We start from the raw sequence: 119,850 nt of genomic DNA, 5'->3' as shown, positions 1-119,850 counted from the left end.
GGAGGGGCGGCCGTTCCATAGGCCACGCCCCCCGCGGGCGAGGGCCAATGCGGTCCGGGCGCTGCGCCGATTGGTCAATACTGAGCGCAGACCCGCCTACCTCCCGTTCCTGGGTCAGCTCGGGCCTCACTGCAGGGCGGAGGGCGCTCCCTGCCGTCCAGCGGCGGCAATTGCGGGTCACTGGTTGCGGGGGCGGGGGTCTTGGGGGGGCGGCCAGCCACGCCCCCTCCCAGCTCCCAGAATCGCGCTGCTCCCGCCCGGCTAAGTGCAGGGACAAACTGCGATCCAGAACGTCCAAATTGGAGCCTGGCCTGGCTGACGATCGAGGGGGAGTGGGAGGGGGAGGGGGAGGAGGCCCCTTCCGTTCTCCCAGGGCTGGATGTGAGGTGCCCCCTCACCAAGCCTGCCACAGAGCTGGGGCCAGGAGCTAGGAAGGGATAGCTATGCAGAGCCCCCTCTGAAGGACCCTACGTCTCCAGACCCTGTGGGGGGTTCAGGAAAGGAGGGTGGCATCAAGGTGTGTGCTTACACTTGCTGACTTGCAGTAAAGAGGTGATAGTGGGGCCCAGGAAATGTGGCTGGAACTTGGAGAGCCCCCCCACACGCATCTGTCCTAGGCAAGGCAGACCTGAGGCTGCGCCCCACCCCTCAGCCCAAATACGGACTCCCACAGACCAGAAAGGGGACGCTGGGTCTCCAGCCAAGTAACTTCCCCCGAAGAGTCTGAAAGCTGAGGTCTGAGTGTCCCCAGAATCTCGGACTTTGGCCCAGAGAGCTGTCTGTTCTGTCACCCCCATCTTGCCTGTGTCCAAGGCTGGCTCAGCCTGGCTCCTGTGGGCTCATTTGGGAAACTGGGGTAGCATCTGGTGTGGAAGCACGCGCAGCCTGTGCCAGGCGGTGCTCCCCCAAGCTCTTCTACAGGAGTCCCCCATTCAGGCGCCCTTCCCTCTGGCCACGACCTCTCCATTAAGTAAAACCCGAAGACAGGTGTATGTATTTGTTTCGAACAGCCTCCACTCAGCAAGTCACCAGTGGTGACGTGTGTGCTCAGGCCCTGTCCACACCCCTTCCAGACCAATGCAGGCTGGACAGAGTGGGCTAGTGGGTCCCGGAGGACAGAGAGGCCCGGAGCCCCACCTCCCAGCTTACCCAGGCAGGCCCTAGGACTCCCCTCCCTCACCGCTTCCAGGGGTGCTGATCCCAGTGGAGCCATCGCCTTGTGGCCTTTGGGGCCTGACCTGGCCTCCCCCCCCCCCCCATGCTGTCTGCTGACCCAGATGTTGGGTGGGGCCAGTTGTGCAGGGCCTGACCATGCTTCACCTGGGCCAGGGGTGGACGCCAGTGAGGCCTTTATCTTTCTCTAGAAGTTAATTTCCCGAAGGTGTGGGAACGCACCTCCAGTCTCTCTGCAGGGTGGGGGTGTGGGAGAATGTTGTTACTGGTTGATCCTACTCGGCTCTGGGCTGTGACCACCCAGGGACCCTGGGTCTGCTTGCCTTCCTCCTCCTCCACCTCTCCCCCAGGGTTCATCAGCGGAAGCGAGAGTGACAGGGCAGGTGTGAGGGAAGAGGCAGAGGCAGCCAGTTAGCTTTGCATCAACGTTTATTATGGGCCCCCTTGGCCAGGGACTTGCTGGTGGTGGCTCTTAGCGCTGTCCTCCTGGCCCCTCCTTGCCCCCCCGAAGGCGCAGATTCATCTGCACAGTGCAGTGGGGTGTGAGGTCGTACTCCCCCAGCTGCTGCTCATCGTCCAGGGGCTTCCCCTGGAAACTCAGCCAGAACTGGTCGACCTTCGTGCTCTCCCGGTCAGCCACCTGCTGCTTGAGTTCGGCCACCTTCTGCGTCAGCAGGACCTCGTAGGCGCTGGTGTGGCCCCTCTCGTTCCTCACCAGGATGCTCAGGGGCTTGTCGCAGCTCTGCACCACCAGCACGACCTCGCTGCCGGAGCGCAGGCCCTGGTGGGCCAGGGGAACCCCGTCCTGCAGCACTTCACTGCTTGCCTGGACCACCAGGCGCTGCTGGAAGGCGGGCACTTGGATCTCCTGGGTGATCAGCTGCTTCAGTTCCGACAACAGCATGGAGTCCCTCATGGGCACCCGGAACTCCTTGCTCAGCATCTTCACCCTCAGGTACTCGCCACCCTGTGGGCATCACACGGAGCTCAGAGACCCCGGCACCACTACACGCAAGACCTTGGTCGCAGGGCAAGCTCCTAGGGCCCTGGACCCTGCTCCCTCCTCTGTGTCCTCTCCACCCACCAGGAGAGACCTCAAGTGCAGGAGACAGAAGCACAAGGGGGCATTTCTAGAGGAACAGCCAGCCTCCCGTGACCATCTACTTGGTCTCGCTTCACTAGCTAAGATGTCCCCCAAGGGACCTAGAAGCAGCCACTGGGCAGAACCCACCTTCCAAGGCCCAGACCCTGGTGTCAGGAGGAGCCCTGGTGTCCACTTAGGAACCTGGGAGCTTGGCGCAGCTCTGTTTGCCTGGCACACAGGGAGGGAGAGGGTAATGGACTGGTGCCCAGCCCACCTGTCCAGCCTGTCCCCCGCCTCACCATGGCTGTGGGCTCTGATGCCAGGTCCTTCCCAGGCTGTGACGACGAGGAGGAGGATGATGATGAGTTCACTGTCTCAGCTCCAGCTCCTTCTCCGGCAGGCGCTGACGGCTCACCCCTTTTCTGAGCCTGAGCCTCACACGTCAGGGGGCGTGTCTGGGAGCAGCCTCACCAGCCACCGATTCAGCTTCAGTTTCAGTTTCCGTTTCCCAAAGGCGAGCCTGGGAGCCAGTGGCGGAAACTGAGCCCAAGGAGAACAGTAAGGAATCCTTGGAGGGACTTCCCACCCGCCTGCGGGGCCCAGGGTGGGACACCCTGTGTGCCTCCTCCCCGGGAGTGTGCATTCCAACGCCCCCCCCCCCAATGGCCTGCACTTCAACAAAAGCCATAATAGCATGAAGTGGTGATGGGAAAGTTTCACTTTCCATTTACCAACTTTCGAAAGTAACAAACTTGGAAAATCTTGTCACAGTTAATTCAGAAATAACAAAATAGTGACAACCCAAACTACCCAGGGATGGTCACCAATATTTGTTCAGATTTTTTTTTTTTTTTTTTTTTTAATGAAAGAGATGTATCTTTTATTTTCTACAAAAATGAACTCGTGGACATTATTGCGAAAGTGAAAAGACTACCCACAAAAATGGGAGAAAATATTTGCAAATCTTATGTCAGATAAGGGTCTAGTATCCATAATATAAAAATAAACCTTACAACTCAACAACAAAAATATTACTCAATTAAAAATTGGTCAAAGGACTTGAACAGCGTATCGCCATAGAAAATATACAAATGGGCACAGCCTCTTGAAAATATGCTCAATATCATTGGGCATTAGAGAAATGCTAGTTAAAGCCACAACGAGATATGTCACACCCACTAGCATGACTATAAATAATAATAATCTATAATAATAAAAGCGTAATATGCTAATTAGACCAGACATCCTTCCAGGCGAAGCTGGGGCTGCGAGGGAAGCCCAGATCCCGGGTGCCAGAGGGAAGCTGGTGCCGCCAGCCGCCATCCAGGGGAAGGAAGGCCCACTCTTGCATGAATTTTGTGCATTGGGCCTCTAGTAATTAATAACAGAACAAGTGCTAATGAGGATGTAGAGAAACTGGAACTTTCATACATTGCTGATGAGAATGTGAAATGGCGCAGCCACTATGGAAAACAGGCATTCCTCAAAGAGTTAAACAGCCCTGGTTGGTGTCTCAGTTGGTCAGAGCAGCATCCTGTGCACCAAAGGGTCTGGTTCAACTCCCAGACAGGGCACATACCCAGGTTTTGGGTTTGATCCTGGGTCAGGGTGAGTACTGGAGGCAACCAATCCCTGTTCCTTTCTCTCTCTCTCTCCCCCTTTCCCTCTCCATTTCTCTCTCTTTTGAATCAATGAAAAATATACCCTCTGGTGAGGGTTACAACAACAAAAAGTCAAAGAGTGGCAAAAAGAAAATGTTTTGAATATGAATCTTTAAATGCGTTTTTTATTGATTTTTAGAGAGAGAGGAAGGGAGAGGGATAGAGAAACAGAAACATTGATGAGAGAGGAACATCATTGATCGGCAGCCTCCTGCACACCCCCTACTGGGGATCAAGCCCGCAACCTGATGAAAATCAACTAGTGACTTGGTTCCTGGGGCGACATTCAACCGCTGAGCCACACCGGCTGGGCTGAATATAAATCTTGACCATTCCTCCCCTCCACCCCCCAAAACTCTGATAAGGCACCAAAATTGTTAACATGCACAAAAATGATTTTTGAAAACTTTAAAAATTATTTTAAGTTTATATCTTGACCCATTCCTTGCATAAATAATATTGGTGTTATATATATATATTTTTTTTAAAAAAAACACCACAAAGAGGAAAAACAAACAAAAAAGAAAGCCACAAACATTTTTTGAAACAATAAAAAGAATACACAGAGTTAAAACGTCCCAACCTCCCCCGATGACCATTCTTAAACATGCTTTATATGTCTGCTGATTTCTTTCTTTTTTTTCTTTATTGAATAAGGTATTACATATCTGTCCTTATCACCTCATTGCCCCCCCACCCCAACCCTCAACTCATGCCCTGCTGATTTCTTAATACGTGACATACGGGTACTTTTAGTTCCTTTGTCCCATGTGACCTAATGTCTTCCTGCTTTCATCAGGAGGACCTGAAAACCACAGAGGCAACGTGACAGAACCTGTGGGAGCACATGTTTCAAATCACCACAAACCCGTGGCTTAAAACAACAGAAATGTATGCCCTCACAGTGCTACAGGCCAGAGGGCTGAAATCAGGGGGACTAAATGACCAAGATTAAAAATAATCTGATTGTATGTGGTTTACAGAAGGCAAGAATCATTTGAGATATAAAAGATACAGGAAATTTAAAAGGGGATGAAAAGAGACATGTCATACAAATATTAGCTAAAAGGAAATAAATGTGGCCCAGCCGGCAGGGCTCAGTGGTTGAGTGTTGACCTATGAACCAGGAGGTCACCATTCCAGTGAGTCAGGGCACACGGCTGGGTTGCAGACGCGATTCCCAGTGTGGGATGTGCAGGAGACAGCCGATCAATGATTCTCTCTCATCATTGATGTTTCTCTCTCTCTCTCCCTCCCTTCCTCTCTGAAATCAATAAAAGTACATTAAAAAATATATTAGATTGTACCTAACAACATGGACACAAAATAGTTAAGTTCTGGTCCCAAACCTTAATATTCTATTTATGAAATCACAACAGTCTCTTATAAAGGGGCCTTTGGTTAATATTGGGGCTTATTTACAAACGAACTTAAACTTCCTTAAACCTTTAAAACAGCATAGGTAACTTTTCATATTCTTGACTAGAGGCCCGGTGCATGAATTCGTGCACAGGTGGAGTCCCTCGGCCTGATCCAGGAAGGGGGGGGACTGTGGGAGGTTGGCGGGCCTTGGGAGGTTGGCTGTGGGAGTGCACTGACCACCAGGGGCAGCTCCTGCATTGAGCGTCTGCCCCCTGGTGGTCAGTATGCCTCATAGCAACTGGTTGACGGGTCGTTTGGTAGTTTGGTCGCTTAGGCTTTTATATATATAGATTGTATTTTGAAGCCCTTCATATATGTAACAACAGCAGCAACCAAACGCCTTCCCAGGTACCTCTCAGTCCTCGCCACTGACCCCTGCACACTTGGTCCAGGGCATCATCTCCTCTCACCTGGGCTACTGCAGGTACAGCCTAGTGGTCCTGCTTCTATCCCTCCCCCCATGGCCCCCGGAGTGATAAGCTGGTCACACACAGGAACACTGGCCATTCTGGCTCCTTCTCATCTCCTTTCCTCTGGCACTTGGCTCGCTCGTGCCCCAGTTCCTGGCACTGCCTGTCCCTCTTTCTGGAATGTCCCCTGCACCTCACCCCACCCCCCAAGATACAGGCGGCTCACTTCCTGCACCTCCTTCAAGTCACAGGCCTGAGGAGACCCTGGGTGGGAGGCACCCCTCCCTCTCTGGAAAGGGTCTAGGCAGCACCTCCCTGCCTCAGTCTCCCCAGGAGGACCTGAAAACCTGTCCCATTCTCTTGCCTGCCTCCTGGGCACTAACAGCTGTCGCTGACATGTGTCCAGTTCTATGTTCTCGGTGCTTCCAAAGTAGGATCTCAGTCATCTCCCCAATGACGCCGGGAAAAATAGAAAGATAACCTATTGCACAGGCGAGGAAACAGGTACCGGGGCGAGTGAGCTCAGCTGACAACTCCAAGGGAAAGAAAGGTCAAGAACAGGGCTCCCAGGCCAGTCTTTTCCGTCTGAACTGTCTGCCTATCGGGTCTCTGTGGGCGGCTGGGGTGTTCCGGAACCCCCTAGACTGGTCCCAGCGTCCCCTCTCCCCCCAGGAAGTGCGGGTCCCCAGCTTCTCCCCAAGACGCCTAAAAGGAGAAGGTCCAGGTGGCCCCTGGGTGCCGAGTGGGGGCTCCAGGTCTGGGAGACCTCCTGGCCAGCAGGACTAGTCCGAGCAAGCAGTGGAACCATCAGCGCTGCCAGGAGGTCCTGGGTGGGCAGGTCCCCTCCGCGGATCTGTCTGTCCCCGCGTCTTCCCAGCGCCTCCTGCCTAGCTCCACTGGCTCCTCTGGGGCAGTAGAAGGTGGGGGTGGGGGCGGCCTCACCTTGGTGAGCGGCAGCTCGGCCTGAGGCCAGTCCGGAGGCCCGCACCCCGCACACCCGTGTAGGCACGTGTGTGGCAAGGAGGATCTGAGCGCCTCCCCCCACCCCTGGCGCCCCAGCCTGACCTCCGAGGGGCCGGCGTGGCTCCAGGATACTCGAAGGCTTCCCGGAGGCGAGCGGGGCTTTGCTTTGCACCAGGGCCGGATGGGTCCCGGGCGCGTGTTGGGGCAGGGCCCCCGTGGACGCCACCGCTAGGTAGGCTCCCAGCAGGCGAGGTGACCCTTGGGCGCAGACAGTGGGCTCTCTCTCTGGGTCAGAAAAGCCCCTCGAGGGGGGGGGGGGCAATGGTAAGATATGTACACATATACCTCAATTAAAAAAAAAAGTTGTTTGTAAAAAAAAAGAAAAAATAAGAAAGAAAAGCCCCTCGAGGCCGCCCCTCTTCCCTCTGGGGCCGGAAGCCCCCGCGGCCCCTCCCCATCCCTCTGATTCCGCGGCCAGCCCTCCACGCAGCCTTGCTTGCCGCCTACTTCCCCGAAGACCCGGACCACCGGCGCTCCCCCAGCAGCCCCCGCCCCCGTGTCCGTCTGTCTTACAGCGGAGCAGTGATTGTTTGTCCGCCGGCCTCCCACCGGCTAGAAGTCCCAAGGCCAGGCCGACTCGTGGGCCTTGGAAAACGTGGGCAACGGGCCGGAGACCCCGAGGACTCAGGACTGTAGCGCTCCTGCCACACAATTCAAAATGAAAACAACGTCAAACACGAAATTGGGCCCAGCCCAGCCCTGGCCGGCTGTGCTCAGCGGACAGAGCGTCGCCTGCAGACTGAAGGGCCCGGGTTTCCATTCCGGTCATCCCTGGGTTGCGGGCTCGATCCCAGGTGTGGGACCTGCAGGAGGCAGCCGATCCATGATTCTCTCTCATCATTGATATTTCTGTCTCTCTTCCTCTCTGAAATCAATATTTTTAGAAAAGAAAGTAAGCATAGCCCTGTTTCCCTCACTTTGCCTCTTTAAAATAAACAAAACCTTAGCTATTGTCCCTCCACGTTGCTGGTGGGGCTGACCCTGATGTCCTGAAACCTAGGGGGTGACATCACCAGCCCCATGAGTCACCCCATTGGCTCGCGTCATCACCTACCTTCACCCTGAGACAATCATCTCTGATTATCTGGGGACCTCGCCAGCCTCACCTGGGACAGGTTTACGGTCTGTCTGATGACGTCATCCTCTCTGACTGGTGTGCCATCATTTAATTGTGCTGTGATGCCACCCTGACTGTATGACCTTTGCCAGCGCCCTCTCTCCTGCCCAGTGGCTGGCTCCCACGCCCACGTGTCACGGGTCATTCGTGGGCGCTGCAGGCGGCGGCATCCAGGGGGCTGAGACGCGGCAGGGCGATGCCCGGCTGTGCGGAGGCTCCAGGCCCGGCGGGACCGGGATGGCGGAGAAGGAAGGGGGGTGTTGGTCGAGGTTCGTCCGCCCCCCGGACTCGGTTCCCCTCGAGAATTTCCCTTTCAGACTTCCCGCTCGGGGGAAGGCGGGCCTCGCGACTCCGCCCGGGTCCACAGCCGGGCGCCCAGGGGGCCTCCTGCCGGAGCGCCGCTCGCAGGGGGCGGCACGGCGGTTTCCCGCCGGGGCCGGAGGCGGGGCCGGAGGCGGGCGCGGGATGAGGCCCAGCTCCCTCCCCTACGTCCCCCGCGGGTCGGCGGGCCGGGAGCCGACGCGTGACGGACAGTTGCCACGGGCGGCCGGGGGCGGTGGCCCAGCGGCCGGCGGGGCGGGTGGGAGGGCGGAGCGGCCGCTCATTGGCTGGCGCAAGTGTGGGAAAGAGAGCGGAGCGGGGTTCACACACCCGCGGGGGGCGCTTCCTTAAATAGCCGGGAAGCGTCCGCGCGCGGGCCTGGAGCCTGTAGGACCCGGACTCGGGGCGCCGCGCCCGCCGGCACCGGGGCGCAGGGCTCACCATGCCGGCGGACACGCCGGGGAAGCCGAGAACCTCGCCGCGGACAGTCGCGCTCGCCAGCGCCAGCCGAACCCCCAACCGACTCCGGAGTGCGGCCGCGCACCGGAAGGTGGGACCGGGTCGGGCCTGGGCGGGAGGCGCATGGGGGGACGGATGGACGCGGGACTCAGCCACGGCCCACGGCCCGACCTGCAGTCCTCCAAGCCGGTCATGGAGAAGCGGCGCCGAGCGCGAATCAACGAGAGCCTCGCTCAGCTCAAGACCCTCCTCCTGGACGCGCTCAGGAAAGAGGTAAGTCGGGACGGAGCGAGATCGAGGGACCGAGGCGCGGAGCCTGAGTCGGGGGCACTGCTGGCTGCAGCCGCTCACACCGGCTCCGCCCCCAGAGCGCCCGCCACTCGAAGCTGGAGAAGGCGGACATCCTGGAGATGACCGTGAGGCACCTGCGGAGCCTTCGGCGCGGGCCAGGGGCAGGTGAGACACGGTGGCGAGAGGGAGGGGGCGATGCGCGGGACCGCCACGGCGAACCCACCACCTGTCCCCGCTGCCTCCAGCCGCGCTGGGCGCCGACTCCGCCGTCCTGAGCAAGTACCGCGCCGGCTTCAGCGAGTGCCTGGCCGAGGTGCACCGCTTCCTGGCCGCCTGCGAGGACATCCCGGCCGACGTGCGCTCCCGCCTGCTCGGCCACCTGGCGGCCTGCCTGGGCCAGCTGGGTCCCCCGAGCCGCTCGGCGCCCCCGGCCCCCGCTACGGAAGGTCCCACGCCAGAGGTCTACGTGGTCCGCCAGCCGCTGCCGGGTTTCGACGGCCCCTTCCCCACGCTGCGCCCTGAAACGGCCTTCGCGCCGCTGCTCCTGCAGGGCCTGACCCGTGCGCCCCCCGCCGCCCCCTCGGCGGGGCTGCAGGGCCGCAGTGCGCCCTGGAGGCCTTGGCTGCGGTGAGGCCGCCCCGATCCAGAGCCGCGGCCTTTGCTGAGACTGTAACGAGGAATATTTATTTCCAGCGGCTGCAGTGAGAGTTTTGTGTTTGTTTCTGTCTTTTCTGGGAAGGATCTAGTCTGGTAGCGCGTGTGGCATCAGCGCTCAGCGGCGGCGGCGGAGCCGCCAAGCTCCGTGCGGGTTCCGCCCCCTTCCCCGGGCCCCGCCCTCCTGACTGGTGCGCCCCCTCTAGGGTCCGCCCAGGCGTTGCGTTTGCCCGCACCCGGGCAGGAGCCAGCGATCCACCTTGAAGTGGGAGGGGGGTGTGAGGCCTGCAGGAGGCTCAGGCAGAAGGCGACAGTCACCACGTTTTCCAGGATACACCCCATTGCTGGGAAGCGCCAGTCCAGCGTCACTGGGCAATATTTTTAAGGCGCCTGGTCCACCTCCTGCTTTGTTCTCACGTTTACCGTCTGTCCCCGCCTCCGTGAACCGTGCCCTAGGCCAGTCTCCCCAGCACTGGGGACCAGCAGGAGAGGGCATCAGAGTGCCCCGGGCAGGGAACTGGAGTGAGGCTGGCACAAGCACTTAGTCCGGGGCTCAGAGGGTGCGCTCCCACCAAAGTCCAGTCCTGCTGAGTGCCTGGCCTTGCCCTGGGACCACCCCCCCTCCCCCACAGTGAGAAAGGACTGGGGGTTCATCCTGTGTAAGCGTCCGTCCTGAGCATCTGCGTGTGTCAGCGCTGCAATACAAGACTGCGACGCCAGGTGGCGTTGAACACTGGGCCAGGAGACTGCCCGGGCCTGCGCTCCAGGTGCAATGAGGGGGTGGTCCCAGGTGCACAGCCGGGACTGGAAGCGCCTGAGGCGGATCCGAGATTCATTTCCCAACCGCAGTTCAGATGGTTGCCTTCCTGCCTGCCTGCCGCCTGCGCGGCCAGGGCCTATCCAGGAGGAGGAGGGTGAGTCTCTGCCTGAGGCTGGCCTGCCCCTCCTTCAAGGCTCCCACGTCTGCCCTCCTGGCGGGGAATCTCCAAGTCCCCACCAGGCCAGTCTTCCCTGCTCTCTGGCGCCTTGCGCACGTGTCCCTGAGCGTCAGGGACTGGGTCAGTGGCTTAGGATGGTGGCAGCGGTGTGGACACACACACACTCAGTAGGCCTGGGAGGCCCTCCTGAGCAGGAGGGTTGCAGGGGGTCTGTACTGGGGGAGGGGAGCTCAGGGAGGGGAAGGCCTGGGGGTATGGGGTGTGCAGTCTCAGTGGGTAGGGGAAGAGTCAGGGCCTGCTCAGAGCTGAGCCCCACACTTGGAACCACTCAGTCCACACTGACCTAATCGATTAATTTGCATGAAATCTGGAGCCAGGAGGTTTGGGGAGGGTCGTCATTCTAGTTCAGTTAGGGAGGTCTGAGAAGCAGACTGAGCTGAGGCAGCCCCACGGTGAGGGCCTGGGCAGAGGGCAGCACCAAGGGGCTGTCCCAGGCCCTCCTCAGGCTGTCCCTTTCCGGCAATGAGGGCAGCTGGCTCTCTGGAACAGCACCCTAGACTCCAGCTGTGGAAGGAAGCACTCCCCTCCCCACCGCCAGCCTGGACAACTGCCCAGGCCAGTGGAGAGCTGGGGCCAACCCTGTGGTGGGAGCTGGAGCCCAAACCATGGAGTGCTGTCCCCACTGGGGTCTCTTCCCCTCAACTTCCTGCATCTCCCCTGGCCTCTGATGGGATCTGGGTCATTCCCTGATCCCCTCACCCCCCACCAGCTATTTTTATCTTGGATTTCGTCTTGCAGCCACTTCCTGCTAAGTAGTGATGAAACACCTTCTCAGGCCTGGCCTGTGGAGGGGCAGGGAGGGACCAGAACTCCCTCCTGGGGGCAGGTATGTGCTTAGTCACTTCCCTCCGTGGCAGGCAGTGTCTTGTTCTCCAGTGTCTTTGGCCTCCTTCCAGCTGGTTCCTGCAAGGGCCATGGGTCAATAAATGTTTGCTGAGTTAATGTGCGTTGTCAGCCGATCCGCCTGCTCTGGGTGTTGGAGCCTGTCAGTCCCTTTGCCTATGTCTGTCTGCCTGTAGGGCCAGGGCTTGGGGACCAGACAATGACAGCAAATCATAGGTATGAGCTCAGGAGGAAGAACCAGTCCAGGAAATTTGCCATGGGGGACAGGCTGGGGCAGCCCCCACTGTGGTGCCCGATTCTCCCCAGGCACCAGCAACTTCCTCCCCTCCATGGGGACACTTGCCCCCCAAAGCTGGGCTGGGTTGTCCATCTCTGCTCCCTGGAGTCCTGGGGGTACACCCCTCCTGGGATGCACCCTTGTTGGGCAAAGAATCGGCCCTGGGCTTGCAGTCTCCCCGAGGCCCCCAGACCCCCTCCTGGTATTCAGCTCCCACAGAAGTGATGGACTGTCTCTTCAAGATAAGGTTGCAAGTGCTGCCTGCTCTCTGTCTGTCTGACAATGTTCACTCTGGGGAGACCAGCTGTGCTTTGCTATGAAGAAGGCCTTGAGACCTGTGGTCACCGCCATGACAGTCGGCTCAGTAGCAGGTCCTCTGGCACCGTCTGGCCCTCAGACAAGCCCCAGTTGCAGCAACAGTCAGGGCTGCTCCTGGAGTCCCTGAGCCAGAACCCCGGAGCCGCTCCTGGACTCCTGGCCTTCAGACACTGAATGGAGAATGAATGCTGGTTGTTTCAAGCTACCAAGTTTTAGGTTAATCGGTTACGCTAAATAACAAGAAATTTTATATAAAATCTAAGATAAATATAAATAACGATGGCAATAAACACATATGCCCACGGCCACCCAGGGATGACCCCTGCTGAGCCCTTGCAAGGATGGGACTGTGGGGGAGGACTGGAGTGGCAGTGGGAATAGATACAGCCCTGCAGCTGAGCTGACGAGCAGTGGGGCTTGGCCTGACTTTGATCTGGAAGCAGGTTCCCAGTGAGCCCCAATGGTGGGTGCAGCCCCTGCCATGTGGGTGCTGAGCAGCCACAGCTCATGCCACCCCTGTGGCATCCAGGCAGGGTCGGGGCATTTCTGTGGCAGTAACTGGTGGAGCATCTTCGATTGGAGCAGGGGTTGAGGGTGCACAGGCCCCAGGCTTCAAATAAGGACAGCACAGCCACAAACATGCCCAGGCCACAATGACCCTTCTGCAGCCTGGTAGCCAGGGTTACCAAAAAGCGCCTGGCGGCTGCCACCTCAAAAGTGTCACCTCCTGGTGCCCACCTGACCCTGACACTCACCTGGCCACCTGGTGGCTTTGGGCTTGCTTCGACTGAGGGATACTGATATCTGCGCGGGGGTGCTGGCTCAGCAGAATAGTCAGTGCTGGAAGCTTGAAGCCCTGTGCTTGGCCCACATCACCCCCTGCCCTCACAGTAAGGGAGGTGCAGATACCTGAGCAGCAATAGCTTCCTACCTCCAGCCCTCCCATCCTTACCCTGGGGGTGGGGCTCCCCCAGCATCCCTCCTTGCCTTGTCCCAGCACAGTGAGGGGAAGGGCCCAGCAGCCCCAAGTGTGGGGAGGCACCATTGTCTTCTCCTGGCTCCCATGCCCACCCCCCAACTTCTGTGCTGGCCACAGTCTGAGCCAAAAATCCCTGCCCAGGGGCTGGCTGGCTCCAGCCTGAGCACTCCCAACTCCTGACCCTCTTACTGTCTTTCAAGGCCCCAGGCACTTCAGCACCCTGGACGTGGGCTCTCCTTGCCAACCCAGGTCAGGAAAGTGTTACACAGACCTTGGCCAGGCTGTTCTATGGGGACCAGGAGCAAATCTTCATGATCTTGGGTGTCATCCCATGCACCGAGCGGTTGCTGGTTCGATTCCCGGTCAGGGCACATGCCTGGGTTGCGGGCTGGATCCCAAGTAGGGGGCATGCAGGAGGCAGCCAATCAATGTTGTGCTCTCACATTGATGTTTCTCTCTTCTCCCTCTCTCTAAAAATCAAACTATCCTTAAAATATATATTCAAAGTGGACTTCATACAAATTAAAATGCTTTGTACTTCAAAGGACATTAGCAAACAAGCAAAAAGACACAGAATGGGTGACAATATTTGCAAAACATTGACAAGGGACTTGTCTTTAGAATATATAAATAACTCAACTCAATAATAAAAAAAGATTAAAAATCCAACTTTAAAAATGCATGAAGAATCTGAATAGACAATAAGCGCATGAAAAGGTGCTCAGCATCATTGGCCATCAGGGAAATTTAAATCCAAACCACAAAGAGATGCCGCTTCACACTAAGATTGCTATAATTAAAGAGACAGTAATAAATGTTAGGAGCTTGTGGAGAAATTGAAACGTTTATATGTTTTTGGTAAGAATGTAAAATGGGCCTGACCAGCGTGGCTCAGTGGTTGAGCATCAACTATGAACCAGGAGGTCATGGTTTGATTCCTGGTCTGGGCACATGCCTGGGTTGTGGGCTCGGTCCCCAGTGTGGGGCATGCAGGAGGCAGCTGATAGATGATTCTCATCATTGATGTTTCTCTCCCTCTCCCTTCCTTTCTGAAATCAATAAAAATAAATAAATTTTTAAGTAAAATGGTGCAGCCACTTAATTTTTTAAAATAAATCTTTATTGTTGAAAGTATTATATATGTCCCTTCCCCCTCCCCCCCACCTCCTCCAGCCTGCCCCCACCCCACCCCAGGCCTTCACCACCCTACTGTCTGTGTCCATGGGTTAGGTGCAGCCACTTTAGAAAAAGTCTGGAAGTTCTTCAAAAGATTAACTGTAGGATTACCATGTGCCCCAGCAATTCCATTCCTGGGCCTGGACCTACAAGAAATGAAAACAAATGTCCACAGAAAAGCATGTGCAGTATCCTCCTATCTAATAAAAGAGTAATATGCAAATTGACTGTCACTCCAACACACAAGATAGCTGCACCCATATGGTCAAAGATGGCTGCCCCCATGTGGACAAAAGATGGCCGCCACAAGATGGCTGGCAGGGGAGGGCAGTTAGGGGTGACCAGGCCAGTAGAGGAGGAAAGTTGGGGGTGACCAGGCCTGCAGGGAAGGGCAGTTGGGGGGGGGGTGGAGACCCAGGCCTGCAGGGGAAAGCAGTTGGGGAGGATCAGGACTGCAGGGGAGGGCAGTTGGGGGGACCAGGCCTGCAGGAGAGGGCAGTTAGGGGGGACCAGGCCTGCAGGGGAGGACAGTTAGGGGTGACCAGGCCTGCAGGGGAGGGCAGTTAGGGGCAAACAGGCTGGCAGGGGAGCAGTTAGGCATCAATCAGGCTGGCAGGGGAGTGGTTAGGGGGTGATCAGGCTGGCAGGCAGAAGTGGTTAGGGGCAATCAGGAAGGCAGGCAGGTGAGCAGTTGGGAGCCAGCAGTCCTGGATTGTGGTAGGATCAGGCCTAAATGGGCAGTCGGACATCCCTGGAGGGATCCCAGATTGGAGAGGGTGCAGGCTGGGCTGAGGGACACACACCACCCCCCGTGCATGAATTTCGTGCACCGGGCCTCTAGTATATAATAAAAGCCTAATATGCAGATCGACCTAACAGCGGAATGACTGTCACTATGACATGCACTGACCACCAGGGGGCAGACACTCAATGCAGGAGTTGCTGTGACGCACACAGAGAAACGGCACCAAGGACCTGGCACTGACAAAGCAACACTCAGCTCCCCCCAAGTGGCACACAGGCCCCACCACCACCCCGGAGCAACAGCCCACCAAATCGCCGCCGACGCTGCCATGGTGCAAAATGCGGCCCAGAGCCCAGCCCAGCCTGCAAATGGTGTCTGTGGGCACTGGGTAATGATGTCACGTTTTTGTTGACATCCTGAAGCCGAAATTGTCAACAGAATATGTCTGAAGGCCAACTGTTGCTACAATGGACCTCTGAAACTGAAAGAAGCCAGTGTCATCGACAGAATGTATCTGAAGACCAACTATTGGCACAACATACCTCTGAAGCTGAAAGAAAGCGACGTCGTCGACAGAGTATGTCTGAAGAACAGTCATTGACAAGTACTATCCATACTGGTAGGAACTGCCTTCATAGCGAAAATGAGGTAAATGAAGATGCAATTTACCTCGAACACAGTTGTGGTGGAATGACTGTTACATGTCAATTGTGCCTATCCCTAAATTTCTCCGATGGAAAACCATCTGATGGAAAATTTACTTGATGTTGTAGCAAAGGCAAAGTTTGTCCAAATGATATAAATTTTCCAGAATACCTGACATATTTTTAAAAAATTAATGATGAACGAAGATTCTGACAGTAAAATTTTCATGGAAAATATTTGTTGTTATGTTGTTATTGGATTTTATTAATCAATTTATATATTGTTTTCATGTACATTTTACTAATTTTCTTTCATCTCTTGATACTTCTATTATAGAGAAAGGACAAATAGCAATATTAAAATATTTCTTCTAATTAATTTCCTGTCAATGTGCATGAATTTGTGCATTGGGCCACTAGTTATTCATAATAGCCAAGAAGTCAAAATAATCCAAATGTCTGTCAACTGACAAACTGAATGGATAAATAAGTGTGTATAGCCATGCAAATGAGTGTTATTTGACAATAAAAAGGTATGAAGTACTGAAACATGCTACATACAACATGGATGAACCTCGAGAATACTATGCTCAGTGAAAGAAACCCGTCACGAAAGACCACATATTGTGTGATCCCTTTTACCTGGCGTGTTTAGAACATGCGAATTGACAGAAACTAGATCAGTGGTTTCCTGGAGCTGGGGGGAGGTTGAAGGGAATGGGGGTGGGTGGGGCCTCTTGTGGAGTGATGGAAATGTTCTAAATTTGATTATAATAATGGCTGCACAACTAAAAACCATTTACTTTAAATAGATGGGTTGTATGATGTGTGAATCATGTATTGATAAACCTGATGACCCCCTCCCTACAAAAATAGCCATAGAGAGAAAGTTCTAAGAGCTGCTAGAGAAAAAAGAGGCACTATACACAGAGGAACAAAGATAAAATGACGGCAGATTTCTTATTGGAAAAATGCATGTGAGGAGACGGTGGAACATCTTTAAAGTACTAAAAGTGAAAACTATCCCTTAGAACTCTGTAAGTAGACCCACCCCTCCCTATGCAGTTGGTTGATCATCAACAAAGGTGCAAAGGTAATTCCCTGGAGAACGAGGAGTGTTTTCAATCATTGGACCAGGAACAACTGGACATCTATATGCAAGTAAAATCACCTGGAACCATGCCTCACACCATAGGCACAGATTAACTCAAAACAAATCATAGTTCTGAATGCAAAACCCAAAACTATAAAACTTTCTGGAGAAAGCTTAAAACATTTTTGTGACCTTTGGTTAGGCAATGATTTCCTAGATACGACACCAAAAAACAAAAAAACTAAAAACAATCCATGGAAGAAAAATGGATAAATTTAACAATATATATTTTTATTGATTTCATAGAGGACGGGAGAGAGAGTTAGAAACATCAGTGATGAGAGAGAATCATCAATCAGCTGTCTCCTGCACACCCCAGGTTGCTGGGGATCAAGCCCGCAACCTGGGTCGACCTCCTGGTTCATAGGTTGATGCTCAACCATTGAGCCATGCTGGCTGGGGCCCCGATAAATTTTTTTTAACTTCTGCTCCTCAAGAGATATTGTTAAGAAAATGAAAAGATAAGCCATAGAGTAGCAGAAAACATTTGCAAATCACACATCTGATGAAGATTCAAAGATCTCTCAGGAGTCAACAATAAGAAAAGAACTCACCCAATTAAGAAAATGGGCAAGAGATCTGAGTCATTGCACAGAAGATTATGGCAGAAACAAAACTAAACATGAAGGGGTGCTCGGCATCACTAGTCATCAAGGAAGTTCAGGTTAAAGCCACAGTGAGGCACCTGGATGTGTATTGATGACGGAAGAAGACTGGCCACGCCTGTCGGCGAGGCGGTGCCTCACACACTGTTGCTGGGAGTGACAACTAATCATGCTGGAAGACAGTCTAGCACTTTCTTAGAAAGTTAAGGGTATTCTTGTCCTGTGACCCCACCTTACGTATTTACCCAAGAGAAATGGAAGCCCACGTCTACACAAGACCCAGACACAGCTTTATATAGACTAGTCCCAAACCAGAGATAACCCAGAGGTCCATCAGCGGGTGAACGGAAATACCAACTGTGTAGCCAACAACAGAACACTCCACATTAATAATTTTAAAAAGACCTATTGATATACACACTGGTGTGGATGAATCTCAAAATAATTATGCCGAGTGACAGACACCAGACATGTCTACTGGGAACAAACGGCCTGACTCATTTGCATAAAATTCTAAGCTACCGTGTCCCAGGGGAGCAGGACCGGGAGGCGGTTCCAAGGGAGAGGAACTTTCAGGGATGATGGGCACTCCACTCTCTGGATTGAGGTGAGGGCTTCCTGGGTGTATACCTGCCAAAACGCAGCGAATTTTACACTTTAAATATGTGAAGTTTGTGGTGTATATATTATACCTCATTAAAATGATTACAATTTTTAAAGTAAAAAGCCCGTAATCTGTGGAAAGCATTTAAGAGTGCCCGGCATGGAATAGCTGCTCGTTGAAAGTTGGCTCTTGTTTTGGGGTATTTACAGTTTCACAGTGGCTACAAACCTTCAAAAGGGGGCGTGGCACCCCAAGAAGTGTCCAGGCCCTCCTCCCGCCCCCCTCCACCCCGCAGCGCTCTGCTGGCTTCCCGTGGGGGTCTTGTGTCCTCTGGTGGCCGCCAGGGGTAGCGCAGGCTGCCGTTCACCACCTGCTTCCCACTGTGGAGGTGCGTTCCATCCACAGAATCGCTCCCTCCTGCCCAGGTGCTGGTCTCCGCAGAGACAAGGCCTCCACGGAGGAGCTGGGTCAATGTCCCAATGACCTGCTGTAGAGCTCTCCTGTTTTCCTTGCGGCCAGACCTCCCCGGGGCCAAGCAGGTCCCCGAATGGGGTGATAATTAACTCCAGCAACAGCTGGTTTTCAAAAGGCCTTCTCCTCCTTGCATGGCCTCCAACCTCGCCCACCGCACTCCCCAGAGCCTCGGAGCCAGCCTCCCTGCCTCCTATGACCCTGTATTCTCTTCTTCCAGGGCCGCCAGGGCGGTTGTCAAAGAGCCCTCCCCTGGTGGGAACCCGTGTTTGCCTGGACATGCAGGTCCACATACGTGTGTGCCACAGAGCAAGACCCGGCCCTGGGTGTCCACAAGAAACAAAAAGTGACAGGACACCTCATCACCCACCATCCTGGGGGGACGTCAGCACCAGCTGGGTCGCAGGTCTGATGGGAGAGGTAGGGTAGTGAGGCTTTACAAAGGGAACAAGTCACCTTCCCCACACCTGCAAGGCTTTGGGGCAGGCAGGGAACTCAAGGGAACAGGAAAGTGATCACCACCAAGGAAACTGTTGACAACTTGGACTGTGCTAAAATTTGAATTTTATCCATTTAAGTTGCTGTTCATCCAAAATAAAATAAAAAAAAATTTCTGTTCATCCAAAGGCACCGTGAAGAGACTGAAAAAGTGAGACAGAGAGAGAGATAATCAAAGTGCAAACATTTAATAAGATGCATATCCAAAGTGTGTGAAAGCTCCCACAAATGAGTAAGGAAAAGGCCTAGAAAAGCGGCAAGAGCCCTGAGGAGATGATTTGAATGGCCAGTAGCCTTACTGTTATCGAGGAGGTGTGAGCCTGGAGGTCGGCAGGCGCGGGCACACCATCCCAGACTGTCTAGCCCCTGGTGAATGCAGGACCACCCAGGAGGACAGCTGGGCAGGCCCACCGCGCCCTCTGACCCACGCACTCTACAAAACCATGGACACACGTTTGCCAAAAGGATGTTCCTGACTGGTCACCACATCGCTGTTGACTATTAGCTGCGAATGGAAACAACCCAAGCCCCAGCCCAGGATATGCTGCGGGGTGAGCGCCTGGCGGGCACTGACGGCACAGCCCCCAGTCCCCAGCTCCAGCGTGACAGTGACCGTGGAATAGGGAAGGAAATGACCATGAGATGACACAATTTGTACAGATTGGTCTCTGCCCCGGTTCCTGGCACCGAGCTCCTGAAACCCTTGTCATGTCCTGGATGGCAGGAGCACCAGCAGTATCTCGTCCCTTGAGCAGCTCTGCTGGGCTCCTGGGTGAGGCCTGGTCCCCAGAGAAACCAAGCCCTGCATTCCCATGAGAGGGGACAGGGCTGAACCCAGAGTGAATGACCGACCCCGGGTAGACAGTCTGCGCAGGACCCTGCCAGGTGGGCTGGAGTGAGTGGGAAGGGCAGCTGCCGGTTGGTGGCACCCAGGACACAGAAGCCCCGCCCCTTCCACGTGCCACGCCCAGCGCATCGCTTGCATCCCGTGATCATCTGTGTCCATTGTCCCATCTATTCATAATCAGCTGGCAAATGCGGATGTTTCCCTGAGTTCTGTGAGGCACTCCAGCTGAGGAGCCCAATCCAAGGGGCAGCAGCCATGGGAACCTCTGATTTGTGCCAAGTCAGACAGATGTCCGGGGGCCTGGAGTCCAAGGGGGCAGCCTTGTGGGACAGAGCCCTCCAGCCGGGATCTGAGGCTCTATGGCAGGCAGACAGCGTCAGGCTGCACTGACATTGGTGTGCGAAATCCCACGCCTGGACCTGGTGCAGAGCTCTGCATGACTAGGAAGGAGCCCCAAGGAGACACAGGAGTGCAGACGTGGAAAGGCTCGGAGGGTGACCTTCCCCGGCCAGGCTCACCTGCCCAGGAGCACACAGCCTTCTTGTGTGGCGTCTGGCAGTGGCCATGCCTTGCGCTCGCTCGCCATTTGTTCCCTGGAGCGCTTCCTGAACACCTGTCACGCGGAATCATTTGCCGACACTCAATGCCCATCCTGGCGCATCCTTGCGATGCCTCCACTGTCACCCTCGAAGCTCGGCCCCGCTGTCCCCGCTGTCCCCGCCCCCGGGCTCGTCCCTCAGCCTCTCACAGGATTTTCGTCCCCGGCTCTCGCTTCCTCCCATGACGCGGGGCTGTCGGGAATGGTCTTACTTCCCTGTGTGCCCATGTGCTGTCTACACCACCGCTCCCTCCTGTGCTCCCAGCGGGGAGGCCGATGCATCACCGTGACCTGCCCAGAGAAAGGCAGCACAGCCCCAAGCCCAGGATGGCCGGGAGTCCAGGCCACAGCAGGGGCTTCGGGACCCAACTCTGCCACTCGCTGGCTGTGTGGCTCACCCTCTCTGTGCCGCACCCAACTCTACTGTGAAAGAGGGTCCTCCTGGCACCCCTGACCCGACCAGGAAGGTGTCCCTCAGGGTGGACAGTGTTTGGCAAAGTGCTCAGGGGAGTCCTGGCAGGAGCTGCTGCTCGCCAGCCATGTCAGAGGCATGTCACCCTGCCCCCCTCCTGGGGACTGGTTCACCTGGGGTGGTAGCATCTGATGCCCTTTCCTGCACCCCTGTTTGGGGTCCCATTCCCAGGAGCCTACGTGGGGAGATGCTGGTAGGAGTGACCCCCTTTTCCTTCCTGACCTCTCCAGGGGCCCAGGGGCCATGCCCATTTGGGGTGCCCTCCACTGGGAGCCTTCAACAACTCCACACATCCCCCACATTCCCAGCAGGATGGGCAGTGCTGCCAGGGAGGGGTCTGCACGGATCACCTCCAGAGGACCTGGAGGAACATTCTGGAATCCATCATTTCTCACCGTGTCACTCTAATCCCTCCATTCCCCACAGGCATTAGGACAAAGCCCTAAGACTCAGAGGTCCTGGACTGGCCTTGCGGGGGCAGAGGGTGGGGGAATGGGGGGCGGAGCAAGGTCTCCCAGCAGAGGGGTCCCTTTAAGAAGAAGGAGCCGCCCTCAGCCAGGCAAAGGAGGCCACGTGGTGATTGCTGGTCAGCATTCTCTGGCCAGAGTCCGACCTGACCAGGAAGGTGTCCCTCACGTAGCTGGAGGCCCCTCAAATGCCATCTATTTGTGGCCTGGGCCCTGCTGGCTGGCAGGAGACATGTGACCCTGGGATGGGTATTTTTGGCTGTGGGGGTGGGGCTGCATGGCAAGCCAGCACCAGGCCATGGATAGGCAGCTTGGACGCCCAGCGCTGCTGCTTGGCTGCTGCAGGGTCTCAGGTATGACACCAGCAGCCCCTCATTCCCGCCCTGAGGGGTCCCCGAGGTAGATAGCCCCCAGGGACCTTCCCCAGAGTTAGAGAGGAGGGCGAAGTTCAGGGTCAGGAAGCTGCCTCGGTGCCTGGAGTCCAGGCATCTCCATCTCAGAGACAGAAGGGCAGCCCACAGGGGTTGAGGGGTTGGAGACTCTCCAGCCAGGGTCGCCTTGGGTCACTGAGACGGGGCAAGGGGAGGGGGCACGTCTGGGTCGGGGACACAGACCCTAAGGATGACCGAGGGGGGCAGGAGCTCCTTTCTGTTCTTGGGCCTCCTCCCTAGGCTCTTCCTAGGGACCCGCGTGCCCTCTGGCCAGCACCGGCGTGACCAGCGTGCGCTCAGAGGAAGCCCAGCAGCCTGTCCCAGCCAAGGCTAGTGGAAGGTCATCATCACCCAAGCCTGGTCACCTGCTGGATATTGTGGCCCCGCCCCCATGGCCAAATGCCACCTGGGGCATGCTGGGACAGGCCAGGGCTCCCCACAGCCAGGTCGGCCTGTCCAGAGGAAAGTTGGAGGGTAAGGCCGACCCAGCTGAGCAGGAGATGCTTGGAGATGTGAAGGAAAGCCACTTCTGGGGTTGAAAATCCACGCCCGAGGATCCTACTTCTTCGTGCCCCTCACCGATCCAGAGCGCGTTTGGTGGAAGGAATGTGACCACATATCGTAGAGTTGCCACAGGGGGTCAATTTGGAAACAGGGACGGTGGGGCTGTAGCTATTTGGACCTGGAGGAAGCAGCCAGCTGCCGTCTGCACCCTGCTCTGCTGGCCTTCAGGACGGAGATGCCAGCCCAGTGCTGAGCCAGGGCGGAGGGGTGCTGGCGGGCGGGCAGGGGTGAAGACCCCGGCTCTGCTGCTCACGCGCCCTGCTGACCGAAATGGAGAACTTCCAGTACAGTGTCCAGCTGAGTGACCAGGACTGGGCTGAGTTCTCAGCCACCGCTGAGGAGTGTGGCCTCCTGCAGGCCAGCCTGGCCTCTGGGGACGAGCTGCTGTCCAGTGACATTGACCAAGGGGACAGCAGCGGCAGCAGTCCCCCCGGGCCTCGGCCCCTGCTCGGGGGGAGTGGCTGGCCTGGCTTCGAGGAGGAGGACCGGGCGGCCACGAAGCAGCTGGTCAGCAGGTCTTGGCAGGAGCCCGCCCTGGCCCTGGGGGCCGGTCAGCAGATGCCCAGCACGTCAGCACGGTCAGAACCCCGGCCGTCCCTCAGCTCGGGCGCCGCCTCTCCCGGCCAGAGCGTGCCCCTCCAAGGGCCAGTGCCTTCCAAAGACGAGATGCAGAGGCTTCTGCAGGGGCCAGCCCCCCGGGACCCTGCCCCTCGACCCCCTGGTGAGCCTCCTCCAAGCCCTGAGTCCCCAGGCCGCAGCCCTCTGCCCCAGAGGCCCCCCAGCAGCCCTGGAGCCCCACCCCGAAGCCCCAGCCGAAAGAAGAGGCGCACTGCGGGTGCCAAGGGGGGTGGGCGCTCGAGTGCCGCGGGCTCTGCTCCCACAACCCCGCTGGGCTCCCCGCTGCTCGCTGAGGCCAGGCCCAAGGAGGGCCGAAGCCCAGCTGGGTCCAGGGGGAAGGGCCCCTCAGCTGGGCCAGCCGAGCTGACTGCAGGAGCCGGGCAGGATGAGCGGGGCCTGGAGTCTGCAGGGGCCCCTGAGCAGGTGGCCTGGCCGGGACTGGATCTGTCTACACCTGTCCTCACGACTGAGCAAGGTACGGACCCACTCAGCATGACCCCCGGAGCTGGGCCACACGCTGTGGCCACACCTGCCCCAGAGCCTGGTCCAGATTTCTCAATGGCTAAGTCAGACCCAGCTCTGTCTACACCCGCCTCCAAGCCTCATCCTGATACAACTCCGTCTACACCCACCTGTGAGCCTCATCCTGACACAGTTCCGTCTACACCCGCCTCCAAGCCTCATCCTGACACGGCTCCGTCTACACCCACCTGCGAACCTCATCCTGACACAGCTCTGTCTAAACCCGCCTCCAAGCCTCATCCTGACACAGCTCCGTCTACACCCGCCTCCAAGCCTCATCCTGACACGGCTCCATCTACACCCGCCTCCAAGCCTCATCCTGACACAACTCCATCTACACCCACCTGTGAACCTCATCCTGACACAGTTCCGTCTACACCCGCCTCCAAGCCTCATCCTGACACGGCGACGTCTACACCCGCCTCCAAGCATCATCCTGACACAATTCCGTCTACACCCACCTGCGAACCTCATCCTGACATGGCTCCATCTACACCCGCCTCCAAGCCTCATCCTGACACGGCTCCGTCTACACCCGCCTCCAAGCCTCATCCTGACACGGCTCCGTCTACACCCGCCTGCGAGCCTAGACTGGATGTGGCCCTGACCCCACCGGGCAGAAAGGTCAAGCCGCAGGTGGACTCATCCGCACCTGCCTCGAAGGCGGAGTCTGATGTGGGTGCACCCACCCTGGCCTCCATTCCCCAGGCCGGGCCTGACACGATGGAGGCCAAGGGCGCCCCACAGGCCAAGTTGGATTTGGGCTCTGTGGTGTCTTCAGGAGGGCGCCAAGAGAAGCCCAGAGGGGAGTCCTCCGCAGGTGCCCTTGGACACCCCTCGGGGGAGCCCCCCCCAGGACCTGTCCCAGGCAAGAAGAAGAAAGTGCGGTTCTCTGTGTCTGAGCCCAGCCCCGAGGAGCCGGGGTCAGAAGAGGCCACGCGCCCGCTCTCACCAGCGACAGCCTGGCCCTCAGCCCCCAGGACGGCCTCAGGGGGCCGCGGGGGGCCTGGAGCTTGGGACGCAGTGGCGGTTGGGCCCAGGCTTCCCCAGCCTCGGATCCTGAAGCACCTGCCCCCCCCTGCCGCCTTTGCTTCGGGCGGGCCTGGGTATAAGAGCTGTTTTGCCGTGACCGTCCCTGAGGCCTACGAGTTCTTTTTTTGTGACACCATCGAGGAGGTGGATGAAGAGGCTGAGGAGGAGGCAGAGGATGGCGAGGCCCAAATGCAGTGGCCAGAAGTGTGTGAGTTCTTCTTCCGGGACAGCCGAGCCAAGAGGTCTGGGCCCCAGGGGGGCCACTCCCCGGCCCCAACCCCAGAGGCCAAGCCTGTGCCAGCCCCTCTGCCCGGAGACCCCATGCCCATCTCCTTCCCCGAGGCCTATGAACACTTCCTTGGGGAGGACGGGCTGGAGGACGTGCTGGAGCCGGCTGCCCTCCTCCAGCTGCAGGCCCGGGAGGCCCCCACGCCGGGGCCCCAGGGGGTGCAGCCTGGCCCTGCACTGGAGCCCAGCCCAGAGGCCACAGAGCAGCTCGACCTGGTGCTCAGGCAAGCAGGTGCGTGTCTCGTGGGCCCCATGGCCTGTCCAGGTCCTGGGAACACACTGTCCAGGGATGTCAGCCAGGAGGCCAAGGCGGGGGTGGGAGGGGGCATGCCAGGAGGTTGGTCTGGGCCAGGGGGAGGCCTCAAGGAGGATCTTGGAAGGAAGGAGCAGTTCTTGGCCATCCCAGGACACAGTCCAGGTGGGGCAACCCAGGTCATTCAAGGGTTTGGCTGTGTACCGACCGTCACCCTGAGTTCAGGCCCAGATGACTTGACATCCTTGCCCCTGGCCTCCGGCAGGGCAGGCACTGGGCAGTGGGCACTCAGTGGACTTGGTCTCACATTCCTTCGGGAAGGTAGTTTAGGAACCAGGAAGTGGTGCCCAGAGGCAACTGGCCCAAGTTGACTTGACTCAACTGTCCACACACTGCCTGTGTCTTGGGACAGAGGCATCACGGGAAGATGTGACTCGGACATGTCCAGGACAGACGTGTCTCCAGACAGACATGTGCAGGACAGACGTGTCTCCAGACAGACATGTCTCGGGACAGACGTATCTAAGGGGAGCAGCTGGAGCTCAGAATGTGCTTTCCTTTCCTAGGGGAGCCCTGGGGTCCTCTCACCTCGTTTACCTTCAGCCAGAAGGACATGTGCCTGGTGTTTGTAGCCTTTGCCACCTGGGCTGTGAGAACCTCAGATCTGCACACCCCAGACGCCTGGAAAACAGGTTTGGGGGCCCTGGGGGGAGTGGGGCTGGTGCCCAGAAGTCAAGTGGAGGGGCCAGCAGGGGTCAGGGTGCTTGGGGGACACAAATTTCTTCCCTGACCTTGCTCCTCTCGTTGCTGACCCACTGCTCACCCCACTGGCTTCCTCTCACCCTTTGAGGCCGGCCGTGCAGGTGCAAGTGGTGACCAGGCCGGGAGCCGGCACCCAGGCAGCTCCTGCTTCCCTTGCAGTCCTGCTGGCCAACATCGGCACCATCTCTGCCATCCGCTACTTCCGTCGGCAGGTGAGGCGGGGACGCCGAAGCCCCAGCCCCTAGGAGCCAGACTCAGCCCAGGAAGACGCAGGACCAGGAAATGGCCACAGGTGCTCAGGCCGAGGTGCTGCCCTCTGGCCTTGCCCTTTGACCTTTGTGTTCCACGGCAGCATCTAGAAGGAGCCAGTGTCCTTGGTCCTGGCTTTTTTGGACTCCACCCGAGGCTCAGGCCAGTGGCCGAAGCCCAGGCTGTGCCCGCACCTGGGAGGGGAGACTGGGAAGGTTGGGTGGCTGGGGTGCAGCAGGGAACTGGTTAGGAAGGTGGCCAGATTAGCAAATAAAGCAGGGTGTCCAGTAAAGCTGGAAGTTCAGACAGGCAGTATGTGAGACTGCTTATACTAAGAAATTACTTGTGGTTTCTCCAAAATCAAATGGAACTGGGCCTTTGTATTTGGTCTGGTTATCAAGTTAGAGGGTGAGTGGTGGGATGGAGCAGGAAATCAGAGGGTGTCCAAGTACCTGGAGACTGGGCAGGGGCGGGGTGGGGCTGGCAGGGCCTCCTTGGCCTGTTTGAACCCTGAACCCAAGGGCTTGTGGCCAAGGTCTCCTGGCTGCTGCCCGAGATAAGGAGCAGGTACCTGGAGGGGCTGCAGGAAGGTAACCCCAGTGGCCCCTGTGGGGTAGAGGTCTGCAGGGCAGAGCCTGGAGCCCCTCCTTGGGAGAGCCCTGGACGAGGTTCCAAGCAGAGTTTCATGGTGTCAGGCTGAGAAATGGGACACTGGGCTTGTCCCGGGGCTGAGAGGAGCCAGAGAGAGGGCAGAAGGGTGGGCAGGGGCCAGCTGGGTGCTGGAAGGGCATCCAGCCAGGCAGCGAGCACAGGTCCTGGGGCCACAGGGCCTCCTGGCTGTGAGTGAAGAACGCGTGGACACAGACAAATAAAATCTCCTTCTCTTCTTTCTTCTTTAGTCTTTTGTCCCTTTCTCCCGAGCAATGCCACCCACCCACATGGGCAACCTCCTAGCTCTGACCTTGCTGACCTCGGGTCCTCATGACCTCTGACCTCACATACTCTGACTCTCCATAACCCAACTTCCTCAGCCCTCTGACCTTCACCTTCATCCCTGCTCCATTCTCCCACTCCCAGGTGAAGCCCCTCAAGCCTCTCCCTCACTCTTTCCCTGGGGGCCAAGGCTCAGCCCCTCTGGGCATCGCGCCCTCATCTGTGGTTCAGGGCACTGGTCAGGGCATCCTGGGGAGAAGCTGTCCTCCTAGCCCTTCCAGATCCTAGAAAGCTCAGGGTTCTGGAGACCCCCTCCACCCACTTGGGTCAGACCCTGACTGGGTATTGGGTGGTTGGCCGGAGGCCCCACAAAGAAAGACCCAGGCCTTGCTGGAGAACCCCCCAGAGTCGACACTGGCAGGTGGGCCTGAGAAGTGGCTCAGATCCACTGGGTGAGCCCCCCCTCAGCCTCAGGTGCTTCTCGGGGCCATTGCTGGCGGGAGGGAGACGGAGCCTGGTCCCAGATTTTGTCACAGCTCCTGGGGGGTCCGCCATCTGGTGGGAGGGCAGAGGTGTGTGTGTCTTTAGGAAGTGCCACCCCAGCTCCCCCCAGAAGGAGGCAGGGCCTCTCACTCACCTGGGGGAGGCAGTGGGGGGTCGGGCGAAACTTCCCTGGGCGGGGAGACCTGGGAACCCCAAACACAAGTGTGAGAGCCACGCCCTGGGGAAGGGGCTTGGAGACCAGCCCATGAGCTGCCACGGCTGCCCGTAGTGCCCACTGCCCCAGTATCCAGCTTTGTCTCTCTTGCTCCCAGGGGGTCCCCCAGGGCCCACAGAACCCCTGCCCAGGTGGGGGCGGCTACTCACGAGCTGAGGAGAGTCTGGGGGCCGGGGCCCACGGCCCTTGACGGAGCCCCGGTGCCGCTGAGAGGCTCGGGGCTGCAGGGCTCCCTTTCTGGAGAGCAAGTGGGGGCTGGAGACTCCAGAGCTGGGGTTGGAGAGAGGCACAGACACGGGCACGGAGGGGAACGGGCTCGAGGGTTCGGGTCCAAGCGAGCTCTTCATCGCAGCGAGGAACTGCCAGGGAAGTGTCGGTGGGTGACTGAGGCCCTGGGCTGGGCCTGGCGGAGTTGAGGGACCCCTGCCCGCAACCCCCTTTTGCCTCTCGTTGCCTGAGCAGACCTCAGGCTTCCTCTAAACCTCAGGCCGTGGCAACCCCAGACCCAGGGGGAGGAGCATAGTCTAGACCAGCTGTCGCCAACCGGTGGCCCGTGGACCACTGGTGGTCCGTGAGGTCCGAAAGGTTGGCGACCACTGGTCTAGACTCCAAGCAGCAGGCTGTGGGCACATCTGGCCCTTCTGTCCCCAGCAAGGCACTGACCTCACCCAGGCCCCGGACGTCTCTGACTTTGTGGTGGGAGGTGGCAGGTGGTGTGTAGGGGTCAGCGTACAGCGGGGAGTGAGGTGTCTCCAGGGAGTGGTCTGAGGCCTCTGGGCCACCCTCCAGGCTCGGCCTGGTCAGCTGCAGGCAAGAGGCGGAAGAGACAGGGTTCCAGGAGCGGGCCACCCCATGTCCTCCCTTCTCGAGAGAGGCTCCTAGGTGGTTCCAGGACCTTTGGGCCCAGGAGACGGAGGCCAGGGAGGTGCAGGGTAGAGGAGAGCCGAGCTCAGGGCTGGGTCAGTGTCTGGGCCCACCTTGGTCAGGTCCAGGTGCAGCGGGGTGGCCGGGCCATGCCCCTCGCCCCGGGCCTTGCTCCTGGGTGACCGACTGCTGCCGCCCCGTCTTAGCTCTGCCTTCTGCCCACTGACGCTGGTCCAACCAGGGTTGGCCTGGTCCTGCAGGGAACAGGACCTTCCAGAAGGTTCCCGGGGCCCTCTCCCACACAATCCTCTGAGTCCCCTCCCCCAGGAGGGACGGGGTGCCATGGGGACCCAGGCTCCACATCACAAGCTCACCTCATGGCCCCTGCCCCTACCCCCAGACACTCACAGATGCAGGCTGGGCAGGGCAGCCAGCTCTGGACGGAACTGAGCACTCGGGGAGGGAGCGGCTGGTGCGGTTAGAGTGGGGTGCTGGGTACCCCGAGTCCCAGCTGGTCTGTCCATCTGAGGAGAGCGAGCCTCGGCCACTGCCCAGGACCTGGCAGTGGGTGGGGGTTAGTAAGCCATGTGGCAGGACCCCTCTCTCCACTGACCCACACCCAGCCCCACCCTCTGCCCTTCTGTTTCATCACTGCCCACCAGGGCCTGCTGACCCTCACCTGGGGGGTGCCCCGCAGCCCCGGGAAGCCCTCGGGGCCAGGCAGCAGGGGCGCTCCCTCCCGGCGGGAGATGGTCTGCAGGCAGAGCAGCCAGTGGCTGTAGTCCTCGTAGCTGGCGCACAGCACCCGGATGGTATTGATGAGGGGGCCTGGCACACAGACACCGTGAGCGTCCCCAGGCCCAGGGCAGAGCCGGGAGCCGCAGGCACCCTCCCTCCCAGGCCCGGTCACAGCCCACCTTCGATCAGGAAGGAGCGGATCTGCTTCTCCTTCTCTTCCAGGTTGATGTGGATGGCGCTGAGTGGAAGCTCCCCCTGCGGGGCAGTGAGGGAGGTGGGGCCTTCGCCTGGGGGTAACCCTGGGGCTCTGCCTGGGCCCATCACTCCCCTCTCCCTCCAGAGAGGGGGATACCAGGCCGGGTAAGGCAAGGCCAAGGCCGACAGCCCTGAGGGAGCTGGGCTCCCCATCTGCCCCGGGGGCATCTCCCTGCCTCCCGCTGGCCTCTGGGTGGGGACTTCATCAACCAATGGCAGACACAGACACATGCTCGTGGGGATGGGTCCCCTCCATCACTGCTGACTGGGAGGGATGTTGGGGGGACTGAAGCCCCCATGTGTGCTTCTCGGCAACTGAAGACCATGGTCACCCCCAGGTGATGTGGCCAAGGACCCTCCACGGTGACACAGGTGCCCGGGCAGGGCCCCTCTTGTTCACATCAGAGCTGAGACCTGACTGACCAGGGCAGCAGGCTGGTAGGTGGGGCCAGGATGCTCTGTCCCAACTGGCCCCGAAATACAGGTTCCTCCTGAGCTGCCACCCCCTCCCACCCCTACACACAGGTGCCTCCCTGGGGCGGGTCACAGTGGGACGACCTACCTTAAAGCAAAGCCCGTCCGCTTCCTCCGAGAAAATGGCCAGGGAAGTCGGGTACAGGACCAGGATCCGGTCCCATCGCTCCTGCGGGGGGTCAAGGGCAGAGTGGGGTGTAGCAAGGGCCTGGCCCCACCTGCTGCCTCCACCCTCCCTCACCCCTCACCCCTTAGCCCGTGTCCCCACCCACCTGTGATGGCAGATGCTGCAGCTTGACCCTTGAGGCGCAGATGGCGCTGCCCACCACTTGGCGCCCCCATGCGGTCCGCAGCTGGGTCAGCCTGTGCTGCAGACTCCAGGGGAGCTCGTCCTCAGGGGGGCCCTGGGAAACGGGGGTCAGGGCAGGCAGGCAGGGGGGCTGGGAAAGGGGGTTGGGGTGCGCGGTACTGACCTGCGGGGGTGCTGAGTGGCAGCGCTGCAGCCCTCTCAGAAGGGCCATCTGCTTTTCCAGGTGGTAGAGCCAGCGGCCCAGCTCGGCCTGGCTGGGGCAGACCACCAGAAGGGGGGCAGGCAGTGGGCCTGTGGGTGGAGAGCAGGGGGGACTGGGCCGGCACCCCCAGGAGAGGGCCCTCCCCAGGGGCCTCCCGCAGACCCCAGGGCTGCAGTTGGCGGGAGAATACGGCGCTAACCAGGCCCTGCTGCACTCCCCCCAGCCAGGCACACGGCCATGTGCCCATTGGGAGAAAAGTCAGGATCTCTCAACACTCAGGGTCCTGCCAATGCCCTTGGGCCTGGCCAGAGGGCGCTCTGAGGGAGCCAGGTGCTCCCCGTCTGCCCTGGGGGCACCCTCACCACACGCCCTGGCCCTCTCACCCTCCTGGGCGGGACTGCTCATGCCCACACACCTGTGATCTGGAAGGCATGCTCTCTGGAGCCCTCCATCGGGCAGATGCTCAGCTCCACCAGCGGTAACAGCCCCTGCCAGAGCCCGGAGGGATCGGAGGCTGAGCACCCCCAGGCGCCGTGGCCACCGCCTCAGGGGCTTCCTCCCTGTCCCCCCAGCCTCCTCCCTCTGCCCACTTCCCTCACCTGGAAAGTGAGTCCCTCAGAACCGTGGGCCTGGAAGTAGAGGTGGGAAGGAAACAGCTCCAGGTAGCAGTCGCTGACATCCTGGGGGAGCAGGGCTGCTGTCTGAGCACCGGCAGGGGGCAGGCTGCAGGCTGGGTCCAGACCCCCACCCAGCCCGGCCCCCACCTGGCTATGCTGGAATCTCAGTTGGACCTTGGCATAGTGCACAACCTTGCCCAGGTTCCTCACAGGCACCCTGCGCCGTCCCTTCTTGAAAACGCTCAGGAACGGCTGGTCCAGGTGTTCTCGCTGGCTCTCCAGGCCCGGGAGGTCCTGCAGGGAGCACCACTCAGGGGAGGAGGCCTGAGCTCCAGTACATACACACGCACACGCACCACATGCATACACACACACACACACACACACACACACACACACACCGCCTCACTGCGAGTCGTGGAGTCACACAGCCTAGTGGTGGAGACAGTGATGTTTGGACTCAAAGGAGATTCCTAAGCTGTGTACTCTTATTTTGGTTATTCAGCCCCTAAGTCTGGTTGGTCACAGTATTTTGGGTGTCTGAATGAGACAATACTCAAAACCCTTCTGGCCCAGCTGGTGTGGCTCAGTGGTTGAGCATCAACCTATGAACCGGGAGGTCACAGTTTGATTCCCAGTCTGGGAATATGCTTGGATTTTGGGCTCCATCCCCTGTGTGGGGTGTGCAGGAGGCAGCTGATCAATGATTCTCTCTCATCATTGATGTTTCTCTCTTCTCTCTCTCTCTCTCTCTCTCTCTCTCTCTCTCTCTCCCTTCCTCTCTGAAATCAATAAAAACATATATATTTAAAAACCTTCCTGAATTTCTATTGGCTGGTAAATGTTTAACCTGGTTCTAAAAAAGGGGGGAGGGGATGCCTGATGTGTTTGCCAGTCCCTCTACAGCCCCTGTTGAGTCAATGTGACGCCTGTGAACATGGAGCTTGGAAGGGAGCCGTGACCCTGATCTCCTGACGTCACTTCGTGGAGGCCCAAATGTGCCCGGACATGCTGCCCAGCCCTGGGCCGGGCGGGCTTCCTGCCTGGCAATGTCTGAGGGGTCGTCGAGGACCTGCCCCCACCCTGACTCCTCCCTCACATCAGGCATATGCCCAGCGCAGAGCCTCTGCCTGGGACAGTCTCCTCACCTCCTTCAGGGAGTGGCTCATGTCGCCTCCTTGGTGACGCCCTGTCTGCCCCTCCAACTTCCCAACCTCCCTGACCCCTCTGCACACCTCAGTGCTAACCTCATCTTCCTCATAATACCTTGTGCTCATTTGTCTGGCCATCTGGCTGTGTCACAGGGATGGGAACACCCTGAGAACAGGGGTTTTGTCTGTTTTGGCCACTGCTGTATCGCCGGGGCCAGGACAGGTCTGAGATGTGCTGGGGTTCAGTGCCTGCCTGCCAGCGCCCACACACAGCCAATTCTGGGGCACAGAGAGGCCTCCACAAATGGGAGCTTGATCATCAGACTGGGAGTCAGACTGGGCTGCGGCTGGAGGGGGCGCTGTGGAGGGCCATGTTTCCTCAGGAGCTGGCAGGGGCTGCCTCCCAGTCTGCCGTGCCCTGGCCAAGCTGAGCCGCCCCTGAGACAAGCCCAGGAATGTGCACAGACAGACGCGCAGCTTCCCGGCCTCGCTGCCTCTGGGTGGGGCCTCCTGCACCCACACCCAGTTCGGGGAATGATGCCGGGATGGGACTGTGAAAAATAGGCCACAGAGCAGGAAGGGCTGCGAAACTGGCCCTGTGGCCCGGGCTCAGCCTTAGGGTCCAGGGAGGAGTCAGCTCAGAGCCACCACGGGCAGGACCCAAGGAGAGCCGACTTCTCCGGAGCCCCATCTCCAGACACAACATGCCGGTGCCCTGTCCAGCCACCCCCAGTCCTGGCAAGAGGACCGCCACGCCTGGAGGGACTCTACCAGGCCCTACAATGTGTGGGCCTGGACAGCAGGAGCTGAGGTCCGAGACGGGGCCACACGGGACCCCATCCCTCTGAGGGAGCTCATTGCTGGAGCCAGTCCTTGCCCCAGGGAGCCCTGGACCTCAGGGGGCAGGGCGGGGCCAGCCTGCCGGGTGCACATTGAGAAGGTGGTGGTGGAAGTCCACACCAGCATGGGGACCAACCGAGGCCTGCAGGGCGGAGCCCTGGCCCAAGCCCCTGGCACAGTTACACCTGTTCCTCCTACACCCTCTCCTGGAATGACAACTTGGGGGTCACTTCTCTCACATGCTAGGACGCATGCCAGTCATCTGGGACGCTGGGTGTCTCCCCCACAGGGGCTGGGCAGGGGGCGGGGTGACTTTCAGCTCAACTGTGCCAATCCTTGCAGTACGGCCCTGGGAGTGGGGGTGGGGGCCCCGCAGGGCATTGCTATGGGAGGAGGCAGTGGTGGGTGCTGGATGCTGGGGGACACCTTGGAAGAAACTGAGTCCTGGAATAAGTGCGAGGCTGGCTCACTGCTCACCCAAGCCCCTTACTCAGAGTAAAGAGCGGATGGGGTGGGATTCACATCCACGTTAGGAACAAAACTTCCAAGCCCACACAAAACAACTCAGAGACACGTGTGCTTGGTCCAACCCAAAGGTGCCTGGACACGCTGGCCAGTCCCGCCCAGCTGCAGACCCCGGGCTCCCGGCCTTGCCATCCCTCGGAGCAGCCTCGGAGGCCCCGCCCCCGGCCAGCTGGGGCCGGCGCTGCTCACCCACTGACTCAGAGTTGGTCCCAGTTTCGTTCTCAGCTCAGACTTTCGGCCAGACCAGCTTCTAGGGCGGGGCTGCTCCTACTTCCTCACCTGGTTCTAGGTTTGACGCCCCCCTCGGGGCCGCCCCTGGGGGCCCTGGGCAGAGCAGACACGGTCCCGCGCCCCCTCCCCCCCCAGCCCCGCACTGGTGGCCGCACCGCGCAGGACACGCCCACCGCTCACCGTCCCCGGGATGTAGCAGAAGATCTTGTCGGCCGTGGTGTCCCCGTCGTCCGGACTGGCCTCGGAGCCAAACAGGCCGGCCAGCTTCCTGGTACCATCCTCTCTGCGGACGAAGGGAGGGGCTCACAGCCTGGCCCCTAGGCGGGTAGAGGCGACCCTGAGACCCAGCCTCGAGCCGCGCCCCCTCACCTGCTGCCCTTCAGCGAGGGCTTTCTGGAGAAGGAGGCCCTGAGCCTCCTAGAAGCCTGGGGCACGCAGTGGTTGTTCCCCATGGGTGGCGGCGGTGGTGGCGGCTGGCCTAGTGAGCAGAGCGACAGGTCTGGGTCCCTCGGTCCTGAGCCTCTTGCCCCCACCTCCTGGGGCGGGGCTGGCAGCGTCTGCCTGGTGCCCAAACACAGGGCGAGGGTGGAGCCTCTCTGGGCGGGACGGCTCCTACCTGGGCCCAGCCTTTCAGTCCTTAGCTCTGGGTCCTCTGTAGAAGGCAGTCCTGGGAGGTACGGGGGAGGCTTCCCCAACCCAGCCCAGAGCCCCCAACTCAGCCTCCCACTTGTAAAGGACGGGCCTCCAAGGCCTGGCCCCTGAGTGCATGCCCCGCCTGAACCTAGGCTGGGGTGTCTGGGGTTAGAGCTCGGGGAGACAGGGACCCCGTCGAGGCACCCCACGTGAGCACACATCCTGTTTCCACCTCAATGCCCATCTGAGTCACCAGTGACTGTAGGGGGCGGGGGATGGGTGCTCGCTGGAGAAGCAAGTCCAACGTGAGGGAAGGGAAAGCCAGGAACCCCCTCCCCAGCCTCCTCGCTTGCCTTGGTTCAGTCCTCACTCTCACTCTGCGCCAAGGTCGGGGTCTCACAGGCTTCACCAGAATCCAGGAAGGAGGCTGTGGGTGGACTTCCCAGGGGGGTGTGGGACAGGCATGGTGGACCTGGGCCCACGCAGGACCAGGCTGAGGGGCCAGGGTCAGCCTCTCGTCCAGGACATCGCAGCGCTGCCCCAGCTGGACACAATGGCGCCACCTCCAAGGCTCCAGATGCCAACGCCATACCTCAGCCCAACTGTATACCCAGACCCTCCTGGTCACCCGAGACAGGACCCCAAAAGGCAGAGATCACACTGGACACAGGCCCAGAGCCCGAGGAACACGTTTATTGTCCAAGGCAGCTCATATTGCTGAGGGGTCTGTGGCACTCGCGGTGCCAGCTCAGTGCAGGATCCAGGAGACGCCACGTCCACAGGCAGGAAGCCCCGCCCCCGCAGGCCTCCCGCAGCACGCCTGGCCCTGTGAGGCCAGGGCCTGGGCAAAGCGGAGGCTGGGGTCTGCGCCTGCTCAGAAGGCCCCCTACCCCCACCTGCTGCTCTGCATCTACCCCTTGGTCCCCCCAGGTCTGCAGAGTCCGAGTTGGCCCTGACCCACATCTCTTGAGTGTCCACCCCCAGTGAGGCGGGAGGACACCCGGATGGCAGCTTGGTCCCAGAGACACAGAAACTTCCAGAGCAATCGTATGAACTGGTAGCTGCGGCACTACTCATCACCAATAAATACTGAATAAATAAACGCACACACGTAAACGGACGCTGCGGAATGGACACGGACACGTGGACAGACAGCACAGGGCGTCCCTGGTGGGGAGCCCAACCCCGATGCACGGTTGAGGGCAGGGAGGCGCTGGGCCCCCTGTGGGGCTTAAGGCATGTGGGAGGCTGCGGGCAAGCCTCTGTCAGTCCCGCCATGGGTCAGAGGCTGGTAGACGACACGGACAGCGTGGGCGAGGATGGAGGCGGGAAGTTGAGCAGCTCCAGCACCGCCACGCCCACGCTGCTGCGCCGCGTGAACATGCAGGACGCAGACACCCACTTGTTGGTCCTCGGGTTGTATTTCTCGATGGAGTTGAGGCTGGAGCTGCCATCGTTGCCCCCCACGGCATACAGCCAGCCGTCCATGGCCACCAGGTCGTGGGTACTCCTGGGGGCGGGACAGGCGGGGGTGAGATCCAGATGGGCCACAGGCCAAGGCAGAAGCCTCTGGGGGCGGGGCCAAAGGCCGTGGGAGGAGCCTCCTGGAGCTGGGAGGTGCGGGGTGGGGGGCAGTACTGGAGCTGAGCCTGGACAGGGAGGGGGGATGGGCATACCACGCAGGGGTGAGACACATAGCAGTTGTCTCTTGGGGGCAAACAGGCTGTGGGGGGACAGGGCCCCTCCCGGGCTGTGGCACAGCACACCTTCGGATGTTCATGGGCGCCACACTCTCCCAGGCACCGGCCTTGGGGCTGTATCTCTCCACAGAGTTGAGGCAGCTGGTGCCGTCATTGCCGCCAGCCACGTAGAGCGCTCCCTCCAGCACCGCCACGCCGGCCGAGCTGCGCCGGCTCAGCATGGAGGCCACCGGCGTCCACGTGTTCGCCTGTGGTGAGGGGACCCGCTGGGGCACACCCACTACCAGCCTCCCTCCGCCTCCACAGCACACAGCCCCCTCCAGGCCAGGTGTCTGTGGGACGAGGGGGGAGGGGAGGGTGGATCTAAAGGTCTGAGGCTCTGGGGGGTGTGGGTGGCCAGAGTGCTGACCTCAGACGGCACTTGGGGAGGGGAACACCGGTGATTGGGGTGTTTCGCACCTGGGGCTCATACTTCTCCACAGTGGCCAGGTGTGAGGAGCTGTCGTAACCGCCCACCGCATACAGGTTGCCATCTGCAGGGAATCAACATGACCGTGGCCTGCCTGCTGTGTGTGGGGTCTCCAGGGTGGGGCAGGCAGGGGTGGGCGCCACGGCAAGCAAGCCCTGTCACCCACCAAGCATAGCAACACGGACATATCGCCTGCGGGTGCTCATGGCGGCGATGGATGTCCACGTTCCCGTCAGAGGGTCGTAGCGCTCGGCACTGTGGACAACAGGACCACTGCTGGCCTTGAGCGGTAGCAGACCAGGCTGCCCTCCCCCAGAGGATGGGAAGTCAGGGACTGACCCCAGAGTCTCACTGGAACAGGAAGCGGGCCTGCTGTGTGTGCATGGGCCCCCGCTGCCTGGGTGATTTTGTGCCAGTGTCCACCTGGGCCCAGTCCTAGACCCGTGGGAAGCACCCCAGAGGGGAGCAGAAGGGACAGGTGGCTGGCACAGAGAACAGGCCTAGGGGACTTGAGACAGACGGGATCCCGCTTTGCTCCCCTCGAGGTCTGACTTCTGCAGTCCTGATGCAGCACACCTGCGGCCAAGCCCATCCCTAAAGGCCACCCTGCCCCGACCCCCGCCACTACCTGTTGAGGCAGGAGGCCCCATCGTAGCCACCGGCTGCGTACAGGAGCCCGTGCAGGGCAGCCACACCCAGGCAGCTGCGCCTCGTGCCCATGGACACCTCAGGCTGCCAGGTGTTGGTCACAGGGTCGTACGACTCTACGGTGGCCAGATCTGAAGTCCCGTCGTAACTAGGAGAGGGGTCCGCTGCCGGTCAGGGCTGGCCCAGTGGGCACACATGGGCCTCTCACCCAAGAGCAGCCTCCACACTTACCCGCCCACTGCGTACAACCGGTTCCCGACTGCCGCCACGCCCACTCGGGCTCGGCGTGTGGACATGGAGGCCACCACGTGCCAACGGTCCGTGCGTGTGTCGTAGGCTTCACAGTCCCCATGGATGGCGAACAGGCTCCCGCCACCTAGGGAGGGGGAGGGGATGGGACAGGATGAGGGGCTCAGGGAGGTAATGGGATGGGGGGCTCTGGCACAGCTCAAGGTGGAGGGTATGGGGGCTCCAAGGGTGTGGACAGGGATTTGAGTGGGTCACACCACTTGGGGCCCTCCACAGGTGGACAGAGGAGCCGCATGGGTGGGTGCAGGATGTGACCAGCACAGGTGGGACGAGCTGGTGTCGGGCTCGTGGATAGAAAAGGCCGGACAGAGAGGTGAAGGGAGAGGGAAGGGATGTGGGGGACCAAGCAGGTGGGCATACCCACAGCGAAGAGCACAGGGCCAGCACCCTCACAGCGTCGGGGCCGAGTGCGGCTCGTGCCCAGGACGCCTCTCTGCTCCGGCAGCAGGTGGAACTTGAGGGCCTCGATGAGCAGGTCCTTGCAGTCAGGGTGGTGCCTCACCAAGCTCTCGGCATCCACGTGGCCCAGTAGGAAGTCCCGGCTCAGCAAGGGCAGACGCACACACTTCATCAGCTGGGGTGCAGGAGTGCCATGGTCAGGCAGCAGGCAGAACCCGTGGGCACACTTCCTCCTAGCAGTGAGACCCCCCAGACACCTGTCTACCTTTCCACCGGACACTTCTCGAGACGTGTGCCTGCAACACCCTGGACACGGAGGAGCCCCGGTGCACCCAGGTCCTCAGACACTGCATTCCCTCCTAAGACACAGCGGCCCCCAGGGGCTGGCCTCACCCGTGGGACGTGCTGCCTCCGAGCATCCACGTCGTGCTTGACCCAGCTCAGGACGGCACGATAGACATCCTCCTCTGAAGGCACGTTCAGGCTGTCACTAGAGACCAGTTCCAGCACCTGGGGGTAGGGACCCTCAGACCTGAAATCTGGGGAGGGTCTTGGGGGCCCACGGAGCCCTGATGATGCCTGGGAAGGAGAGTCCAATGGGGGGCCCAGTGTTCCTATGAGGAGGGGCCAAGTGGGGTCAGGAACCACAGACCCAGTTCCTGGGTGCCCAGGCCCAGAGCAAAGAAGAAGGCTTGGGTGGGGTCAAAAGATGGGGGCAGAGGATGTGTCAGAGGCAGGGGGTGGGGCTGGGACATGGGTCAGAGGCTGGGAATAAGGGCCAGGGGGCAGAGGCCCGGGCCTTAAGGGCCCAAATGATGGGGGTCAAAGAGTCCAAGGGCTGGGTGCTTTCTGGGGTCCAGGGACTGGGTCATGGTCCAAGCCGCACCCCAGCTGGCACGTTACCTGCTTTAGCGGCAACAGCATGAACTCCTCGGTCTTGGCCACGTCCACGAAGTGCTGCAGCACGTACCTGTGTGCTGCCTTCAGCAGGTCGCTGCACGAGTGCGTGTCGGCAAAGCCCCGGATGCCCAGGCAGTTGGAGGGGTCAAGCTGACTCAGCAGGAACTTGCAGCAGGCGTCACGGACGCCATTCAGCTGCAGAAGGCTGGCAGCAGGGAGCAGAGTCTGGGGGTGAGGAGGGAGAGAGGGCAGGGGAGCAGCGACAGAGAAACAGGTGAGGACAGCTGAGGCAGGAGACCAGGTGGGACACAGGCCGGGAGGGGAAAGCACCTCACCTGCACGTTGCCTTCGCCCACCACAATCTCAGCCGTGTATGCAAACTGCACCAGCTGGTCCAAGGCCTGAGGGTCGATGTCATGCAACGTCACGTGGGTCTGGCGGCTCTCGCTCATCTCATCTGTGGGGACAGTGGGTCAGGCCAGTCCTGCCTGGGGAGACCGGAAGAGCCCCCCGGTGCCCACTGGTGGGGTGGTACTTGCTTGTGAACATGGCGTGGAAGTAGGGGCTGCAGGAGGCCAGCACCACCTTGTGAGCTCGGATCTCCTTGGCGGCCACATGCAAAACGATGTCACACAGGAGGCCACGCTGCCGCATGCGGCTCATGGCCACGAAGGCATCATGGTAGTGCCGCTTGGAGTTGTGGGACACCGTGTGGCCCTCCCGGCTCAGCAGCTGCATGGCACCCTCCATGGGGGCTGAGGGCCGGGTCGGCCGGGTCCGCGCACGCTCGGCCTCGGTGCTGCAGACGGGCAGTGCCAGGTCAGGACCGGGGCACCAGGAGGCCACTCCTCCCCCAGAGCCATACCTGGCACCTGCAAGGACCTCCCCTGCAGCCTAGGCTCACCTATCTGCTCCCTCACTTCCAGGAGTCTCCCACGTCCCGCTTGAGGTCGGGGTGTTGGGCCTGTAGAGCCTCTCTGCCCAACCCTCCTTGGGCACTGGACCCCATGTGCCCAGGCCTCCTCAGAACCAGGCTTTGCTCTGTCCATGGCCAGCATTCCCCGCCCCATCGGAGTCGGGTGTCCACAGCCCCGCTGGCACAGGAAGTGCCCGGAGTGAAACTGGTCAGTGGCTCAGGCGGCTGTGAAGCGGACCCCTAAGCCCACCGGCCAGGCGTGACCTCACTGAACCCTCCAGCGGCTTCGCCCGTCCAGCCTACCCCCCGCCCCCCTTCTGCAGACAAGCCGGCGATTCTAGGAGCGGCGCGGCCAGGACTCAAGGGCAGCGGGCCGGGGGCGGGGGGGGGGGGAGGGGGGCTGAGCCTCCGGGAGCAGCCACCTCGGGGCGCCCGGCCCCGCGCCCGCGGAGGGGCAGCTGGACACACCGCTGGCGGCCCGAGCCTGCGGGCGCCGAGGCCGTCCCCTCCCGGCAGCCCGCCAGGTCGGCGCGCCCCTCTCTTCCTCCTCCCGGACCCGCTCAGCGCCGGCCCGGCTCGCCGTCCCCGGTCCCGCACTCACGCGGGCGGCTGCGGCTGCGGCTGTTGCGGCGGCGGCGGCGGCGCCTCGGGCCCCGGCCCCGGGCTGCCGTGCTCCGGGCTTTGCGTCCTGCCGGCCGGGCGCTCGCTGCGCGGCTGCATGGGTTCGGCCACCGGAACCGCGATCCGCGGAGGACGCCCAGACGAACGGCCGGGACCGCTGGAGGGCTGCGCGGCGGTGGCGGCTGCTCGGCGTCTCTGGCTCCCGCCGCTGCCTGCAGCCGTTGTTTCTCGGCGCCGCCCGCCCAGCCTCCCGCGCTCCCGCGGCTGCAGGCGCGCAACGTGGGACGCGAATCCTCTCCACGTCCCGGCGCCACGCCCGCCCGCCCCTCCAGGAAGCGCCCGCCCCACCCCGGGCCCCGTCTGCCGCTTCTATCCCAGAAGCTTCCCGGGCCTGCCGCCCCCGCTAACCCACCCTAGAAGCCCCCACCACCCTCCAAGCCCCGGACCTCGAGCTGGGCGCGGGCTGCGGGGTGGGGGTGGGAGGAGAAGGGCGCTAGGTCGAGGGGTCTGACCAGAGCCTCCCCGCGCCCCGGGGGCTGTGGGATCCACTGTGGGGGTCTGGCGGGAAGGAGGGCACAGGCCTTCCTTAAGGCAACCCTCCAGCCTCTGGGCCTTTGCACCTGCGGCTGTTCCCACATCAGCACTGGAAAGCGGCCGTCCCTGCCCACCCGGGGTTGTGGCCTTGGGCAGAGGTGTTCACAGGTGAATTCCCAGCAGATGGGGAGTCGCTGGACTGAAGTACCAGGCGTAGTACTTTCGGGTAGATTTGGGCCAACTGCCTTGAATAAGAGCGCCCCCCACCCCACCCCCTTCCCCACCACGGAGACGAAGGGACCGTCCCGTGAAGCGGAAACTGCTCTCCTGGCTCTGACCCTCCTTGGTTGGGCGAGGCCAGTCTGACCACCAGGGTGTCCTGAATCTTTTGGCGAACTGCCCATCTAAGCATCACCGTTTCTATTTTGCTTTATTTTTCCTACCGGAGTGTTGGGTTTTTATTGCTGATTTGTAAGAGCTCTCTATAGGGGTCCTCTGTGGTGCACTCTGTCCGTTGCCGATGCACTGACGTCCTCACAGGCACGTGTTTACGGAGCCCTGGGGAGGCTGTGACCCGGCGAGGCGAGGGCGCCCGGGGTCCCCGTGGGCCCCAGGCCCCGTCTGACGCCAGGTCGGTAGCGTTATCACTGCCTCTTACGGAGAAAGAGCGAGAGCGGCACGTCCCGCCCAGTGCCCGAGCGGAGGCGCGCGGGAGCCGTGACCGAACCGGGCCTGCGCCGGAGCCGCCTCCCTCGCGCCACCCTGGAGCTTGGCGCCCGCGGCAGAGGACGTGCACACGCCCTCCCGCTCGCAGACCGCTGGAGCCGCGGCTGGAGAACCGCAGAGCCAGCGTGCGGGGCGGGGCAAGGGGTGGGGCCTGCGGAGGAAGTGCGGCTGGCGCGCGGCATTCTGGGGCCGGAAGCAGAGCTCACGTTGCAGCCGGTGGGCATGGCGGGGGTTCGGGGCAGCAAGCGGTGAGTGGAGAGTCTGGGGACCGAGGAGGCTTCCCCGCGGCGCTCCAATCCGCAGGGGCCCCTCTGCGCCCCTACGTGTCCGGGCAGCGGGGCGGGCACCGGGCTGGCGGGCGGTCGTGATTCCGGTGTCGGGGCCCGCAGGCGCCTGGCGGAGCTGACGGTGGATGAGTTCCTGGCCTCGGGCTTTGATTCCGAGTCCGAGTCGGAGCCTGAAGCAGCGGAGGAAGTCCAGGCGCGGGCGGCGCGCGGAGCCTCCCGGAACCCGGATGGGCCAGGCGGGAGCCTCTCCGCCAGGTGAGCGGGGCGTGTCCCCGGGCGTGTGGGCAGCACCCCTTTCGTCGTCCCGGCGCCCCAACCGCGGGCTGCTGACTGTTCCTGGGGCCTCAGCATTGCGGTCTGGGGATCGATGGCCCCTGCCCCGCACCCTCGGGCTTATTTACTCTTTCACCGGATGCTTACCGAGCGGCCGTTCGGTGCCTACCTAGCCTGGTTTGGAGGCGGGCGTAGGCTGGTCCGGGAGGCCCCCTCAGGCTGGGTGAGCCAGGAGGTGCAGGGAAGACAGCAAGGGAAAGCGGGAGCGTGGCGGGCATCTTGTGCTGAGTGGAGTGGAAGGTCGTTGGAAGAGGTGACAATTAACCAAAGACCTAAGGGAGCAGGCGGCGCCGCCGGTAGGGGAAGCAGGTCCTGGTGTTGCAGGCGGCAGGACAGCCGGGTCCCGAGCTGGGAGCGGGCCTCCCGCGGAGGTGAGTGTGGCTGTGGCAGGAGAGGGGTGGACCTGGAGAGGTGATGGTGGGGCCCTTTATAAGGTGTCCCAGTAACAAGGGAAGTCGCAGGGATTTGTGCTGCGAGTGAAGGAATGGCACGTGACAGATGACACCGCGAGCCACCTGGGCTGCTGTAGGCGCAGGGATGGGGACAGGGAGAGACCCTTGTGGTGACTGAAAGGTGATACTGGTTAGAGAGGAGGCGGGAGGGGTTTTGAAGATATTGCTGGTGAGATCTCCTGAGAGAGTGCATGCTGGGTATGAGAGACAGGCAGAGGTTTGACCTTTCACCTGAGTGCCTGGAAAGGTAGAGTTGCCACCACTGAGGTAAAGCAGGGGTGGGCAGAGCAAGTTTGGGGGAGCCCCAGGTTCAGTGTTGTGCATGTTGGGTTTGAAATGCACCTGCTGAAACGTAGAGAGAGGCTGTGGGATGTGTGAGCTTGGAGCGTGGGGCACAGAGCGATCTTAAAACCTACCCCCTAGAAATCCCCTGCCTTAATTGTGGGTAGCTGTTGTGAGGGAGCAGGTTAGCTCCCTATCTTCCCAGAAGAGGTCAGCAAGCTGGCAGTGGGGAGGCCAGGAAGCCTTACCTCCTACCCCTACTGGCTCTGCCCACCCGTCTGACTGGATGACTGACCCCCACCTCCCCAGCCGACGTAAAGGCCGGGCATCTGAGCACAAGGACCAGCTTTCTCGGCTGAAGGACAAAGACCCCGAGTTCTACAAGTTCCTGCAGGAGAACGACCAGAGCCTGCTGAACTTCAGCGACTCTGACGGCTCTGAGGATGGAGAGGGGCAGCTGCACTCCCTGCCTGACATGCTGGAAGTGAGGACCCGGACGGAGCTGGTTGGGGGCAGGGGGCACACTCCTGGCCTCTACTTCCTGCTCTAGCCCGGCCCTCTGTGTCTGGTGCAGGAAGCCAGTGAGGAGGAAGGTGAGGAGGACAAGGATGGGGCCTCCAGAGGATCGAAGGGGAAGAAGAGGGAGTCTACCCCAGTGACCCTGGCCATGGTCGAGAGATGGAAGCAGGCAGCGAAAGTGAGAAATGGCTGGACCCCCCCCCCCCGCCCCCCCGTTCGCAGTCGGCCTGACTCGGTTGAGTTACGTGGTACTGTGCAGATGGGAGGTCTCCTTCTCCTAGCAGCCAGCTACTTCGCATAGCTCTTCCTCAGGCAAGGAGGCTCCAGGACTGCATTGTCTCCTCAGTCAGATCCTAGGGGCTCTCAGTCTCTTTGTTTGGCTCCTTGCTCCCTGAAGTCTCTTGTGGGCAGGATATGGTCTCTGTGCCTTTGCTAGTTGGTCAAGTCAGGCCCCTTCTGAGGGTCTGGCCATGGTTTCTGTAGGGAAAGGGACGGACGGAAAGGGAGAACTCCAGAAGCTGTGCACAGCTGGCATCGTCCAGATCCGGGACCCTCAGCCCCTCCCCTGTGGCCCCTGAGCTGGGCTCCCTGCCTGACCAGGAGGATTTTGGACTTTGTCTTTTTATTCCTGGCACATGGAACACTGTCCTCACTTCTCCCTTGTGTGAGAATGAGGGTGAGGGGTGCCATTCTCTCCTAGGGCAGGTTCTGGGAGCTGCTGGCTGCCTCCCCCTCTGTCCAGCACAGCCGATGGCTCCCTCAACATTCTGGGTTCTGTTGCCCCTTCAGCAACACCTAACTCCAAAGCTGTTCCATGAAGTTGTGCAGGCGTTCCGAGCAGCTGTGGCTACCACCCAAGGAGACCCAGAGGGTGCTGAGGCCGTTAAATTCCAGGTCACAGACAGTGCTGGTGAGTTGGGGCCAGGGGACCTGGGATACAGGCTCTCTGTTCCATCTGCTGTCCTGTAAGCGGCATCTGTGGTCCCCTCGTTGCAGTGTTCAATGCTCTGGTCACCTTCTGCATCAGAGACCTCTTTGGCTGCCTCCAGAAGCTGCTATTTGGAAAAGCCCCAAAGGACAGCAGCAGGTGAGTGGGGGTGGGGTGGAGGGTACTCAGGGCCCTGCAGTGTGGGGAAAGCAGAGGTCTGGGACCTGGCAGTTCCTCTGGGCCCAGCTGGCACAGGGGGATGTTGGGGACAGCAGGCTCTCTCTGGGCTCTGGGGAGAGACTCGGCTCCCAGGGCCTGTTAGAGTGGCCCTGTCCTTTTCTCTTCCTGAGAAGGGACATTCTCTGCCCAGAATTTCTCGGGGACCACAAACTGCTTCCTTTTGTTCCCGATTTTCCCCGTTCAGAATTCTTTCTCCCTCTCCCTCCTCCCCTCTCCCTCTCCATCTCCCTTCCTCCCCTCCTCCTTTCCTCCCTCCCTCCTTCCTTCTCTTACTCTATTCTCTTCTTCCTCTTTGGATGAACAGTCTTGTTCACTCTCCTTGCCCTTTGCCCTGCAGCTGCTGGGTGTGTCTCCTGGGGGGTCCTGGTAGATGGTGGTTTTGAGAACCTTACCTTCCACGTTAAGGGTTAGAGGTAGATCAAGCAGAGAAGCTGTATTCAGAGGAGGGAGGAGGGCGGCAGATTGGTAGAACGGGTTACTTGGGGCAGGGAGGGCCACACAACCACATGGCCCAAATGCCTTTCAAAGGAAGAAAGAAGTGTCCAGAGAGAGGCCCTCTGCCATCACCTGGGCCTGGTGGTGGTGGTCAGGCTGGACTGATGGATTGAGGGGGGTTGGGCCGAGTGGAGGCACCCTGTCTGTCCAGGACAGGGTGGAAAGGGGACCAGCAGTGAGTGTGCGGGCAGCAGATGCAGTATTGGCGGTGCCCTCCTGGGAAGGAGGCCGCTGCGCTGCCCTTGCTGGAGGAAGTGGAGAGCACTGCCTCCTGGGCAGAGTGAGCTGCCACGGTGCCCCTGGCCTTTGCCCCTTCATGTACTTCAGCGGGTGGTTTTTAAAAAACATGTTTTTATTGATTTTTAGATAGAGAGGGAGAGAGAGACATTGATGACAGAGACTCGTCCGTCAGCTGCCTCCCACACGTCCCTATTGGGGATCGAGCCCGCAACCCACCTCTTGGTCCATGGGATGACACTCAACCCACTGAGCCACACCAGCCGGGCCACTTCAGGGTTTTTGTTGTTGTTGATCCTCACCAAAGGGTATCTTTCCATTGGTTTTTAGAGAGAATGGAAGGGATGGGGAGAGGCAGAAACATTGATGTGAGAGAGACCTATCGATTGGTTGCTTCCCACACGTACTCTGCACCCCGACTGGGGCCGAGGATTGAGCCTGCAACTGAGGTACATGCCCTTGACTAGAGGAATTGAACCCAGGACGCTTAAGTCTGCAGGCTGACGCTCTATCCACTGAGCGAACCGGCCAGGGCGACTGATTTTTTTTTTAAAGCTTGTTTGGGCCACAGAAAACCTGGTTGCAGTGGTGGTGGTTAGCACCTGGGTTAGACCGCAGGGCCCTCCCTGCCTGTCGCAGGTGTGTGCCCTCTGGGAACCCTGGGGAAGTGGCAGTCTGTCCCTCAGGCATTGGTCATGGCCACTCTCGAGAGGGTCTCCCCACAGGGCCCTGAGTCCTGTGCAGGGACAGAATGTGTAAACTGGGGGGTGTCTAAGCTTTGGGTCTCACTTGGTGGGGCGGTGTGGTCTCTGCAGGTTGCTGCAGCCATCCAGTAGCCCGCTGTGGGGGAAGCTCCGGCTGGACATCAAGGCTTACCTGAGCTCAGTCATACAGGTGTGGTGTCCACGGGGGAGTGGGCGCTGCTGGGTCACCAGGGCCTGTCCATGGGCAGTGGGGTCTGGACCTTCTCTGTATCTCCATGTGGTGGGTTTGGCGACGCTGACCTCCTGCTCCCCCAGCTCGTGGCCTGCGTGGCAGAGGCGACAGTGGCGGCGGCCGTCCTGCAGCACATCAGCAGCTCCGTGCCCTACTTCCTGACCTTCCCCAAGCAGTGCCGCATGCTGCTCAAGGTGGGCATACCCCGTTGGTGTGCTCAAGTGCTTGTGGCTGCCCTCAAGCATGCCCCCCACACCGGGGTCTGCCTCGGGCAACACAGCTGGGCGTGTGGGAACAGGTTCTGAGCTGGGGCTGCTTTTCAGCCATGTCCATGGATGCCTCTGGCTGGACTTGGGGAGGCCGGGGCCGGCTGTGACGTCTCGCTCGTTGCAGAGGATGGTGGTCCTGTGGAGCACGGGCGAGGAGACAGTCCGAGTGTTGGCCTTCCTGGTCCTCATCAGAGTCTGCCGGCACAAGAAAGACACCTTCCTGAGCCCCGTCCTGAAGGTAGTGTGGCCAGCGCTTCCCACCCCTGCTGCCCCCGTTTGTGTCCATCGAATCAGGGTTGAGAGGCTCAGCCTGAGGGCTGGCAGGCTGCCTTCGTGGTCAGCACCTCTCACTGCTCAAGGCAGACCCAGGTCCTTGTCACCTTTCCTCCCTGAGAAGGGGTGGTGACAATGATGGCATCCCTACCCGCTCCCTGCCTCTGTGGACTGCAGTGTGCAGCTGTCCCCTCAGTGCACAAGGACATCGGGTGTGGAGAGGGGCAGGGACCCTGGTGCCCAGCTCCAAACCGAGGGTGGCCTGCCTCGCACGGGGAACTTCCAGATCCCCCTGCATAGGCCTGGCAGCAGGGCTCCTCCCTCTCAGTCCCTCATGGTCCCTTTGCTGGCCCCCAGACTTGTTCCTGCTGGAGCTCACCCTCCCTTGGTACTGGGCCCTCCCTCTGACCGCAGACTCTGTGCCCAAGGTTTTGGGTACATCCCTGTGGAAGCTGAACAGCAGCAGGGGCCCCAGGGGAGGGCCTGCAGCAGACACGGCCGGATTGTGGTTCTGAGAGGCAGGTGCTCTGAGGGTCAGACCCAGGTGTCGTGGTGGGCTTTGGGGCCTGGGAGCTCAGGCAGCTCAGGCAGCTGTGACTGGTCTTCCGGCAGCAAATGTACATCACATACGTGAGGAACTGCAAGTTCACCTCCCCCAGCACCCTGCCCCTCATCAGCTTCATGCAGCGGACACTGACCGAGCTGCTGGCGCTGGACACCAGCGTTGCCTACCAGCATGCCTTCCTGTACATCCGCCAGCTCGCCATCCACCTGCGCAACGCCATGACCATGCGCAAGAAGGTATATGGCTGGGCTGGGGCAGGCTCCTTGTTGTGGGGTTGGGAGGGGCTCAGCCTGCTGGGGCCTGTGCGCATGGCGCAGAGGAGGGGCTGGGCCCTGAGGACCCTGTTGACCTGGGGGCTCCCTGCAGGAGACACACCAGTCCGTGTACAACTGGCAGTTCATGCATTGCCTGCAGCTGTGGTGCCGCGTCCTCAGCACCATCTGCCCCAGCGACACCCTCCAGCCCTTGATCTATCCCCTCGCCCAGGTCGTCCTCGGCTGCATCAAGTGAGTCTGAGTGTGTGGGGCCCTGAGGCCTGGAGGGCAGGTCACAGGCTTCCTGCAGGGGTCCTCTCCCAGGTGGCCAGGCCTTTAGGGAGGGTCTGCAGTCTGTGACTAGGCGACACCCGTGGAGGGGCTGGGCCGGAGCTGTCAGCGGCCTGTAACCTACGTGGGGGGACACCCAGGCTTGGGTAGCTCGGCTTCTGGGTGGCTTGCGCCGTGAGTGCCTCCCTAGCGTCTCTGTCCGAGGGTGCAGCAGTGTGCATTCTTGGAGAGGGCCACGTGCAGTTTGAAGGGGATTGGGTTTATTCGCACAGGGTTCTTGGACAGAGCAGGTGGGGTCTGGTGTGTGGAATCCTGGATGTGAATATTGGGCATGGGTCTCAGCAGAGAATGGAGGAGCTGTGCGTGGCCTGGTGGCTGTTGGCCAGGAGGGGGCAGCCCTGTCCTCCTGAAGGAGAGTTGAAAGCTGTGATGAAAGGCTTGAATGAATGATCCCTACAAACACATTAAAATGAAACAAAGTTCAACCTGGTTGGGTGTCCCCTCAGCTCCATAACTGAGTAAGGAGTCAAGTCCTGAAGGCCTGTGTCCTGCTCTGTTCTGTCAGGAATCCGGTGGGGCAGGTGTGGCCAGTGACCCTGAGAGGGGTGATAGGGAGGATCCCTGCTGCAGTTGGGGCTCCATGGGAAAGGTCAGGGTAGTGCCAGGAGGGTGGGGCGGGCTTGTGGGATCCTGGGGGCTGGGCCTCGACTCACTCCCATCCTCCTGCTCCTAGGCTGGTCCCCACCGCACGCTTCTACCCGCTGCGCATGCACTGCGTGCGCATCCTAACGCTGCTCTCCGAAGGCACCGGCACCTTCATCCCCGTGCTGCCCTTCATCCTCGAGGTGAGCAGGGAGGTGAGCGGGCGAGGCCCAGGTGCTGCAAGGGCATCGCTGTTCTGCCTAGGCTGGTGGCATGTGTTAGTTGGCAAGAGTAGCAGTGAGGACAAGGCAGCTGCCTTGTGGGGTGGACCAGAGGGTGCTGGTTTTAGGGCACAGACCTGGGTCAATCTGGGCATTTGCCCGAGATGAGTGCGAGCGGGAGATCCAGGCCGGAAACCCAGGTCTAATTCCAAGGCTGCATCTGCCCTCTGCACGTCCACGTGTGTGTGCACGAGTGTGTGCATCTGCGTGTGCATGCTCACATAAGCTCAGTTGGGAAAGGCTGTGGTCCAAAGCCCAGAAATCCACTGGTGGTTAGGCCCCAACCCAGGAAATACCCAGAAGTTCACACCCATCACCCACCAGACAGCTCAGAGCTATGCCTCAGGAAGGCAGAGGTCAGGTTTGTGGTTGCCCTGGAGCAGGAGGGGGAGGGAGGGAGCCTCAGGAACCTCCTCACTCGATGCCCTGAGGCAAGGACAGTGCAAGATTCATGCTCATAGAATGACCTCCACCCCCACCCCAGCCCTGGTGTCCAGGCATGAAGCTCCCCACTGCTGGCCAGCTCAGGGCACCTGTCTCTGTCCTCTGCCTACTGTCTCCCTCACCTGTTCTCTTTCCTCCTTCACTTTTGCACTGACGCCTACTGGGCTCGCCATAGCTACGTCCCGCACATCCCTAACCCAGGGGTGCAGGCCTCTCTTCTCCAGAGAAAACTGACCACAGAAGCGGAAGCCGAGCTCTCTGCCTCCGGGGAGCCCCAGCCCTTCCCTCCCTGGGTGGAAAAGGGGTTAAGAGCAGCCTGTGTGGGAGATCAGACCACCCCCTTCCCTCTAGGCTGAGCCAGGCTGGTGCAAGCACCCTGCCCTTCCGGGGACCACTTTGTTGTCCACACATCACGGCTGCTTTTCATTTGGAGCTGACATGAGCTCAACTCTGTGGAGTCTCTTGTTGGGGGTGCCTTCCCCAGTTGGGCTCCCCCAGCCTCGGCCCACATGCCCCTCAGGAACTCATCCCGATTACCCCTGAGGCAGGAACAGAAGATTCACGCTTATAGAATGACCCCTCCCTCCCCCCGCCCCCCGCCCCCCCGCACCTCCCTAGCGCTGGTGTCCTGGGGAGAGGTGCCCAGCTGAGAGGCCAGGCACTCACTCTGTTCCCTGGGCTGCCTTAGCCTCCTGACCAGGGGCTGGGGCTCCTCCCCGAGGCAGGACCCATACAGAGCACAGCCTGCCCTCTGTAGAGGACGAAGAGGCAAGGCTGCCAGCTCCTGCCTGAGACCTCTTGCCCCTCGGTGTGTTGCTCCTGGGGATGCAGCCCTTGGGGACATGATCGTGGGTGAGGCTGTTGTGGTGCTGAACTGAAGGACTCTTGTCTCCAGACGCAGCTCCTGGGGTGCTCAGGCTGGGTTGTAGGGGAGGGTCAGCAGCAGCAGTAGGAGGACCCGTTGGCCAGGGTCCCACTCTGGGGGGCGAACAGGCTCTTGGGCCAGGGGGCTCTGTGGGGCTGCAGGTCTGGCACTGCCTCTGGCCACTTGTCCCTGCTCTCATGACGGGTCTACAGGGACCCGGGTGGGGGTGGGGTGCAGTGGGGTGTGGGCACTGCAGTCTGGCTGATGAGGCCATCGGTCCTGCAGGTTTTCCAGCAGGTTGACTTCAACAGGAAGCCAGGACGGATGAGTTCCAAGCCCATCAACTTCACTGTGATCCTGAAGCTGTCCAAGGTCAACCTGCAGGAGAAGGCTTACCGGGTAAGGCTGGCCTCCAGGGAGGGGCTATGGAGGGAGTGCCCCAGGTGGAGCCACCGCAGGATGTCAGAGGACACGGGTTGGCATCCTAAGTGACCATGGAGGCAAGAGGAGTGTGGACAGGAGGGGCTTGCTGCCCTGTGGAGTTTTTGCATAGACTCTCGTCGGCTCCCAGGGTCAGGGAGCAGACACCCGTGGGCCCCAGCCCCATGAGCCTGAGTGAAGCTGTGGGTCCCCACCTCTTCCTGCCTTGGAGAGGGAGCTGGCATTCAGCCTGTGAGGGAGGTGCCTGAGCTCTCCTCCCGTTGCTCCTCAGGATGGGCTGGTGGAGCAGCTGTATGACCTCACCCTCGAGTACCTGCACAGCCAGGCCCATAGCATCGCCTTCCCCGAACTGGCGCTGCCCGCCATCCTGCAGGTGAGTGCCCGCTGTCCGGCTCCCTGCCCTGCCCAGACCCCTCTGTGACCTACTGTGAGGCTGACTAGACTGTGTTTTAATGGCCTCAGCTCCCTGTTTACACAGGGGCGGAAGAAGGCAGCCTGTCTCAGCCACAGAGCCAGTGGTGGGACGCTGGCCTGGGTGACTACCAGGATCGCAGGCCTGCCACAGCCCAGGGACAGATGGCCCTGAGTCTTTCCTGGGGGAGTTGGGACTGAGTGGGCTGGTCTCCTGACTGCATGCCTCCCCTGTGGTCCTGAGTGTGGTGCGAAGGTAGGGCTACCTCAGCTTCCTTCAGGCGATAGGGGGCCGGGGGCGCGCCCTCCCTCCCGGAAGCCCCTGCTTTTAGCCTAGATGTTCCTGTTTCAGGGAGGCCTGTGCCTCCTGGGAGCGGTGCTGCCTGTCTGCATAGCCCTGGGGTAGGGCTGCCTCCACCCAGTGCACTGGCTCAGAGGCCCAACGGGACATGGGTTCGGGTGGGCAAGGATCTATTTCTGGGCTTGAAGCCCCACAGGTCAGCACATTTTTTTTTTTTTTTGTAAAGAGCCAGTGGTATTTTAGGCTTTGCAGTCCTGTGTTTTCCACAACTGCTTGATTCTCCTGTCGAAGGAAAAAAACCCACAAGTGTGTAAATGAATGAGTGGCTGTGCCCGTGCAGATTCATGTACGGGGGATCCGAGGGGTCAGGCCCTGGTTCTCAGATGGCTCCGCCCCCACGCCTCCACTTCTTTGGGCACTTGTGGGGGGTGGGCCCCTGGCTGTGTGCAGAGCAGCCCTGTGGGGAGCTGGCTGAGCCCCTCTTCCTTCTGCAGCTGAAGTCCTTCCTCCGAGAATGCAAGGTGGCCAACTACTGCCGGCAGGTGCGCCAGCTGCTGGAGAAGGTGCAGGAGAACGCAGACCACATCTGCAGCCTCCGCCAGAGGGCCTCCTTCGGCGTGGCCAACCGGCAGGCTGTGGTCAGTGGGGAGGGCACCCGTGTGTGGCTGGGGCTTGGGGTTTTGCCCAGGATGGGACGTGACCCAAACCTTTCCCCACAGGATGACTGGGAGAAGCAGATCCGAGAGGAGGGGACTCCGCTCACCAAGTACTACAGCCAGTGGCGGAAACTGAGGGACCGAGAGATCCAGCTGGAAATCAGTGGCAAAGAGCGGGTATGGGCTGGGAGGATGTCGGAGCCTGGGCACGCCCGGCTGGATTGTTCTGAGATGAGGACCTAGCACCCTGGCTGTGACTTTAAGACAGGATGGGGGTGGAGCCTGTTGGGGACAACGTCTGCAAGGGTGGCAGAGCTGGGGCTGCCCTGAAGGATGCGGCTGTGACCTGGATGGCACTTAAGGCCAGTGGATGGCTGGGGCCTCCTCCCTCACCTGGCGGGTGGCTGTCCAGGAATCCTAGGGATGCTCACTAGGCTTTGGGAGGAAAAGTGGCCCAGCAGGTGTTTGTGTGAAGGAAGAAAACAGGACACTGGGTCTAGGTGTGGAGGGTTCTTGCTGGTAGCATGGCTGTGGCTGTGTGGCCAGGCTGGCACCCAGGGCTCCTGCACACGCTCACCTTCTGCTCGTTTTGGGCCTTCCAGCTGGAAGACCTGAACTTCCCCGAGATAAAGCGGCGGAAGCTGGGGGACAGAAAGGATGAGGACAGGGTGGAATTCAAGGATCTCTTTGACCTGGACAGTGATGAGGATGATGCTGCGGACTTCTCAGAGAGAGGTGGGTCTGCATGGCTCGGCCTGAACTCCCAGGGGTTGGGCAAGCAGGCCTGGAGGAGGGGCACCTACTCCCACCTCAGCTCCTGTTTGCGGGGGCCACTGCCCTTCCCCACCACTTTCCTTTCTTTGAGATGGGCCTCCTGGAATTGGAACATGTGTTCCTAGGCCTTGTCCCTCTCCCCACTACTCTCCAGGGCAGTTCTGAATCTTTTCCACTTGCACAAAGGAGGCCCAAGAGGAGGGTGGGTGCAGGGCTGTGAGCCCAGATACCCACCCCTTGTGCCTCTGCTCGTGGACCCCTCCCATGGGCTCTTCCCCTCGGCCCCCAGTTACACCTAGGTCTCCTGGAGCTCAGCAGGGGGTAGAGGAGGAAGACCAGGAAGAAGACGATGAAGACCAGGACGGCAGCAGTAGCGGTCAAGAAGTTAGCAACTCAGAGGGTGAGTGGTTCCTGGGGTCAGGGTTGCTGTGCTCTTTGAGCCTGTGTGCCCAAGGCTCCTCCCTGGGGATATAGGGCCAGCTGCTCTGTACCTGCTGGCCCTGGCAGCCAGCAGCAGTGGCATTGATAAATTAATTAGTGCTGTGATTAATTAGTGATGAGTAACACCCAGGTTGGCTTCTGATAAAGCAGAATTTATGTAGCCTCGGTGTCTCCCTGCAGATGGAGGCTCAGATGCAGAGTCAGGGCTGGCCCCCCAGGAGCTGTGGCGACTGCTGGCCCAGGGGCCGGAGGATGAACTGGAGGACCTACAACTCTCTGAGGAGGACTGAGGGCCACTGCTCTGGGCTGCCTGCAGTGCCCCATCTCACCAGCAGTTTGGCCTTGGGGTCAGTGCCCATACCCCAGGAAGGACAGTAGATGGCGGACAGGGCTTTATTTTTACAACATAAAAGACCAGGAAGTAGCAAGCAATGTGCTGATCACTGGAGTGGCAGCCTTGGTGACTGACACATGCACTGTGGAGCCTGCCCACTGCTGCACCCGAGGGTGCTGGGCGCCCGTGAGGGAAGCTGAGCTCTCACCTGATGTCAGGATGCTGAAATCTCACTGCAGTCCCAGTTCCCAAGGGAGCCAGTGGCCGCCTGGCCAGCGAACCGCTTGTCTTTGGTTTGTCTACAGCACCCAGGTTGGATCCCAGGCGTGTGCGCCAGGCTCTGCGTCACCCCCAGAAGTCTTTGAAAACACATTCTTTTCCTCTTAAGTCACATGTTTTCTTTTTAAAAGTTCTTTGTGTTGTTGCTTCCAAAACCAGAGGAAAAGCAGCTGTGGGGAGGAGCCTTTGCATTGCAGTGGCTGGCACTAAAGGGTGGGGGCCTGTATAGGCCCCCCACAACTCAGCACCGAGGCTGGGAGGGGTCTGAAGGCCCTGGAAGCAGAGCCACGGTCCCGTTCTCTTGCTTGGGTGAAGCTTGGCCAGCAGTGGGCTGTCCCCCCTCATAGGGCGAGGGGACCATTGCTGGGGACAGGGGCTGCTCCCCTAAGGTGAGCTCCTGCTCAGGGGCCCGCAGTGCTGGTGGCTGCAGTGGCAATGCCACCGGGAAGCTGGCCATGTAGAAGACTCGGCCCAGGCGCTTGGCAACCTATGGAGAGAGGCCTGGGTTGGGGGTCTGCGGCCAGGAAGGGCCTCGGTGCTGTCCCTCCAGGATGTGGGACCACCGCCCCACTGGCACGTACCTGCGCCCGGATCTTGAGAGCAGGCCCCAGCTTCAGCCCCATGGTGGTCAGGAGATGCTCCTCCGTCAGCAGGGGCAGGGTCTCCCCATCTATCCCCTGTTCTCTGAAGACCTGGTGGGGTGGGAGCCTGTCAGAGCCTGAGTGTGGGAACTGCCTGCCTGCCCTGCAGGGTCCCTCAGCCAGGCCAAGGCTATCAGGTCGGGGTGGGGTGGTGGAGGGCTCAAGGCTTTGGGAAGTGGAGCCAAGAGGAGCTGTTTGTGCAGTTTTAGGGCAAATATTCTTGTGAAAGAAAACTTGGGCATATGCCTATGTGGAAGGCACAGCACTGCGGGTTGGGATGGGAGCATGCAGTGTCCCCTACACCCTTTGAGGAGGGGAATGGGAGTGAGAGGCACTGGGGGACAGGAGCTCAGAACCATCTTGGGCAGGTGCCCCCTCACCCGTGTGTATTCTCCACAGCCAGACAGGCCCCCCACAAAGCTGCAGACATCGTCCACTGTCCACTTGCTGATGTCCTCAGGGGCGGTGGCTTCCTCCCCATCACTGAAGAGTCCCCCCATGGCGCCTGGTTGGGAGGGGGAGTTACTAGGACTGTGGCTGCCTCTTTTCCAGGTTCCCATCCATCTGCTGACCTCTGCCCTTGTCCAGATCCATGACTAAAAGGGCCTTTTCCCCCCTTGGACTTCCCTAAGTGGAAGTGTGGGGAGTGTCCTCCCACCCCCCAACCCCCGTTGAGGAATCTAGAGCATTGGGGTGCCCACCTGTGTGTAAGTAGGGGCTGACGCAGGGCATGCTCAAGGGCAGAGAGGGGGGCAGCACGGACCCTGCGAGAAGTCCCTTCCCCTCAGAGCTGGTCCCTCCAGTTGGGGTGGGGCCCCGGCCCCCAACAGCCAACATCTCGGGGTCCTCTCCATCTGAGTCCTTGGGAGGCTCATCCTCAGAGCCATCCTGTACCCAAAGCCCAGCCCCGGTGGTCTCCTTGGGCTCACTGGGCCGGGCTGAGGCCGGGCTAACGATCCCTTTTCGAGTGGCTCGGTGGGTGGGCTCCCGCGGCGGGGTGGGGGAGCCGGGGGGTCCCCGCGGGGGCAGCGCCAGCCTGGGTGCGGAGCTGGGTCTCAGGACCAGCAGGGCCTCTGCGCCGTCAGGCGGGCGCACCGAAGCTTCTGGCGCCAGCAGCTGCGGACGGTGCGCGCCCTCCAGCTCCTTCTGCCGCAGCAGCTCCGCCGACATCTCCAACCTGTGGCGGGCGGGCAGGGTCAGGACCCAGCGAGACGGGGCCACCTCCTGCCCTGCCAGCCCCGCCACCTACCGCGCCAGGTTCTGCTTCCGCAGGAGCTCCTGCTGCCGGGCGAGCAGCTCCGCCTGGGCGGGGGGCAGGAAGCCAAAGCCTGGGGAAGGGGACAGTCCACGAAGCGGGTGGCCGAGTGGTCCAGTGACCCCCAAGCGCCTACCCCCGCCCCCGTCTGTCCCTGGCAGGGTTGGGTCCTAGAGGAACACACGCGGACGCTGGTGGGGCACAGGCAAACCGGGTGGCCCCGAACGCACGAGTCTCCCAGGACACCAGCCTCCAACACCCGCCTACTCCTCACCTGGGGTCTGGCACAGAGCCGAGGGCACCCCCAAAAAGGGAGGCCTGAGGTGGGGGCCCAGAGCGATGTGCGGAGCATTCTGGGGCGACAGCAGGGGGGCCGGCTGGGACAGCTCCCTGTGGACGGCAGGGCGGTGAACGCCGTGCGCCCCTTCCATTCCCGGAACGGCCCGCCCCCCCCCGCCCCCCCCGCCCCGCCCGGCCGCCAGCCGCGCTGCTAATTGCGGCCCCGCTGGCGGTCGGAGCACCGCTCCCTTTCGGCCTCAGGTCGCGCGCCGCCCCCGCCCGGCCCCCGCTGGCGGCGCCAATTAATCTCGGCGGCGGCGCGGAGGCTGACCCGGCGGGCGGCGGCGACTGCAGCGGTAATTGCCGCGGGCGCGCCGGGGCCTCGCCTCCCAGTCCTCGGACCCTGCGCGGCCAGGGGCGGAGCACAATTAGCCGCGATTCGGGAGGCGGCTGTAGACGGCGCTCTGGGCGGGGGTCGCGGGGAAGCGGGGAGCGGGCAACAGAGGCAGAGATCGCTGCAGCTCTTCCCGCCCCATCACTCGCTCGCCCTTCTTCAGGTCTACCATCCCCCTCCCCCCTTCCTGGGGCCTCCGGGCCGCGACGAGCGTCTGTGTTGCCAAAGGCTCGAGTCTGAATCGGTGCTGCTGGAGGCTGGGGCCTCCGACTTCCGGGTTCTGCCTTCTGCCCCCTCTCCACGAAGTCCCCCAATCTGCATCTGGCGCCCTCACCTACCTGTTGCGGAGCCAGGCCCTCAACTGTCTCAGGGACACCTGGATCCAGCAGGTCCCACAGTTGCTCAATGGAAAGGGAATCGCCCTTAGCACTCCAACCAGAGGGGGGGTTACCCCCACGCATTCTACCCCAGGAATATTTTTCTTCGGGCCTCTGCCCAGCTCAGGAGGGCATCAGGTCCCTTCTGCACGATAAGCCATGAACCCAAGGCCAGCCCAGTGCCTGGCACATTCAGTCCCCACAGGGCCAAGTGGCTGGGATGAGAGAGTCAAGGTGGCTGACAAGTATGAAGGTGCAGGCTGCCACCCTGACCCGCAGAAACCAGGTGATAAGTCTACCCACCCCAGCAGCAAGCACAGTGACTATGGGGGCCTCTGAGATGCAGACACACCAGTACCTCTCTGAAAAGGATGGGGTGCCAGCTGGAGCACTGCCCTCTCGGTGCTGAGCCAGGCCCTGCTTCCGACGTTGACCTGTGGACGTGGGCAGGTGGACTTCCAGGCCACTGGGACTCCTCACAGCTGCTGCTGCCACTTCCTGCCGGACCCTCAGGAGGTCTGGGGGAGGGGGTGACAACAGCAGTGACCCAGAGCCCCCTGGGCTCTCACCCCCCTACCCAGGGCAAGCACAGGGCACTGGCCAAGGACACCAAGACCAGAACCAGTGAGAGCACGTCCTCACACTGACCCAAAAAGACCACAGGGCAAGGGAGACAGATCATTACCGTGCAACAAGATGCTGGGGTGGGAGTGGGAGGCACCCACCTGTCTTGGGAGGGGGGCCAGGAAAGCATTTGGAAGTGACATGGGGATGTTAGTAGCCAAACTGCAGTGGGAGGGATGAAAGGAGGGAGGGGAAAACCCAGCAGGCAGGGGAGGCTGGGGGTGCATGAGTGTTGCTGATATTGACAGTTCAGAGAGCATGGAGAGCAAGGCTGCAGGAGCCTCGAGAGGAGGGGGGTGCAATGCCCAAGGCAGAGGGCGCCGGCTTGCTCCTGGAGGGCAGTGTGGTCTCCAGCCCAAGACTGAGGCTGCGCAGGCGGCCCCCTCCTAGGTATACGCCGTGCACACTCCACCCTGCGCCTGATGCTCTCTGCTACCCATCCGCATCCCTCCAGCCTGCTCGGGGGCCGGGCCTCCGAGTCCCCCCCGCAGCCCCCCCGCCCCCGTGTGTGCAGGCTCCCGCCGCCGCCGCCGCCTGTTTATAAATTAATTACCCGAAAAGCGGAGGTGGGCCCTGCCCGGGCCGGGTGCCAGCCCGCAGAGCCCAGCCGGCGCGGCCGCCTGCATCGATCCCAGTGGGGCCTCCGCGCCCCCGCGCGCTGGCGGCCGGGTTATTTACAGTCGGCTCCGCAGCGGGGGCGGCGGCGCGGGGCCGTGATTGACAGCCCAGCTCGCGGCGCTGCTCCCTGGCGGCCGGCGCCCCCTCCCCCGCGCAGGCCAGCCGAGCCGGCCCCAGGCAGGGCAAGGAAAGCAATTAAAAAGGAAGATTTTTAAATTATTAACATTTGGTGAATAATTCAGGCTCTCGGTGCCTCACTGCCCTGGGGGACAGTGCCTGTGTGAGGAGAGGAAGTCCTGCCCCCTCTCCCAGCACCCCCCACCCACCTTCCAGCCACAACAACCACGCTCCCCAGACTGGGGGCTGGCTGGGGTCGGGGTGCAGCTGGGCAGGGAGCTGAGGTGTGATCACGCGATGGTGGGTGGGACTCCCAGGGACGAGCACAGGGTGGAGCACGGGGAGGGACAAGGCGCCTCCAGCCAGGCTTCTGAGTACCAGTGAGGTCCTCCTGGATCCACCAGGGAAGTTCCTAAGGCTGCTGCTCCCCCTCTTGCCGCCCCCCCCCCCCCCGCGCCCCCAGGCAGGCCCAGCGCTCCCAGGAGGAGGCCCTGACACCGGGGCACCCTCCAGCTGGAGGGGAGGCCTGCCTGCATGGATGGCAGGGGCATTGGCCCCCACTCCCACTCAGGCTCACAGTGTGAAATGATAGTGTCTGCATGTGGCGTGGGGGTGTGTGGCCCTTCGGGTGAGATAGTGGGGCCGCAGGGGACATGCAGGTGGGGGGTAGGGGTGGGGGCTGCAGGGGACCTGTTGGTGGTGTCCTTCAGGCAGAGAGAGGAGAGTCATGTCTCTCCCCACCCCCAGGGAGCTTGCTTATGGGGCCCTGCACCCAGCGCAGCCTTGTCAGCAGCCAAAGACCCCAGGGTTTCTTTTCAGGGCGAGTATTGGCCTCCAGGGGCAGGGAGAGCCCATCACAGGTAGGTGGACACTTGGTAAGGGGCACATACCATGGCTGGGGAGGCCCAAGTGGTAGAGACGCTGCGGGTCCTCAAAGGTGCTGGCCTCACTCAGTGCGGACATGAGCCGGCGGTAGTGATCCTCGGGGGCCATGCTGGGCCCCAGCTCTGACAGCAACAGAGTCTCTGCTTTGGGGGGAGCATATGGGGAGGGGTTTCCTTCAGGTACCGCCCAAGTGGAGAGGTTGGGCTGACCCCACCCTGCAGAGGGTCTCAGTTATAACTTCCCCTTCCTGTGACCTGCCCCCTCCAACACCACCCCCCATGGGGCTCCCACCTTGGGGGGACTTGCTTCGAGCCTTCTTCTCCAAAGGGCAGTCAGTGCTGATGTGGGGGGAGCGGCCTAGCCTCTTGCCCAACAGGTCACCTGGGGGAGGGTAGAGTGAGCCCCACTATGTATCTCAGGGCTTGGAGGGATGGAGCTTGAGAAGAGCAGGGAGGGAGAGGGACAACCCAGGCTCACTAACTCCGGCCTCTGGCCCTGCCCAGCCCCAGGTCAACCCAGAACCACACCCATCACTGCTCAGGGTGTCCGTAGGTCCTGGCCACATCAAGGCCCTGCCTAGCCAAGCCCCAGGCCTCCAGCCAGAGGACAGTGCTGGCCCTGGGCTCTGGGTGTGTGTGTGATGTGATGGCACATTTCTGGTAACAGCCTCAGGTGGCAACTCAGGACCCCACAGGCATCCTGCTGCCCCCACCCAGCCAGATGGTTGTCCAGTGCAAGTGTAGGCCTGCTCAGCACCCTGCCAGAGAGGGAGAAGAGGCTCCTGATGCCACTCTCAGGACAGGGGTGAGGACTGCCCCACACTCTTCTTGCTCAGGGAGGCCTGGGGGGGTGGGGTGCAGGAGCTGCCCCCTCTGTGACCCAGGGCCACCAGGACACCTCGGTGAAGGGACACTGCCATCAGCTCCAGAGCCTAATTCCTTTTCCTTATTCCCTTAATCTGTCATTTTTATCAGCCCAGGAAGTGCGGCGCGATCAATCTCCACTTTACAGCTGACAGAATGGTGCTAATAACTTATTGATCTTGGCCACCTTGCTGCCACTGGCCCGTCCCGTGGCTCAGCCCAGGCCCTGCCCCATCCCTACCTCAGGGGCCTGGCAGGATGGAGGCACAGCCAGCATGAGGCCCCTAGGGAAGTCCAGTGGACAGCCCGGAGGCCTCAGGGTCTCAGGCAGGAGGGCCGCATGTCCGACTATGCCAGGCCTGGGTTTGGGCCTGGGCTGGGTCCACACCCCAACCTGCACATAACCCAGGGCTCTCATCTCCTTGTGACCTGCTTCCCATTGTCCACAGTGGAACACCCCCCCCCCCCATCCCTTTCTATAGTGGGGGAGGGGTCCCCCGCGTGGTGGCTACATAAGGTCCTGCCAGGGGGTCAGGTGACTAGTCCGCGATGAGGGCCACATTTATGCAGGGACACAGCCTGGATTCAGAAGCAGGCGGCCAACCACAAGGTGCCGCCCCCACCCACCTGGGCCCCCCACCCACAGTCCTCCCGACCTTTCCACTCAGGGGCGAGGGAGGGGCTGGGGCTGCGGGGACAGGATTAGCAGGTGGCTTCTGGGGAAGAGCAGGTAAAGACAGGCAGGTGACCCCACGCCAGGGCCACAGGAACAGAGGGAGGCAATGGGTACTGCAGCCCGGAGAAGAGGTCGAGACCTTGGGGAAACCTGGGCCCAGCGCACAGGTGGCACTTCCTGCAGAGCAAGGGTGACCTCGGCACAAAGTGGGAGTGAGGACACCCTGACCCAGCCACGCAGGGCCCCCAGCACAGCCTGGCTGGGGCTGGGCACACGTGTGATGCAGGCGCCCTGCTGTCCAGGGAGGGCCCCCTGGCTCAGAATATCTCAATCATCACGGGGCTCCGGAGGCTCCGCCGATCGATGGGGCAATTAGATTTTATCAGCCGCCTGCTCAGCAGCCTCCAGCACGGCTCTAGAAGCAGCCCCCACCCCAGGCCCTTCCCAGGCATAGGCATGTGGGGGGGGGGCGGGGGGGGCACTAATGGGACGTTCGGGGGCCCAGGATGCTGGCACCCCCTGCCCAGCCACCCTGAGAACTGCAGCCATTGCTGGAAACTTCCCTGCCCAGGGCTCCTAGGACAGCCAGGGACGTTGCCAGCTCCTTTCCCAGCCCACAGCCCCTCTCTGAGCTGCTGCCCCTCATGGAGCCACCCCTCCTAGGTGATCCCAGAGCTCCTGGGCCAGCACCTTCCTACCCAGTCTTCCTGCTCTCAGTGAGGGACCCTTCCCTCCTGGGACCCCGTGTGCTGTGGGGCTGGAGGGTGCTCAGTGCATGCCATTTGTATGTGTGCCTTTCTGAGCCTCTGTGAGGCCCGCACATCCCTGACCGTCCTTGCCTCCGTCTGCCCCTGTGAGCAGGGGTGACAGAGGCCTCGCCACTCCAAGCCCACCGCAGCAGCAGCAGCCACTGTGGAGCCACTGCCTCCGCCCCCGTCTGCCCTGCTGGCCGGGATTAACACAATTACCATCACATGCAGCCCCAGGGGACAGCCGGCCTCGCCACCTCCCTCCTCCTCCTCCGCTGGCCTCCCTGGCTGCCTGCCAAGGCTGCTGGGGGTGGCGGCATCCAGGCCACTGAGCAGACACTGGAAGGGTGGCGGCAAGGGCTGTCCTCAGGCTAAGCTGCTGTGGCCCTGGCAGCCCCCTCCTGGCCCCTGGTACTCCCGGGCTCCTCACCTGGACCTCCCAGGCCTATCTCCACACCGCTTCTCTGGAATTCACAGCGGCTCTGATGCTCAGGCATAACGAGGTGGCTGCTGCGATGCAGGCTGGATAGGAGGGTGGGAAGATCGCTCTCCTGGCTGCAGCAAGGCAAGATGGGGAAGGTGGGACCCATGAGGCAGGGTGCCAGACCAAGCTTGAGTGTGGGCGTGTACAGCATCAGGGGACAGCATCTGAGTGCGGCCATGCCTTCTGCACACCTCCGGAGGTGGCCTGTGACCCCACGTGTGTGAGCATCCCTGTAGCAGGACCAACATCGAACAGCTAGCACCTGCCAAGTGTCTGCTGTGCAGGGGAACTTGCACAGAGACCCCACGGCAGCTCCGGGGAGGGTCCGTGCGGAGCTGGGCTGGTGCAGCCTTGCCATGCTCTCTCCAGTGACCAGGACTGTGTCCATGCCCCCTACTGGGAAGGCAGCCAGGCACCCACCAGGCAGTGCGCCTGCCCCCCGGGGAGCCCCGGTACACACTGTCACGTGTGTGCAGCGCTTACCAAAGCCCTGGCTGCTTCAGAGAGAACGCTGCCCACACTATTTCAACTAAAACTTGCAACCAGCCAGGGACCCCCGATTTCTTCAAATAAGGAAACCAAGGGTCAGACCAAAGGCCAGCACATGAATGGAGACGCACATTCATGACACACAGGCACGTGCACTCATGGGGGCCATAGCCCTGCGGACCTGCAGACATGGACACAGGTATGGTGGGAGCCTGCTCACCTCAAGGATCCCAGCAGAACCTCGGCCAGGCCTTGGGGTGTGTGTGTGGGGGGGGCGGGGAGGGCTTAGGGTAAGCATGTAGGTAACTCTTTTGTTCTCTTGCTTCTGTTGCTGTTAAATCAGCTCAACCCTACATTACAGAACCCCAGAGAGAAGAGGGAGTGAGGAAACCCCAGTGCGACTTGTAGAGATGGCGCCCCACTCCATTAGTGAAGAAGGGTCACCTGCCACCTTACAGACACAGTCGGGGCAGGACAGAGGAGAAGCAGGAGGGACTGCCCCCTCCCCCCCAGCACCCTTGCTCCCTGGCCCACCTGTAACAGAGCAGCCTCCTGGCTGGGCCACTGCAGGGGGACCTCCATGGAGTGACCTGGAACCGACCCTAAACCTCATTAAGTAGCCCTGCACCCTGGCCTGGGCGGCTGAGCGGCTAATCCAGGGCTGTCCCCTAAGCAGATCAGTTTCAGCACCAAAGACGCCAGGGCTGGGCTCCCTCCCACCCCACCCTCAGGAGAGAAGGTGCCCCCCCCCCCCAAAGACAGGAAGGCAGGTGGGGTGGGAGCAGGTACTGTAGAGGACTAATTAGAAGCTAATCCACACCCTCACTCATCCTCATCAACTCGAGGGGGGTAGGAGATGAGCTGCTGTCTCAGCACCAGGGTTGGGTGGGGCCTAGAGGCGGGGCCAATGTTGCCCTCAGGTCCCCAGGGCTCCTGCAGAAGGTGACTGACAGGTGAGAACAGGCCTCCAGTTCAGCCATCAGCTCTTTCATGCACAGGTCATTCGGGCACTCGAGGGTGGTGCAGCCCCTTGGGGGTGATGCCCAGTGGAAACCAGGACACCCGCTCTTTGCCTTGGGGGTTCACTCCAAGATAGGCTGTCCCTGCCCTGGGAAGTCTGTTCTGGTCACTCACTGAACAAATTACACGACAAAGAAACTTTGCACACACTGACTGATAATAGGTGAATCCTCACCGGGCATCCAGCATGAGGTTCTCGAAGCCATGAAAGCACCCTCTCTCTCACCTATTATTTGTTACTCGCAATTTGTAGGGGGGCTCTGAGGCTCCCTGGGGGGCTGAGTGGAGGAGGATGTGCTGGGAGGAGGAAGAGGGGCCTTACAGGCTTCCTCAGCGACCATCACACTGCCCAGTCCTTTCCCACCTCCTGGCCAGCTCAGGGGTTCGACAGGGCAGGGACCACCTCTGCCTGCTGCCCAGTGCTCAGACCCATCCACTTCAGGGTCAGATGGACAGAAGGACGGGATGAACAGACAGACGATGGAGAGGCAGATGAAGATGGATGATGGAGTCAGACAAACAGACAGAGAAGGACAGAGAGCGATGATGGCAGACAAACAGGCAGATTGGACAGATGGACAGAGTCTGACAGACAGACAGGAGACTAGAGACAAAAGGACAGAGGGACAGGGCCTAAAGGGGCCATGGCAACAAAGAGAGGGTGGGCAGTGTGAGGCAGCTGGGCCGGGTGCTGCATGGAGGGGGGCTGAAAGTCCCCTTGGCCACCCCTCCCACCATCTCTCCTCTCGTAAAAGCCAGGAAATGATCCTAGCTGCTTCTACTGCCTGTCTGAGCAGGGGGACCCTCTCCCACTTTCCAAGGCCAGGTGGGTGGGGGCAAGGTTGGGGGGCCTGCAGGGAGAGTCGCCCTGGAGAGGAGCAGCAGCTCCTGGGTTCCTACCGTCTTCGCGAATAAATTTATCCTGTAGCTTCCCAAGTACAAGCCTCATAAGATGTCATCACTGTTCACGATAGTTTATAAAAAAGATCAGTTCAGCGGGCAACTTCAAAATCAGGTAGAAATAAGTTTGAAGATGTTTTCATTGTAATTTGGCTCCAGATCTAGACCTCAGAGCCAGGCTGGGAGTGGGCAGAACCAGCTCTACCCGTGCTCTGCCGAGGAAGCTCGGCCAGACCTGATGCTCACTGCCCGCTGCCCTTCCTGTGGCCTCCCCAGGAGGAGGATAAGACTTGACCCCACTGACCAGAAAGTACGGCCTAGGCTCCGCCCACAGGCTGATCACCCCTTGCCCCCCTGGAACCATAAACTTGTGTCTCCCAATGCCCCCCAACCTCCTCTCAGGTCCCCTCACTGTTATCTCCCTCCATCCTGCCTCCACAGCCTGAATCCCTGTGGACTCAGCAAACCCCTCAAGAGGACCTTTCAAAACATACACCTGGTCACTCTTCCAGCTCAAGAATTTTCGGTGGCTCCCCAATGCCTGGAGGACAACGCCCAAGAGGCCTAGCATCCAAGGCTTTTTAACATCTGATCGAGTTAGACTTGCTGACTGGGAACCTCCTCCCCTCCCATATCCCCTCCCCTCATTTCTCCATGTCTTTGCAGACATCCCCTTTCCCTAGGGAACTCCTATGCTTCCTTCAAGATCCCACTCACACATCACCATTCTCACCTCCTGGTGGGTCTTTGGGAGGATGGGAGGGGGCGGCTATGGCCTCATCTTTAGGCAAATGGGCTCAAATGGCCAGTCCCATGTGGGAGGGGGACTCTGGCTGCCAAGGCCCAGGCACAAGTCGACAGACAGACCGCAGATGAAGGAGGGGAGGAAGGAGGAGGCCGGAGAGATTTAGAAGCAGACACACACTGTGTGGGAGGAAGCCTGATCCAGGCCCCAACCTCACCTGCAGGACGTCTCTCGGAAGGAGATGTTCACATCCCAATGGGTGTGGACCCTGGGAGGAAAGAAGGCAAGTCAGCATGGCCCCCAGGATGGGCAGCTGGACAGCAGACAGGTGTGTGGCATGTCCCTCATCCACCCCCAGCACCCCCTGTCTCCAGCGCAATCTGGACCAATTCAACCACCGAGGGCTGCCACCAGGAGGTGGGAAGCACAGAGCTGAGGCACCATGTCTCTGCTGTAGGCCCTAAGGAGCCCCATGTTGTGCTGGGGTGGGGGCTGCAGCTCCCTCTGCATGTCACTCATGTGACCAAACCCAAACTCCTAGTGGCTAGAGCTACCCCAGCTGGGCAGGAACCATGCCAGGAATGAGCCCGCGACTGCCACCAGTGCCAATGGCTGGGTGTCAGCCCAGGTATAGGCCCCGGGGTTCCAGCTGTTGCCAACTGCCTTCCCAAAAGTGACCACTGCACCACGGAGGCAGGAGGGACGCCAGGACCAGAGATCAGGCAGGAAACAGCTCTGCTCCGTGCCCAGCTCTGCCCTGTGCCCAGGCCCTCCACCACAGCAGTGCCCTGGAAAGACCACGGCTGAGGAGGCAGAGGGAAGCCTGTGTGGTGCTTCACCTTACCAGGTGTGGGTGTGGGCTTGGCAGTGGGGTCCTGAGGTCCGAGAGGGTTACTAGCGTAGGAGACATTGGAAAGTGCTGAAAGACTAGGTGAGAAGAGGCCTAGAAATTCTGGGGATGCATCACGGATGGATGGACAGAGAAGTCAGTGGCCAGAGAGAGGTTCCTCTGCCGTGAGGGGAGAGGTGGGAGGTCAGGAAGGGTGGCCCCAAGCCTGGGATGGGACAGTGAGGACCCAGCAGAGCCACCACCTGCCAAGGCACATGAGCACAAGTGTACAGGGGCTGCCCCGAGGGAGGGTCCACCCACTCCCCACCCCTTGCCTGGCTGTGGTGGGACCAGGCACCCCTTCCCAAACCCTGCCCGGGCCTCCCTGTTCCCCAGAGCCCTTGGGCAGAGTCCCCCTTCCTTCCTCAGCCCATTGTTATGCCCGCTCCCCAACAATGTTGATCCAGTCCTGGCTTGGTCCTTTGCCCCACGTGGGGCAAGGTGGGCTCTCACTGTGGTCCCATGAGAAGGAGGGACTGGCATGTTTCAGCTGAGGCACAACAAGCTAAACTCGGGCCCAGTCTCGAGGGCAAAGGACTCCCCTCCAGGACTGGACCTGCCTCCAGCTGCCTGCAGACCTGTCTCGACGTCCCCTCTGGCACCTGAGCCCGCATGCCCTTCACGCCCTCGCCCTGGGAAAGTACCTTCTCTTCATGATCCGGACGTGTGTGTCGTCCTCCTGCTTTAAGCCAGGCCGCTGCCCGCAGGCTGGCCCGCTCCCGTCGCTGTCGCCATCACTGGCTAAGAAGCTGGGGGTCAGTTCTTTCTTCAGGACCCGAGCAGAGGGCAGAGCAACTGTCCTCTTGTCTGCCAATCGCCCCCGGTTCTGGGCAGAGAGGGAATAGAGGAAGGTTAGCCCCTCGGCCCCCTGGTGGCTGGCACCCTGGCCCGACCCCCAGGTAGGCCCAGGTGACAGAGCCTCACTGAGATCACATAGGCACAGTCAGCAGCCCATGCTCCCCGCTGCTCTAGCCAAGAGTAGGCGGCCACCAGCCTCCAGGATGGGCCCCAGGGTTGGCAAAAGCCACGACTGACCAGAGGCCAAGAGCAGGGAGACAAGGCTTTGGGCAGAGCCCTTCCATGGGCGCCCTTCCACCCTGGCCAGGGCTGAGGCTCAGGGGTGGTCCTGGCCAGGCTGCTCTGGGCACTGCCTTGGCCAGACTGCACATTCCAACCCAACCTTCCCGGCCATCAGCCTGAGTGTGAGACGCCACCTGAAGGCAGACCCGGCTTCCCCAGTTCCTCAGAACCCAGAGGGGTCATCTGTCTGCACCACAGCCCCTCGGTGTGTCCTGTCACTCTTTTGACGTGCAGTGCCCTCCATGTGTGCTTGCGTGTCTGCCTGGCAGCCCTACTCAGACTCTGTGAACCCCCAATGGAGACCAAGCCATGCAGAGCCCAGGTCCCACAGGGTCTGAAGCCCTTGCAAATTGCAGGCCTGGGTTCACAGATCACTTGGCCAGCCCAGCACTGTGAGCCCAGGAGCCCTGGGAGATCCAGTTTTCCACAAGGCCCCTGAGCCCCACCCCTGCGCCCACCATGACCAGGTAGGGCTCATGGTACAGAGCTGAGGTGCCTGAGCCAGAACACAGATGCACAGGGAAGTCCACACAGACTAGTGCATGCTTAGAGCTGGTACACACACGCTGGCGAGCTTCCTACACACATGGCACTGTCCAGCGTCTCAGGTCCCGCCACCCCAGGGGAAGAAGAAAAGGCAGTGATGGTTTGCTGGTGGACAGGGAGCTTTTTCTTATTTAGTAACAAGTTACTGGCTCAGGGAGGTGGCAGGGGTCTTGGGATTATCTAATTCTCATCTTTTCAGTCCCAGGGGCCTCCTTTGACCTCCTTCCTTCTGTTGCCAGGATAAGGCGTCCCCACCACACCCCTGAGCTCGAGGAGCAAAGTGTCAGGGGGACCTGGCCCCTCCCTGCACCAGTGCCACCCTGGACCTGAAGGGCGGCTCTGCAGCCATCAGTCTTGTCCTGAGTAAAGGTTCTCTTGAGACCCAGTCCACCGTCACCTCCAGACACACAGCACCCCCACCCCCAGGCGCCCCGGTCTCCTCCACACCTGCCCTCAGGAGTCTACCAGGACACCCTCCAGTCTCCTCTGCAGCACTCAGTGAGACAGACTGGGCAGCTGGGGGCCGGCACAGGGTTGGGGCGGTGGGGGGAGTCAGTCTGTGAGTAGCCTGCAAGACAGGGCCTGATCCGTAGCCCCTTTCTGACCCTAACCCCGGCCCAGCTCATCACCAGCATCAGCAAAGCATGGGTAAGGCTGCACAGGTGACCACTGTCTGGCCCCCATACCTCTACGTGCCAGCCAGTGGGCTCGGGAGTTTGGAACAGCTCCCCGCCTGTGTGGAGTGCAACTCTGCAGGGAGATCCCGCTCAGCTCTGCCCTTCTCTAGCCTGCTGTAGGCCAAGCATCAGGACCGCCTTTCCTGCTGAATCAAACCCACTTAAGAAGGAAAGGAAAGGTGTGCCCTCTGCTTCTCATCCGTAGGATAGGGAAGAGGAGAGGGAAATGGCGGGTTAAGACTACTGCTTGCGATGAGGCCAGACCAGCTATGCTGGCTTGGGGCGGCTCCTGTGGGTGCTCCCGTGGGAGGGGGGCTCAGAGACAGAAACAGGATGGGCAGCCCTGACCCCGACCAAGGACAGGGGACATGCATGCCTTCCACATACACTGGAAACCTCAGCCACTCATCCCCACTTAGCAGCACAGATTTGAAAACTGGGTGCCAAACCTCCACCCCTAGCCAAATACTGGCTCCTCAGGTAGCAAGGATGGCCGCTTGTGTGGCTGCATGATACCTGTGCCACAGACCCATATTCTGCCCCTTGAGTATCCATGACTGTGTGGTGTACATACACCTGTGGAGCTGGCTGTGGGGGAAGCCAGTCTGTGTGGAAAAGTGGGGGCTGGAAAGACAGGAGTTCCATGGGGCTCCTTAAGGGCGGGGTAGAATGACAGGCTTGGGAGGGACAGGCTCAGGAGGGGCAAGCCCAGGTCTGAGCGATCGCTCATGCAAAGCAGGAACCTGGGAGCCCCGGACAGGCAGGCAGTCCTAAACTGTGTCCCTATCCCTGTCTGAACCGCCATCCACGCCACAGCCATAAGGAACTGGTCCTGGGCTCAGGCCATCTGCTCCCCTGCTCCTGTGGGAAGGCAGAGCTCCTCCCACCTGAACAGAAACTCCAGGCCAGCGGCGAGGAGGCGAGGACCCCTCCTCTGCAGCAGCTGTTTGAGAGGGTGCAGAAGTGGAGGGTGAGCTTGGTCTCTGGCCCCAGGAAGGTACGGAGGCCGGGGCAGGAGGTGGGCTACCTGTGTACACACTGTCGTGTGCAGGCATGGCTGTGGGTGATGAGCTCTTGTCAGACAATGTGTGCGGTGGGCACGCAGCGAGTACCCCTCCCCTGCCCAGCGTGTGCGTCTGACCTGGTGTCAGTCTTCACAGGTGTCTGTGGCTTCCTAGTTCCTCCAGATTCCTTGCCGTCAGGGCCCAAGAGGAACCCAGAACATCTCCTCCTTCCCCCAACTGATGGCTGTCCCTAAGGGAAAGGCCAGAGACCCTGGGTCCTCTCAGGCCTCTGCTCTCCCACCCCTTTCTGCGAGAGGGGCTGCTGGGTGATGCCAGTAAGAGCAGCACAACCACCCACCACGCAGCCAGGGCTCTAATCGGTTCTCTCCAGGGGCTCAAAATTGGTCCTTCTTGAGATGCAATTTCCTTTCCAGATCAACCCTCCACCCGCTGCTGCCTGGAGGACATGTGCAGGGGCAGGCACAGCACCTTTTTCTCGGCTCCCCTAGGCCATGTCTACACTGGGCTGGGGCCTCACACCAGCCTCCAACCAGCCTCAGTTCTGGTTACTAAAGGCCCACACAGCACAGAGCTGCCCCAGGCAGTCTTGCACACCCAAGGTCTTGCCCTGCAGGGCTCCAGCTGTGGGTACCCAAAAAGGCACATCATCCACATCCAAGCCTGTAACCACCCCAGACACACATCGGCTGGCCAACACTGTCACACCCCAGAACGAGCATTACCTAGGACCAGCTCCTCTTCCAAGCTGGCCAGGCGACATGGTGACCCCCCAGACTGCTGAGGGCAGGGTCTCCAAGCCAGTTGGACGAGACTCTCCAGGGAGGAAACTTCACACCCTGGGGTATTCCCAGGACTTAGGAGAAGCAGCTCCAAGACTCCCAAAGAAAAGCTTCAGGATAGGCAGGATCCAAAGGGGAGGGGCCTCCAGGTGCCCAGGATTCCCACCCCAAGCAATGTCGCCCCTATTTGCCCGGGGAGCTCCCTCCTGCACACTGGCAGAGTTGAGGTTAGGATTCTGGATCCTACAAAATAAGCACATGCTCCCCTGGAAAGAAAGAAGACCCCGTAGCCCAACTGTCTCCCACATCTCACCACCGGGGAGGATATTCGACAGCCCGGACAGTCGCAGATTGGAGGGTGCACCTGCAGAATCCCCTTGGACATAAGCGTCTTCAGACTTTTCCCTGCGAGGAGAGGCGAGGCAGGACCGGTGAGGGAGTGGGTGGCACTTGGGCACACTTCCGGGGTGCAGTCAGCAGCAGGGCCGGGGGCTCCTTCCCGGCACCAATATGCACACCCACCTCAGTCCAACTTCCAAACCCACCACCAGCCCTGCCGCCCACCCCATCCTCGTGGGTCCCGCGGGGATTTCCAGAGCTCGGAAACTGAAGACCTGGGCGAGCGCCCTCCCCGACCGAGGGGGGCCACCGTGGACCCGCGAACCCCAAATTCGAACGCTACTGGGTCCCTAACTTTTTAACTCCCCCCACCCCCGCTCACCGCACTTCTCCTGGCTGCCCGCTCAGGCGCCCGAAGAGCCAGACTCCTGCAGGAGCCCAACAGGCTGCTCCCAGCCTCATCGCAGGTCCAGCTCCGCGCGCGCCCCCGACCCGACGCGCGGCCCCGCGGCCCCCACTTGCCTGCGCCAACCCTACGCCTCGCCCTTCTCTCCAGCAGCTCGCACCCGCACCTCGGCCGCACGTGTGCCCTCCGCTCCCGCCAGAACCCGTGGCTCCGGGTTCCGGGTGAGGGGGAGTATCCTGCCCAGCCCGCCTCCCGCCTGCTCTCCCGAGTTTCCGTAACTTCCCCTGCGTCCCGAGGCCCAGCAATCCTGCCAAGACCTTCGGAGCGTAAGGAGCAGCTGGCTAGTGCGCAGCGGGAGCTGGGCGAACGGTGGAGGCCGAGGACGCTCTGCCCGGGTCCACAGAGGAGACTGTGCAAGGCGGGAGGAGGGGGGGGGGGGGACAGAGAGTGTCCCTGCGGCAGCCCCGGAGTCACAGCGCCCTCTCTGGGCAGTGACGGAGTTTCCCAGATGGCGGACGAGTGGGGTCCGGACCCACGGGTCCTCGGGGAGCGGAGGGCAGGGACAGGGGCGGCCCGCGGCCCCACTGCGGGCGCACCTTTGTGGCGGATGCTGCGCTTCCAGTCCTTGGCCGTCTCGCGGCCGCTGACGAACTGGAACTCGTTGGGGGTGAGCCACTCGCCGCGGTGGCGGATGGATGGACCCTTGCTGCCCTGGCAGAGTTTGCGCACGTAGAGCAGAGCGCGGTTGGCGCCGCACTCCACCTCGATGCACGGCTCGCCGTTATCCAGCAGCGGCTGGAAATCGGGTGCCGCGGCCGCAGTGGCTGAGAAGCGCTCGAGGGCCAGAGGGTCCCGGGGCAGGTGGAGGTGTGGGGCGGCCTCGTTCAGGCTCAGGTAGGCGCGCGGGGCGCGGAGCGGCGGAGCCAACAGACTCTCGTAGCCGGCGGTCGTGGCAGGTAGCGAGGCGGCCGGGGGCAGGGCGGTCACGGCGGGCAGTGGCGCCAGGTAGCCAGGGAGCGGCGGCAGCGGCAGAGCCGCCAGGGTCGGGTGGAAGGTGGCCAGAGCCAGGGCCAGGTCTTCGCGGCCTGCGAGCTCCTTTTTGACCGCCGGCATGGCGGGCCAGTGGTCCTGCAGCCTGGCTCCCGCCGCCGGCGCAACTTGTTCCCAGGCTGGCGTAGGGTCTCGTTGGCGGGAGGGGGACCCGGGAGGCGCCTGGCCGTGCGCCTGCCCTGCCCGCTACTGCGCCCCGGCGCCGGCAGCCGCCGCCGCCGCCGCCGCCGCCGCGCCTCCTGCCGGGCCACCTCGGACAGCTGCCCAGCTGGCTGGCAGGGCCTCGGCTAACGGAGACATGGTGCTGCCGGAGCTGCTATCGATTCCGGATCGACGTGCCGACCGCGCAGCTCCAGCGCCCTGGGGCTCCGCGGGGCGCCCGGCCACCTGCGCCCGCGCCCCCTGGGGCGGCCCCGCCCCCACCGCCGCTCGCCGGTCCGCCCTCCGGGCGGAGCGGGGCGGAGAGGAGTCCTGAAGTCTCGGGCCCCGCGCCCCACCCCTCCCGGGGGTCCCAGGCCCCGCTCCGCCCCGCCCCGCCCAGCTCAGTCGCCCGGCCTGCGCACCCGCGTAGACTGGCGCGCGCCCGCCTGGCGGGGACTTGGGAGACTCCCCCCGCCGCCGCCGCCGCCGCCGCCGCCACAACTTGGCCCATTTAAAAGGCCCCGGCGTGGCGGGCGGGCGGGCGCGGGCTCCAACAGGGGGTGTGTGAAGGCCGACCGGCCTCACACGGAGGCGGCGGGACCGGGCTGCACCCCCTGAGCGGTTGAGGGTAGGAGGAAGCGAGACCTAGCGTAGGGGCGGGCTAGCCAGACCCGGCGCGCACGAAAAGCGCCTTTGTTGAGGGAGTTACTATTTGGGGCCCGCTGCTGGAGTCTGTGACTCCACGTGGGGTGGTGGCGGGCCCCAGATCCGGAGAGGGCTCCTGTCAGAGGAGGAGATCCGGGATTGGGCTCCCCCTCCCCCCACCCCCCCCCCCCCCCCCGCTTCCTCTACAGGTGTGTGACTGTGAGCCTGCAGCTCTGGATAGGAGTGTTTGCCCAGTGCCTGTGCGTGGTGGGCATCAGTGTGTATGTGTGGCGGTGGGGGAGGGGGGGCTCCTCTGCACCTACAGGGTGTGAGGTGTGAGGCCTGGGTTTGTGGTGTGAGGCCTTGGCAATTGAGACGGGGAGGGTTTGTGTTCTGTGAATAACAATAACATTTCTATTGATTATTGATTGCTGCTTTATACGTCTTAGTTGATCATTTCAGTATTATTTCCTTATCTTTCCCATTTTATAGATGAGGAAGGTGAGACACAGAAAAGTCAAGTAACAGATGTCATACAGCTGTTTCATATCCAGGCCATCTGATGTTAGGACAAACAGTATCTGAGCCAAGGTGTGGGGCAAGAAAGTGGGCTGGACCTAGTCTGGGTGAGGGATGGGGAGGTGTGGGGAGGAGAAGGGGCTCTGCCCTTGAGCACATCTTGTTTCCTGTGAGGAGCAAGTCTGGGGGAGAGGACCTGCTATATCCATGTCCACCTCAGTGCCTTGGAGAGCAGGAATGAGAACGGCTTGTCCCCTGATGACCAGCCCACACCGCTGTGCAGGTCAGCCTGTCATCCTTGCACCGGGAGAATTAGGAAGGGAAGGTGAGAAACCCAGAAGCTGTGACTGTGGTAATAACCGGTGAGACAGGCTTGTCTTTCTCTGGTGTGTCATTGTGGACAGGCTGGAAGTAACCTCAGATCCCAACCCAGCAGCCAGACCCCAATCCCTGCCCCTCTGAGATGCAACCAGCAGGGCATCTGTGGGCATCTCCCTGACCAGTCTCTGCAGGGGAGCTGGGTCACAGCTTGCACAAGCATCTTCTGCAAGGGAGGGGCTGAGAGTGAGGGGACACACCACCGCCACTCACCTCCTACCAGGTGGGCATGTGGCTGACCATTGGCAATCATTTTGCTTTCCCTCACAGACCCACTGTCCACCTCATCCTCAGCTGAGGCACCAAGACCAGCATGCGGATGGAGGTCTGGGCTCAGACCAGGAACTAACTGGTCAGGGCACCCAAACCTCTGCACCCCCTTCTGCTTCCTCCACTCCCGGTACATCTGTCTGCTGATGGGAACATGGGTGTACATGAGTGAGTGACCCCTTGTTTCACCACCTGAGGCTCCTCCGCCCCATCTGCAGCCTGAGTCCTTATGTAGCCTGATAGTGGGAGCTCCCCTCATGGCCACCTTTGTGGCCTGTGTCTTGCTCTTAGGTGTGCTGCCTCCATGTCTACAGCCAAGGCCCATGGAGGAACCATCATGTCAATGCAAGGATGCCAGGGCTTGGTGGGCGGCCAGTGTGCCCACTGTCTGGTCACAACCCTGAGCCTGCGGATGGGACCTCCCTTTCCTTCTGTAAAACGACCTCTCACACTTTCATCACAGCCCACAGTGGCTAAGGAGGGCCCTGGGGGCCCCAACTGTGGCTTTCAGGGGAGGAGTTCAGCTGGCAAGGTGTGGCACTAACCTAGCTCCGCCAGCCCAACCTCCATGCCACCATCTGGCTCCACTCCTCTCTAAAGCAGGGGTCGCCAACCACTGGTCTACTGGTGGTCTGTGAGGTCTGAAAGGTTGGTGACTGCTGCTCTAGAGGACCAGGGTTCTTTCCTGCAAAGATTGTGACTGAGCGCAAAGCTCCCTGCTGGTTCCCCTTCCAGCGCCTTGGTTATCAGGGAGGTTCACTCCCACCTGTTTCCTCCTCTTCATGGGAAACACACCCTCTGCTTTCCGAGGTCAGAGCCACTTTCCCACGGGGACCAGGCATTCTCACCCCTGGTCATCATACCCCTCCCGCGAGGATCTGTTCAGTTCCTCCCACCTGTCCACCTGGACCCACAGGTACCTCTGCACTTCTCAGACTGGGGCTAGAGGCTAGAATCATCCCCCTCCGGGCCACACTGGGTGTGTGTGTGTGTGTGTGTGTGTGTGTGTGTGTGTGTGTGTGTGTGGTGGGGGAGGTGGGGGGCAGGTGGGTCTGCGGCCACAGCCCCACCTCCAGCGGCGGAGGCCCCGCTCAGGGCCTCCGCAGCGCGGGCGGTCGCTGGTCGCGGTCCCCCTGATGGGGCCCTCCGCTGTTGGGCCGAGGCCGGAGCCGCTGCCGCCGCCAGAGAGGGGAGGGGGTCATAAATAACCCGGCGGGCGGCGCAGACGGCGGGCGACCGGAGACCTCCCCGGGGAGCGCAGGGGCAGCCGCCGACCCCGGTACCCTCAACCCGGGCTCAGCCAGGCTTGACCGCCCCCTCTGGCGCTGCCCGACCCTGTTCCCAACTGGTGCTCCTGCCAGGACCCTCCCATCCTGGAGTGCCTGCCAATGCCCCTCTCCAGACTGCACCCCTTAGTGCCCTCTTTCCATCCATGCTTCATCAGTAAATCATTTACTGAGCTCCAGATGTGGTATTATCCTAGAAAGAGAGATCCAGAGGGGAGGCTGCAGGAAAGCTGGCCTGTGCTCATCCAGGGAAAGGGGGGTTGGAGGGCAGGCCTAGACCTGCCCCACTGGGGAAGGTATGCAAGGACAGTCGCACTGGCCCCACAGGTGTGGACGGAGCTGACACTGAGCTGTGAGGAAGCACACTCATTGCACACACTTGTGCCCACACAACACCCAGTCAGTAACAGACGCATGCCTTCTGAAAGCACAAACTGCATGTGTGCTCACACCCATGTGCATGTACAGGACAGGTGCGCAGATGCTTACAGCTTCAGCACACACACACCCAGAGTGTATACTAACTTAACACCTTACATGCTCCTGCAAGAATGGGCTGGGAGTGCAGGAGATGGGGGCTCCCCCGGGTGGTGCCAAACAAAAGGAAGGAATAGAGCCCTCCAGGAAGCTGGGAGCAGAAGAGTCTCCCATGAAGGGCCTGAGGCTGGTTCCACCCTTCCTCTCCCTGCAGCCTGGACCTGGCCTGGGGTTTGGAGGCAGGGAGGGAGGATCCCTGGATGTGGCTGCGGCCCTGGGGTATGGATGTGGGCGCGAGGTCCTGTGCAGTTCTCACCCCTCGTGACACAAGCCATTGCAGCACCACGATGGCCCCTCTTCCAGATGCCAGGTCAGGGAGATGACCAGAGCTGAGTGGCAGAGCTGGGCCCCCCACACCCCACGTCCCAAAACGTGCCAGCATGGCTGAGTGTGAGGGAGGAGAGATCCAGACCTGAGGGCAGAGGGACGCCCAGGTGCTCACGTGTTCATGCCGAGGTCAGCAGAGGCCCCGTCCTCGTGCATCTCTACTTCCCTCCTCTTGTGACCCGAGCCCTGCCGTGCACATCAGCTCACATGCAACACAGATCCCACATGAAGACCTTGGGACCCATGCTCTTCACTGTTGGGGGCTATGCCCTGGAGGGTCAATCCCGACTGTGCTGGTCATGCATCCACTCTGCATGTTTACCTGTTGTGGGCTGGGCAGACCTGTGAGGCTCAGAACCCACCACAGTCCCAATAGGGACACAAGGTTATGCCATCCTCAGCCACTGGGCATCGATCAGGCCCCATGGGGACAGCAGGAGTGGGCTCAGGTGGGCTTTCTGCAGTTGGAAGTTGAAGAGGGGACACCTAGGTGGGGACACTGGGAGCAGAAGCCTAGAGGGAAGCTGGCTGGATCCAAGGGGCTGATGGGGGTGGTGTGCAGAAGTTTCTGGCCAGGCTGTGCAGGGAGTCCAAACTGGTCCAGAAGTGACTGGTTATGTGGTGGACTTCCTGCTGTACAGGAGCGCCCTGCAAGCAGGGCTTGCTCGCAGTAGTTCACTGACTTCCCCACATGCCAGCATTTGGCTGCACACACACTGTTGGCGTAGGCCAGTGGTCGGCAAACTCATTAGTCAACACAGCCAAATATCAACAGTACAACGATTAAAATTTCTTTTGAGAGCCAGATTTTTTAAACTTCTAATGCCACTTCTTCAAAATAGACTCGCCCAGGCTGTGGTATTTTGTGGAAGAACCACACTCAAGGGGCCAAAGAGCTGCATGTGGCTTGCGAGGCGCAGTTTGCCGACCACGGGCGTAGCCCTCTCAGCCCAGCTGGGCCTCCCAGCTTCCATGGCCACAGGCATCCTCTTTCACAGAGAGGAGGCTCTCCCGTAGGGCCCAGGGTAGGCACCCTGGATTGTTATTTTTTTAAATATATATTTTATTGATTTTTTACAGAGAGGAAGGGAGAGGGATAGAGAGTTAGAAACATCGATGAGAGAGAAACATTGATCAGCTGCCCCCTGCACGCCCCCCACTGGGGATGTACCCGCAACCAAGGTACATGTCCCTGACCGGAATCAAACCTGGGACCCTTGAGTCCGTAGGCCGACGCTCTATCCACTGAGCCAAACCGGTTAGGGCAAGGATTTTTAGCAGGTATTGCCCAGACTGAGAGCTGAGGGTGGGGCCCAAGGACAGGTGTGGTGCTGTCCCAAGGTCCATGCTGGCGGTGTAGGGCGGCACAGAGGTGCCCCCTCCTGCATGAAGAAACAGGTACACCCCCAGTACAGCTGGTGACTACCAGAGGCCTCCTCCCTCCCACACAGTCCCACCACCAGGGTCAACAGACGACCAACAGTCACTTTGTCACCACTAATTAATTTCTCAGAGATTTTCAGAAGTGACATGCAAAGGTGAACATTAGTTTCTCCGTGTTTCCCAGCACAGCTCTGGCCAGGCTGGCTTTCTGAGGTCATATACTTAGCCCAACCCCACCTGCGGCCAAGCCCTGGACCCCCATCTATAGGACCTATTCTTCTAAAGGCAGGTTGAGTCTGTGACCTCCTTGTGGGTGCACTGATGTCTTTGTGGGTGCTGTCTGTGAGGGTTTCTTTATTACTATGGCCGGTGAGCCATCAGGGGTCATGTTCTCTTCTATATCTGTGTGTCACAATGGGGTGGCCCTGCACGTTGTGCCATGACAGCAGCGACTCTGTGATGCACATAAAGTCATGCACAGTTCCCCAGGTGCAGCCCCAGTGGGTGGGCTGAAGGGCACCACCTGGTATTGGCTGAGACCATGAGGGGAGCCCGCATGCACATGCCAGACCAGAACCTACCATGGGTAGGGGAAGGGCAGCAATTTCAGGGCTATAGCCAAGGTCACCACAGTCCCAGGGGCATTTAACACAGTTCCAGGCTGGCCCTGGGGGCGGGGGAGGGGGCTCCCCACCTGCAGACTGGGGCACTGGGCAGGCTCTTGGAGACCCCTGAAAAGTGGGAGGAAAAGAGGCAGCTAGTGGCTGGGGCTGGTCTGAGAGTGTGGAGAGGGGTGTGGGATCCTCAAATGTGGGTCCGCATGCCTTGCCCACAGAGGCACCAATTTTCATGCTCTGTGTGCTGCAGACTCCGTCCAGGAGAATGGACAGACCATCCTTTTGGACTGGGCCGTCTTCCCAAAATACAAGAGTTTGCCCCAAGCCAGCAATTGAGTAACTGTCTGAGGTGCAGCAGGTATGTTGGTGCTCCAGAGCCTGGGGCCGCAGAGGCAGGATGAGTTGATTCATCACTGTTCTGGGCAAAGCCACACTTGGGCTGGGTCGTCCCATCCTCCAGCCAGGAACATGGCCCTCAGCAAACTTGTCAGCTTCAGCTTGATGCTAATGTGCTGCTTCCTCTTTGTGCCCTATTCTGGCCTCCACACTGCTTCCAGCTGGTGCCTCGCTGTATATTAGATGAGCTACACATGCCCCGAGATCCTCCTCTCAGATCAGCCTCCGTTCTCTCATTTCTCACTCTTTCAGGTGCTTTTCTGCCTCCCCACCCTTCCACCCTAGATGGGTGGAGGGTTTGTGGATGGATAAGTAAACGGATTGGTGAGTTCTACCCTAGGTTCCACTCTTATCTTTTTTGTTTTAAATACATTTTTATTGATTTCAGAGAGGAAGGGAGAGGGAGAGGGAGATAGAAACATCAATGGTGAGAGAGCATCACTGAACAGCTGCCTCCTACACGCCTCCTACTGGGGGTTGAGCCTAAAACCCAGGCATGTGCCCTTGACCGGAATCGAACCCAGGACCCTCCAGTCTGCAGGCCAATGCTCTAGCCACTGAGCCAAATTGGCTAGGGCCCACTCTTATCTTTTGTATGTACTTCTGTGGTTTTCTTCAGATTGTTGGTCTGCATCTCTAGCTTCAGTCCAGACACTCAAGAGTCTACAGCCTGCCATGTGCGTCCACCTCACGGTCCCCACAGCCCTTTCCCTCCACCAGTTCTCCTCACCACCTGGCCCCCAGTCACCAGAGAACTGCACTCACTTGGACTCCCCTCTGTGCTCCTTCCCAGGCCCCTCTCACCCCTCACTACTTCCATGACAGCCCCAGACTCTGTCCAACTCAACCAGCGCCTGATGGGCACATTGGCCACCCTGCTCTCCAGGGCTTCCTCCAGGAACAGTCCGGGCTCCCTGCCCTCCAGGCCTTGCCTGGGCCCAGGAGCCCCAGTCCCCAACATCACTATTCTGCACCCACTCAGGGCCCCATTACGACTAGTGTAGTACCTTTTGCTTTTGTGAGCCCCCTCCATTAAAATGTTTAAATTCTATTCTACAACGGTGTTGGTGTGAAGACGCATATAGTCCATGCTGCTTCAGTATTTGATATTTGTTATTATTATGTCCTTTTTTCTTTCTCAGTTACATTTGTGGTCCCTAAAAATACCAGGGTCCAAGTGCTATGCTCACTGTGCCTGTGGCCATCTCAGCTCTGTTCCACCTACGTACCTTCCAGAATCACAGCAGCATTCCCTCCTCCTAGAAGCCTCCCAGGATTGCTCTCCTTTCCTGTTAGGGCACATATGCTGGTCCCACAGGTTTTCTTAGGTGCTGCCAAGGCTGTGGGAGGCCAGGTTGCTCAGAGACACTCCTACTGAACTGAACTTAGAGTGGGTGAGGAACAGGGTGCTGACAGGCGGTGCTGGCAGGCTGATCCAGAAACTGGGTCAGAGTGTCAGCAAGGGGACAGAGATGAAGCTTTTGAAGGAAGACATGACCTCTAGGTAGGGGCACGCATGTGCACAGGCCTCTGTCTCGTCCCTCCAGTGCCCAGCCCGGGGATCCGGCAGCTGCTCAGGCCGGTGCTATGGGGATGTGGGCCCAGGTGCTGGTGCCTGCTCATGACAGCAGGAGGCACTCAGACCCCAGGCACCATCGGCCCCTCTGAGCAGCACAGGGGGGTTGCTGAGCTGAGGCCTCGCCCCCCACCTCTGCCTGCAGCGCCGAGGCCAAGACTAATAAAACACCCACCTCACAGGAGACAGCTTTATCTTGTTGATCGGAAGTCTGCCAGCCCAATTTATGATGGAACATAAGCGCTCCAAATCAGAATTTATGCGCTGTAGTATAACGAGAGGTCAATGAGATTAAAAGTGGACTCAGGAGGACTCCAGGCAGCTCGCTCTTCGGTGCTGCCACCGAAAACCTCACAGCTTAAGTCCCCAGGCCCAAGGGAGCCAACAGCCCAGCCCAACCACAGCAGGACAGGAGCGGAAGGCAGATGACAAACCCACCTGCGAGGCTCAGTGAAGGGAGGACAGGAGGGGCGGGTGTGTCCAGGCTCAGGCCTTGGAGAGATGCTGGCCTGGACAGGTTTCCACTCAGCAGGGGAGGCTTTCTCCTACTCCCCAGCCCTGGACCAGCCCCTGCCTCTGAGAGCAGGCAGGAGGTGGCCCTGGGGCAGTAGAAGGACAGAGTCCACATGAACTCAGGTCTCCGGTGCAGTCCCACCTCCCGGACCCCCTCTCTGACCTCCCTGATCCCCTCTGTCTTCATCACCCCCGGAGTCCTGTGGGGAGGGGAGAGAGGGCAGGCTCTGTCCAGCAGGGAGGAGTGGGGGAGGCAGCCCTGGGCACCCAGCCAGCATGATCCTGGCTTTCTGAACTCAGGCTAGACCCCGACTTCAGAATTTATACAAATAAGTGAAATGAAAAGTGCTGGCAGCCCTGATCTGATTATGGAGTCGTTCATTCTCTGGTCGTTAATAATTTGTGCAATAAAGGATTGCGGCTGCTGGAGTGAGGAGGCGGCTGTGGCCCAGCCTTCCCTCGGCGCCAGAGCCGTGGAGCTGGAAACATAAATTATTAGTTTCTTATCGCTCAGCCCACCATCACTCACACTGCCAGGGTCCTGCCTGCCTGGGCCTGGCTGTCAGCAGCTGCTGGCTGTGGGGACTCCAGAGGAGCTCTGTCCTCCCTCCCCCTCAGTGACAGGACCCCCAGCCCCTGGCCCTGGAGCTGAGGGCTCCGAGCGTTAGCCTGTGTGCTCTCAGACCCTCCCTCTGCTAGTGAAGCCAAACCAGGGAGTCTGGGGGCACTTGGTCAGTAAGGGCAGCCATCCTCATCATCAGCACAGCAGCGGCCCACAGACAGCCCATCCCAGCCCCTGACTCGAGTAGAGGAAAAGTCTACGTCTGGGTCTATGCCTCCCTGGGTGCAGAGCCAGCACCTGTACCTGAGCACCTGCAGACGCGGCATTTGCTCCCTGGCTTACCCTGTCTTCCTGTGTCTGGTGCTGGGCTCCTGGTCTGGCAGACAGGCATTGAGCAAGTAGTCCAGACACCAGTGTAGTGCCAACGAGGCACTGGCAGAGGGTGGGGTAGTGGGGGTGGTGACCCTGGGTATGCATCTGCCCCCCAGGGGGAGGGGCTGAGGTTTGCAGAGGTGGGGGCTGAACACAGGCACAGACCCCAGCAATTACAGTAACTACAGAAATGAGCACCCTGGGGCAGGCCCTGCCCACTGCCCTTCCTGTCACCATCCCCAGAGTGGGCAGGCTGGGGCTGAGGCAAGATTGGGAAATTGCAGTGCGGGGCTCCAGACCACAGACGTCCTGAATGGAGGTGTGGAAGGTGTGGTTCCTTCTAGGTGGCACTTGCCCAGCCGGTGCTGGGTGCCTCCACAGGGGTGGGGTCTGAGCCCAAGCCTCTTGCAGAGCTCTATCCACATCCAAGCTTCCGCTCTCTTCCCACGACTGAACTCACTGCATTCACTTGGCTCCGAGATGTCCCCACTCAGCACCTCCCTCTGAACACCTGGGTGCAGTTGTAATGAACACTGTATTCGGGGTTTTCTAATAAGCTTGCACAAAGGAGACATGGGCAGGACTGGCAGCATCTGGCTTTGGCTTGGAGCAGACATTGTCCAGAACAGGTGGGTTCAGACCTTGGCCTGTCACACAGAGCTTGAGGTAGCTCTCAGGGCTGGCCCTCTGGCCAGAGGAGCAGCCTGGGCACAGACCCTGGAGGAGGCGCACCTCTGGCCGGCAGGCAGCCGGGGCCTTGGTCTCAGCTCTGCGTATGCAGCAGGTGTGGGCTGTCCAGGGAGTGTGGAGGGGAAGTCTTGGTCTTGAACTGGACTCTGTCTCTTCTTTTGGGGGGGGGGGGGCAGGTTGGACCCAAAGGCTCCAATGGACCAGGAATTCTTCGAGTGGCAGGCAAAACTCTTTCCCAGAGAGAAGCTGGGAGTAGAGCCCAGTTCAAAGTGTCAGCACAGTCAGCAGCAAGGTAGATCCTCTGGTAACCCCAAGTTGGAGGCACAAGTGGGGGGAAAGATGCTGCCTCCAGCCACTCTTAGAGGACTTGGAGGCCAGTGTTATTCCTGGGAGGTGGCCTCCCTCCCTACCAGGCACGGTCCTCAAATGCAGTGACTCTGGGAAGCTCGGGGCCCAAATAGCACAGACACCACAGACCCTCTGCCCAGGCTGCAATGCCCCCCCCCCCCGTCACCTCCCACCCCCTGCTCCCCTGTTAGAGTCTTCAGCATCCCTGAGCCTGGCCTTGCGGGGCAGCCTTCCCAGGCTCCTACCGTCTTCACTGGCCTCTCCTCGACTGCCCAGAGTGTTCAGCCTGTCATTTCCCAACTCATTAACTCCACGGCTCCGCTGCCTGCAGGGTGAGCACACATTTATTATTTCGCTCAGATTTGTTCAGCCAACACTGAGTCTGCCTCTGTGACCAGTGCTGTGTTGCAGGGACAGGTGAACGTTCACATAGCATTTCCTTCCTGCTGGGGTAGTCAGAGCAGGAACCTCCAACCCTCCAGGTGGGGCAGGTGACACACCTGTCACAGCCTCCTCAGGGCTCCCCAGGAGGGGTTGGCCGAGCAAATTCCAGAACAGACTTTGACAGCAGCCCCTCATCTAACCTGACTCACCTCAACTGCTGATTTCAGATGCCTCGTCCTCCATGAAGCGTCCTGGATCTCTCCAATCAGGACAGAACATTATCCCTTGAGCTTCTGAACACACATCCCTGCATTTCCAAAACTCTGGCCCACACAGGCACCCACTATTCCCACCTGAACTGGGACCCCAGGAGCCAGCCTGCCCTCAGGAGGCCTTGGAAATAAGTGTCACAGTGACTCAGCATTTCACTAGCATAATCTTACAGAAACCTGTGAACTAGGTGCTCTTTTTACTTCTTTTACAGGTGACAACTGGCAGGTGGCAGAGCAGGTCTGAGGCCTGGTCTTCTGGACCCAGCTGCTATGGGCCAAGGCTTTGTCCTCAGTTCTTCGCTGTGATGACTAACTCACCCCTCCATGGCCAGCTAAGGACTTCTCAAGGGTTCCTGGGCTGACAGCAGAAGGGAGAGAGGATCAGTAGGGTCACAGGAGCCCGTGGCCATCCTGCTGCCCTGGCTGGTGCTGAGAGTTGCCTGACCTCTGGATATCTAAGGTCTGGAGGCTCCAGGCTGGAGGGGCAGGGCTCTGCTCATCACCTGGGATCACGCGGTTGTCAGTCATCCTGCCTGAACACCCCAAGCTGCCTGCTACCCCTCCCTCGGCACCAGGCACCAGGCTAGGCTTCTAGACAACCAGCCCCTCCTTCTGTCTACCCCTCTCCATGGCTCACCCCACTTTTCTGACTCGTCTCTGCAGCCTTGTCCAGCCCCCCCCCCCCCCCCGGCTGCCATGCCCAAACTACAAATCCCAGCCGGCCCCCACCCCACTGCTGTCACTCTCACACAGAATTCCACACACATGTCTTTCTACTAACAAGAGTACCCATCAGTGCACAGACACAGACACACAGTGCACCTTGCTTCTGTCACCCAGGCCCAGAAGTCCTGAATGTGGTGCCCCCACCCCCACATGTGTGGTCCTCTCTAGACTGATCTCATTCATCACTGGCCAAGGATGAGTAATGTCATCGTGACACAGCTCAGGGTGATAGATGAGGGAGCAGTCAGGTGCTCGCCTCACTGCTTCTCTCCCCCGGGGAGGCAGCTGGAAGGAGGCTCCTGCCTTTGTATAAAGGTCCAGGGGCTCAGGATGGGGTGAGGAGGAGGAGCCACAGGTAGGCTGTGGCAAGGCCAGGGTGGGAATAGGGTGGGGGACAGAGCACACAGACCAAGTCCAGGCCCCTCTTGAGGAAGGACAGGCAACAGCTGGAGCATGGAAACGGAAGTACCCTCCCCCCAAATCCCATGGGGCTGAAGTCTTACATGGTCCTAGTGGGGAGGGGAGGCAGGAAGGCAGGTGTTCAGTCAATTTTTTTCCAGGAGTCATTTTAAAAAAATATATTTTTATTGATTTCAGAGAGGAAGGGAGAAGGAGAGAGATATATAAACATCTATACTAATAAAAGAGAAATATGCAAATTGACTGCACCTCCACGACACTCACCAGCCAATCAGGAGTGAGTATGCAAATTAACCCAACAAAGATGGGTTAATTTGCATACACAGGCGCAGAGCAAAGACTGAAGACTAAAGACTGAAGAGGCTTGGCTTCTCTGCTGTGGCCCGAGCGAAGGCCTGGGTCCTGGGTGCTGGAGGAAAACCAGTGCCAGCAGCCAGGGGAAGGAAGGCCTATTGCATGAATCTTCGTGCAATGGGCCTCTAGTCAATGATGATCATTGATTGGCTGCCTCTCGCACAATCAGGGATGGAGCCTGCAACCCTGGCATGTGCCCTGACTGGGAATCAAACCGTGACCTCCTGGTTCCCAGGTTGACCTCAACCACTGAGCCATGATGGTGGGCCAGGAGTCTTAGCCCGCCCCGCCCCACCTTGGGTCTGCAGTGGAGTTCTGTACAAATTTAGATGTTTTTCAACAGAATCCCACCTCACCTGGACTCTTCACAATACTAATATCCATCCACTCTTGCCCTCACATGGGAGCACACACTTTGGGGATTTCTGGAGCCTCTTCCAGGTGCTGCCTGTGGTCGTGGAGGGGGTGCTGGCCGGTACCCGCCCCCCCCTCCCGCCCTCAGGTCCCTGGCCGCAGCCCGGGAGGCCAGGGCGCAGGCCCACCCTCTCTGTTAAGGTTTGTGAGGCTCCTGGGGTCTGGGAGCACGCAGCCCTGGACCCTGGGGCCTCTCTGCTGGCGGGCGGAGGGGGTGGCAAGCGCGTGGGAGGCGCTGACAGCCGCGCTGTCATTGGGTTGACAAGAGCCGAGAGAGAGAGAGAGAGAGAGAGAGAGAGAGAGAGAGAGAGAGAGAGAGACCGTCCCGCGGCCCAGAGGGGCGGGAGCCTGGGGAAACGGTGGGGTGGGCGGCTGGCGGGAGCGGAGCTGTCCCCGGGCAGCGTCCCTGGAGGCCGCCGGCGGCACAGCCCAGGCGCCAGGCGCGTCCGGGAAGTCTGGGCGGCTGTCCGCCCGCAGCTGCCCCCGGGTCCCCGCGCCGGGCCAATCGCGGCGACTTGCCGGCGGCAGCTCCCCGCACCCCCACCCGCAGCGGCGGTTTAACCCTTCCCGCCCCTTCTCTGTCCCCAGTGTGCAAGGCTGCGCTCGTCCCCGCCACGCAGGTCCCAGGGGATCAGGCTGATGCTTGCGCCGAGGAGGGGAGAGGGGGCAGAGTTTGGGGTGTCCCCGGGCTGGTCATACCCCAGACAGAGATCCTGGGGGGCGGACCCAGCGCGCTGCTGAAGCAGGACCCCGGTCAGGTGCCCTTCTGGTCACTGAGGAAGCCACTCCTTCCTTCCTGGGTCCCACACTCCTCTCTACCCTCCTCCACACCCACCAGCTCTCTGCAGCCAATCTGCCTCCTGTCCTTCCTCCCAACATCACAGGGAAAACAATAAGGACACACCAGCGACCATTATTAGTAGTAGCAGCAGCAGTGTGCCAGGCACTGTGCTGCATGGACAGATCATAGCACTAACACTCACTGCACTGCCCCAGGTTACCGATGAGGAAACTGAGGCCTGGAAGGCCAAGGACAGGACCAGTCACAGTGCTGGAAACTGAGCAGGATCCTGTCTCCTGCTTCAGGCTAATGCCCCCTCGCCCTCCTATGCCTTCCCCCTCCCCCTCCTACACCCTCATTCCAGCTCCTGCGCTCGCCAGCCCAGAAACTGCATGATCACCCTCAGTGTGGTCCCTGCTCCCTCCCTTATGTGCCGCTGTATCTCCTTGCTCTACCCCTGTGGCCTGTAGCTTTAACAGCTCCATATGCTGACACCCAGGTTTGTTTTTTTTAGATGATCCTTTTTATTTTATATTTATTTTATTTTTTATTTATTTTTTAAATTTAAATCTTTATTGTTGAAAGTATTACATATGTCCCCTTTTCCCTCCATTGACCCCTTTCTAGGCCGTGGGCCCCCTCCATCCTCTGCCCTAGGCCTTCACCACCTTATTGTCTGTGTCATGGGTTATGCTTATATGCATACAAGTTCTTTGGTTGATCTCTTACCCTCCCCTTCCCTCTGAGATGCCGCAGTCTGTTCCGTGCTTCTATGTCTCTGGATCTATTTCTGATGATCAGTTTTCATTGAGCTCCTACTATGTGCTCATTCTGCTAGGGGCTGGGAGGTCCTGGCTGCCTGCAGCTTGTAGTCTACTTGGGTGTGGGGCAGATAATGAACAAAAAGATTATTCAATGAATGAGAAAAATACTAGACAGTCTGTGCTTGTAGCAGGGTAGGTGCTTCCGTGGCTATTTTTGACTGGGTGTCTGTCTTGAAAGTTGACAGTGAGCTGAGACTTGGCCAGCGGGAGGCCCCTTCAGGTAGAAGGAGGGGCCCTGGGAAGTCCTAAGGCGAAACCTTGCTGGCTTGCTCGCTGCTGCTGCTCCTCGCTCGGTAGGGGAGTAGGGACTCTGGGGAGGGGCTGAACTCTCATTGCTGGTCAGGACCCACCACCTGGGAAGAGAGCTGTCCTGGTGGCTTCTGGGAACTGTACCCAGAGGGTCTATAGGCAATACACCCCTAGTGGTGGTGAGCGGGGGGGGGGGGGGGGGGGGGGGGGGGGGGCAGAGAGTGAGCAGAGATATACGTGCAAGCTACTCCTAAGCCCAGAGAATATGGATTCTCACAGCCACAATCAGATGAGACCCGGCCCTGCCGCTCCTCCTTGACTCTGCAAGGGGCCGGTGAGTATGCTCACACAAGACGGAATGAGGCATGAAAAAATGGCCGAGGAACAGAAGACTTTGGTTACTGGCGAATGACAGAAAAGCCTCAGGACTTACCTTAGATTGCACCCAGGACAGGAAGAACAAGACACCACACAGTGGGGCTCCTGGAGTTTTTTCTTCACGTGGAGCTCCTGGCTTCTTCACGTGGAGACACATGTGACCTGTGCTCCCCAAGATTCGGGCTGGGTTTTGGGCAAAGGAGTGTGCTGATGGGGAGGAAGCTGTCAATTCTGAGAAAGGTCCTGGAGAGGCTGAGAGCCCTGAGGAGACATGGGTGGGGCTGGCGAGCTTTGGAGCTGTGGGTGTGACAGGAGGCACTGAGTTAGCAGAGATCCTCTGCAAGCTACTCTTCCTAGATTTTGACCAAGAGTGTCTGACAGAGGACCAAAGTGGAGAGGGGAGTTCAAGTCCTGGAAAGCGGATCCCTCCTCCCGAAGTTGGAAGGGATTGAGGGTGATAAAGGGCCAAGGGTCTGCAGTAGAGGCAGGGCAGCGGGTGAAGACCCAAGGGGAGTTTCCCAGGGGAGCAGGGTCAGCCTTTGGGGGAGCAGGGACTCCCAGCATCAGGCTGAGGGCAGGAGGGCCTGACAGGAGGGCAGGCCCAGATGCTGGTCCTCAGTCACTGAAATTGGGGTGTGCATGTTAGAAGTGGGGTCTCACAGGGAAGTGGATGAAATGCAGGAGACAAAGCTGGTGCAGGTGGAGGGCCTGGGTGAGGGCAGGTGAGGTGGAGAGGAAGGTGCCAGTAGGGACATGGAGAGGGTCCTGTGGGTAGAGGCTGGGGGGAACCATACATCAGACCCCACAGCAGCAGATGAGGCTGAGGATCCACGGTGGCGGGGCTTGTATGACTCCAGGCACAGCTTCACTACCGGTGTATTGGGCACATGAAACCTGATTTGTTTCTTGTGTTGAGATGAAACAATTAGGAGAGGCTGCATGGCAGTCTTGCAAACTCAGAGACCTAAAATAACCACAAAAGATGGTCTGAAAATTAAATATTTAACTACAATATTTAACTACAATATTTATCTGGCATTTAGAGCATTCATAGTGTTGTGCAACCAATGCTTTTGTTTGGTTCCAAAACATCATCACCCCAAAAGGAAATCTTGTACCCATTAGGCAGTTATCCCCTGGTACCTTCTCCCCCACCCCCTGGCCACCATGCATCTGTTTTCGGTCTGTGGATTTGCGTTTTCTGGACGTTTCATAAACGGACTCATACGATATGTCACTCTGTGTCTGGCTTCTTTCACTTAGCGTGATGTGTGAAGATGCATCCGTGCTGTGGTGCTGTCGCTGCTCCATTCCTGTCACGACCAGATGACACTCTGTCGTGTGGCCACATTCGGTTTACGCATCGTCAGTGGATGGAGGTTTAGGTTGCTTCCATTTACTGGCGATGGTGAGTAGTGCTTCATGTATACCCATGTGCATGTCTGAGTACCAGTTGTCAATTCTGTGGGGTATAATCCTAGGCCTGGAATGGCTGGATCACATGGCAATTCTAGGTTTAACTTTTTGAGGAATGCCAAGACTGCTTTCCTAAGTGGCTGCAGCATTTCACGTTCCCACCAGCAGTGCAGGAGGGCCGTCAACACATGTTATTTTTCTTTTCTTTGATTATAGCCATTCTAGTGGATGTGGAGTAGTACCTGGCCTGTTTATTTTATGCATTTGTTTTCTCAGTTGAACAGTGGTTTCAGAAGGCAGCGATTTACCAGTGGATGGGGGGTGAGAGGGGTGGGTGATGAGAGGGGTGGGGGGGTGAGAGGGGTAGGGTGTGAGAAGGCCGCGGTGCCTGGTGACAGAGTGGGAAAGATAAACTCTGCCTCTGAGGGTCCCAACAGCCCTTTTGGAAAGCACTATCATCTCTACAACAAAGTAGCCTTAGAGAGACTGAGTGGCTCCTCGGGCACATGCAGCTTCTCTTTGGGGAAATAATTTGCTGATCTCAAAGCCCCTTCCCTGGTGTCCTTACAGGGCTGGGTTTTGGGAACTAGATGGGTCCCCAGAGGCGCTGCTTTGGCCAAAATTAACAAACCAAATTTCTACATGCAGATACTTCTTAGAATATGAGCCCCTTTACGTGAAATTGGGAATCTGGTCATTGCTATGTCTTTTCTGTAAAAGCTTCCTGTTTGCTCACCCCTATTTCCATGCCTCTATTTTTTGACCATCTCTCAGCAGTGAGGAGTTTCACGGTGGAGCAGCGCCCCCTGATGGCGACTCTGCGAACCTGTGCAGAGGCCCTGCCGTCGCTCCCACCGAGGGCGCGCGAGGAAGCCAGACCCTCTCAGAGCTAGCCAGGGAAGTCTGGGTTCAGGGAGGGGGGACCAGGCTCTGCTGCTCTCCCCAGCGCCCCATCAGGACCTGACCCAGCAGATGACGTCAGAGAGGGCAAAGGCTAGGCTCACAGGGCACCGGCACCAGTGGCCACCTGCAGCACACCCCCAAGCCCTGAAGGCTGGGAAGACTGTCTGGGGTGAGGATCACGGGCTGGCTTCCCTCTAAGGCAGCAGGGTCGTCCTGCCTTTGGAAAGACATAGGGTGAATCAGTTATGTGCACAAGCCTCGTCTTCATTCTGCTCCAGAACCACATCCCGAGCTCCAGGGCCAGAGCCTGGTCAGCCCTATGCTGGTGCTGGAGCAGCACCCCTCCACTTCCCTCCTGAGCGGGGCAGCTGGGCCACGGCCCTGGTGTGACTCCTACCTCCAGCTGCACCAGCAACAGCAGAGCCAGCTCCAGCCCCAGAGCTTAACCCTGGGCTGTGACCACCAAGAACCTGCTGAGGGAGGAGAAGACTCACCTCCTGACAAGCTCAGGAGAGGCTGCATGGCAGTCTTGCAAACTCAGAGACCTAAAATAACCACAAAAGATGGTCTGAAAATTAAATATTTAACTACAAACAGGTTATGGTGGGTAGTCATGTCCTAGGCCAGTATTTTCCCTGACAAAGATCAACTTAGATCTTTACTGAGCCCATTTGTCTTTTTTGCCCCTAAGATAACATAGCTGCAAAATGTCTGGGTAACTTGTAACTTCCCTTTTTTCCGGACCCCTCAGGGCACAACAAATGGCACCAGGACATTCCCTCATTGTTATTGTTATCAAGTGTTAATTATGTTAAACTATCCTGTATCCATCTATGTAAAAGAAGCATATGTCCATCATTTCACTTTTTATCCTATCCCAGAGGTTTCCCCGCTTTGCTTTATCCCACTTCCTTAATCTATCACCAATGGATTTCATGTAACTCACCTATGTTCCTTTCCTTTGATTGCAATGTATAAATACGGATGTAACCCGCCATTCTCCGGAGCATTATCTCAATTCATTGAAGTTCTGCTTCCTGGCATATGTCGACAGTTTGGCTCAAATAAACTCACAAAAATTCTTTACAGGTTTCAATGGGTTTTTTACGTTAACACCTGTAAATAATTTTTGTGAGTTTCTATTGAGCCAAACCGTCAACAAGTGCCTGGAAGCAGAATCTCTACTTATTGAGATAATGCTCTGAGATAACGATCCGGAGAATGGCAGTTTTTCAACTAGTTGTATAAATTTCCATCAAAGGAGGAGACCTAAGTGGGTACATGAAATCCCCTCTCCCACAATCTATTTGAGCTAATTGCCTACCCCAATAGTCTAACAGCCTCATTATAAACATGATATTCAGAAGGCCCAACATGTGGCTTTTCCTTAGATACTGCCAAACATCAGAAAAGGAGGATGGCAAGTAAATGACAAATGAAGAATATACATAAGTAGAATGATTTCTACAGTATGCTAGAGAATTAGACAATTCTACTAATGTAATTTCCCATTAAAAGGATCTAGTCTCTTTGGAGAAAGAATTGATAAATGTTTGAGCAAGAGGAGGTACGAGGTGAGTTAATGCACCAGAAAGCAAGGAAGTGCATAAAGACTGATGGAGGCATTGAGGAGCTCCTACTAGCCAACTGTGAGGAATTTAAAGACCAAATCAACCTGGTTACAATGGATTTAAAAAAAAAAAAAAAATATATATATATATATATATATTGATTTCAGAGAGGAAGAGAGAGGGAGAGAGATAGAAACACCAATGATGAGAGAGAATCATTGATCAGCTGCCTCCTGCATGCCCCACACTGGGGATCCAGGCATGTGCAATGACCTGGAATCAAACTGTGACCTCCTGGTTCATAGGTCAATACTCAACTGTCAGGGGCAGAAATAGAATACTGGGGTGTAGAGAGCACCTGGTAAGGCACATGAGCATTTCTTTAATTATTGTCAGCTGAATCCAGTGGCATTGGCAGAGCCACCTGCTGGAAACACACCTTGCCAGAGGGCAGGAGTGTTGTCAGCCTGACCTTCAGCCCAGGCGCCAGGGGGTGGGTTTCATTAACTAAATTCAGCCAAGCACCAGGAATGAATATGACTCGGGCCCACCTAAGAATGCACATAATCTCCTTTGTCTTGACCTTTAGTAAAACTTCCTGGGTTTTTTTTTTTTACAGAGAGGAAGAGAGAGTTAGAAACATCGATGAGAGAGAAACATCGATCAGCTGCCTCCTGCACACCCCCTACTGGGGATGTGCCTGCAACCAAGGTACATGCCCTTGACCGGAATCGAACCTGGGACCCTTCAGTCCGCGGACCGATGCTCTATCCACTGAGCCAAACCGGTTTTGGCAAACTTCCTGGTTTTTGCTGTATAAAATAAATGTGCTGTATTGGCTCTGGGTCCCTGTCTCTCCATCAGAGGACAGTGGTCCCACCCAGTCCCAGCTTTCCCTACTGTATTTGTGTCTGTCTCTTTCATTTTCTCAATCCCCTGTCACCCCTACTCAGGAACCGGACTGCTCTCTAGCTGTGCTGGACATGGAGAAGAGAGAAATATTTATACTGGGGACTAGTTATTAGTTATAAGAAGTAAAATAAGAAATATTAATCATGATCTGCTAACCATGATTGTTTTGTTTTGATTAAAGAAAACACGTCCTAACCTGGCTGGGAGTTGTACGCTCCCCCCCCCCCCCGCCTCCCCTCCCCCTCTCTACACACCTGGGAGTCAACCTTGGAATGTGGTCCATCCCCATTCAAAAACTGCCTATTATCATGGAAAGATTAACAACCTTGTTTCCCAAGGGAGTCCCACACCAGCCTCCCCCCACCCCCCATGCCCATGATTCCTGCATTCCCATGTAATCTTTGTCCACAGATTCAACTCTGTCTCTGCTTGATTGGGTCAGCCCGGACTCATTGATTGTCCTGAATCAATGTGGAGCACTGAACCACGCTGGCTGTGCTCAAAGCATTTTTTAATAATGCACAAATCTAGTGGGGGCTATCTAATCAAGTTAATCAAACTCTGCATTATTCTTGACATGACATAATGTAAAGTATACATTATTATATCTGTCAAAAAGTCCAAACTGAAAAATAAATAAATGAAATTGCCAGAAATGGTAAAATGTGAATCACTAAAAATATGCAGAAATGGTAAAATGTGAATCACTAAAAATATGCAGTAAAATATGGAAACTAAAAAATATTATTATTTAATTTTGTGTACGAAAAGGGGCCACATGCAAACCTGACTAATTGAGGGAAGGTCTGCATGGTGGCCTTGCAAACTCAGAGACCTAAAGTAACCACAAGGATGGTCTGAAATTAAACTTTTTATATTAAAAAACAGTTTATGGTGGGTAGTCATGTCCTAGGCCAGTATATTCCCTGACAAAGATCAACTTTGGTCATAACTGAGATTATTGTCTATTTTGCATCTGATAACATACCTGTGGCAGGTCAGGGTAACTTGTAACTTCCCCTTTTCCAGACCCCTCTGGGCACAACCAGTGCATCAGGGCGGAGACCACAATTTCCCCCATTGTTATTGTTGTCATGTTAATTGTTGACTGTTAACTATTCTGCCCCACCTAAAAGAAGCATGTGTTTATTATTTTACTTTTTACCCAACCCCAGAGGTTTCCCCTCTTTGCTTTCTCCCACCTCCCAAATCTATCACCAATGGATTTCATGTAACCCACTTATATCTACTCCTTTCATGTCTATTTATATAACTTGGTGAAAAACCTCCATTCTCCATTAATTCGTTGAGATTCTGCTTCCTGCCATTTGTCGACAACAGCAACCTTGGACCTGAGATGAGAAACTGGGCCAGGATGCACAAAGTCCGTACATCAGGAGAGCAATGAGGTGGACATAAGGTGAAGTGCATCCATGCAAGCAGTGGTACCAGGTTGTGAGACCTAACATGAGGTGTGCTGGGGCAGGGGAGCAGATACAGCCAGCCTGTGAGGACCAAAAGTGTGTGCCTGGACTGTTTCTGGGGTACAAGTCTCAGGTGCCAATTTAAGTGAGGAATTCCTGTGGGACTACCTTTCCGTGAGCACATCCTCTAGACTGGACACGGTATTTAGGAGTGTACAGTTCTGGTCCCAGTTTACTTGAGCATTGGGAGGGCCAACCTCACAGGCTCTCAGAAGCAGAGCAGAGTCTTAAGCTTAGGTCTTTCAACAATGACTAAGGTAGCTATAAAAATGATAAATTTATTAGTAATAAAAAAAGACCCTAAGAGGTTTGTTCCCTGTCCAAAAGAACATTGCCTGTAAATGCAGACCCAGGCTAAGATCAATTTTAGAAAATTTCCTCTATCAGAACTGCTGCAGTGACACATGAAGAAGTGCAAAGTAGAAAAGGAGCGAATTTGGTTTAAAATGTTGGGAATAATTTTCCTCCTCTGACTGTCAAGAGACCAAACTGGGTGCCCAAAGAAAAGGCCTCTGGTGTTCTCTCCACAGCAATCCAGGTTCTTATACTTTTTAAATTATCCCATGTTTTCCTCTATTACTTTTTTCTAAAATAAAAATGGCTTTGTTTGTTGCAGCTTACTTAAACTATACAGAATAATACAATTAATTCAAATCCTGCCACAAGAGGTAAAAACTGCTTTCGTTTTAAATACATACCTTTCTAGCACTAGCTGGTTTGGTTCAGTGGATAGAGTGTCAGCCTGCAGTCTGAAGGGTCCTGGGTTTGATTCCAGCTAAGGGCATATGCCCAGGTTGTGTGCTCGATCCCCATTGCGGGGCATGCAGGAGGCAGCCAATCAGTGATTCTCTCTCATCATTGATGCTTCTATTTCTCTCCTTCTCCCTTCCTCTCTGAAATCAATAAAAGAAATTTATTTTAAAAAAGTACATACCTTTCCAGACAACTCTACATGCACAGTTCCTTTCTTCTACTTTCTGTGGACTTAATTTACTATTCTAGATTCTAAGAAGTGTATAAAACTTGTAAATATTCAGCTTGTCTCTTTTCTTAATATGTGCACTTAAGACTGCACATTTTTCTGTAAGTCTTGTATTGTAGTACTTTTATTATAATTCAGTTCTAACTACTTTCTAACTCTTGGTCCCCTGCTCTGGAGCCCTGCTGACAGTGTGAGGGCCTGGGGCCTGTGGCTCAGCTCCTGTGTCTGGCATCTGGTAACTGGTGTCTGGTGTCCAGTGCCTACTTAGGGACCTGGGTTCCTAAACAGAGATCTGAGTTCTGACTGCACTGTCTGTGGTCTCGGGGTGAATTGTGTTTAGCTCTTTGTCTGGGTTCTGTTTGGGTGTGGCTGGTTTCCTGCGTTCCTGTGTGGGGTCCATGTGCAGCTATGGCATCAGGGCCTGATGGAAGGTGTCCTGTGTCATTCTCTGGCACCTGGTGTCTGGCATTCATGGCCCAAGGTCTGGCTTTATGTCTGAGGTTTAGCTTTTGGTTCGTGGTCTGCTGTGGGGACCAGGGCCTGTTTCTGGGGTCCCAAGCCTGGCTCCGCTGTCTGGTGTCTGTTAATTGATGGTCCTTGTCTTTAGCTCAACGCCAACTGGAGTCCTTAAGTCATGGCTTGAGGAAAACCTGGGGTCAGGCTTCCCCCGAGTGAATTCCTTTCAGGCTACACATTTCAGCTCCTCTCTGCTCCAGTCTATGTGTTCTGGTTTGGTCCTGTCATCTCTTCTTGGCTCAGTCCAGATGACTTATTAGTCAGTTCAATGTGGTAGGACATTTGCAGGTCACTCCATGAATGGAGGTTTGTATGAGAAGCCCCTGTGTAGAAATGAACATGAGGCTCTGTTTGCTTGTTTTTTTGTGTGTGTGTGCTAAATTTGAGCTCAGTTATTCATCAGGAACCCTTTATAGTAGGGATCTTTATTCTTATCATCCATATCACCCGTCTGCAGTGTGAGTTGCATGGGAAGTCCTTGGGTAAAGGACGAGAAGAGAGCTGGAGGCAGATTTTCTATCCTGGCTCGAACCAGCTATGAAGGAGATGAGGTGTCTGGGGAAGAACACAGTAGACCTGGGGCAACATTTCCGTTCTGTCTTGAGAGCAGTATGTGAGGGGCAGAGCAGGTGTTTGGCTAAGAGGTGAGCAGAGAACTGGAGACAAATTATTCATTTCCTTTCCACGCACCTTTTGAGGGGGTCATGAGTTAATGGGCAAGGAGAGACCTGCAGGCAAATTCTCTCTCCCTGCTTCAACCCATTGTGAAGAGCACAGTGGTTGTTGGGGTACATGGCCAGGAAAGACCTTGAGCAGAATTCTGTATCACGGTTCTAGACAGCCTGTGTGGTTACAGCGCTTGCCTGGCAAAAGGAGAAAGCTCTGGAGCTGAATTTTCCACCCCTGCTTTTGCCAGGATGTGATGGGAAAGAGGACACGAGGAAAGGGGCCAGGGGACATGAGGGGCCAGTAGAGACCTTGAGATGAATTATGTGTCCCGGCTCCAGCCCAGCTCTAATGGGCAGCTGGTGTCTGCAAAAACAGGCCAGGAGAGACCTGGATGCGATGTCTCCGTCCTGGTGCAGGCAGTGTAGGGGGTGCCTGAGATAAAGGTCGAGTTTCAGCGAGTGTTTGAGAACCAGAGGGGATGCCTGGGGTGGGGTGCACTGCAGCCAGCTGGAGTCTGTGAGCACGTTCTCCAGCTGTTTCCAAGTCAGTGCTTCCTCAGGACCAGTTTCCTGGGGAGCGTCTTCCTGGTTCCAGTTGGACCCCTTTTCATGATCACCTCCTCTGGACAGGATTCAGGAGTGCACTACTTCCCAATAGACACATTTCAAAATATATATGTATTTATTAATTTTTAGGGAGAGAGGAAGAGAGAGGGATAGAGAGACAGAAGCATCAATGAGAGAAAGTCATTGATCAGCTGCCTCCTGCACAATCCCTACTGGTGATCGAGCCTGCAACCCAGGCATGTTCCCTGACCAGGAATTTAACTTTGACCTCCTGGTTCATAGGTCGACACTCAACCACTGAGCCACGCCAGCCGGGCCAAATAGATAAATTAATGGAACAGAATAGAAGGTGTAGTAAGAGACCCAAATCCAAAGATAAATTTTGTATGATAAATATGTCTCCTCAGGTCATTAGAAAAATGTGCATCTATATTATAAAAACCCAGTGGCCCTAACGCTGAAACCACCAAACACTGGCGCGGATGGGTGGAGCCGCACGATTTTGCGCGCTGGGCTTCTTGTTATATAATAAATGGAGTTGGGACATGAGGCCAGCAGCAAGTCACAGATAAAAGTCTAGCAGCAGCCCTAGCATGTTTGCTCAGCAGTTAGAGCATTGGCCCTGGGTCAAGGGCATTCCTGGCCTGGGGGCTGCAGGTGGGAGGCAACCAATGGATGTGTTTCTCTCTGTCTCTCCCTCTCCCTTCCACTTTCTCTCTCTTTTTATTTTAAAATATATTTTATTGATTTTTTACAGAGAGGAAGGGAGAGGGACAGAGAGTTAGAAACATCGATGAGAGAGAAACATCGATCAGCTGCCTCCTGAACACTCCTTACTAGGTATGTGCCCGCAACCAAGGTACATGCCCTTGACTGGAATCGAACCTGGGACCCTTGAGTCCGAAGGCCGACGCTCTCTCCACTGAGCAAAACCAGTTAGGGCTCTCACTCCTTTTTTTTTTTTTTTTTTTAAATAATATGTTTTTATTGATTTCAGAGAGGAAGGGAGAGGGAGAAAGAGATAGAAACATCAATGATGAGAGAGAATCATGGATGAGCTGCCTCCTGCACGCCCCCGCTGGGGATGGAGCCTGCAACCTGGGCATGTGCTCTTTGCAGGAATCGAACCTGGGACCCTTCAGTCCACAGGTGGATGCTCTATCCACTGAGCCAAACCGGCTAGAACTCCCTTCCACTCTCTCTTAAAAAAATCAATGCAGCCGAAACCGGTTTGGCTCAGTGGATGGAGCGTCGGCCTTCGGACTGAAAGGTCCCAGGTTCGATTCCGGTCAAGGGCATGTACCTGGGTTGCGGGCACATCCCCAGTGGGGGGTGTGCGGGAGGCAGCTGATCGATGTTTCTCTATCATCGATGTTTCTAACTCTCTATCCCTCTCTCTTCCTCTCTGTGGAAAATCAATAAAATATATTAAAAAAAAATCAAAAAAAAAAAATCAATGCAAATAGCCTCCAGTGAGGATTAACAACTAAAAAAAGGCTAAGCCACAAAGCTGTTTTCTGGAGGGGCGGGGCCAGGTTGGAATGAGGGGCGGGGCGGACTTGAGGCTGGAGCTGGTCTGGGACTTAGGGGCGTGGCCTTGCTGTGCATCCGACCCGCCGGGCTGTGAGGGCCGAGCGGGAACTGAGGCCATTGAACCTGAGGAGAGGAAGGTGTCCCAAGTGGAGCCACACGGGCTCTGGTACGAGGCAGGCGCTGGCGGCCTGAGGCGAGAGGTGCCTGGGAGCAGCGTGGCGGGGTCCTGAGGTGTGAGGAGCGGCTCAAGGAGAGGCCGGCGGGCGCGAGGCTGAGGCTGAGGTGAGCCGCACAGAGGACATGAGGAGAGGCCTCCGGGTGCGGGGTGTGAGGTGAGGGGGGCAGAGGGGTGTGAGGCGTGAGGCGTGAGGTGGCGCAGTGGCCGCGCAAGTGGCGGCTCCCCGTTGTCGCTGGGACTTATCTGTCAGGAGCCACAGCCGCCCCCAGGCTCTCCTGTGGCTTCTGTGCGGAGCCCTCGTGTGTGTCACTGCCCGCAGCCGAAATGGACGCTCTCTGAGGAGTGATGATGTGTTTCAGCTGCAACAACATGGACCCGCGACTGGTTGGCCTGTAGCCAACAATATTGCGCTTTGATCCAGGTCCCCGCGTGTCCGGGGTCTCTGTCTCCTCCGCATCCTCTGAAGTCAGTGAAGATTAAAGGGGAAATTCGTAGATAGCTGAAGCTTGGAAGTTTAGCTTCTGGATGTGAAGCTCTTGTTTACCGTCCAAAGGTGGGACTCAACAGGACGCAGCTGTGCACTGTGCATGTTGATGTCAAACTGGTTGGTAAGTTAAGAAAGAACCTGTAGTTCCCCATTTCTCCTAAGAGGTTTCCATGGCGATGCCTGGTGTCCGGAGGGAACGTTAGCCTAAAGGCCTCAGCTTCAGACCTGAAGGTGCAAACAGGAGCCTGCTGGCCACCCCACCGCACATGTCCCATTGGTTTGGGTGTTCTTACAAACATAACCTGCCCAGTGTGCTGCCTTTTCCTAAATATCACCCTGCTTCACCGTTTCCCAAAACCTTTGTATTCCAAATATTACCTCATTGCTTTTCGCATTCATTTGTATGTAAATTAACGGAACAGCACAGAAGTGTTAGTAAATAGCCCCAAACCATGAATACCTTTTGTATGATAAAGATGTCTCCTTAGATCAGTTTTGGGACACCAAACATTGGGTCGCAGATAAAAGATGACCAGCAGGATCTTTCCTGACTCGAGAGGCGGGTGGACATCAGTGAGCCTTTCCTGTGGGACCACTTTTCACGGGCACGTCCTGCGGCTGAACACCAGCTTCTGGAGCGCCGCCTCCCTCTCAGTCCACTGAGCTGCTTGGTCCCATCCTGCAGTCTCTCTGGAGGCAGAGCCCAGGTGCTGAGGCTCGGTCTGTCAGCAACGAATGTTAAAGCTATAAAACAGGGATTTGGCATGGCAGGTGTAGGTCAGTGGTTACAGCGTAGGCCCGCACCACGAAGGGTCTTGGGCTTGATTCCCAGTCAAGGGCATGTGTCTGGGTTGCAGGTTTGATTCCCTGTGAGTATGGGAGGCAACCAATCGATGTGTCTCCCTCACTAGGATGTTTCTCTCTCTCCCCCTCTCCCTTTCCCCCCTCCCTCCCTCCCTCCCTCCCTCCCTCTTCCTCTCTCTCTAAAAGATCAATGAAGAAAATATTCTCGCCGAAACCGGTTTGGCTCAGTGGATAGAGCGTCGGCCTGAGGACTGAAGGGTCCCAGGTTCGATTCCAGTCAAGGGCATGTACCTTGGTTGCGGGCACATCCCCAGTAGAGGGTGTGCAGGAGGCAGCTGATTGATGTTTCTCTCACATCGATGTTTCTGACTATCTCTCTCCCTTCCTCTCTGTAAAAAATCAATAAAATATATTAAAAAAAAGAAAAAAATATTTTTGGATGAGGATTAACAAAAAAAAGTGTGTGTGTGAATTTTATAATTTAAAGAATGAAGACGCAATTTTATAATTTAAAGAATGAAAACGCATCTTCATTCCGAGAGGTCTGTTCTGTGTTGAAAAGAACATCACTTGTAAATGTTAGAACTAGGCTCAGGTAAATTCCAGGGACCCAAAGCTTAGGAGTTCTTCTCAGAACTGCTGGGAGTGCATAGGAAAAAGTGCAAATTATGAAAGGAGCCACTTTGGGCTAAACAATTAGGAAGAGCTTCTATTTTCTTTGGACTAAGAGACCAGGCTTGGTGAGTAAAGGAAAGACTTGTGTTGTCTCCACAACAGTATAGCTTATTATTTATAAATTATCCCATGTTTTCCTCTAGAATATGTTTTCCCTAAAATGAAAATGGCTTTGTTTGTTGCAGTTTAATTAAGTAATGCAGAAAAAATAAAATTAATTCAAAATTCTACCCCAAGAGTTAAAAAAATTGCTATGGTATTAAGTATATCCCCCTTCAGATACACGCACACATTTCCTTGGTTTTGTTTTCTCTCAATTTATTTTACTGTTTTAGGTTCTTTTATGTATATATAGATTTCAGAGAGGAAGAGAGAAGGAGAGAGAGATGGAAATATCAATGATGAGATTGGCTGCCTCCTGAATGCCCCCGACTGGGGAGGGAGCCCACAACCCTGGCATGTGCCCTGGAATCAAACCATGACCTCCTGGTTCACAGGTCAACGCTCAACCACTGAGCTACACCTGACAGGCTAGGTTCCTGATACGGATGCAAAACATGCAAATTTTCAGCTTTTATTCCTAATATGTGCATATATGAATGCACATTTTTTCATCTTAAGTTTTGGTATGTACTGTTATCATTCAGTTCAAATTATTTTCTAACTTAAATTGTGATGTATTTTGGGGTTATTTAGAAGTGTATTTCATAACTTTTATTTATTTATTTATTTATTATTATTTTTTAATTTCTTTATTGAATAAAGTGTCACGTATTTGTCCTCATCCCCCCATTCCCATCCCCCACCCCTCCCCACGGATGCCCCCACCCCCCTGTTGTCTTTAACCATTGGTTAGGCTCGTATGCATGCACACAAGTCCTTTGGTTGATCTCTCCCCGCTACCCCCACCCTCCCCTACCCTCCCTCTGAGGCCTGACAGTCTGATCGATGCCTCCTTGTTTCTGGGTCTGTTCTTGTTCATCAGTCTATGTTGCTCATCATTTCCCCTAGATGAGTGAGATCATGTGTTACTAGAAATATACTTATAAGAACCAAATGTGAGACGAGCAATAATAGTTATGCTGACAGGCAAATGAATCAGTCTGTAGTGAGTTTCTTTCTGGACCAACAGTTCTTTTGAGACCCAATTTCAATGTCCACCAGTTCCTTATGTGTACATGTCAGCACTGACCCCTCTGCTCTGGATGGTGGACAAATGGTGGTAATGCAGGTCCCACTCCCTCTGGTTTGGTCTTGCCCGGACCCAGGGGCGCTTGGCCTCACCCGGTCCCAGGGGCGCGTGGCCTCGCCTGGACCCGGGACTCATAACTTTCAAATATAAGGAGTTTCTAGGTGCCTTCTGTTCCTGATTTCTAGATTAACTGCAATGACAACAAGAAACATAATGTATATGATTTCAGTTCTTTGAAGTTTGTTGAAACTTGCTTTATGGTCACATAAACTATAATTGAAGTGTGCTCCTCTGCTGCCATCTCGTGTGCAACCTGGGAATAACACCTTTGTGCCTTTCAGCAGGAAAGGTTGTTGGGTACAGTGGGTTCTCTGAACATTGACTACAGTTTGCTGCTCAGATTGTTGAAGTTTTTTACATCTTTACTGAATTATTTGTGGGAGGCTATTGGTTCTGAAAGAGTTATGCTCTGTCTCTGAATGAGAGAGGTGTGTTAGATGTATTATGATTATAAATTTATCCTATATAATAAAAGGGTAATATGCAAATAGACTGAATGGTGGAACAACCAAACAACTGGTTGCTATGACATGTGCTGACCACCAGGGGGAATGTGCAGAACTTGGTGGGCATTGGCTGCTGTGGGATGGTGGAGCAGGTGAGTGGGGGTGCCAGACCAAGGTGGGGCACCGGTTGCTGTCATTGAGGCGAGCCTCTGGTGGTTACTGAAAATTCTTTGATCCCATGTGCTGCGGTCCACCTGCTGCCGGAGCTGCCGCTCGGATCCACTGCCAGTGCCGGAGGTGCTGCTCGCATCTGCTGCTGGTGCCCGGTGCCGGTCCCGATCACTTGGCACCATCAGCAGGTGCGAGTGGCAGCTGCCCGCCCTGATCACCCCTGAGGGTTTCTCCATCCTCCCCTGCTCCTGAGGGGCGATCGGGTCCTCAGCCGCCTCTCCCACCTGCTGACGGTGCTGGCCCCGCTAGCACCCACTGCTGGCGCCGGCCCCAGTGGCTCCACGCTGTCAGCGGATGCAAGCGGGACAGTGCTGTCAGCGTGTGGGAGCAGTGGCCGCAGAAGTGGGGCTGCTGGCAGACAGGGGACTTGGGGGCTGTGGTGGGAGTGGCCGGGTGGGGGCACAGAGGATGGGCCTCACAGCCCACAGTTCCTTTCAAGGTGCACGAATTCGTGCACTGGGCCCCTAGTTATGATGATAAAATTGTCTAGTTTCCCTTGTAGCTCGGTTCTGTGTACTTTGATTTCATGTGATGAAGTGCTTGCGAATGTGGATTTTCCTGTTAAAATGAAGTTATTGATATGAAGTGCTCTTTATTTACAGTGATGCTTTTTTGCCTTTAAGTCTCCTGTGTTATCATATAATTTTTATTTGGTTTATGTTTGCTTAATATATCTTTTTCCATTCTTTCACTTTGATATCTTTGTACCTTTATGTTTTCATTAGCTTTCAGATTTTATACTAGTTATGAGTGAAATGAATTGTTTTTTGGTTCAATATTTTTTCCCATTCAGTTGTTCCAACACCATCTTACCTAATAATAGAGAAACATGTAAATTGATCGTACCTGCGCTATGCCCACAGGCAATCAGAGTGAGTATGCAAATTAACCCAACAAAGATGGCGGTTAATTTGCATACATACCTGGGTCCCGGGAACCTCCTCGGCACCCAGGTCACTCCCAGCCGGCCATCGGGCGGAGGCATTAGGCTTGGGAAGGGGCCGAGCCTGCGATTGGAGGGAAGGGGAAAAAATCAATGGAAACATATCCTTTGGTGAAGATAAAAAGAAAAAGAAAGAAAGAAATGTCATATCCTATGAAAGACACATCTTGAAAATGCCTAAAGAAAGTTATCATTTTTTCATGGTGAAGGGACTGGAGTCTGTTGATGAAAATACCTTGGCGGCTGCGGTGACTGGCAGTGGCTGCAGCAGCGGGGTGATGGGGCTGGCGCCTTCCCCTGATCAGCCCGGTCGCCTCCCGCAAAGGGAGGCCAGACTGCGGCTTAGGTCCGCTCCCAATGGGGAGCAGGCCTAAGCCATCAGTAGGACATCCCCTGAGGGCTCCCAGTATGTGAGAGGGGGCAGGCTGGGCTGAGGGACCCCTCCCCAGTGCACGAATTTAGTGCACCAGGCACCTAGTTTATTATATAATGCATATTTTCCCCACTGGTCTAAGGAGATATTTTTATTATACCAAACTTCCATATGTATTTTAGTCTATTACTGGACTTTGTATTCTGTTCCACCAACTTTTCTATTCATAGGACATTACCCAACTTTTTAAATTACTGTAGCATTATAACACAATACATTATCCTATCTGGTTGGGGTAGCTTTTATTCATTCATTTGCTTTTTCAGATGTTTCCTTTATTATTTTCAAATATACTTTTATTGATTTCAGAGAGGAAGGGAGGGGGAGAGAGAGAGAGAGAGAGAGAAACATCAATTATGAGAGACAATCATGGATCAGCTGCCTCCTGCATGCCCCCTACTGTGGGGATCGAGCCCACAATCTGTGCATGTGTCCTGACGGAATCGAACATGTCTTCCTGGTTCATGGGTCAATGCTCAACCACTGAGTCACACTGTCCAGGCTACCAGGAGTTTCTTGATATTCATATCTTCCCCCTTCTCCCAATCCTATAGTTTTTGAGATTACCTAACAAAAATTAACATTCCATATATCCTGCGCTTTTCCTAAATATCACCCATTTCACCTCCACAATCTAAGACCCTGGTTCCCCATTTTCCAACATTTCCAGTTCCTAACATTTCCTTCTTGTCTTTGGCATTCATTTGTACGTGAGTTTTCCTTGTGCATGTATTAAATGTAGTACATCTCTTGTTAATTTGATCATGTTAATTTGGTTATTAGCCCAGCTGTTAGAATTTACAAGGTATGAGGCAAATAATTACTTTTTAAATCTCCCACAGTTTTGAAGAGCCAGCCTTGTTAAATTATCGGCTGGGACATGGCTAACTTATCACACTGCTGCAGCCAAGAGATCATGGACACCTGCCAGCAAAGGTAAGCATTATTATTACTTTTTCATTCTGTTAGCCTTATGTGTGTGACACTGCAGGGTTTGGTAGGATTTTGAAGTTCTGAAATTATTTTTTCTCTTATACATTGACATTGGCATAAAAAAAAAAGTATTTGTGAAACTAGCTGCTTGGACTTAGAGTGACAGGATTTCTCTTTATTGAATCACGGGTTTGTGTGCAATGTGAGGATCTGGTTCAGTTCATGCATCTGGCATCTGGCAACTGAGGTCTGGTGTCTGTCTCCAACACCAGATTATGGCTATGGCGTCTTAGTCATAGATCCCTGCTATATGTCCAGGATCTGTGGTTTTGGGTCAAATATGTATTTGGGTGTGTATCTGGAGTTTTGGGTCTCTTTGTGTGTGGCTTTGTGTCCTGGGTTCTTGTGTGGGGTCCGAGTGCAGCTATCTATAGATTTAGATTCTGGTGTATGGAATCTGGTTTTAAGAATCCGCTGTCAGTCTCTGGCATCCGGTTTCTGGATTTTGTGCTGCAGAGTATGCTGGAGTCAGGGGAATTGCTTCGAGTTTGAATCCCAGGGCCGGGGGTCCAGGTTTTGGTTTGTGGTCCTCTGTAGGTCCAGGTTCTGGAGTCCAGGGTGTGTGTCTGGGGTCCTGATTATGGCTCTGGCATCTAGTCTCTGTCCACTGATGGTCATTGCGTTGAATTCAACACTAATAAGAGTCCCCAAGTGTATAGAGTTGTGGCAGGTTATGAAAAAGCTAGGAAAAGTCCTTGGCAAGGGGAATGGGGAATCTGAGACTCTAACAGGGCCTAGTAATTTATAGGCACAACTAATAAATCACAAGAATGTATCTTCCCTGACCTAGGATGCTTAGGAGCCAATGGGTTACACATTCCAGACCGTGTCTGGGCCGATCCCCCTTGGTTCAAGTCCCTTTCCAGTGACATTTTAAAAGGTGAAACTGATCAGAGAATGACCCTGATCACTGTTTCTGCTCTTTGTAATGCATCAGCATATCAAAGGACACATGAGGCGTTAATAAATATTCTATTGAGATATTTCATTGAGACCTCCCCTAAAATTGTCACCTTGAAAAACCAGGTAAAACCTTGCCCTGGTCAGTTTGGCTAGAAAATCAGCTTGCAGACCAAAGGGTCTCGGGTTCGATCCTGGTCAAGGGCACGTACCTCAGTTGCAGGCTTCTCCCTGGCCCGGGCCCTGGTTGGGGCTTGTGCAGGAGGCAACCAATCAATGTGTTTCTCTCACATGGATATTTCTCTCTGTCGTTCCCTCTTTCTTCCATTCTCTCTAAAAAGCAATGAAAAAATATCCTTGTGTAAGGATTAAAAAACAAAACAAAACAAAATAACAAAAAAGAGGTAAAACCTTTGCCCTACCCATTGTGACTAACTTGGTTGAGCATCATCCCATTGCATCAAAAGGTCACGTGTTCAATTCCAGGTCTGGATACATGCCCAGGTTGAACCCTCTTGTGGGTTCAACAAGAGGTAAGTGATTGATATACCTCTCACATCGATGTTTCTCTCTTTTCCCCTGTGTTTTCGTCTCTCTGAAATCAATAAAAACGTATTTAAAAACCTAAATAAATAAAACAGGTAAAATCCTTAAGACAAAGGTGTGTGCTGTTCCTCACTCATGTGTGTTCCCTTCTCTCATTTCCTATTTTTACTTTGTTTCTCCTAAGCTCTAAAAGTCCCTTCGAGACCTGCAACCAGGGGAGCAGTGGGCAGTGGCAGCCCATCCAGGCTAGCCCCCTGAACCTGTCTCCAAGGGCCCCTTGATCTTGTCTCTTCTATTTAATCCCTTCCTTTGTTTCACTCTGTGGATGAAAACGGGCCACATAGTAACCTGACAAGGTTAAGGGTTGACAGAACCCAGGCTATAAGGTGAGACAGGAGGAAAAATGGGTGGCTGGTTTTTAAATTTGGCTTTTCAATTTGAAGTTTTCTGAGAGTTTGAGCAAATGCCTTTGCTGTATAAATGAGAGCTGAACTAGTTCAGCTCCGAAGATAAGGGGCATGTCCTCCCTCCAGGCTGAATCTCTAGTGCTCTTAGGGGACTAAAAATCTTTGTGGAGGTGTCAGAGGTCATTCCTCATGACTTGTAGGGGCCCCACAGGGAACCTCCAACACAACTGTAATTAAGAAATTGACTCATCCGGGGACACGCATATAAAGGTTGGTCACCTAGCACTCCGAGTCCTCAGGGCTGTATTAGACAGCCGGGGAGAGAAACTGAGGTATGTAATAGGGTTGAATGCCACTCAATGGCTGAGAGCCTCAAAGAGTTCAACCCATAAGCAGCTCACTTTGACCCACTACATAGCCTCCCTAGAGAATTTGCTCAGACTGCCAATGTTCAAACCCCCCCTCCCCCACTACAATTTACATGGGAAATTGTGCCTCCAAGGTCAGAAACTCCCAGACCCCAGCTCTCAATAATACTCCTGATAGGAATCCTATTACTGGCAAGCATTTTACAGAAAAAAGATGGTTTTACTTGAAATCTTATCTTAAAATGGCCATTAAAATAAAAAATATATATTAATACAAGTCCATGTAGGCAATAATGGTTGGTTAATATTTCATTATCATTGAAAATTTGGACTTCCAAACACTAAAAATTTTCATATATTAAATTACTTTAAATAAAAAAGTATAAAATATGGACATACATCCCTGGCTGGCATTGGTCAGTGATTAGAGCATTGTCCTATGCACCAGAGGGTTGTGGGTTTGATTCACGGTCAAGGGCACTTACCTGATTTGCAGGTCCAATACCATCCCCAGTCAGGGCACATGTGGGAGGCAACCAATAGATGTGTCTCTGTCACATCGATGTTTCCCTCTCTCCTGCCTCTTTCTCTGTCTCTCTCTCTGCCGTCCTCACTCCTCCCTTCCACTCTCTAAAAATCAATGGAAAAAATATTCTCACTCCTGCTGAGGATTAAAAAAATATGAAAATACATATTTAAGCAAAAAAGGCGAGTTACTCTTTAATTATGTATATGATCTGTAAGTATATGGTATTTGTATGATACATATACATCTTTGTATTATGTGCTGTGCATTTTCTCCCTCCATATGGCATTATTAGGATGTAATCTTTTATGGGCCTAAAAAATTAAATTAAACAAAACTTCTAAACTTCTAAATTAAACAAAATCTTATAGTCTGGACAAAATATTTAATACTAACACTATTTTTACCCAGCCTTACCTAGTTTTACAAAATTTATGTCATAATATTTAATTAACAATCTTTCCAAAGTTTAAATTGTAAGAAATGTTATAGTTGAACGAAAAATGACTAATTTATTCCAATGGGCCCTGAAATACCTCAACAATTTAATCCCTGTCTTTATGAAAAAATTTTTTAAAAGTCATTAGGACTAGCCCTAGTCGGTTTGGCCCAGTGGATAGAGCTTTGGCCAGCCGAATGAAGGGTCCCGACTACGATTCCAGTCAAAGGCATATACCTGGATTGTAGGCTTAATTCCAGTCAAGAGCATTACCTGGGTTGCAGGCTCGATCCCCAGCCCTGGTTGGGGAGCATACAGGAGGCAACCAATCAATGTGTTTCTTTCACATTGATGTTTCTCTCTTTCTCTTTCCCCCCCTCCTTTCCACTCTTTCTAAAAATTAATGGGAAAATATCCTCAGGTGAGGATTAACAACAAAAAGTAATTAAACATTAACATACTTAAAATAACATAATAAAGTAATAATAATGATATTAATAATAAAAATACTAACATCTATGTTCTATTTATATACACTTATTTTTTATTAAAATGGATGTTATAAAAATTTCAACCTGCACTAAGAAAAAAATTGCAAAAGTTGAAAGCCACATTTAAACAGGGAACTCCCAGGGTAGCACGTGTCCTGTCAGTACACTAAGCAGCCAAGAGCAGTGGTTCCCTGTGAGGCCGTTCGGCAGTAACACTCCAGGTCTCTGTGGTCCACACACTGGAAGGTTATGAATTGTTTCTAATGGTCAACATGCACTTCTGATAATCCATGGTCAAAGTTTTAAAATTATAGATATTAATTGAAGTTACATATTAAGTCTAAAAAAATATATGGACTATATGTTATTCTCTATGTCATTGTACAATAATCATTAAAAAGCAAAGTTTTCCTCAAGTACTTTATTAAAAAATCTATAACCATGCTACCTTATGTTTTGTCATTTATAGAATCATTGTTTTACTCTAGTACAGTTTCAAATAAATTACATCTTTTATTTATTTATTTATTTAGTGTTTTTTTTTTTTAAATTTCTTTATTGATTAAGGTGTCACATATTTGTCCTCATCCCCCCATTCCCATCCCCCACCCCTCCCCACGGATGCCCCCACCCCCCTGTTGTCCTTGACCATTGGTTAGGCTCGTGTGCATGCACACAAGTCCTTTGGTTGATCTCTCCCCCCTACCCCCACCCTCCCCTACCCTCCCTCTGAGGCCCGACAGTCCGATCGATGCCTCCTTGTTTCTGGGTCTGTTCTTGTTCATCAGTCTATGTTGCTCATCGTTTCCCCTAGATGAGTGAGATCATGTGTTACTAGAAATATACTTATAAGAACCGAATGTGAGACAAGCAATAATAGTTATGCTGACAGGCAAATGAATCAGTTTGTAGTGAGTTTCTTTCTGGACCAACAGTCCTTTTGAGACCCAATTTCAATGTCCACCAGTTCCTTATGTGTACATGTCGGCACTGACTTTTCAACTCTGGATGGTGGACAAATGGTGGTAATGCAGGTCCGACTCCCTCTGGTTTGGTCTCGCCCCGGACTCAGGGGCTTGCGGCCTCACCCGGACCCGGGACCCAGCATCAACCAGGCCCTGGGGTGTGTGGCCTCACTTGGACCCAGGTGTGCGCGGCCTCACCCGGTACCGGGATCCAGCCTCACCCGGACCCAGGGGCGCGTGGCCTCACCCAGACACAGGGGCAGGTGGCCTCTCCCGGACCCGGGACCCAGCCTCACCCGGATCCAGGGGCGCACAGCCTCACCCGGACCCGGGATCCAGCTACACATGGACCCGGGACCCAGCCTCACCTGGATCCAGGGGCACACGGACTCACCCGGATCCGGGATCCAGCTTCACCCGGACCCAGGGGCGCGCGGCCTCGCCCGGACCTGGAACTCAGCCTCCCCCAGATCCAGGGGCGCACGGCCTCACCCAGACCCGGGATTCAGCTACACCCAGACCCAGGGGCGCATGGCCTCACCCGGACCCAGGAGCGCGCGGCCTCACCCGGACCCGGGACCCGGCCTCACCCAGATCCAGGGGAGCACGACCTCACCCAGACCCGGGATTCAGCTACACCCAGATCCAGGGGCACGTGGCCTCACCAGGACCCAGGGGCGCGTGGCATCTCCCGGACCCAGGGGTGCAGCCTCATCTGGACCCGGGACCCAGCCTCACCCGGACCCAGGGGCGCGTGGCCTCGCCCGGACCCAGGGGCGCGTGGCCTTGCCCGGACCCGGGGGCGCCCGGCCTCACCCGGACCTGGGACTCAGCCTCACCCGGATCCAGGGGCGCATGGCCTCTCCCGGACCCAGGGATGCATGACCTCACCCGGACACAGGGGCGCGTGGCCTCTCCCGGACCCGGGACCCAGCCTCACCCGGATCCAGGGGCGCACGGCCTTACCCGGACCCGGGATCCAGCTACACACGGACCCGGGACCCAGCCTCACCTGGATCCAGGGGCACACGGACTCACCCGGATCCGGGATCCAGCTTCACCCGGACCCAGGGGCGCGCGGCCTCGCCCGGACCCGGGACCCAGCCTCCCCCAGATCCAGGGGCGCACGGCCTCACCCAGACCTGGGATTCAGCTACACCTGGACCCAGGGGCGCGTGGCCTCACCAGGACCCAGGGGCGCGTGGCATCTCCCGGACCCAGGGGTGCAGCCTCATCCGGACCCGGGACCCAGCCTCACCCGGACCCAGGGGCGCGTGGCCTCACCCGGACCCCGGGCGTGTGGCCTCGCCCGGACCCGGGGGTGCCCGGCCTCACCCAGACCCGGGACTCAGCCTCACCCGGATCCAGGGGCGCATGGCCTCTCCAGGACCCAGGGGCGCATGACCTCGCCTGGACCCGGGGGCGCACTCTCACCCGGACCCGGGACTCAGCCTCACCAGGATCCAGGGGCGCACGGCCTGTCCCAGACCCGGGGGCGTGCGGCCTCACCCGGACCCGGGACCCAGCCTCATCCAGATCCAGGGGCACACGGCCTCACCCGGACCCCGGATCCAGCTACACCCGGACCCAGCGGCGCGTGGCCTCTCCTGGACCCAGGGGCGCACGGCCTCACCCGGACCCGGGATCCAGCTTCACCCGGACCCAGGGGCGCGTGGCCTCACCCAGACCCGGGACCCAGACTCATCCAGATCCAGGGGCGCATGGCCTCACCTGGACCCGGGATCCAGCTACACCCGGACCCAGGGGCGCGTGGCCTCACCCGGACCCAGGGGTGCGTGGCCTCTCCCGGACCCAGGGGCACAGCCTCACCCAGACCCGGGACCCAGCCTCACCCGGATCCAGGGGTGCACGGCCTTGCCCAGACCCAGGGGCGCGCAGCCTCACCCGGACCCGGGACCCAGCCTCATCCAGATCCAGGGGCGCATGGCCTCACCCGGACCCGGGATCCAGCTACACCCGGACCCGGGGGCGCGTGGCCTCTCCTGGACCCAGGGGCACAGCCTCACCCAGACCCGGGACCCAGCCTCACCCGGATCCAGGGGTGCACGGCCTTGCCCAGACCCAGGGGCGCGCAGCCTCACCCGGACCCGGGACCCAGCCTCATCCAGATCCAGGGGCGCATGGCCTCACCCGGACCCGGGATCCAGCTACACCCGGACCCGGGGGCGCGTGGCCTCTCCTGGACCCAGGGGCGCGGCCTCACCCGGAATCGGGACCCAGCGGGGCTTCATCTTCTTGATCCAAATTTCTGTCAGTCAGTTCCCTCTCAGCAATTCCTTTGGCCATTTTCTCAAAGCTCCGGGGCGGCTGCCGCGGAACTCGCTGGGTGGCGGGCTCGGCGAAGTTCCAGTGTGCCTGGTGCGCGGCGGCGGGCTGGTCCCAGGTCGCTGCGGCGGCACTCGGGCCTGCAGCGGTGACCAGTCACCGGGCGAGCGCACCTGGATCCGGGACCCAGCGGGGCCTCGTCTTCCCCACCCCAACCCCCATTGGTCAATTCCTTCTCAGCATTTCCTCCGGCCATTGTTCTGGATGGTGTCTGCTCTGTTTTCCAGTTGTAGTTTCAAAATTGTTGTGGGAGGCAACAATCAGGCGTCTGCCCTATGCCGCCATCTTGGTCCTCCAGAAGATTCTTAAGTAACCTTATAAATGTGGTTCTGAACACTGTGTCGTCCATTAGTTTACTTTCCTTCATCCCTTCTATTCGTGACCTGCTTCGGTGTCTTCACCTTTTGGCTGCCTCCCTATAGCTCAGCTTCCCCAATCTCCCTAGGTGGTCGCTCTTGATACCCCCCTTTGTGGGCTGAGTGCAAAGTCTTGGTGTTGTTAAGCCTTGATTGCTGTTGGTACACTGGGAGGATTTGACCTCCAGTCCAATTGGCTGTGAGGATCAGCTGTGTCTATGCCGGGAGACAGCCTTATTCAACTAGATTTGCAAAATTGTAAAAGCCTCTGTGGTCAGCTTGGATGGGGCGGAGTTTCAGGGTGGAGCCTACAGCCTTGGCTTCCCGTCAGCCCCGCTCCATGAGGTTCCTGTGTCTCAGTGTCCCTCTGTACTCCCTGCAAACACCTCTGAGAGAAAAGCGCCCTGGAGTTTCGCCCACTGCCAAACAGTCTAGTCTCTCCCCCAATGAATCTGGATTCCCAGATTCTCGCCCGGAACTGGGTTTCAGTGTATTCGGAACTGGGGCTCAGTGCAGTCTGGCGCTTTTGTCTCCTTCCCACCAGGGCAACTCAGCGGCACAGTCAACAGACCATCCCCTGCGCACATTCCTGTGCGCGCCTCCGGTGCTCTGCCCCTCGCCGCTTCCCTGCATTTCCGCCTTACAGCCCAGATTCCCCCAGTATGAGACTGGCTTCCCAGGGTCTTGCCCGGAACTGGGGTTCAGTACGGTCAGGAGCTTTTGTCTCCTTCCCGCTAGGGCAATTCAGCGGCACAGGCAACAGTCCGTCCTCTGCGTGCATTCACGTGCGTGCCTCCGGAGCTCCGCCTTTCGTGGTTCCTCTGTGTTTCCGCCCCACAGCCCAGATTCCCCCAGCATGAGCCTGGCTTCCCAGGGTTTCGCCCAGAACGGGTTCAGTGCAGTCGGAGCTGGGGTTCAGCGCAATCTGGAGCTTTTATCTCCTTCCTGCTAGAGAACGCCGGCCAGGCCGTCAGCCGCCCCTTCCTCTCTGGCTCCGTCCTCCCAGCACGCGCACGTGCTCATGTCTTCACCCGTGTCTCCATACCTCAGGCTTTGACGGCTCCTCTGATTTTCCTTGTGGTTTTCTCTTCCTTCTAGTTGTGGGCATTTCAGTCAGCCAGCTTTCCTGTGGTTCTGGATGATGTCCGTTTTGACTTTTAGTTGTATTTTTGAAATTGTAGTGCCAGGCTGTAGGTTAGGTGTTTAACCTATGCCGCCATCTTGGTTTCTCCTAAATTACATCTTTTATAAAATTCATGAGAAGGAGTGGTTTGCTGTAAATTATAGATTTCTAAACAGGTCATATCCTCCCTAAAATAGAGTAATATGCAAATTGACCGTACCTTCGCTACACCCACAAAGCCACGCCCACCAGGAAACTGTCGCAGGGACGTTGAGGTGTGGCGGAGCCCAAGGCCGGGAAAGCCTCGGGGAGCCTGCACGGATCGCAGGCAACAACCAGGGGGTCAGCTCCTACCATCCTTAGCAGGGACGTTGGGGTGCGGCCGAGCCCAAGGCCGGGAAATCCTCGGGCGGAGGCTTTCCCGGCCTTGGGCACCAGCAGGGAGCCTGCACTGATCGCAGGCAACGACCAGGGGGTCGGCTCCTAAGATCCGTAGCAGGGACGCACTTTCCTGGCCTTGGGCACCAGCGGGGAGCCTGCACGGATAGCAGGCAACCACCGGGGGTCGGCTCCTACGATTCTTAGCAGGGACTCTGGGGTGCAGCAGAGCCCAAGGCTGCCGCCTGGGGCCAAGCCCTGACCCTGAAAGAAGGCAGAAGGCAGTGGCCACAGCCAAGGCCTGGGTCCCCGGTGCCTGCAGAAAACTGGTGCAGGCAGCCAGGTGAATGAAGGTCTATTGCACGAATCTTCGTGCAAACGGGCTGCTAGTATTTAAATATTTATAAGATTCTAAGAAATACCTGAATTCATAAAAATGGTGGCAAATCAAAACCAATAAAAATTGATTGTAGGCTAAATAAAATAAAAATGATTATTCTTATCACTGTTTTAAATATTGTTAATTTTTATGTTATTCTTTTTCAAATATAAGAAAAACCAAAAGTAGACATTTTACATTATTATCAAGGCTTATTAACCAGGTTACAGGGACTGATAAATTTACAACATTAATGTCACAATATTCTCCCAGACACAAAGAGGTCAATGACCACGGGTTAAGACCCGGACATTTTTGTCCATTTAAAGAAACATTAATTAAAGACTCACCAACATTGTTGCAATGAACCTTATTAGGTTCCTAACCGCTAATGGACATCTGCCCGGTCTGTGACACCTCTACCTACAGTGGAAATCAAAAGCTTTTCAAGGAGAAAAAGGACAGATATCAAAAATAGTCAGCCATCCTGAGGCACTGACAAGGTCTGTATACCTACAAGTATTGTTAAGAATTAGAGCCCCGGTGTATGGATTCGTGCACCGTCGGGGTCCCTCAGCCTGGCCTGTGCCCTCTTGCAATCTGGGACCCCTCGGGGGATGTTGGACTGCCGGCCTGCAGGGATTGGGCTGAAACTGGCAGTCCGACATCCCCTGAGGGTTGTAGCAGTGCATGAAGTGGCAGGCGGCTGGGGAGGAGGCCAAGCTGGAGCTGGGCGCCACTCCTGCTCATCCCAGCCCTGCTGCTGTGGAGGTGGGAGAAGCTTGCGGTGCCACAGCTGCACCCGCCAGTCGTGAGCCCAGCATCTGGTGCCTGTTGGTCAGCTGAGTGGCACTCCTGCTGTGGGAGCGCACTGACCACCAGGGGGCAGCATCTGTGTTGAGCATCTTCCCCCTGGTGGTCAGTGCGCATCATAGTGACTGGTCTTTTGGTTGTTCGGTTGCTTAGGCTTTTATATATAGAAACTAGTGGCTCGGTGCATGGAATTCGTGCACGGGGGTAGGGGGGGAGGGGTGTCCCTCAGCCCGACCTGCACCCTCTCCAATCTGGGACCCCTCGGGGGATAATCGGCAGTTGGACATCCTTCTCACAATCCAGAATTGCTGGCTCCTAACCTGCTCGCCTGCCTGCCTGATTGCCCCTAACTGCTTCTGCCTGCCAGCCTGATCATCCCTATCTGCTCCCCTGCTGGCTTGATTGTCCCTAACCACCTCTGCCTTGGCCCTGCACCCAGGACCCAGGATTCCCTCCTCCAGCCGGCCACAGGCACCCGGGATCCAGCTTCCCTCCCTTTGGTCAGCCATAGGCACCCGGGATCCGGGCCAGCTTCGCTTGGGCCGGCTGCAGCCGCAGGGGATGGTGGGCAGGTGGCTTCGCCTGGGCCGCAGCTGCAGGTGCTGGTGCCCAGGACTGCAGGGTGGGTGGCTTCTCTGTCTACCATGCCTTAGGCTGGCACCTGGACCACAGGCAGGCAGCTTCTCCATCTTCCCTGGGATGCACTGTGGGTGGCTTCTCCAGCTGGCTGTGGCCTGGGATCATGGGGTAAGCGGCTTCTTCGTCTCCTGGGCCGCAGCCAGCCTCAGGCGCTGGCGCCCACTTCTCCGTCTCCCCCGACTTCTCTGACTTCCACAGGCGCAGAGCGGCTGGGGGGCAGGGTCGCTGCGATCTTTGTCAGGTTAATTTGCATACTCACCCCTGATTGGCTAGTGTGTGTCGCAGAGGTATGGTCAATTTTCATCTTTCTCTTTTGTTAGTTGCAGGGGCTTGATGTGGGTGGGGGGCAGACATGGTGGGGATCTGCCTTTTCTGTGTCCCGCGTGAAAAGAGAGATGAACGAACTGGTTCTAAGTGGAGGCGGGCAGGGATTGAGAAATATTAGAAATAAAGAGAGGAGACACAGAGATAGATTTGAAAGCTGGGGCTGGGTGGATCTTTCTGTGCCTGGCTGAGGCCACAGAACAGATCCAGACTGCAAAGCTGAGGCTTTATTTATAATCAGGGACAAACAAGGCAATTAACAATGTTCTTGTAAGTTTCACTTGTTTTGGCAGCACTTGCTGCCCCTCCCACAGCCCACTAGCTACCCAGGAAGGATCTAGGGATCAGTTACAGGATTAGGCTTAATTATGCTGGGAGGGGTCTGCCCTCCAAACGAACTTGTTTGTGACCCTGCCACAGGTCAGTCAGAGGCTTAACCCTATAACCGCTTCCTACATCTCACCCTTTCTTTTAAATTTAAGCTACTAATAATGGAAGTAAAATTTAAACATGAAGGAACAAATTTCTGACTATTAAAACATTAACAAAGCAATGCCAATGCAAAACCCAATAACAAAACAATGCCAATGCAAAATCCAGACATGGCTATTCATAAAACAATGCCAATGCAACACAACAATAAAGAAATCAAACTACAGTAACATTTTCCTAGTAAATGAAAGTTTCTTTTGCTGATTTACTCAAGAGTCCTCAGACTTGGCTGTGCATGGTCAGCAACATGATTAAAGAAGTAGCTTCAACTTCTTGCTTTTCCACAATCTTCTGTGCTTCAGTAGTTTTCTTCAGATGACTCCATGTTGGCACCTCAGTCCCCTTTGTAGCTTAGCTTTCAGTTTTCTTCTTCTTCCGCTTTGCTGTCATCAGGGCAGCTCTCAGTCCTTTTGAGTGAAGGGACACAGGATCTTCTCTGGGTCCACTGTGGTGACGGACGTAACGCTCTGACACCCAAATTGGCTGCATTGCTCCTTCTGGAAAGATATAAAACACAACCTCTTCCCCACATTGTTACTGAATCTGATAAAACTCTTGTCTGGTTTATGCTTCCTTCCACCTAGCTGACTTGGTGGAAGCTATTGTACAGGAGGCCTGATGCCTTTCACCTGCTGTACAATCCTTTGCATTATAATTCAAAATTTTTACAGTATAAAAAGCATGACTGAGCCTCTTTTGAGGTGACACATAACACCTGTCTCCCCTTTTTTGTTTTAATGAATGATTTTAAGAGTACGATTGGCTCTTTCCACTATTGAGTGACATCCATTTTGTCAGATTTGATTAGGTTTAAGTCCTTGGGGATTTACCCCTAAAGTTGGCACAGAAAGGAGGATAACATACCGAGGACATTGCTTCCAATAAAACATGGACATTGTCCTTCTCTAATAACATTTTAAAGGCTGAAAATTAAATGAAAAGTTCCTCTGAATTAGTGTGCCCTATAGTAGCTGTTTCAATAGATTTGGTCATACTTACCACATAAGCACTGTTACTATAGGTTGATGGGCTCTGTAGCAAAATCTGTTAAGGCATAAATAAGAGCTTGTATTTCTACTGAACTATAAAAAGTTTGAAGGATCTTTGCTCCCCTGCTGCAGTAGATCCAGCCTTTTTGGAACTGGATCCATCTGTAAAAATGGTTAATGCCTGAGGTATAACATCTCTTTTAATGTGGCAGCTAATACTATTCCCTGTGTTAAAATAATGCAAGCCCTTAAGTCTGGGGTCCTGGTAAAACACAAAACATCAAATATTTTGACTTCTATGCAGAAGGGCGTGCACACATGGTCTGTAAGCATGCACACCGACCTTCCTTACCCTTGGTCCTGGTCAACCTGCAGCAATGCACAGGTGCTGACTGCTATCATGGCAAGGCATCTTTACTATCTTTATTTCTGGACTATTTCTCCTCTGTTCTCGGAGGCCACTACTTATTCTGTGGCTGGAAACAGTCCTATCAGGTCCTCTCTGGGATCCGTTGTTGCAGGAATCCATATGGGCTTTGGAGTTTTCTGGAAATATAAACATATTCTCGACCAAAGGTTAATAAAGAACTCTTTTCTATAAATTAGACTTGGGATCCTTTTGATTTTTGTCCAAATGATTTTCCTTTGGCTTATTTTGACACCATAAGATTTTTCATGGGTGCCTTATCAGCATTATAAATGAAAAATAATTTTTAAAGTAAAATTTTAAAGCATTTAAGGCTTGATGTAATTTACTTACAGGATATTTCTTACAGGATATTATTCTACTATCCTTTTTTGATTAATTATTATGAGGCTATTATAAAAATTTTAATGCAGTCTTGATGACCTTTATTTTTAATTTTTGCACAAGAATATGACTGCTTTGGATTCATTGGGTGTTAAGCAATTTTACCATAAAATGAATTACCAATAGAAATTTTGGTTAATACTTTAGAAACAGCTTTTTGTACAATTAGATTTTTCTTGAATATTCACTTATTTCATTTAGCCAATTTAAATTAATCTGAAAACTTGACTATTTTACTGTCAAATTTTAATACTCTAACAACAATCTTAGTTTATCCTGTAAATATTAATGGAAAGGGTTATTTTGCATCCTTGAGAAAGCCCTGAGCATTCCTGGATTTAGGCTGGATTTAGATATAGGGCAGCTGCCATTGGCCAACTCTCTGTTGCCTGGGTCCCAATCCAAGCTGGACCAAGTCTCTTTCTGTTATCTGGGTCCAGATCTGATCTGGGCCAAGTCTCTGTATGTTGCCTGGGTCCCAATCTGAGCTGGCATGGGAAGCGCGAAGCAGCCATGGGGCAGGAGACCTCCCTCAGAAGGGGTGAGTGTTTAAGCCCCTGTAATGTTGGGGGGGTGAGGATCTGTGCCCCACCTCTGTTGACCCCCAAATTCTCTCTTTATGGCCCCTCTGCAACTGTGCCTGTCTTAGGTTGTTCCTCCCCTGAGGAATCTTACCCGTCTTTGACTAATCAGCCATCCTCCATGGCCAACCAGGGTGATGTGAGGTTCAGTTCTGTCTCCTTGATAGCCTATGCCCCCATGGCCTCCACGCCCAGCACCTGCCTTGGGATCCTCTCGCCGGCTGGCGGGGCCCCGGCACTGATCACATATCTTGGGGAACCCAGGTTTCTTCTCCATGGAGGGCCTAGCTCACACCATTGGGCAAGAGACAGATCCATGGTACCAGCCACCATGAGGCTTCAACCTCAGCATGAACAGAAAACTCAGGCAACAGCTGTGGGCAATTGGATTGTGAGAAGAGAGTCCCTCTTGGCAAAAAGGGCAAGAGGGACCAATATAGAATGCTCAAGTGCCTCCCCAGGGGGCCTTCCACACCCTGGAAGGGGTTAAATCCTTTCATGTCCTTTTTAAATTGCTGCCAAATATTCAAAGAATTAGTTTGTAAGTTTGTTTGGGATAAATGTACAATATGCTGTTGTAAAATATCAAAAATTATAATGAAATTGTAGAATAATATCATGTAAGGATATTCTTTGCTCTATGCCATGGCAATTCAATTTCAAACTGGCTATCAATTTCCTTTTGTATATACAAGGTTTTAACCAGTTAACGTCCCCTAATAATTTCTGAAAGTCATTTAATCTTTTCTTATCTCCACCTTCGGAGGCCTAATACATTGGTTATCAATTACAATCCTTATGATATTTGAAGGAAACCTCTCTTTATTCCCTTCCAAAATAATTTTTCAGGCTATAGAGAGTTTCATTTAAAAATCTTTGCCACATGAAACAATTTCTCTTAAGGTTATGGTGACCACTAGTATGGATCAGATTTGATATTTTAATAACAATCCTCAGTTTATCCTGTAATACCAGTGAAAGAGATTTCAAAATTTTCAAATTTCTCCTTTTTATTAAGCAAGAAATTTATTTTTTAAGAGTATTCCCATTAGCTAATTTGCATATACAGAGGGATCATGGGAAGCCTTCAGTAATTTTCTTAGAAGACTTATTTAAATTGCTTACAAAGACATTGGCTTATTTAAAGGAAGGGGGTTGGCCTTTGTTATTTCAAGATGGCGGCCCCCAAGCCACGTGAGTGGTAAGACATGTGGCCATCATGGAGGCTGCTCAATCTGTTCTTTTAAAAGAAAGTAAAAAATCACACTTCAGACAATCACTAGCTGTTTTTGGTCTTTATTAGAATTGTTTATAAAATTATTGGCTTTTCATTAATCTGAAAACCTTGATTATAATTTAATAAGCTAATTTATTTAAGTAATTAAAGTAGGTATCTTCACTTTAAAAATAAAGCAAAATTACGTCTGAATTCACAAGCCGCAAATGTTGCCCCGCCTTTAGCTTAATGCAGGAGGCTACAATAAGTCAGGCAGTAAATGGTGGCTTCTAATCTGTTCTTAAATATTATTTGGATTCAATTATTTATAAAAACATTGGCTTCTCATGTAACTTAATTTATATGAGACCTTGATTATATTTTAAAAAGCTAATTTATAAAGTAACTTAAGTAGGTATCTTTAATTAAAAAAAAGGCAAAGAAACTTATTCAGTAAACTTATAGGTTTGATACTTTATTGGTCTGATCTAAAAGTATAAACAGTGTCCCACCTCCAGCCGATTCA

General features: G+C 57.0%; 7 protein-coding genes and 1 non-coding gene across 14 annotated transcripts; 4 read left to right on the top strand and 4 right to left on the bottom strand.

The window, feature by feature from the left end:
- Positions 1 to 1,584: 1,584 nt before the first annotated feature.
- ISG15 (ISG15 ubiquitin like modifier) lies at positions 1,585 to 8,325 on the bottom strand. 3 transcript variants are annotated; one of them, XM_054720797.1, is made up of 3 exons: positions 7,880 to 8,325; positions 2,557 to 2,797; positions 1,585 to 2,140 (listed from the first exon to the last, which is right to left on the bottom strand). In XM_054720797.1, exons 2-3 carry the CDS (start codon positions 2,557 to 2,559, stop codon positions 1,646 to 1,648), a joined length of 498 nt encoding a protein of 165 aa, XP_054576772.1. In that variant the 5' UTR covers positions 2,560 to 2,797; positions 7,880 to 8,325; the 3' UTR covers positions 1,585 to 1,645. The 3 variants fall into 3 exon arrangements, with proteins under 3 accessions (XP_054576772.1, XP_054576773.1, XP_054576774.1); XM_054720798.1 differs by having other exon boundaries at positions 2,557 to 2,777; XM_054720799.1 differs by lacking the exon at positions 7,880 to 8,325 and adding an exon at positions 7,828 to 7,869 and having other exon boundaries at positions 2,557 to 2,777.
- Positions 8,326 to 8,529: 204 nt separating this feature from the next.
- HES4 (hes family bHLH transcription factor 4) lies at positions 8,530 to 9,668 on the top strand. The gene is made up of 4 exons (XM_008151681.3): positions 8,530 to 8,761; positions 8,848 to 8,943; positions 9,039 to 9,126; positions 9,207 to 9,668. Exons 1-4 carry the CDS (start codon positions 8,654 to 8,656, stop codon positions 9,590 to 9,592), a joined length of 678 nt encoding a protein of 225 aa, XP_008149903.1. The 5' UTR covers positions 8,530 to 8,653; the 3' UTR covers positions 9,593 to 9,668.
- Positions 9,669 to 22,575: 12,907 nt separating this feature from the next.
- Positions 22,576 to 26,486, top strand: PERM1 (PPARGC1 and ESRR induced regulator, muscle 1). Its single transcript, XM_054721128.1, has 4 exons — positions 22,576 to 23,577; positions 23,992 to 24,997; positions 25,585 to 25,710; positions 25,940 to 26,486. Exons 1-4 carry the CDS (start codon positions 22,576 to 22,578, stop codon positions 26,023 to 26,025), a joined length of 2,220 nt encoding a protein of 739 aa, XP_054577103.1. The 3' UTR covers positions 26,026 to 26,486.
- A 412-nt stretch (positions 26,487 to 26,898) lies between these two features.
- Positions 26,899 to 34,411, bottom strand: PLEKHN1 (pleckstrin homology domain containing N1). Of its 4 annotated transcripts, none has more exons than XM_054721130.1 (16): positions 34,257 to 34,411; positions 34,068 to 34,170; positions 31,288 to 31,434; positions 31,123 to 31,203; positions 30,939 to 31,011; positions 30,485 to 30,612; positions 30,284 to 30,415; positions 30,100 to 30,180; positions 29,462 to 29,537; positions 29,224 to 29,372; positions 28,953 to 29,102; positions 28,658 to 28,798; positions 28,344 to 28,484; positions 27,830 to 28,039; positions 27,600 to 27,648; positions 26,899 to 27,517 (listed from the first exon to the last, which is right to left on the bottom strand). In XM_054721130.1, the coding sequence occupies exons 1-16, from the start codon at positions 34,337 to 34,339 to the stop codon at positions 27,402 to 27,404; spliced, it is 1,860 nt and encodes a 619-aa protein (XP_054577105.1). In that variant the 5' UTR covers positions 34,340 to 34,411; the 3' UTR covers positions 26,899 to 27,401. The 4 variants fall into 4 exon arrangements, with proteins under 4 accessions (XP_054577105.1, XP_054577107.1, XP_054577106.1 ...); XM_054721132.1 differs by having other exon boundaries at positions 31,123 to 31,152; XM_054721131.1 differs by having other exon boundaries at positions 31,333 to 31,434.
- Positions 34,412 to 35,205: 794 nt separating this feature from the next.
- Positions 35,206 to 40,666, bottom strand: KLHL17 (kelch like family member 17). Its single transcript, XM_054720785.1, has 12 exons — positions 40,463 to 40,666; positions 39,485 to 39,744; positions 39,281 to 39,402; positions 38,949 to 39,170; positions 38,439 to 38,555; positions 38,007 to 38,220; positions 37,569 to 37,713; positions 37,318 to 37,485; positions 36,856 to 36,944; positions 36,680 to 36,753; positions 36,287 to 36,468; positions 35,206 to 36,030 (listed from the first exon to the last, which is right to left on the bottom strand). The coding sequence occupies exons 1-12, from the start codon at positions 40,579 to 40,581 to the stop codon at positions 35,802 to 35,804; spliced, it is 1,941 nt and encodes a 646-aa protein (XP_054576760.1). The 5' UTR covers positions 40,582 to 40,666; the 3' UTR covers positions 35,206 to 35,801.
- Positions 40,667 to 41,939: 1,273 nt separating this feature from the next.
- Positions 41,940 to 54,080, top strand: NOC2L (NOC2 like nucleolar associated transcriptional repressor). Its single transcript, XM_028160841.2, has 19 exons — positions 41,940 to 41,990; positions 42,132 to 42,284; positions 43,406 to 43,580; positions 43,671 to 43,793; positions 44,405 to 44,525; positions 44,612 to 44,702; positions 46,331 to 46,409; positions 46,535 to 46,645; positions 46,845 to 46,958; positions 47,606 to 47,794; positions 47,925 to 48,064; positions 48,837 to 48,948; positions 50,621 to 50,734; positions 51,048 to 51,149; positions 51,983 to 52,126; positions 52,208 to 52,321; positions 52,747 to 52,879; positions 53,208 to 53,318; positions 53,540 to 54,080. Exons 1-19 carry the CDS (start codon positions 41,965 to 41,967, stop codon positions 53,647 to 53,649), a joined length of 2,262 nt encoding a protein of 753 aa, XP_028016642.2. The 5' UTR covers positions 41,940 to 41,964; the 3' UTR covers positions 53,650 to 54,080.
- Positions 54,081 to 54,111: 31 nt separating this feature from the next.
- SAMD11 (sterile alpha motif domain containing 11) lies at positions 54,112 to 71,942 on the bottom strand. Of its 2 annotated transcripts, none has more exons than XM_028160837.2 (14): positions 71,426 to 71,942; positions 70,398 to 70,489; positions 66,622 to 66,803; positions 65,306 to 65,356; positions 61,881 to 62,005; positions 59,454 to 59,543; positions 59,168 to 59,305; positions 57,277 to 57,436; positions 56,143 to 56,258; positions 55,863 to 55,941; positions 55,315 to 55,790; positions 54,994 to 55,118; positions 54,554 to 54,664; positions 54,112 to 54,459 (listed from the first exon to the last, which is right to left on the bottom strand). In XM_028160837.2, the coding sequence occupies exons 1-14, from the start codon at positions 71,940 to 71,942 to the stop codon at positions 54,214 to 54,216; spliced, it is 2,508 nt and encodes an 835-aa protein (XP_028016638.1). In that variant the 3' UTR covers positions 54,112 to 54,213. The 2 variants fall into 2 exon arrangements, with proteins under 2 accessions (XP_028016638.1, XP_008150018.2); XM_008151796.3 differs by having other exon boundaries at positions 59,168 to 59,302.
- A 43,010-nt stretch (positions 71,943 to 114,952) lies between these two features.
- MIR9204 (microRNA mir-9204) lies at positions 114,953 to 115,025 on the top strand. Its single transcript, NR_128916.2, is given in 1 exon segment — positions 114,953 to 115,025. It is a non-coding gene; the product is annotated as a microRNA mir-9204 (primary transcript).
- Positions 115,026 to 119,850: the final 4,825 nt, after the last annotated feature.

This window comes from Eptesicus fuscus, chromosome 9, assembly GCF_027574615.1.
Source record: "Eptesicus fuscus isolate TK198812 chromosome 9, DD_ASM_mEF_20220401, whole genome shotgun sequence".
In the NCBI taxonomy this organism is placed as follows: Eukaryota; Metazoa; Chordata; class Mammalia; order Chiroptera; family Vespertilionidae; genus Eptesicus; species Eptesicus fuscus.
This window is presented reverse-complemented; position numbering and strand designations above follow the sequence as displayed.

Bases quoted from the DNA above. Each gene is read 5' to 3' on its own strand.
- HES4 (XM_008151681.3), top strand. From the start codon at position 8,654: ATGCCGGCGGACACGCCGGGGAAGCCGAGAACCTCGCCGCGGACAGTC. The intron at 8,944-9,038 runs GTAAGTCGGGAC...CTCCGCCCCCAG, and splicing joins TGGACGCGCTCAGGAAAGAG to AGCGCCCGCCACTCGAAGCT. The intron at 9,127-9,206 runs GTGAGACACGGT...CGCTGCCTCCAG, and splicing joins TCGGCGCGGGCCAGGGGCAG to CCGCGCTGGGCGCCGACTCC.
- PERM1 (XM_054721128.1), top strand. From the start codon at position 22,576: ATGGAGAACTTCCAGTACAGTGTCCAGCTGAGTGACCAGGACTGGGCT. The intron at 24,998-25,584 runs GTGCGTGTCTCG...TTCCTTTCCTAG, and splicing joins CCTGGTGCTCAGGCAAGCAG to GGGAGCCCTGGGGTCCTCTC. The intron at 25,711-25,939 runs GTTTGGGGGCCC...CTTCCCTTGCAG, and splicing joins CCCAGACGCCTGGAAAACAG to TCCTGCTGGCCAACATCGGC.
- PLEKHN1 (XM_054721129.1), bottom strand. From the start codon at position 34,339: ATGGGGAACAACCACTGCGTGCCCCAGGCTTCTAGGAGGCTCAGGGCC. The intron at 31,012-31,122 runs GTGAGGGAAGTG...GGGCTCTGGCAG, and splicing joins CTGAGGGACTCACTTTCCAG to GGGCTGTTACCGCTGGTGGA. The intron at 28,799-28,952 runs GTGAGTGTCTGG...TGTTCCCTGCAG, and splicing joins GCCCTGCCCAGCCTGCATCT to GACCAGGCCAACCCTGGTTG.
- KLHL17 (XM_054720785.1), bottom strand. From the start codon at position 40,581: ATGCAGCCGCGCAGCGAGCGCCCGGCCGGCAGGACGCAAAGCCCGGAG. The intron at 39,403-39,484 runs GCAAGTACCACC...CTGTCCCCACAG, and splicing joins CTTCCACGCCATGTTCACAA to ATGAGATGAGCGAGAGCCGC. The intron at 37,486-37,568 runs GTAAGTGTGGAG...CCCCTCTCCTAG, and splicing joins CGGTTGTACGCAGTGGGCGG to TTACGACGGGACTTCAGATC.
- NOC2L (XM_028160841.2), top strand. From the start codon at position 41,965: ATGGCGGGGGTTCGGGGCAGCAAGCG. The intron at 41,991-42,131 runs GTGAGTGGAGAG...CGGGGCCCGCAG, and splicing joins GGGGTTCGGGGCAGCAAGCG to GCGCCTGGCGGAGCTGACGG. The intron at 51,150-51,982 runs GTGAGTGCCCGC...TTCCTTCTGCAG, and splicing joins CGCTGCCCGCCATCCTGCAG to CTGAAGTCCTTCCTCCGAGA.
- SAMD11 (XM_028160837.2), bottom strand. From the start codon at position 71,942: ATGCCGGCGGTCAAAAAGGAGCTCGCAGGCCGCGAAGACCTGGCCCTG. The intron at 59,306-59,453 runs GTGGGAGCCCCA...CTCCCCCCAAAG, and splicing joins TCGAAGCAAGTCCCCCCAAG to CAGAGACTCTGTTGCTGTCA. The intron at 56,259-57,276 runs GTACTGGTGTGT...TGCCGTCCACAG, and splicing joins ACCCCATCCTTTTCAGAGAG to GGAGCTGTCCCAGCCGGCCC.